Here is a 144179-nt window from a genome sequence, read left to right on the forward strand (position 1 = left end):
AACATTCTTATCATAAAAATCCCCGACCTCATTCATACCAATATTAGTCCCCGACTGAATATCAAACGTATTTCATGCACACGATTTGAGCCTCACAAATCTTCATTTACGCCAGTAAACTTCAATTTACACCAGACACACACAGATCTTCATTCTCCCCAGCAAGCAGACCAGTAGGAGATGCAATAGCCCCACCTTCTGTCCATTCTCTGTACAGCTTCTCACCCAGTCTCCTCCACTCTTTGCCCTCTCTGCCTTTATTTAAATCTAGAGTGGACTTCGGCGTTCTCTACACCTTTTCCATTTCCAACGATATTCCATGTACACTACAATACTGCCAACAACCAATGTCTTTACTGAAACCCAAGTGATACCCTTTCCCTACGGCTAAATCGATCTCAAGTCCGAGTAATCAATTTAAATATCCGTCATTCACACTTGGCCCTGCCTAATACATCACGTTCGCATCATATGACTTTCTATTCGCACTTTGGCGATCACTCGTTGCTCACCACTCATACATGTAGTCCCAGACTATCCATTCAAGCTTTGGTGGCCACCCGTTACCCATCATTCATACACGTGGTAAGTGATCTCTGTTACCACCTACCAACCAGGCATACTAGTACATCCCATACACAATGCACCATTAAGTATGGTTGATCAATAATAAAATTGCAGTTGCCAATGGAGATATTACTTTCTCAACTATTTTCCAATCTCACACATCATAATAGTTTAAATTTAGTAACTTACATCAAACAGGTGTCTCACAAAACTAAATTTGTATAACTCCAATGTGCAGAACTTTAGTTTTCCACAACAGGTGTCTGCTTACCCTTTTTTAGTTGACCGGTCAGGATTTGTGAGACACACCGTCCGACGACAGTACTGGCCAATCGGCTGGCACACCAATGTCCAGCGATATCTTTTTACCAGACCACGTCAGGGTCACCATTTGTCATGTATTGTATGTTTTAGTAATTATACATGTAGAGGGATTTGGCGCCATCTCCTGGTGGTAGCTCGTCTGTTCATCTGCCCCTCGTGGGGGAGTGGCAACCCCCATCATTTCAGGATATTTTTTTTTTTTTAGTTGTGCTTTCTGCGCTTCTTCTATGGCCCAAGTTCCTATCTTTAGTTCCTCTTCTGCTCTCTCTCTCTGTTTGGTCCCTTGGTTCCTCAATAAATGGGCCTTGTTTCTTCCTATTTCCTTGTCTCTAGCTTCCTGCAACGTCTCCCTTAACCCACATTCCATTGTTTTCAACTGGACCCCGGTTGGCAGTCCCCCTCCTAGGTAACCTGCTTGCGTCCATCTTAACTTTACTCCCTCCCAGACTTTCTTTATATCCTTCCACTGTCTCTTTCCCCCTGATCTATATTCTATTTTTTTATCTAGGAACTCATTAAACTTCAGCTTTGGAGTATTGGGGGTCGCCATTGTGAATTTTAAATCGTAATTCAATTTTAATTCAATCGGAAATTAATCGTAACTTAATCGGAATTTTACCAGACTACTTGAATATAATTAGAATATGCTTAGCCCGTCGTTAGTTAATAACAATGATGTATTCGAGGAGACACTATTGCTCACACTCTGCCTTATCTCAGAGCTTTACCTTGAATATTCAGTTCGAGAAAAACGATTGGGTTGGTATAGCTTTTGTGGAGCGCGCAACCAAGGGATCTATTCGACTATATAGTCACAATATTAAATATTATATTCAGATCTTATTTCAATTATACATCAGTCATTTTGTTCCTGATTATACATTTTACACAGAAGTTATAGATACATACAACATGGAAGTTTACATACAACATATAAGTTTCGGATTATCCAATAACCCTTCTTGAGTTCTCTCTCTCTCTCAAACCATCAACAATCTTGATGGAGACGATTACAACCACATTACATTTTATATGAACAGTTACAAATACACGTGTTCTCTCTAAACATTATCAGCCTATCTTTTGGACTACTTATCAGACTGGACTTCGACCGAGTCGCGGGACAAAGTTGCCAATCTTTTCCCCTCTCAGGTTTAATGAATAGTAATTAACTATCCCCTTACTGATTTTTATCCCTAATCTCTACCGTGCTGATCCTTATTATCCTTAATCCAAATTCATGTCCGACCCCTATCAATCAACACCATCAGACTGGACTTCGACCGAGTCTCGGAACAAAATTACAATTTGTCCCCTCGGCGCCAGGTTTAATGAATAGTAATTAACTATTCACTTACTGACCTGTTATTAACCCCTATCGGAACGTATCCAAATCCATGTCCATGTCCGACCCCTATCAATCAACACCATCAGACTGGACTTCGACCGAGTCTCGGAACAAAATTACAATTTGTCCCCTCGGCGCCAGGTTTAATGAATAGTAATTAACTATTCACTTACTGATCTGTTATTGACCCCTATCGGAACTAATCCAGGCCTCAAAAGTGATACCTCATCATTGAAAGCTATCAGACTGTGCTGACCGGGTCACGGGACAAAATTACAATTTATCCCCTCGGCGCCAGATTTAATGAATAGTAATTAACTACCCCCTTACTGATATCTCATCAATGATTTAATCACCCGGCCGTCGCCGGTTTGTACCACATATGTTCACTTCACTGTACTTTCAACTTGTCAGCAAATTATAAATTTACACAAGAATTCATACTTACTCGGAAATACTGATCAAAATTTAGACAGACTATACGACAATATGCAAAGTTTGATTTAACAGGTTTTGCTTACCTTGTTTATAGTGCACCTTTTAGATCAGTTTCCCGAGTTGAGCAGAATTATTGTCCTCCCCCGAATTCCTTCACCCGTCTTCCTACAACCGTCCTTCCGTCACTCTCCTTCTCACACCCAATCAACTCTCTTCGACCGGACCGTTATTAAACCATCCTCCCGCTACCAAATTCTGTTGATAAAAGGATATGTAGAAGGGTGAGCCGGTTAAGGATCGATTCAGACAAGGTGGTAGATTGTACGACAAGCGACAGATTTATTCAGAGTGAGAATATCTGGTACACGTATATACGGCCCTCCCATTCGCTCGCACAGAACAGCAGGAAAAAGAGAAAGAGTGAACCGTTACAATACAATTTATACAAAACAGAAAGTAGGTTGATCCTGGGAGATCGGATCTTTTGATTGGTTCAGCTGGGCCGTTCGTCTGTAGTCTTCCGCCATTGGCTCAGCTGGGCCGTCCGTCACTCTCGAATCCCGCCGTCACATCCGTTCAGCTAAAGGGGACTGTGTGTGTGCTGGATGGGGGTGTGTGTGCGTGAGTTATCCTGTAGGGGGCCCCACATCCTTTACTGTGAGTTGTAGCCATGCATTTAGCAGTAGGCTGATCACTTGCATAAGAGAATAGCAATTCTTTACAATAGCATTCTCACATAGGTGTTCCATTTGTCCAGATGTGAAAGGGCAGTGTGGAGTGCAGTTGAGATTGCATCATCTGTGGGGCTGTTGGGGCGGTATGCAAATTGGAGTGGGTCTAGAGTTTCTGGGATAATGGTGTTGATGTGAGCCATAATCAGCCTTTCAAAGCACTTCATGGCTACAGATGTGAGTGCTATGGGTCAGTAATCATTTAGGCAGGTTACCTTAGTATTCTTGGGCACAGGGACTATGGTGGTCTGCTTGAAACATGTTGGTATAACAGACAGACAGGGAGAGGTTGATAATGTCAGTGAAGACAAATGCCAGTTGGTCAGAGCATGCTTGCAGTACACGTCCTGGTAATCCTTCTGGCCCTGGGATGTTGACCGGTTTAAAGGGTTTACTTAGATTGGCTACGGAGAGCGTCCGGACGACTGTGATGAACAGTTAATGCTCTCATGCATGTTTCAGTGTTACTTGCCTTGACGCGAGCATAGAAGTAATTTAGCTTGTCTGGTAAGCTCGTGTCACTGGGCAGGTCTCAGCTGTATTTCCCTTTGTAGTCTAATAGTTTGCAAGCCCTGCCACATCCGATGAGCGTCGGAGCTGGTGTAGAACGATACGATCTTAGTCCTGTATTGACGCTTTGCTTGTTTGATGGTTGTTTGAGGGCATAGCAGGATTTCTTTTAAGCTTACGGGTTAGAGTCTCGCTCCTTGTAAGCTCAGTGAGGATGTTTCCTGTAATCCACGGCTTCTGGTTGAGGTATTACGTACGGTCACTCTGGGGACGATACCATCTATGCACTTATTGATGAAGCCAGTGACTAATGTGGTGTACTCCTCAATGCCATTGGAAGAATCCTGAAACATATTCCAGTCTGTGCTAGCAAAACAGTCCTGTAGTTTAGCATCGGCTTCATCTGACCACTTTTTTTATTTTTATTAACTGAGTCACTGGTGCTTCCTGCTTTAATTTTGTAAGCAGGAATCAGGAGGATGTAATTATGGTCTCTGTGTGGAATGGAGGTGGTCCAGAGTTTTTTTTCCCTCCGATTGCACATTTAACATGCTCGTAGAAATGAGGTAGGACTGATTTAAGTTTCCCTGCATTGAAGTCCCCGGCCACTAGGAGTGCCGCCTCTGAATGAGTGTTTTCCTGTTTGCTTATGGCCGTATACAGCTCATTGAGTTCCGTCTTAGTGCCAGCATCGGTTTGTGGTGGCAAATAGACTGCTACGAAGAATATAGATGGGTCCTCTCTTGGTAGAGTGTGGTAGCGTCAGTTTGTTTTGCTCCTGTATTGAACACAGATCATCCCGTCTTCAATTTGATCTAATATATACATTTAAAAATACCTAAAGTTGTATTACAAAAGCAGTTTGAAATGTTTTGGCAAAGTATACAGGTAACTTTTGAGATATTTTGTAGCGACGTTGCGTAAGTTGGAAGCAGTGTTTTTCTGGATGAAACGCGCTAATATAATTGGACATTTTGGATATATATTGACGGAATTAACCGAACAAAAGGACCATTTGTGATGTTTATGGGACATATAGGAGTGCCAACAAAAGAAGCTCGTCAAAGGTAAGGCATGATTTATATTTTATTTCCGCGTTTTGTGTCGCGCCTGCAGAGTTTAAATATGCTACTCTCATTGTTTACTGTTGTGCTTTCATCAGATAATAGTATCTTATGCTTTCTCGAAAAGCCTTTTTGAAATCTGACATGTTGGCTGGATTCACAACGAGTGTAGCTTTAATTTGCTATCTTGCATGTGTAATTTAATGAAAGTTAGATTTTTATAGAAATGTATTTGAATTTGGCGCTCCGCATTTCCCCTGGCCATTGGCCATGTGGGACTCAAGCGTCCCGCCTACCCCAGAGAGGTTAACTTGGGTGAAACGTTTCAGGTAGCCTTTCACAAGCTTCCCATATTAAGTTGGGTGAATTTTAGCCCATTCCTCCTGACAAAGCTGGTGTAACTGAGTCAGGTTTGTAGGCATCCTTGCTCGCACACACTTTTTCAGTTCTACCCACAAATGTTCTATAGGATTGAGGTCAGGGCTTTGTGATGGCCACTCCAATACCTTGACTTTGTTGTCCTTAAGCCATTATGCCACAACTTCGGAAGTATGCTTGGGGTCATTGTCCAGAAGACCCATTTGTGACCAAGCTTTAATTAACTTCCTGACTGATGTCTTGATGTTGCTTCAATATATCCACATAATTTTCCTACCTCATGAAGCCATTGATTTTGTGAAGAGCACCAGTCCTTCCTGCAGCAAAGCACCCCCACAACATGATGCTGCCACCCCCGTGCTTCACCGTTGGGATGGTGTTCTTCGACTTGCAAGCCTACCCCTTTTTTCTCCAAACATAATAATGGTCATTATGGCCAAACAGTTCTATATTTGTTTCATCAGACCAGAGGACATTTCGGCAAAAAGTATGATCTTTGTCCCCATGTGCAGTTGCAAACCGTAGTCTGGCTTTTTTCCAAATCAAATCCAATTTTATTTGTCACATACACATGGTTAGCAGATGTTAATGCGAGTGTAGCGAAATGCTTGTGCTTCTAGTTCCGACAATGCAGTAATATCCAACAAGTAATCGAACTAACAATTCCAAAACTACTGTCTTATACACACAAGTGTAAGGGGATAAAGAATATGTACATAAAGATATATGAATGAGTGATGGTAGAGAGCGGCATAAGCAAGATTCAGTAGATGGTATCGAGTACAGTATATACATATGAGATGAGTATGTAAACAAAGTGGCATAGTTAAAGTGGCTAATGATGCATGTATTACATAAAGATGCAGTAGATGATATAGAGTACAGAATATACGTATACATATGAGATGAATAATGTAGGGTATGTAAACATTATATTAGGTAGCATTGTTTAAAGTGGCTAGTGATATATTTTACATAATTTCCCATCAATTCCCAATATTAAAGTGGCTGGAGTTGAGTCAGTGTGTTGGCAGCAGCCACACAATGTTAGTGGTGGCTGTTTAACAGTCTGATGGCCTTGAGATAGAAGCTGTTTTTCAGTCTCTCGGTCCCAGCTTTGATGCACCTGTACTGACCTCGCCTTCTGGATGATAGCGGAGTGAACAGGCAGTGGTTCGGTTGGTTGTTGTCCTTGATGATCTTTATGGCCTTCCTGTGACATTGGGTGGTGTAGGTGTCCTGGAGGGCAGGTAGTTTGCTCCCGGTGATGCGTTGTGCAGACCTCACTACCCTCTGGAGAGCCTTACGGTTGTGGGTGGAGCAGTTGCCATACCAGGCGGTGATACAGCCCGACTGGATGCTCTCGATTGTGCATCTGTAGAAGTTTGTGAGTGCTTTTGGTGACAAGCCGAATTTCTTCAGCCTCCTGAGGTTGAAGAGGCGCTGCTGCTCCTTCTTCACGATGCTGGCTGTGTGTGTGTGGGTGGACCAATTCAGTTTGTCTGTGATGTGTATGCCGAGGAACTTAAAGCTTGCTACCCTCTCCACTACTGTTCCATCGATGTGGATAGGGGGGTGTTCCCTCTGCTGTTTCCTGAAGTCCACAATCTTCTCCTTAGTTTTGTTGACGTTGAGTGTGAGGTTATTTTCCTGACACCACACTCCGAGGGCCCTCACCTCCTCACTGTAGGCCGTCTCGACGTTGTTGGTAATCAAGCCTACCACTGTTGTGTCGTCCGCAAACTTGATGATTGAGTTGGGGGCGTGCGTGGCCACGCAGTCGTGGGTGAACAGGGAGTACAGGCAGTTTTCCCATGAGGTCAAGCAAAGAGGCACTGAGTTTGAAGGTAGGCCTTGAAATACATCCACAGGTACACCTCCAATTAACTCATTGTCAATTAGCCATCAGAAGCTTCTAAAGCCATGACATAATTTTCTCGAATTTTCCAAGCTGTTTAAAGGCACAGTCAATGTAGTGTATGTAAACTTCTGACCCACTGGAATTGTTAGGGGGATTTTCACATCTACAGTAGCTGGGCTATTAAACTACCATTTTGTAAATAAAATGATATATGGAGAGTCTATTGTCCTGAAACATTGTTTGCATGATGGGCTACACCTGCTACAGTCCACTTGTGAAAAAAAAAAATCTAAATGCCTACAGCTGTCTTTCACCACTGTAAATAAAAACACAGCATCTAAAGTGGTACAAATATATTATTGAATTCAATTTTTTTTAAAGAAGCTTGTTACATTCTTCATTGCAACCACAATGTCACAAATAATTGAACACACACACACACACACACAAGCATATTAACATGGTAAAAACATTCAAAGCATTTTTCGTTAGGGCAAATCTGATCTGTGAGAATCGAAGGGGCTTTAACATAATTAAATACAGGGTTAATAATAGTTGGATAACAGATCAGCTCTCGTGAACACATTAAGAGGCGGTTTCTATCTTCAATATAATCACTAATTCAGAAGGTTAAACCCATAGGTTTTAGGCCTGCAGCAGGTTATGGGAAAATGCGTTTCAATTCATAAACCATCGGTATACTGAAAATCTCTTATTCTGAGCAAGGAACTTAAACATTAAACATTAACTTTCTTACATGGCACATATTGCACTTTTACTTTCTTCTCCAACACTTTGTTTTTCCATTATTTAAACCAAATTGAACATGTTTCATTATTTATTTGAGGCTAAATTGATTTAATTGATTTCATCTATTATATTAAGTTAAAATAAGTGTTCATTCAGTATTGTTGTAATTGTCATTATTACAAATCCATTTTAAATATCGGAAGATTAATCAGCATCTGCTTTTTTTGTCTTCCAATAATCGGTATCGGTATTGAAAAACCATAATCGGTCGACCTCTGTTAACAACGTCATAGTTAAGAACAGAGCAGCGTAGCCTAGTGGTTGGAGTGTTGGACTAGTAACCGGAAGTTTGCGAGTTCAAACCCCCGAGCTGACAAGGTACAAATCTGTCGTTCTGCCCCTGAACAGGCAGTTAACCCACTATTCCCAGGCTGTCATTTAAAATAAGAATATGTTCTTAACTGACTTGCCTGGTAAAATAAAGGTAAAAAAAAAATATATAAAATATGGAAGAAAGTGAAACCTATTCTAACAAGAACCAATATCACTCACTAAAAACAAAATCCTTGGATAGCTTTTCAGAATTTTTCACAAATAAATTGGTCTAAATAGAAAACTAAAGGCATAGAAGCATTAGAAAAAAATATAAAAATGCTTTAATTATCTTAATGTTGAAAGTGCGTGGGTGACGTAGAGAAAAATGGTTTGAGGCCATGTCTTGGCTGATTATCCCATGATGTCAAGCAAAGAGACACTGAGTTTGAAGGTAGGCCTTGAAATACAACCACAGGTACCCCCCATTTGACTCAAATTATGTCAATTAGCCTATCAGAAGCCTCTAAAGCCATGACATTTTATGGAATTTTCCAAGCTGTTTAAAGGAAAAGTCAACTTTGTGTATGTAAACTTCTGACCCACTGGAATTGTGATACAGTGACGTATAAGTGAAATAATCTGTCTGTAAACAATTACTTCAGGTCAGATTCAGTTGATTTGATACAATGTTGCACTTCACTAGCATAGCTCAAGTCAAGACAGATAGAAAAGGGAGGATGACAGGCATAGATGTGATTGATAAAAACAGTATTTTGATTAGTATTATCTACCGTTTTTGTCAGCTTTATGTAAGGCTATTTTTACTTAGTTGACAATAGAGTTATAGACCAAGTGCTCATTTAGGCTATTTAGCCGCCAATGATCCCGGTGTATCAGCGTGTCTATACGGCAGAGGCTTAGTTGAATTAACTTTTATCATTATGATTAACCACATGACAATGATTGAGAAACTAAACTGCTATTATTTAAATCAAACTCTTCCACGAAAATGCACATATGAAAATCCTAACTGACATGCAGATCAGTAGAAATGGATCATAGAAGTAGATATTTTGTATGCTTACCCAAACCTGAAATTCAGGCACTGCCTATGAAGTCTATAAAATAATTGCCTCCACCTTTCTATGGTCATGTAAGGTCCTTGTAACGTAAGGCTCCTTTAGTCCATTATCTGTCGTTCTGCCCCTGAAGAAGGCAGTTAACCCACTCCACTGTTCGTAGGCCGTCATTGAAAATAAGAATTTGTTCATAATTGACTTGCCTAGTTAAATAAAGGTCAAATATATATTTTTGAAATTGCGGAGTGAACTTGAACTTGTGCTGAGGACAGACAGCCTCTCAGACTAATACATTATTTTCATCGGTGCTTCAAGGATTTTGAGTCAGACAGACCAAGGAGACTCGGGTGACAGTACAGAGTCTCTGACCCCTAACCTCTTACCCTAAACTACTGATTGCAGGGAACTTCAGAGCACGCATAGCTACATAAAGACATATGGGCTGCACTAGCTGGGTCATTCCTACTGAGTGGTGCCTTTTCTGTCCCCAGGTGTTAATCATAAACTTCCACAAGAAATAGAAGCCATAAAAGTAAAAAAATATTCAAAGCATTTTGTAGTCCTAGTAAAATTCCCTCTCATCGATAAAATGTTTTCACAATGTTTGTATTGAATATTCATTTAAGATTTTCTGTGTGTCCCTGAGATCACTTTCCATCTTGCTAGTTTGTTGTAATTCTCCATTTAAGAAAACAACCTACTTCCTACAATGACACCACACTCAGGAAGTGACAATTTCTTTGGTGGAAAAAACTATGGTGCAAAGCTAAATAAATTGAAACACTCAAACATTAAGTGTTTAATGTTATTAGTCTGTATGTCCCCCTCAAATGTCCACCCTATTGGCCTAAATTACAGAGAAAAAAAATCTAAATTCCATGCAAGAAATTGCCATGAAACTGAAGATCTCGTACAAAGCTGTGTACTACTCCATTCACAGAGCAACGCAAACTGGCCCTAACCAGAATATAAAGAGGAATGGGAGGCCCCAATGCACAACTAAGCAAGAGGACAAGTACATTGGAGTGTCTAGTTTGAGTGAGAAACAGATGCCTCACAAGTCCTCAACTGGCAGCTTCATTAAATAGTATCTGCAAAACACCAGTCTCAAAGTCAACAGTTGGGATGCTGGCCTTCTTGTGGTTCATTTAACAAAACCATGGGAAAATGTAGTTTTTTTGTAGGGTGTTTCGATAAATGCAGAAAATCAGGTCTGTGGTAAACACAGGCTTAAGAGATTTTAGCTACACGCTTTGTTCTAACATCACCTTTGTGAATTTTGAAGTATTTATGTAATTAAAAAACACAAAAGCTTAATAATTCATAATGATTTCCGTGTGTAGCAGTGTGCACACATTTCCGAACTGAATAAGTTAGATACATTCAGAGTTCAACGACTAGCCCCTCGCTTCGAGGTTTTGGCAGTAGCTGCATGCTAGCGAAAACTCTTGAAGCCAGACTAGTGTGTAGTCAGTAGCCATGCCCAGCAGAGCTGCATTCAACTAGCTACTATAGCTATTATCTACCTGGGTTTGGTCGAGGTTCTCTCTGGAGTTTTCCTCTTTGAAGCTTTCTCTGAAGTTTTTTTTTATTTTCTGATGCGTTATCCTTTTTCTCCTCGAATGGTCGGAGTTTCTTTTGCACTAGGTTCGCCTGACACCATGAATGATTACGCCGAGACCTCCTTGAGTAAAGATGAGAATATCAAAATTAATCTAGACAGGGGAAACGGCTTTAAAATAATCACTGACAATACAACGGCTACCACTTCCACAAAGTCAAACTTCATGACACGTGTTTTTATTTTTGGACTTAATTTAAAAAAGGTTAGGTTTACAATCACACTTTAAAAAGATACGTTTTAGAAATAGGCGGGGTTTCTGACTTTGTGGCTATGGTAACTAAGTGAGTCGCTAAAGCGTGATGAGCCAACCCGGATAACGCTGTGCCAATTATGGGACTTCCGATCACGGCCGGTTGTGACATTTACACAACCCTGGTCTGTTGTGACGCCTCTAGCGCTGCAGTGCCTTAGCTGCGGAGTCGGAGATTTCCGAGATTCCAGTTGTTTTGAACGCGATATTAGCTGCCTGCAGACGATTGTGCCTGACTAGAAATACAGGAACTTTGGTAAGAAGTTGATGTTGTGCTTTTCGGTCAGTGCATGTTTACACACAGATATTCACAAATGTCGAGGTTGAATGTTCAAAGGTTTTATGTAATGTTTAAAGGTTGTATATTGTGCTGATAAGAGTAGAAATGTGCATATTAAATCAGGCTTCAGTGTATAGTGGCGAGACTACTCTGACAGTGCAACACAGTTTTATTCCTGCCACTCTAGCACTGGAACAACGCAGGTAGCGATACTTTTTGATACACTAACTAATTTAACTGCTATATCAACGGATTTAACAAGACTCATCTTGCTGAATGTCACAAGCTAGAATAAGATTGCTGGCTACAATGTTGCAGACAGTTCGATCACTGTGCTCGAGGCTGCAAGGCTAGGCTAACTTCGTTGAGTCCATATCGGGGCAGACAGAGTTTATGAGCTAGTTAATAACCAGATTGAACTATTTAGCCAGTGGACTACTAGGCTTTGATTTTAACATCTGACAGTGGTTGATATTTATCATCATGGATCAACTTTAGGCTGTACAGCCCTTCTAGACATCTGGAGTTTGTCTCTGCATCTTGGATGCAACGTGGCACATACCAAACTAAAGTGAAAGACAGTGATTTCATTGTGCATTGTACACACACGTACTGTCGTACTGTTCTGGCCTATCTATTCCACTGATCTGATCCATGGGGTAGATAATATATCTCTAGCCATGTAATGTAGGACACATGTGTTACACCTTTGGCTTAGGGCTGTGGACCCGTGAGCACACAAACAAACCTTTATATTTATTTATTTTTAGCCCTTCCAATTGGTAGTTAGTATTGTCTCATTGCTGCAACTCCCGTATGGACTCGGGAGATGCGAAGGTCGGGAGCTGTGCGTACTCCAAAACACAATCAAACCAAGCCGCACTGCTTCTTGACACAATGCCCACTTTACCCTGAAGCCAGCCGCACCAATGTGTCGGTGGAAACAAGTACACTGCTCCAGTGTCAGCGTGCACTGCACCCGGCCCGCCACAGGAGTCGCTAGTGCGCAATGGGACAAGGACATCCCTGCCGGACAAACCCTTCCCTAACCCGGACAATGCTGTGCCAATTGCGCGCCACCCCATGGGTCTCCCGGTCACGACAGAGCCTGGACTCAAACCCAGAATCTCTTTAGACCACTGCGCCACTCGGTAGGCCACACACAAACAAACCTACCCGTGTAACACCTGTCCCTCTCTACCAGCAGAGATGATCAACAGCCTGTTCTTGATCAACCCTTCGGGGGAGATCTTCCTGGAGAAGCACTGGAAAAGTGTGGTCAGTCGGTCGGTGTGTGACTACTTCCTGGAAGCCAAAGAGAAGGCTCTGGAACCTGAGGACGTTCCACCTGTCATACACACCCCTCATCACTACCTCATCAGCATCTACAGGTCATGCATGCAGTGTATTAGGAATGTAATTCAGACCCCTTGATTTTTTCCCCACATTTTGTTACAGGCTTATAAAAAAAAATCTTCAATAGTTTTTTCCCCTTAATCAATCTACACACAATACCCCATAATGAACTAGTGATATGTTATAAAACAGAAATCGCATTTACGTAATTATTCAGACCCTTTACTCAGTACTTTGTTGATGCACCTTTGTCAGCAATTACAGCCTCAAGTCTTCTTGGGTAGGCTGCTAAAAGCTTGAAACACCTGTCTTTGGGGAGTTTCTCCCATTCTTCTCACAGATCTTCTCATGCTCAGATTGATGGGGAGCGTCGCTACACAGATATTTTCAGGTCTCTCCAGAAATGTTCAATCCAGTTCATGTCCAGGTTCTGGCAGTGCCACTCAAGGACATTCAGAGATGTGACCCAAAGCCACTCCTGCGTTGCCTTAGCTGTGTGCTTAGGGTCCTGTTGGAAGGTGAATCTTCTCCCCAGTCTGATATCCTGCTCCAGAGCGCTCAGGACTTCATCAAGGATCTTGCTGTACATCTTTCCCTCGATCCTGACTAGTTTCCCAGTCCTTGCCGCTGAAAAACATCCCCACGGTATGCTTCATCGTAGGGATGGTGCCAGGTTTCCTCCAGATGTGACGCTTGGCAATTCAGGCCAAAGAGTTATTGTTCCTCATGGTCTGAGAAGTCCTTTAGGTGCCTTTTGGCAAACTCCAAGCGGGCTGTTATGTGCCTTTTTCTGAGGAGTGGCTTCCATCTGGCCTGATTGGTGGAGTGCTGCAGAGATGGTTGTTCTTCTGTGGAGATGGGAGAACCTTCCAGAAGAACCCTGGAGTTCTGTCAGTGACAATCAGGTTCTTGGTCACCTCCCTGACCAAGGTCCTTCTCCCCCGAATGCTCAGTTTGTCCAGGCAACCAACTCTAGGAAGAGACTTGGTGGTTCCAAACGTCTTCCATTTAAGAATGACGAGGCCACTGTGTTCTTGGCAACCTTCAATGCTGCAGAAATGTTTTCTACCCTTCCCCAGATCTGTGCCTTGACACAATCCTGTCTTGGAGCTCTACGGACAATTCCTTCAACCTCATGGCTTGATTTTTGCTCTGACATGCATTGTCAATTGTGGGATCTTATATAGACGGGTGTGTGCCTTTCCAAATCATGTCCAATCAATTGAATTTACCACAGGTGGACTCCAAGCTGTAGACACATCTCAAGGATGATCAATGGAAACAGGATGCACCAGAGTTCAATTTTGAGTCTCATAGCTAAGAGTCTGAATACTTGCGTATATAAGGTAATTTCTAAAAACCTGTTTTCGCTTTGTCATTGTAGGGTATTGTGTGTAGATTTGAAGGGAAACAAATAATTTAATCAATTTTAGAAAAAGGCTAACAAAATGTGAGAAAATGTGGGATTCAGAATACATTCTGAATGCACTGTATGTATACATAGAAAGACACGCTCGAAACACACACACACACACACACACTTCAACAGCTACAGGACGCACACTCACACCTCTTCATCTGGAATTTATATCACTATTTAAGAAACCGTCATATATCCAAAGCCAATGTAAAAACCTGCTCACTCAAGACAGACCGTTTTAAGGTCTGTCTTTATTAGTGTGTTTTTTTTATAACATTTGTTTTGTATACAATGTATGAACGTTGCTTCACACATTTTATTATTACAGGGACAAGCTGTTCTTCCTCTCTGTCATCCAGACTGAGGTTCCTCCGCTGTTTGTCATTGAGTTCCTCCACCGCATCGCAGAGATGATCCAGGTCTGACACAACTCTAAACCTGACAGATTGCCAGCATTAGTTCAACCTGACTAGTTCAACCTGGATTATACCTGGATTACCTACACTATTTTACAACCAGTAATGTTTAAGTGTGTGTGCGGTTTTTTTCTGCAGGACTACTTTGGGGAGTGTTCGGAGACAGTAGTCAAGGACCACATGGTGATGGTGTATGAGCTGTTGGAAGAGATGCTTGACAACGGGTTTCCCCTGGCAACCGAATCTAACGTCCTCAAAGAGATGATCAGACCACCCACCATCCTCAGATCTGTTGTCAACACACTGACAGGTCGGAAGTTTACATACACTTAGGTTGGAGTCATTAAAACTCGTTTTTCAACAACTCCACAAATTTCTTGTTAACAAACGATAGTTTTGACAAGTCGGTTAGCAACTTTTTTCAGTGGGCATTGCGTATACTCACTACTTCATCCCTACTGATATCAAAGTAGTGTAGTGGAGGTATACGACTGATCAATTATGTAGTACAGTAGAGAAATAATGCACAAAATAGACTACACAATTTTTAAAGAAATGTACCTTTATTTAACTAGGCAAGTCAGTTAAGAACAAATTCTTATTTTCACTGAGGGCCTAGGAACAGTGGGTTAACTGCCTGTTCAGGAGCAGAACGACAGATTTGTACCTTGTCAGCTCAGGATTTGAACTTGGAACCTTTTGGTTACTAGTCCAACGCTCTAACCACTAGGCTACCCTACTGCCCCAATCACAAAGCATATTCACATGCACACAGCCTAGTTTCAGCAGAATATCATCTGCAGGCAGCAAGAGTGTGTAGCTCTTGCTGCCTGCAGGTTTTGGCATGGAACAGCTCACAGAAGAATGACATCGGTAGCAGGTAGGGTAGGAAAGATGTTTCAACTAATGATATCCGCCAGTAAATGCTAACTTAGGCAACAATGGTTATGCAAACCAGATATTGAAACAGTTTAGTCCAAAGTGTTATTTGTGTTGCTGCAATTGTCGTCATGCGCATTTGCATCAGGGCATAGACATGGATGCTCCTGGGTGGACAAAGACCCACCCACTGGGGAGCCAGGACCTGACAGGCCCACCCAATCAGATTGATGTGGTTTAAGCATTGTTGTGGACTTGGTTCAAACTTTAGTTATTTATATAAAAAAAATACGTAATTTTGAGAGTGAAAATCTGAAAAATATATAGGAAAACATTTTTTTTTAAATCGGATTTTTCAGACCGGTGCATTTCCGTCGCGGGGTGTGCCGTTTGGGAACCTTTTGGCAAAATTAGCTTATACCCACTTCTCCAGGCACCACTACACCACTGCATAGGGCTGAGGGAAAGACAGCAGTTACACACTGCATTATGTTAAAGGATAAGCAGTCCATAAACTGGGACATAAAAAGCCAGTAGGTTCCAATCATAACAATACAAAAACACAACCGTTAAGCATTTCCCAAGATAAATCTATTACTATTACTTCACATTGCAAAAAACATTTCACATTTAGCACACAAAGTAACGGGGACCTAAAGTTTAAAGTGGAACTGACAGTACTTTGTCTGTCAATGATCACAAGTCAGTCATAATGTGGCTAATAGGCGTATCGGTCTTAGGCACTGCATCTCAGTACTAGAGGCGTCACTACAGACCCTGGTTCGATCCCAGGCTGTATCACAAGTGGCCGTGATCAGGAGTCCCATAGGGTTGCGCACAATTGGTCCAGCGTCGTCCGGATTAGGGAAGGGTTTGGCCAGGGTAGGCCGTCAATTGTAAATAAGAATTTGTTCTTAACTGACTTGTCGAGTTAAAGGTTAAATCAAATAAAAAATACAATTATTTAGCAAGCTAAAAACCCCTGAGTCTATCGTTAGCTAGGTAGGATAATTTCATGTCATGCCATTGGAGGAGTGGGTGACTGACTGACTTTTCTCCTCATATTGTCTTTTGGTGGTTATACACAGCTACGGATGCAGGTTTCATTTCGTCAAGTTCTTGCAGGCTAACCAACTGTTATCCGGTTAGCGTATCTCTTGCATTTGCAAATTCACTCTGATTATCTACTACGATTTCAGAGCACTCCATCTGAATGTGGCAGAGCGCAGAACAACTGATACATTTACAAATGCTCAACAACCGCTGAATATGACTGGTGTCAGTAAACGTAGGCAAAAAAGTAATAGTTAGTCAATGCTTTAGATAACAACATGTAAACAGCCTAACCAGTTCTGCTTCTGCGAGTAAAATGGTCAGAGTGAGGTGTTTTCTCATTTCTGTTTGGAAGTAGCAATCTAGCCAACTTTTGTCAGTTAGCTTGGGTGCTTGGTAGTGACAAGCATGCATTGGCAGGCAAGTTGCAGAAGGACGAGGAGACTACAATTCCCCGTTGTTTATCAGTGCAATTTTTACGGCCAGCTAGCTGAAAAAGTTATTTGGCAGTAAAAATTGCACTGATAAACCTCAATCAATCTAATTTATTTATAAAGCCTTTCTTACATCAGCTGCTGTCACAAAGTGCTGTACAGAAGCCCAGCCTAAACCCCAAACAGCAAGCAATGCAGGTGTAGAAACATGGTGGCTAGGAAAATCTCCCTAGAAAGAAACCTAGAGAGGAACCAGGCTATGAGGAGTGGCCAGTCCTCTTCTGGCTGTGCCAGGTGGAGATTATAACAGAACATGGCCAATGGTTCACAAAGAAGGGCACCTACCTATTGGGTAAAAACAAAAAGCAGACATTGAGTTTCCCTTTGAGCATGGCTGTTATTAATTATACTTTGGGTGGTGTATCAATACACCCAGTCACTACAAAGATACAGGCGCCCTTCCTAACTCAGTTGCCGGAGGAGGAAGGAAATCGCTCTGGGATTTCACCATAAGGTCAATGGTGATTTTAAAAGAGTTTAATGGCTGGGATGGGAGATAACTGAGGATGGATTAAAAACATTGTAGTTACTCTACAATATTAACATAAATGACAGAGTGAAATGGATGAAGCCTGTACAGATTAGAAATATTCCAAAACATGCATCCTGTTTGCAACAGGGCACTTAAGTACATATTGCAAAAAAAGAGGCAAAGAAATGCACTTTTTCATCCTGAATACAAAGTGTGATGTTTGGGGCAAATCCAACACTTCACTGAGTACCACTCTTCATATTTTCAAGCATGGTGGTGGCTTGTCATCGGCAAGGACTAAGGAGTTTTTTTAGGATAAAAAAAAAACAGAAAAGAGCTTAGCACAGGCAAAATTATAGAGGAAACTTGGTTTAGTCTGCTTATCAAGGCAACATTGAATGTTCCTGAGTAACTTAGTTACAGTTTTGACTTAAATCGGCTTCTAAATTTATGGAAAGACTTGAAAATGACTGTTTTGCAATGATCAACATCCAACTTGACAGTGCTTGAATCATTTTTTAAATAATGGGCAAATATCATACAATCCAGCTGTGCAAAAGCTCTTACAGCTATAATCGCTGCTAAACATGACTCTAACATGTATTGACTCAGGGGGCTGAATACTTATCTAATGAAGAAATATTAGTGTTTTATTTTCCATTAAATTGTTTTAAATATTCTTCCACTTTGACATTAGAGTATTTTGTGTAGGTCGTTGACAAAAAATGACAAATCCATTTTAATCCCACTTTGTAACACAACAAAATGTGGAAAAAGTCAAGGGGTGTGAACTTTCTAAAAGCACTGTAGGTCGAGATAAAGTGACTAGGCAACAGGATAGATAATAAACTGTAGCAGCAGCGTATGTTATGAGTTAGTTTAAAAAGTGTGTTTGTGTGTGTGTTCCAGGGACCAGTAACGTTGGAGACACGTTGCCAACTGGTCAGCTGTCGACCATCCCGTGGAGGCGGGCCGGAGTGAGGTACACCAATAATGAAGCTTACTTTGACGTGGTGGAGGAGATTGACGCTATCCTGGACCAATCAGGTAGGAGAGGTACTGACTTGTCCACCGGCACCACGGTGCAGAGATCCCGGAAGTCAGATCCAGAGGTTAAGCTGTGTTATGATTGGTTAACAGGTACAACAGTGTTTGCAGAGATCCAGGGCGTGGTCGAGGCGTGTGTCAAGCTGTCTGGTATGCCCGACCTCACACTCTCCTTCATGGTGGGCCCCCACACACACACTATATCAGGGTTGGGGTCCATTTGAATTGAAGGTAGTCATTTCAGGAAGTGATTTAACTTTAATAAAATAATGGAAATAATAAATAACTTTTGAAAGTTACTTCTTGAATTGATTTCCTTCAATTCAAATTGACCACACACACACACATATACATGGGTGGCAGGTAGCCTAGCGGTTAAGAGCGCTGGGCCAGTAACCGAAAGGTTGCTGGTTCGAATCACTGAGCCAGGAAAGTGGAAAAATATTGCCGCTCTGCCCTTGAGCAAGGCAGTAAACCCCCAACAACAACTGCTCCCCGGGTGCTGTGGACATCGATTAAGGCAGCCTGAGACATTTCGGGCTGAATGCATTCGGTTGTGCAACTAACTAGGCATTTCCCTTCCCACACACAGAGAGAGAGCCCCAGTGTATTGGTCTATTCATACTGCATTTTGTCGTTGCAGAATCCTTGTCTCCTTGACGATGTGAGTTTCCACCCATGTGTTCGCTATAAACTCTGGGAATCTGAGCGCGTCCTCTCCTTCATTCCCCCTGATGGGAACTTCACCCTAATGACCTATCACGTCAATGCACAGAAGTAAGGCTTTAAACTCTGACCCCTAATCCTAACACTACCCTGTCTATTATTTTCAGTCTGGTAGCCGTCCCAGTTTAATAATAGTATTGGTAATATTCTATTTATTCTGTTATATTCTATGCAGTCTTGTAGCCATCCCAGTGTATGTGAAGCAGAGCATCAGTTTCTTTGAGTGTGGTTCTGATGGCCGTCTGGACGTGACCGTTGGACCGAAGCAGACCATGGGGAAGACGGTCGAAGGGGTGATGGTCACGGTCCACTTGCCCAAAACTATCCTCAGCATCAATCTGACTGCCACACAGGGCAGTTACACATATGACAATGGTACAAAGGTAACTACACACCTACTACCCTGTTACCTTGTAACCTCTAACCCCTGAGCCTAACCACTACACAGAGTAGCTATACCTACGACCCTATTTCCAAGTTAGACCAGGTAAACAGCAAATCAGCAGATATTACTATTAACAAACTTCTCCATCTCACAAGTACCCCTGAACCTAACCCCCCCCCCCTTCTCTCTCTCCCGCGCTCTCTTCTCTCTAGTTGTTGGTATGGGACATTGGAAAGTTGAACCCACAGAAGCTTCCTAACTTGCGAGGTAGTCTGAGTCTGCAGGCTGGAGCCCCCAAACCAGAGGAGAACCCCAGTCTGAACATCGACCTGAAGATACAGCAACTTGCAATATCAGGTACCCCTGACCTGTAACTTTTGTCCCTTTCAGCCTCTCCCCATTGTTGGGTTATTCCAAATCGGTTCCTACTACCTAGCCCCCTTGTAGATCTGGAGGAATTGGATAAGTAGAAGACTTATGGTAATAGTTTAGTCTTGCCTCCTTATTGACTGTTGAAATGGGACCATATTGCTTCCATTGATCCAATTTTCATAGATCTATGAGTGGCTCAGTAATAGGTGCTAGGGGTAAATTTGGAATTAAGCTAATCTTTCTCTGTGTCTTGGCAGTAAAGTTTATGGTTTTGGGGGTAGTAACATGCTCTGTAAAAGGTTGTATTGCCATAGTAATACTGCATGCTAAATATCAATGTATACTCAGTTTATTAGGTACACCACCCCGTTCACGAAAATGGTTCACTCCTACAGACAGTGAGCCGTGGCTGTGGCTTGCTATATAAATAAAGCAGTCAGACAAGCATCAAGGCATTCAGTTACTGTTCGATTGGACGTTTGGAATGGGCAAAACGAGTGACCTAAGCGACTTTGAGCGTGGTATGATCGTCGGTACCAGGCACGCCAGTTTTAGTGTCTCAGAAACGGCCGACCCCTTGGACTTTTCATGCATGACAGTGTCTAGGGTTTACCGAGAATGGTAAGACAAAATAAAAACATCCAGGCAGTGGCAGTCCTGTGGGCGAAAACAGCTCGTTGATGAGAGGTCAAAGGATAAATGCAAGCTAACATGCAAGTCACAAATAAGCTAATAACGGTGCAGTACAAATTCTGAGAACGGCATCTCAGAATGCACAACTCGTCAGTCCTTGTCACAGATGGGCTATTGAAGCAGACAACCACACCGGGTTCCACTCCTATCAGCTAAAAACAAGAAGAAGCAGCTGCAGTGGGCACGTGATCACCAACACTGGACAATTGAATAGTGGAAAAACATTGCCTCCTCTGACGAATCCCAGCTCCCGATGAGTCATGCTGATGGCAGTCCGGATTTGGTGTAAGTATCATGAGTCCATGGCCACATCCTGCCTTGTTACAGGCTGGTGGTGTAATGGTGTGGGGAATATTTTCCTGGCACATGTTAGGCCCTCTTGATACCAATTGCGCAGCACTTCCATTCCCCGAAAAATCCAGGTTGTTCTGGAGACATAGGGGCATCCTACACTGCACTACACTGAAAAATATATATAAATGCAACATGCAACAATTTCAAAGATGTTATTGTTACAATGGTTCATCTTTTAAAAAGTTGCAGTGCAGCTTGCATGGTGCCACAGAATTTTATGGCGCGTTTTTTGAGTGTGAACCACTGGTACCATTAATGCTCGTTAGTGATAGTTTTTCCCCGTTGGCGAATTGAACCCCTGTCTCCCGCGTGCCCGCAATCTCTAGTACAGACCTTATTGAAGGCTACCAAATGCTTCTCAAAGATGCCCTCTGGGGATCAAACTAGCACTAACTAGCATTGTAAATAAGAATTTGTACCTTAACTGATAACATATGTGTTATTTCATAGTTGTGATGTCTTCACTTCTACATTGTAGAATAATAGTAAAAATAATAAAAACCCTGGAATGAGTAGGTTTGTCCAAACTTTTGACTGGTATTTGCTTAATTAATTTGATTTAATATTATTTAATATTATGGTGGTTCTATTCTATTCCACTATTCCAAGGAAAACGAAAAACCCTCGGGGTTTCCGTTAGGATGGGGACGGGAAATATGACGCTGTACAACGTGATGGTCGGGAGTACAGTACTGGTCTATTTAGCTAAAGAATGTAGTGTCCTGCGGGTGCGCAGGATACCGGGGTTCAATTCCCCGACGAGGCGGAAGGAGTAGGCTGTTCTTGTAAATAACAATTTGTTCTTAACTGACTTGCCTAGTTAAATAAATCCTCTTTAAATAAGACCTACACCACTTTTAACAGCACATTACTCAATACTAGTGAGACTCTTGTCGCCTACGGTAAGCCTACAGTATATCTAAAAAATATGATGTGACTCTCCACCAATAATTGCATATAAAGAGGATTGGAGGATATTTCTGTAATTCAATGATATGTATTCCCGTAGTAATTCTTTATGGATCCATAACTAAATAAACATCAGCATTTTGAAAGAGTATTTTTATTATTTTATGAATGAAAGCATAAAAATGCCATTTATTAGTTACATTGTTTTAGTTTGAACCTGCAGACTGGCACTAAGAACAGAACAGCTGGAACGTTTCCCTAGTCAGTGCCATTATTAGTGCAATGCCCCTTAAAGTGTTGGCAGGGTGGGTGTCCACCCCCTTCCTCCTCCCTTCCCCATGGGCTAGGTCGGTCTTCTGTGCGCGGCTCTGTGGCCCATCCCGTGCCCCCTGCCCTTGTGCCTTGAATCTCGCGCGCTTTCAGTGGATACAGCTGGAAAACTGCAATGCAGTCCCATTGTGCGCCACTCAGGAGCTGTGACCAATATATATTGTCCTGCTAATAACGGGGTTAATAATATATATGTGAGAATATCCAACGGGCTTTTATATAATTCTAAATTAATAATAATAGTCACTTTGTTTAAAAATAACAATATTTTGGAGATTTCGTTTTCAAATAACATAAAATGAGCGAGGAAAAAGGACATTCTTGAACATGGAGTGAGACATTGTTACTAATTTGTAAATCAAGACAGTTTGTTATTTAGGAATATTTATTTCTGTTTTTAGAGGGAGAAAAACCAAAAACCTACAGTCATCTCATGGGTCTCTCAGTTGAGCCCACCACAGGTATTGAAGCAGCATCTGTAACACAGCTATGCAGTGTCTTAGACCATTGCGCCACTCAAGAACTGTACAATGTGACCGGTTGGGAGCAAAATAATCCTAAACACTAAAAGAATAAAAACCTTTGTGTAACTACAGTTTTAGGAAGTAATACTGAAGTTGTGCACAATTATCAGTTTCTATTTAGGTTTGTCGCCCATTCATTGTCAGTTAGAGACACAGTAGGGCCCAAAAGCATAATCAGTTCTCTAACTCCCCATTGCGCTGGTCTGGAGCAATAAAGTGGTGAAGCAGGGTACCGTACTAAACCACAAATTACCTCTAAGTCCCGTGGCGTAAGCTCACAACTTTTTAAAGGAGGAACCACTGTACAGTTCATATAAGTAAAGTAGGCCCCAATCTATGGATTTCACATGACTGGGACTACAGATATGCATCTGTTGGTCACAGATACCTTTTTAAAAAAGTGGTGTGCATCAGAAAACCAGTCAGTATCAAGTGTGACCACCATTTTCCTCATGCAGCGTGACACGTCTCATTTGCATAGAGTTGATCAGGCTGTTGATTGTTGCCTGTGGAATGTTCATTTCTCTTCAATGGCTGTGCGAAGTTTCTGGATATTGGCGGGAACTGGAACACGCTGTCGTACACGTCGATCCAGAACATCCCAAACATGCTCGATAGGTGACATACCTGGTGAGTATGCAGGGCATGGAAGAACTGGGACATTTTCAGCTTCCAGGAATTGTGTAAGATCCTTGCTACATGGGGATGTGCATTATCATGCTGAATCAAGGTAATGGCAGCGGATTTTTGGCACGACAATGAGCCTCAGGATCTCGCCATGGTATCTCTTTCATTTTATCGATGGCAATTGGAATGCACATTGTGTTTGTTTTCCGTAGCTTATGCCTGCCCATACCATAACACCACCACCATCATGGGGCACTCTGTTCACATCTTCACGGTACAGTTGAAAATGGGATTAATTTGTGAAGAGCACACTTTTGCTTCTTGATATGCCACACCTGTCAGGTGGATGGATATTCTTGGCAAAGGAGTAATGCTCACTAACAGGGATTTGAACAAATTTGTGCACAAAATTTGAGAGAAGCTTTTTGTGCATTTGAAAAATTTCTATGATCCATTATTTCAGCTCATGAAACATGGAACCAACACTTTACATAAATTTTTGTTCAGTATAAATGGGTGTACCTAATAAACCTCAGACTCAATGGATAATATGTGTGTCGATAAATGTTACAGTATAGGCGTTTTGATAAATGTGTAAATATATGGTAACTAAAGTTTATGGTAAATCCATGATATAGTTAATCCAAAAACAATCTTTTAGTATTTTGTTTATTTGTCCACTGTTAATACATTCCCCCAAAATAGTGCATGTTAGCGGTCAAAATGTCAAGATAAAGAAAATTCAGTACAGAGCAAAACAAATGGTGATGCGTTTATGTTAACTGTGTTTTAGGACTGAAGGTGAACAGGCTGGATATGTTTGGTGAGAAGTACAAGCCTTTTAAAGGTGTTAAATACATCACCAAGGCTGGGAAGTTCCAGGTGCGGACTTGAAGAGTGAAACCTAAAGGTCATAGGTCAACTAGCCAACGTGCCTAATGCTCTGGGTCAAAGGTCAACTCTTAGACATGCTGCCTGTCAACTATTATGCTCTCTATTTGTAGTTCAGAGCCATGATCGGTCCATTATGACAAATGTCTGAAACTTGTAAAAAGATTCACGTCACAGCAGACTGTTGTGGCTCTGCAACAGCAAACTGAATTGAGCTTTTTACATGCCCAGTGTCAACCCTCCTACCTTATGCCTTTTTATACCCCTATACTCCTTCTATATTAGGGACAGAGCCTGTATTAAATAACTTTGTTGTTTATTTAAATGTTTATTATTTGGATGGAATGGAGTTGTTGGTCTGCGAAGGGAATTGTTTTGGACAATCAACCTATTATTTCTCCTGTATCTGGAATTAAATAACCTCTACGGAATCTCACTGTGTTCCGGCAGAGCCCACCTCTCGCTCTGTTTCTCTTGCTCACTCATCTCCCCTCTTTCTATCTTCTATTTCTCTGCTTTAGCAGGTAAAGATTGAATATCTAGTTTTATATAAAGCATATTTTTTGACCATTTTATGACTAATAACCCTCTAATGCTGAGTAACTGCAACCATGAGTGGAATCTCATTTGGTCATACATGGTGTTAATGAATATACAGGCTAACAATTACTGCAAGTATTAATACATATACATAAAGTCACTACTGCATTTTATTTGCCGTTCTCACCAGGGCCTTTTGGTTGTCCTAATGTTATTTTGCCTACAACCTTCCCACAACATTTTGGGAATGGTGCAGGGTAGTTGCATGGCTTTGGAACATTGTCAGCACAGTTAAAGAACTTGACAAAAAAACATGATTTTCTTTGTATTTCATTACTTTAACACAACGTTTCCTAAAAGTTCAAACATGGTTACATTTAATTTCAATTTTGGTAATGTTCTAGGAACATTCTCCAACTTGTTTGACATTGGGAATGTTCTCAAAGATCAGAGAACATTAAGAATCAATGTTCTTCTGTGGAAATTTCAGTACTTCAGCATAATGTTTTCTGCAGGTTTCCTTATGGTTCTATTTAAAATCATGTTCTCAGAACATTAAGAAAACTTGCCAAAAAAACTCAAAGTAAATATTTTGTAATGTTCTAAGAATGTTATTTAAAAACATGAATTCTCATCGTCAACAAAACTCTCTATCCTCGATCTTGTTAAGTGTGTTGGCCTGAACTTGTTTTCTTTGAAATGGGTTCTGTTTTGAATAGACTAAAATGAACAGCTTTGTATGAGTTAAAAAACATTGCATGCCAGCTCCTTCCTGGTGGTGCAGTGGACGAAATGCACGGATGAAGTCAAGAAGATCATAGGTTAGAATGTCACTGACGGGACGGCATGCCACAATAAAACATTTATGTTTGCATGATTTAATGCTTAAATTAGTTTCCATGAGCCGGGTGCTTGGAGTTCAGAACAGTCAGAACAGTTATCCCAAATGTAAGCTAGCAGTGTAATTAAAAGTCTTAGTGAAAGTTTGGGGTCACAACATTTTAGAATGTTCTGAAACTTATTTTATTACCAAATTATTTTATTATTCAAATAATGTTTTTAAAACCTCCCTGCAAACTAAAATTCAAATGATTACGTTCCCAATAGACATTTTCCCATAGAGGGTTAGAGTAATGTGGTTAATGTGGATGCTACCATGATTATGCATAATAATGAATTAATCGTGAATACTGATGAGTGAGAAAGTTAGAGGCACAATAATCATCATGGCATTTTTCAGGATTATTTTAGAAGTGTTCAGAAACATCTTATCTACACTGAACAAAAAATGTGAAGATAAGCACAACATCTCCTTCGCATTGAGTTGATCAGGCTGTTGACCCACTCCTCTTCAATGGCTGTACGAAGTTGCTGGATAATTGGCGGGAACTGGAACACGCTGTTGTTCACATCGATCCACAGCATCCCAAACATCTCAATGGGTGATATGTCTGGTGAGGATGCAAGCCATGAAAGAACTGTGACATTTTCAGCTTCCAGGAATTGTGTACAGATCCTTGCTACATGGGGCCGTGCATTATCATGCTGAATCAAGGTGATGGCAGCGGATGTTTAGCACGACAATGAGCCTCAGGATTGCGTCTCGGTATTTGCATTTATTTATTATGGATTCCCATTAGCTGCTGCAAAGGAGCAGCTTCTCTTCCTGGGGTCCAGCAAAATTTAAGGCAGTTTATACCATTTTCTTTTAAATATAACAATACATTCACAGATTTCACAACACACTGTGTGCCCTCAGGCCCCTACTCCACCACTACCACATATCAACAATACTAAATCCATCTGAATGTATAGTATCGTGTGTCTGTGCCAATGTTTGTGATGGAATCTCTGTGCGTTCAAATTGCTATTGATAAAATGCAAGCTTACGCCTGCCCATACCATAACCTCACCGCCACCAAGGGACACTCTGTTCACAACTTCGACATCAGCAAACCGCTGACCCACATGAAGCTATCTGCCCGGTACATTTGAAACCGGGATTAATCAGTGAAGAGCACACTTTTCTAGCAATCAATCAGGTCAAGACCCTGGTGAGGACAACGAGCACACAGATTAGTTTACCTGAGACAGTTACTGACAGTTTGCAGACATTCTTCGATTGTGCAAACCAACAGTTTCATCAGCTGTCTGGCTTTCTGGTCTCAGACAATCCCGCAAGTGAAGAAGCTGGATGTGGATGTCGTGGACTGGCGTGGTAACACGTGGTCTGCAGCTGTGAGGCCGGTTGGACGTACTGCCAAATTCTCTAAAACAATGTTGGAGGTGGCTTATGGTAGAGAAATGTATATTAAATTATCTGGCAACAGCTCTGTTGGACATTCCTGCACTCAGAATGTATATTGCACTCTCCCTTTTTAACTTGAGACATCTTTGGCATTGCATTGTGACAAAATGCACATTTTAGAGTGGCATTTTATTGTCCCCAGCACGAGGTCCACCTGTGTAATGATCATGTTTAATCACGAACAGGGTTGTACACAAATTTGTGCACAACATTTGAGAGAAATATGCGCTTTATGCGTATGGAACATTTCTGGGATCTTTTGTTTCAGCTCATGAAATATGGGACCAACACATTTATATTTTTCTTCAGTGTATTCACTTAGAAAGAAAATTACTCCCATCAGTTCATATTGGGCAAAACACAACCTGAAGCAAATGCATCCAAATAAAATTGTATTGGTCACATACACGTGTTTAGCAGATGTTATTTTAGGTGTAGCGAAATGCTTGTTTCTAGCTCTGACAGTGCAGTAATAGCTAAAAATGTCACAACATATACCTAATACACACAAATCTAAGTAAAGGAATAGAATTAAGAATATATAAATATATGGACGAGCAATGTCAGAGTGGCATAGACTAAGATACAGTAGAATAGAATACAGTATATACATACGAGATGAGTAATGCAAAATATGTAAACATTATTGAAGTGACTAGTGTTCCATTTATTAAAGTGTCCAGAGATTTCAAGTCTATGTACACTACTGTTCAAAATCTTGGGATCACTTAGAAATGTCCTTGTTTTTGAAGAGCCACAGATGATGCACTCTCTATTGCACTCCACATTGTCCTTTCCCACCTGGACAAAATGAACACCTATGTGAGAATGCTATTCATTGACTACAGCTCAGTGTTCACCATAGTGCCCTCAAAGCTCATCACTAAGCTAAGGACCCTCAGACTAAACACCTCCCTCTGCAACTGGATCCTGGACTTCCTGACAGGCCGCCCCCAGGTGGTAAGGGTAACAACATACATGCCACACTGATCCTCAACACAGGGGCCCCTTAGGGGTGCGTGCTCAAGCCCCTCCTGTACTACCTGTTCACTCACGACTGCATAGCCAGGCACGACTCCAACAGCATCATTAAGTTTGCTGATGACACAACAGTAGGCCTGATCACCGACAAGACAGCCTTAAGGGAGGAGGTCAAAGACCTGGCCATGATCAAGACAAAGGAAATGATTGTGGACTACAGGAAAAGGAGGACCGAGCATGCCTCCATTCTCATTGACCGGGCTGTAGTGGAGCAGGTTGAGAGCTTCAATTGCTTGGCGTCCGACCTATAGAGGGTAGTTCGTACGGCCCAGTACATCACTGGGGCCAAGCAGGACCTCTATACCAGGCAGTGTCAGAGAAAGGCCATAAAAATTGTCAAAGACTTCAGCAACCTTAGTCATAGACTGTTCTCTCTGCTTCTGCACGGCAAGTGGTACCGGAGCTAGTCTAGGTCCAAAAAGCTTCTTAACAGCTTCTACCCCCAAACTATAAGACTCCTGAACAGCTAATCAAATGTCTACCCAGACTATTTGCATTGACCTCCCCCACCCCCGTACGTTGCTGCTACTCTGTTTATTATCTATGCATTGTCACTTTTTTTACCTACATGTACAAGAATTTCACTAAGGTGTTGTTGTATTCGGCGCATATTGCAAATAAAATGTGATTTGATTTATAAGGAAGTCAGTCAATTGAAATAAATTCATTAGGCCCTAATCTATGGATTTCACGACTGGGACTACAGATATGCATCTCTTGGTCACAGATACCTTTAAAAAATTGTTGGATCAGAAAACCAGTCAGTATCTGTTGTGATCCCCATTTGTCTCATGCAGCGTGACAAATCTCCTTCGCATAGAGTTGATCAGACTGTTAATTGTGGCCTGTGGAATGTTTTCCCACTATTCAATGGCTGTGCGAAGTTGCTGGATATTGGCTGGACTGGCACACACTGTCTTACACGTCAATCCAGAGCATCTCAAACATGCTCAATGGGTGACATGTCTAGTGAGTGTGCAGGCCATGGAAGAACTGGGACTGGGATTTTCAGATTCCAGGAATTGTGTACAGATCCTTGCTACATGGGGCATTGCATTATTATGCTGAAACGAGGTGATTGCAGTGGATGAATGGCACATTTTAGTGTCCTTTTATTGTCCCCCAGCACAAGGTGCACCTGTGTAATGATCATGCTGTTTAATCAGTTTCTTGATATGCCACACCTGTCAGGTGGATGGATTATCCTGGCTAAGGTGAAATGCTCACTAACAGGGAAATAAACGAATTTGCGCACACAGCTTTTTGTGTGTATGGAAAATTTCACTACATGTTGCATTTATATTTTTTTCAGTATACTTAACTTTTTACTACTGTAATACATAATTTAATTTGTTCCAATACTTTTGGTCCCCTAAAATTAGGGGACAATGTACAGAAGTGCTATATTTTGTAAGCGGTTTATCTGATATGGATGGAAATACCCTTAAATTAAAGGGTCTGCACCTTAACCTCCTTAGTCATTGTATAATTTCAAATCCAAAGTACTGGAGTACTTGATCTCACTCTAATTCCATTTTGACATTATGCAGTATTGTGTCTAGGCCAGTGACAAAATGTATTTTAGCCATTTTAAATTCAGGCTGTAACAACAATGAGGGAAAAGTCAAGGGATGTGAATACTTTCTGGAGGCACTGTAGATGTAATATATAAATGAAAGACAAAATATATTTGAATGTTGTTTTCTTTATTATTCCAAGGCACAATACAATGTATGTGTTGGCAGGCTGTCTGATAGTGTTTTATACATACATTCACAGAATACACACCCTAACCCTGTGCACACAACACACCTATACATGGACAGGGGGCTCAGTGACTACATGCTCAATATGTAACCATAATAACATAAATAAAGCTTGTTAACGTGGGGTATTCCAGATATCGGGACTATCAAGTTAGCCACCAAACTTTAATAAACTGTCGCATTTCTCAAAAACATTAAGTTATTTCAAGCAATTTTGGAAAGTTAGCTGGCTAAAAATAAAATTATACATTTTTAGAACTGCCACCTGTACTGTACCAGCATAAACCATAGTATTGACAGCCTTAAACCCAGCTTGTAGGCTGCTTTACCCTAAGCAGTACTGTGGTCCTTTACCGGCCTTAACCATTACAGCTTAATACCAATGCTTGCATGCGCACACACATAAACATATATCACAGACAAACACATTCACACTGATAGAGCAGGTGGACGGGCTGTGTAACTGTAAAGATTAGCTTTACTGTTCACTCATGAAAAAGTACCAAACTAACAGTTCAACTGTTACATGGAACATACAGAAAATAATAATCTAATCTGTCACAATCACACTGCAAAACAATCTTATTTAATTGTCTTTTTGAACTCCAGAAAACAAGGTTCTAATAAACTTGAGTACATTCAGTGTTTTCTAACTTGATCTTTACATCTGCATTAATTGTGCTTTTAAGGTTGTCAAAAGTCCTATCATACACTACATGACCAAAAGTATATGGACACCTGCTCATCAAAAATCTCATTCCAAAATCATGGGCATTAAAATGGAGTTGGTCCCTCCTTTGATGCTATAACAGCCACCACTCTTCTGGGAAGGATTTCCTCTAGATGTTGGAACATTGCTGCGGGGACTTGCTTCCATTCAGCCGCAAGAGCATGCATGATTGAGGTCGGGCACTGATGTTGGGTGATTAGGCCTGGCTCGCAGTTGGCGTTCCAATTCATGCCAAAGGTGTCCGATGGGGTCAAGTTCTTCCACACCGATCTCGACAAACCATTTCTGTATAGACCTTGCTTTGTGCATGGGAGCATTGTCATGCTGAAACAGGAAAGGGCCTTCTACAAACTGTTGCCACACAGTTGGAAGCACAGAATCGTCTAGAATGTCATTGAATACTGTAGCGTTAAGACTTCCCTTCACTGGAATTAAGGGGCCTAGCCCGAAACTTCCCCAGACCATTATTACTCCTCCACCAATATTTACAGTTGATACTATGCATTGGGGCATGTAGCTCTTTCTTGGGAAACAGCAAACCCAGATTCGGCCATCAAGACTGCCAGATGGTGAAGCGTGATTCATCACTCCAGAGAACGCGTTTCCACTGCTCCAGAGTCAAATGGCGGAAAGCTTTACACCACTCCAGCCGACACTTGGCATTGCACATGGTGATAATATTGTAATAATATTGTAATATATGCCATTTAGCAGACGCTTTTATCCAAAGCGACTTACAGTCATGTGTGCATACATTCTACGTATGGGTGGTCCCGGGGATCGAACCCACTACCCTGGCGTTACAAGCGCCATGCTCTACCAACTGAGCTACAGATCTTAGGCTTGTGCTGCTCGGCCATGGAAACCCATTTCATGAAGCTCCCGACGAACAGTTCTTGTGCTGACAATGCTTCCAGAGGAAGTTTAGAACTCGGTAGTGAGTGTTGCAACCAAGGACACACAATTTTTACGTGCCTCTGCACTCTGTGTTACCGTGCTGTGAGCTTGTGTGGCCTACCATTGAGCCTTTGTTGCTCCTATACGTTTCCACTTCACAATAGCAGCACTTACTGTTGACCGTGGCAGCTCTAGCAGGGCAAAAATTTGATGAACTGACTTGTTGGAAAGGTGGCATCCTATGACGGTGCCACGTTGAAAATCACTGATCTCTTCAGTAAGGCCATTCTACTGCCATTGTTTGTCTCTGGAGATTGCGTGATTGTGTGCTCGATTTTATACACCTGCCAGCAACGGGTGTGGCTGAAATAACCAAACCCACTAATTTGAAGGGGTGTCCACATACTTTTGTATAAACACTATTGTTCAAAAGTTTGGAGTCACTTAGAAATGTCCTCGTTTTTGAAAGAAAAGCACATTTTTTGTCCATTTAAAATAACATCAAATAGATCAGAAATACAGTTTAGACACGTTGTAAACGACTATTGTAGCGGCAGATTTTTTTGTGGAATATCTACAAAGGCGTTCAGAGGCCCATTATCAGCAACCATCACTCCGGTGTTCCAATGGCACGTTGTGTTAGCTAAAAGCCTAATTGATCATTAGAAAACCCTTTTGCAATTATGTTAGCACAGCTGAAAACTGTTGTCCTGATTAGGAAAGCAATAAAACTGGCCTTAAGTCTGGCCTTAAGGAATAAGACTGACGAGTTTCAGAAGAAAGTTTTGTTTCTAGCCATTTTGAGCCTGTAATCAAACTCACACATGCTGATGCTCCAGATACTCAATTAGTCTAATGAAGGCCAGTTTCATTGCTTCTTTAAATCAGCACAACCGTTTTCAGCTGTGCTTACATAATTGCAAAAGGGTTTTCTAATAATCAATTAGCATTTTTTTTAATATAAACGTGGATTAGCTAACAATGTGCCATTGGAACACAGGAGTGATGGTTTCTGATAATGGGCCTCTGTACGCCTATGTAGATATTCCATTAAAAACATCTGCCGTTTTTTAGCTACAATAGTCATTTAAAACATTAACAATGTCTACATTGTATCTCTGATCAATTTCGTGTTATTTTAATTGGCAAAATTTCTAAGTGACTCCAAACTTTCCAACGGTAGTGTATAGTGTATGTTCATATACAGTGGTGTAAAACAAAGTCTTTGGTGATGTTTGTGACATGTCAAATAAAATTCAGTAAAAACACAGGAAGCATCTCTTGAGCACCAACCAACACGCCAGCCTGACAGCTTCCAGAAGTCAATAAATAGCATATCACTCACTTCATATCATATTAACATCATACAAACAAAGCTGTCACTGTATGTCACATGCTATTCCCTATGTAGTGCTCTACTTTTGATTAGGACCCATAGGGCTGTAGTCAAAAGTAGTGCGACATATAGGGAATAGGGTGGCATTTAGAACCCATTCATTGTGTACCAGTGGTTGAAGTGGGCCGGTGACATTCATTTAGAATGGGACAGGTAAAAAAAGAAGTCACCATGTTTAGAAAATATAAAAACTCTTCATGCTAAAAAAACTCTTGAAACCCAACATACAAAAAATATATATTGAAGCTGTTGTCCTACATAATAACATGGTAACGGATAAATTGAACTTTGGAGCTAACAACTCAAACTTATTTCAACAGGGATGTCGTTAAGTGTACTCTACTAACTACACATACAGAGTATGCCGTAAAACTACACCTGTTTGTTTGTATGTGTGTGTTGGCACCAGTGTGTGTTACTGGTACCAGGGGGTCTTGCGGACCCAGCGCAGGGTGAAGCCTGCATCGGTGCGGATCTTGATTGAAGCAGCCTCGGCCTCTCTCACGGTCTCCTTGACTGACAGCATCAGGTTCTGGGCATTATGGACCAGCATCTCTGTAGCCTGGATGTTGGAGGGAGAGAGTGAGAGAGAGGTTAAACACTGTGGCCATTGGGGGAGCAAGGGAGTTGAAACAGGTTTGAAAATATATAGTGCCTTCAGAAAGTATTCAGACCCTTGACTTTTTCCACAATTTGTTAGGTTACAGCCTTATTCTAATATCAATTAAATTGTTTTTATCCTCTACACACAATACCCCATAATTACATAACAAAAATAGGTTTTTAGACATTTTTGCTCATTTTTATATATATATATATCACATTTATATAAGTATTCAGACCCTTTACTCAATACTTTGTTGAAGCAGCAAATACAGCCTCGAGTCTTGAGTATGTATTTGGGGAGATCTCTGCAGATGTTCAATCGGTGTTCAAGTCCGGGCTCTGGCTGGGCCACTCAAGGACATTCAGGGACTTGTCCCAAAGCCAGTCCTACATTGTCTCGTGTTCCTTTTGGAAGGTGAACTTTCCTCCCCAGTCTGACATCATGAACGCTCTGGAGCAGGTTTTCATCAAGGATCTCCCAGTCCCTGCTGCTGAAAAACATCCCCACAGCATGATGCTGCCACCACCATGCTTCACCGTAGGGATGGTGCCCGGTTTCCTCCAGACATAATGCTTGGCACTCAGGCCAAAGAGTTGAATCTTGGTTACATCAGACCAGATAATCTTGTTTCTCATGGTCTGAGAGTCTTTAGGTTCCATTTGGCAAACTCCAAGCGGGCTGTCATTTGCCTTTTACTGAGGCGTGGCTTCCGGCCTGATTGGTGGAGTGCTCCAGAGATAGTTGTCCTTCTGGAAGGTTCTCCCATCTCCACAGAGGAACTCTAGAGCTCTGTCAGAGTCGGGTTCTTGGTCACTTCCTTGACTAAGGTCCTTCTCCCCCGATTGCTCCCCCGATTGCTCAGTTTGGCGGGGTGGCCAGCTCAAGGAAGAGTCTTTGTGGTTCCAAACTTCTTCCATTTAAGAATGATGGAGGGCATTGTGTTTTTGGGGACCTTCGAGGCTGCATACATTTGTTGGTACTCTTCCCCAGATCTGTGCCTCGACACAATCCTGTCTTGCCTCTACGGACAATTCCTTCATGGCTTAGTTTTTGCTCTGACATGCACTGCCAACTGTGGAACCTTGTATAGACAGAGTGTGTGCCTTTCCAAATCATATCCAATCAATTGAATATTCCACAGGTGGACTTCAATTAAGTTGTAGAAACATCAAACGATGATCAATGGAAACAGGATGCACCTGGGCTCAATTTCAAGTTTCATAGCAAGCTGTCTGAATACTTATGTAAATAAGGTATTTCTGTTTTTTTACTTTTAATATATTTTCTTTTTAAATTGAAAAACCTGTTTTCGTTTTGTCGGTATGAGGTATTGTGTGTAGATTTGCTGAGGATTTTTTTTCTTAATTTTCTCTCTCACTTGTTCAGACTCCTCCTCGCTGATGTTGGTTCGTCCCAGCATGGTGGCTTTGACTGTTGACAGGATCTTCAGCTGAGTACTGATGGTGGGGATACGCTCACACACCTGGATACAAACAGCATGTTACAGTATACCCCCTGAGTGAGTGTGCGTGCAGGTGCGTGTTTGTATGTGCGTGCTTGAGTACCTGCAGCAGGTTGGTTCTGATGCGTCGGTCAGTACACTGCTTGGCCACCTCTTTGGCCAACCGGGTGACCTCATCCGAGGCTTTGGCAATGTCTTTAGCACACTGGATCATAGCCCGCTTATTACCGCTGCCGCCACGTACCAACCGAGACATCTCAGCCATCAGCAACGCCATCCTCTTGGCCGCCGCAATGATGTCATTTCCCTGTGGAGGAAGGGGGGGAAGGGAAAAAGGTGAAGGGTGTGATGGGGGAGATTGGGGGGAGGGACAATGGGAAAGAGGGAGTTAGTATTGTGGATGGGTGGGGTACTCCTGAACGCATCTGACGTGTTTCACGGTCCACATCTCCATGCCTCTGTGTTAGTCTTTCATACATGTATGTTCTCAGACATTGATCTTCAATGGTTGACGATCATGCGTAATGAAAATGTGTAGTCCAAAAGTTAGTTTTCTTGAGCTTGATTTAGAATGTTTTACAACACTCAGGCATGCACGTTCACACACACTCACATACATCGCTGATAGCTTATACCATGTGATGATGGTCAGGTGGAGGTTAATATTTATTATCAGGCAAAGCAGGAAGTGTCATCCTACCAACAGCAGGCAGCTAGGAACACTACGTCACCCAGAAAGTATTGAGAAACTGTCATCCTTGGCTTCACAGTTTGGACAAAGGCAGAGTCAGAGCGTCTGGCTCCTCCTCTAAACCACTTAGTTACCCAAGGGAGGGACTTGAGAAGCCAGTATCAGTTTATCCAGCAGGTGCAACAAAGGTGCCATTCCAACAACAATCCTCACGGGCAACCTTAACCCCAACAACGCAATGTAAACACAACTGTGTGTCAACTAAGTGTCCAGGAGTAATGCAGCAGCCATAGCTGATTGGATGTCCCCATGGTTACAGCAGGATGCAGAGCCGAGAGTTTCCATAGTAGCGGTGCAGATGGGATGCAGTCAGGACGTAGTCTACACCTTTCTGAAAACGCAATCCTAGTAAATTACAAGTTCCCATAGTAACAGTAAATTACTTGTTCCCATAGTAACAGTAAGTTACTTTTTCAACAGCAGGATGCAGAGGGAATGCAGTGGCCAGTACCTTGCTGGACCACTTGCGCGCCTCCTGATGAAGCGATTGTGCGGCGGCTAGGATGGGTTGATTTACTGCATTGCCATTAGACGGCATCATTAACAGCTCTGGCTCATAGTCATCCTCACCGTCAGTAAACTCGTCTTCATCATCTACCTCTACACCCTCCTCTTCCTCAGGCTGGGGGTGGGTGAGGAGAGGAGGGGAGTGGAGTAGGAGGGATAGGGGTGAGGAGAGAGGCGGAGGGACGAGGAGAGTGATAAGATGGGAGGCAGCATGTAGAAAGTAGAGCGTTAGTATGACAGGCACTGAATGGAGAGAAGGACAAGAGGAAGTCTACAGTCGGGAGGAAGAGGAATGAGAGAATGGAGGGGAAAAAGCGATACTACCACTGGGGGAGAACGGAAAGAAGAGAGGAGAAGAGGCAGACAGTTCTATCAGGGAGGAGAGAGGAGGGGAAGGAGGAGTTGGGCTAGGCAGGTAGCAATGAGGAGAGCTGTGGTAGGGGGAGAGGGAGTCAGCCTGGGCTACAGTGTTCATTTAGATACAGGTACAAAATTATTCTATAATTGTTTCAATGTTGTGTAGCAGACAGAAACCATACCCATACTGACTCTGACAGAGAGAGAATTGTGTTTTTGTCCATACAATGTAAGACTGTTCTGTTCTAGTCCTATGGTTTAGGGTTAAACCATTCCCGTAACTTTCCCAAAATTCCCAGGTTTTCCGGAAATCCTGGTTGGAAGATTCCCGGAATCAGAAAGGAATAAGCAAGAAATACGGAATCCTACAATTTCTGGAAAATCTGAGAATTTTTTTAATTTTTAGTAAAGTTAAGGGAATTTTGCAACAGACACCTTTCTCAGATGACAGTTTCCAGTTTTCGTCTGAAATTGGAATCAGCTTCCAGATCTTCATATTTCACCAACACAGTTGTGTTGGACAAATCCCTTTATTGCACAACTCAGAGTAGAGACACACAGGACATCAGAGAACCGCATCTGTCATACCCAACCACTCCACATGTCTCCTATATCATAACCATAACCCCTCCATAACTCTCCTATTTGTCATAACCAATCCTTCCTCTGTAGATATTAATACAGTAGCTGAAGTAAAACTCTGCACTACACCCAATAGATTACATTACCACTGGAACTAAGCCTGCATTACCACAGTAATACCACTGGTAGGGCTACTAGCACAGCTAAACCGTATACAGTAGGTCTACTCCTGTCTGAGAAATGCATGAACACCTGCTCTAACACACATACACACTAGCACATACTTACAGCTGCACTAAAGCTAATGGCTAGCACCCTAACACCAGAGCAGTGTATGTATAGTGTGTGTGTGTTTGTGCTGACCTTGCTGGACCACTTGCGTGCCTCATCGTGTAGTTGCCTAGCAGCCACCATCATGGGCTCACTGAGCAGCTCTCCTGCCTTCTGCTCTGGAAAGTCTTCATCTTTGTCTCTCTCTTTCTCCTCTGGAGGTGGGGGCGGGGTGGGGGCACCTCTCTCTCTGGTAGGGGGGCTTAGGCGGGGCCTGCTCCTGATCACTCACCTGGAGGGGACAGACAAACAGACGGACGGTCAGAAAGACGGTTGGACGGACGGAGAGATGTAGGCCCCCTCTAAGCCCCAGATAGCATTGTTTTTCTTGTTGTAATTAACAATGCCTGACGCTGAAACAGTTCAAGAGTTTGTGTAACACTGTGTGTGTGTGTGTGTGTGTGTGTGTGTGTGTGTGTGTGTGTGTGTGTGTGTGTGTGTGTGTGTGTGTGTGTGTGTGTGTGTGTGTGTGTGTGTGTGTGTGTGTGTGTGTGTGTGTGTGTGTGTGTGTGTGTGTGTGTGTGTGTGTGTGTGTACTCACGTGTAGCTTGTCTAGGTCTGGGGGTGGAGGGGGAAGTCTGGTTCCGGGAGGCTGAAGGCTTCTCTGACCTTCCCAACCGCAGCCAGAATTCTGAGGCAAGAATCTAAAAAGGCCTTCTGAAGGGCTGAGTGGGAGAGTATGGGCATGAAATACAGTCAAATTCTGTACATACAAGTGGCAGAAACAAGGCATATATGTGTGCGTACGTGTAAGTACCTGGGTACTGTATATTTCCGGCCACAGCCTTAGCGTCTATAACCATAGGTGATATAGTGTGGCTAAGTATATCTGATGCACGTTTCACTGCTTCTCTGAACCATGGGTCCTCTGAGTTCTCCACCTCTCTCTTCGCTACCAGAAGTACGCGATTGGCTCGCCGAGCTATGCTGGTCGCCCCGGCAACTAGCATCTGTGGCTGTACATTCGCTATGGCGACACGACACTTATCGATGTCCTTCTTTATCGCCTCCTCAGACGCATCCAGCAGAGACTTGGTGTCTATGGCTTCATCCACCAGACCTGCACACACACGCATGCAAGCACACAGACACACAAAGAGACATGAGGAAGAGTGAAACATACAGTATACAGCCTTCAGAAATCTTTGGGTGTGTGTGTGTGTGTGTGTGTGTGTGTGTGTGTGTGTGTGTGTGTGTGTGTGTGTGTGTGTGTGTGTGTGTGTGTGTGTGTGTGTGTGTGTGTGTGTGTGTGTGTGTGTGTGTGTGTGTGTGTGTGTGTGTGTGTGTGTGTTTGCATATGCATGCATGCGAGTGTGTGTGTGTGTTACCAGTGAGTTTCTCTACATTGTCGATCCACTGGTTCTTCATGGTGTCAAAGTGTTCGTAGGCCGCCTGGTTACCTGGATTCTTCAACAGGATACGAGCTGCGGAGGTCACCTGAACACACACTCATAATCAACATCATTGTTGTGTCTATCTAAAAACTAAGTCTGTGGACACACACACACGTACCTGTGGAGTGAGTTCTCTGGTGTGTTTAACGGTAGCCTGTATTCCCTCAACTGTGTTTTTATTAGCTGATCCCACGGCCGCTCCCTTCTCCGCTGTTGCGCCCAGGCGACCCGCATGGGCCTCAAAGTTACCAGCACGCTCATCAAACACCTGCAACACACACAAATTAGCCTCTACAAACACTGACCGTAACGCAACACAACGTTGCAGAAAGGAAATATACATATATAGACATACACACAGACAGTACCTCTTCTCTGTGTGGGGCCTCTGGGGGGGCAGTCGCAGACACAGCCAGTAGTTTAATGGGGGTGGTGGTGTCACTGAACACATCGGATACTTCCTGGGTCATGACTTCCTGCATACGACCCTTCAAGTCCTGACAGCATGGATATGTATATCAGTTTGTTTTTTTACATTATGTCTAATGTACAGTCGTGGCCAAAAGTTTTGAGAATGACACAAATATACATTTTCACAAAGATTGCTGCTTTAGTGTCTTTAGATATATTTTTGTACGATGTTACTACGGAATACTGAAGTATAATTACAAGCATTTCATAAGTGTCAAAGGCTTTAATAGAGTCAATATTTGCAGTGTTGACCCTTATTTTTTAAGACCTCTGCAATCTGCCCTGGCATGCTGTCAATTAACTTCTGGGCCACATCCTGACTGATGGCAGCCCATTCTTGCATAATCAATGCTTGGAGTTCGTCAGAATTTGTGGGTTTTAGTTTGTCCACCCGTCTCTTGAGGATTGACCACAAGTTCTCAATGGGATTAAGATCTGGGGAGTTTCCTGGCCATGGACCCAAAATATCAATGTTTTATTCCCCGAGCCACTTGGTTATCAATTTTGCCTTATGGCAAGGTGCTCCATCATGCTGGAATAGGCATTGTTTGTCACCAAACTGTTCCTGGATGGTTGGGAGAAGTTGCTCTCGGAGGATGTATTGGTACCATTCTTTATTCATGGCTGTGTTCTTATGCAAAATTGTGTGAGCCCTCTCCCTTGGCTGAGAAGCAACCCCACACATGAATGTCTCAGGATGCTTTAACGTTGGCATTAAGTGTCTTACGTGCCAACATTAAGTGTCTTACGTACTGACCACACCGCTCAAGCGCATGTTGATTTTGTCCACCCACACCAGACGCAATCAGTCCACGCAGGATGAAATATCAAAACAACTGGTCGAAAAGCATTAAACATTTATGGCAATTTAGCTAGCTAGCTTGCTGTTGTTCGCTATTTTGTCCATTTTGTTTTTTATTTTACCTGAAATGCACAAGGTCTTCTACTCCGACAATTAAGCCACAGATAAAAGTGTGAACCGAGTTCGTAATCTCTCCATCAGGCTTCTTCTTCTTTGGACTTTATATGGTGGTTGGCATGCAACTGTAAGGTGCATTACCACCAACAACTGGACTGGAGTGTGGACCTCAATTCATCACCCACGTGGGTATATGCTGGAGATTGGAGAGGCGGGACTGGCAGCGTGTCAATTGTCACAAATAGAATCAAGTTCTATTTTAGTTTACATTTACATTTAAGTCATTTAGCAGACGCTCTTATCCAGAGCGACTTACAAATTGGTGCATTCACCTTATGACATCCAGTGGAACAGCCACTTTACAATAGTGCATCTAAATATTTTAAGGGGGGGTGAGAAGGATTACTTTATCCTATCCTAAGTATTCCTTAAAGAGGTGGGGTTTCAGGTGTCTCCGGAAGGTGGTGATTGACTCCGCTGTCCTGGCGTCGTGAGGGAGTTTGTTCCACCATTGGGGAGCCAGAGCAGCGAACAGTTTTGACTGGGCTGAGCGGGAACTGTACTTCCTCAGTGGTAGGGAGGCGAGCAGGCCAGAGGTGGATGAACGCAGTGCCCTTATTTGGGTGTAGGGCCTGATCAGAGCCTGGAGGTACTGAGGTGCCGTTCCCCTCACAGCTCCGTAGGCAAGCACCATGGTCTTGTAGCGGATGCGAGCTTCAACTGGAAGCCAGTGGAGAGAGCGGAGGAGTGGGGTGACGTGAGAGAACTTGGGAAGGTTGAACACTAGACGGGCTGCGGCATTCTGGATGAGTTGTAGGGGTTTAATGGCACAGGCAGGGAGCCCAGCAAACAGCGAGTTGCAGTAATCCAGACGGGAGATGACAAGTGCCTGGATTAGGACCTGCGCCGCTTCCTGTGTGAGGCAGGGTCGTACTCTGCGGATGTTGTAGAGCATGAACCTACAGGAACGGGCCACCGCCTTGATGTTAGTTGAGAACGACAGGGTGTTGTCTAGGATCACGCCAAGGTTCTTAGCGCTCTGGGAGGAGGACACAATGGAGTTGTCAACCGTGATGGCGAGATCATGGAACGGGCAGTCCTTCCCGGGAGGAAGAGCAGCTCCGTCTTGCCGAAGTTCAGCTTGAGGTGGTGATCCGTCATCCACACTGATATGTCTGCCAGACATGCAGAGATGCGATTCGCCACCTGGTCATCAGAAGGGGGAAAGGAGAAGATTAATTGTGTGTCGTCAGCATAGCAATGATAGGAGAGACCATGTGAGGTTATGACAGAGCCAAGTGACTTGGTGTATAGCGAGAATAGGAGAGGGCCTAGAACAGAGCCCTGGGGGACACCAGTGGTGAGAGCGCGTGGTGAGGAGACAGATTCTCGCCACGCCACCTGGTAGGAGCGACCTGTCAGGTAGGACGCAATCCAAGCGTGGGCCGCGCCGGAGATGCCCAACTCGGAGAGAGTGGAGAGGAGGATCTGATGGTTCACAGTATCGAAGGCAGCCGATAGGTCTAGAAGGATGAGAGCAGAGGAGAGAGAGTTATCTTTAGCGGTGCGGAGCGCCTCCGTGATACAGAGAAGAGCAGTCTCAGTTGAATGACTAGTCTTGAAACCTGACTGATTTGGATCAAGAAGGTCATTCTGAGAGAGATAGCGGGAGAGCTGACCAAGGACGGCACGTTCAAGAGTTTTGGAGAGAAAAGAAAGAAGGGATACTGGTCTGTAGTTGTTAACATCGGAGGGATCGAGTGTAGGTTTTTTCAGAAGGGGTGCAACTCTCGCTCTCTTGAAGACGGAAGGGACGTAGCCAGCGGTCAGGGATAAGTTGATGAGCGAGGTGAGGTAAGGGAGAAGGTCTCCGGAAATGGTCTGGAGAAGAGAGGAGGGGATAGGGTCGAGCGGGCAGGTTGTTGGGCGGCCGGCCGTCACAAGACGCGAGATTTCATCTGGAGAGAGAGGGGAGAAAGAGGTCAGAGCACAGGGTAGGGCAGTGTGAGCAGAACCAGCGGTGTCGTTTGACTTAGCAAACGAGGATCGGATGTCGTCGACCTTCTTTTCAAAATGGTTGACGAAGTCATCTGCAGAGAGGGAGGAGGGGGGGAGGATTCAGGAGGGAGGAGAAGGTGGCAAAGAGCTTCCTAGGGATAGAGGCAGATGCTTGAAATTTAGAGTGGTAGAAAGTGGCTTTAGCAGCAGAGACACAGGAGGAAAATGTAGAGAGGAGGGAGTGAAAGGATGCCAGGTCCGCAGGGAGGCGAGTTTTCCTCCATTTCCGCTCGGCTGCCCGTAGCCCTGTTCTGTGAGCTCGCAATGAGTCGTCAAGCCACGGAGCGGGAGGGGAGGACCGAGCCGGCCTGGAAGATAGGGGACATAGAGAGTCAAAGGATGCAGAAAGGGAGGAGAGGAGGGTTGAGGAGGCAGAATCAGGAGATAGGTTGGAGAAGGTTTGAGCAGAGGGAAGAGATGATAGGATGGAAGAGGAGAGAGTAGCGGGGGAGAGAGAGCGAAGGTTGGGACGGCGCGATACCATCCGAGTAGGGGCAGTGTGGGAAGTGTTGGATGAGAGCGAGAGGGAAAAGGATACAAGGTAGTGGTCGGAGACTTGGAGGGGAGTTGCAATGAGGTTAGTGGAAGAACAGCATCTAGTAAAGATGAGGTCGAGCGTATTGCCTGCCTTGTGAGTAGGGGGGGAAGGTGAGAGGGTGAGGTCAAAAGAGGAGAGGAGTGGAAAGAAGGAGGCAGAGAGGAATGAGTCAAAGGTAGACGTGGGGAGGTTAAAGTGGCCCAGAACTGTGAGAGGTGAGCCGTCCTCAGGAAAGGAGCTTATCAAGGCATCAAGCTCATTGATGAACTCTCCAAGGGAACCTGGAGGGCGATAAATGATAAGGATGTTAAGCTTGAAAGGGCTGGTAACTGTGACAGCATGAAATTCAAAGGAGGCGATAGACAGATGGGTAAGGGGAGAAAGAGAGAATGACCACTTGGGAGAGATAAGGATCCCGATGCCACCACCCCGCTGACCAGAAGCTCTCGGGGTGTGCGAGAACACGTGGGCGGACGAAGAGAGAGCAGTAGGAGTAGCAGTGTTATCTGTGGTGATCCATGTTTCTGTCAGTGCCAAGAAGTCGAGGGACTGGAGGGAGGCATAGGCTGAGATGAACTCTGCCTTGTTGGCCGCAGATCGGCAGTTCCAGAGGCTACCGGAGACCTGGAACTCCACATGGGTCGTGCGCGCTGGGACCACCAGATTAGGGTGGCAGCGGCCACGCGGTGTGGAGCGTTTGTATGGTCTGTGCAGAGAGGAGAGAACAGGGATAGACAGACACATAGTTGACAGGCTACAGAAGAGGCTACGCTAATGCAAGGAGATTGGAATGACAAGTGGACTACACGTCTCGAATGTTCAGAAAGTTAAGCTTACGTAGCAAGAATCTTATTGACTAAAATGATTAAAATGATACAGTACTGCTGAAGTAGGCTAGCTGGCAGTGGCTGCGTTGTTGACTTTGTAGGCTAGCTGGCAGTGGCTGCGTTGTTGACACTACACTAATCAAGTCGTTCCGTTGAGTGTAATAGTTTCTACAGTGCTGCTATTCGGGGCTAGCTGGCTAGCTAGCAGTGTTGATTACGTTACGTTGCGTTAAAAGAACGACAATAGCTGGCTAGCTAACCTAGAAAATCGCTCTAGACTACACAATTATCTTTGATACACAGACGGCTATGTAGCTAGCTATGTAGCTAGCTACGATCAAACAAATCAAACCGTTGTGCTGTAAAGAAATGAAATGAAAAATGTGATACTACCTGTGGAGCAAAGCGGAATGCGACCGGGTTGTTGAGTGCGGAAGTTCTATTCAGTAGACGTTGGCTAGCTGTTGGCTAGCTAGCAGTGTCTCCTACGTTAAGGACGACAAATAGCTGGCTAGCTAACCTCTGTAAATTAAGATAATCACTCTAAGACTACACGCTCTAAACTACACAATTATCTTGGATACGAAGACAGCAAAGACAACTATGTAGCTAGCTAACACTACACTAATCAAGTCGTTCAGTTGAGTGTAATAGTTTCTACAGTGCTGCTATTCGGTAGACGGTGGACGTTTGCTAGCTGGCTAGCTGCTGGGCAGATAGCAGTGTAGACTACGTTAGGACGACGAAATACGAAGTTGCAATAGAAGTGCTGACTGTTTCACTTTGTTGTCCTCTTTTCCTTTTTCTTCTGTCCTTCTTTTGTCCTTATTTTGTCTTCCTTTCTTCTGTTAACTAGATATTTTTTGTTGTTATTCTTTGTAAGCTAGCTAGCTTCTTCCAGGAGAGTCCCTAGCAACTGCTTAGCAACAAGTAAACAATTCTGCTAGCAATTCAGCTAGCTAAGATAACTGTACAATTTTATGAAAAATAGTAAATTTTTCAAAAGCCTGTCTTTTTTGGTTTGTTCCTTGTTTTGTCTTCTATTGAGTCTTGCAGTTTTCTCTTGATTTTTTCGATGTACTTCTTTAGTTGATGCGCAATGATTGAATAACATGTATGTGTACATTTATGCACATGATGCGGGTATCCTGTGGTTAGCACATAGGGCATGGACTGCAACAGCTTCAATGTGCCTTGGAATAGATTCTGCATGGACCTCTACTGGAGGAATGCAACACCATTCTTTCACAAGAAATTACATAATTTGGTGTTTTATTGATTGTGGTGGGAAAAGCTGTCTCAAGTGTCGCTCCAGAATCTCCCTGAAGTGTTCAATTGGGTTGGGATCTGTTGACTGAGACACACACCAACACTTTAAACAACCTTATGCTCCTTTGAGACTCCTCTTTCAAAGTCACTGAAATATCTTATTCTAGCCATGGTAGCCAAAATAATGGGCAACTGAGCATTTTTATACATGACCCTAAGCATGATGGGATGTTAATTGCTTAATTAACTCAGGAACCACACCTGTGTGAAAGCACCTGCTTTCAATATACTTTGTATCCCTCATTTACTCAAGTGTTTCCTTTATTTTGGAAGTTACCTGTATCTTGGCCCATCACTGCGTTGTGTGTTACCTTCAGACTTTCCTGTAGTTGTGAAGCAGTAGCTTTAGCCTGCGGGACTTCGGCCTCTCCCCTCCCCACTATGTCTGCCAGTGATGTCATCAGCGCCTCATTGCGATCGCAGAAAACAATCATGTCCTGCCGGTACGGCCCCCCCAGCCCTCCAGCCAACCGGCGGCCCTCCGATAACAAGCCCCGGATTGCTGCCTGACCTTGAGGGTAGAGTAATGCATGTGTAACACACTGGATTTGATATACTTTGTTGCAAAACATTTCCCATTTCAAAACGTTTTGCGACGGTGTGCACTAATGCGACTCAGAGTTCATGGCCATGTCTCTAATGACATGATAGTACAACTTTAGTATAGTAAAACGATATACAGTGAGCTCCATAAGTATTGGGACAGTGACAAATATTTAGTTGTTTTGGCTCTGTACTCCAGCACTTTGAATTTTAAATGATGCAGTGACTTTGAGGTTAAAATACAGACTGCCAGCTTTCATTTTGGGGTTTCATCCATATCGGCTGAACCGTTTATAGTCCCCCCTAAAATTGGGGCCTATGTGCAAAAAGTGCAGTAGTTTCTAAACAGTTCACTCAATATGTTAGTTCAGTTCACTCAATAAAGTTGACAGTCTGCACGTTAACCTCAGTCATTGTATAATTTCAAATCCAAAGTGCTGGAATACAGAGCCAAAACAACAACAAATGTGCCACTGTCCCAATACTTTTATGAGTTCACTGTACATACAGCACAACAGCTTTATGGTTCAGTTCTCTGTAAAAGTAGTTACCTACGTTGTGCTGTGGCCGCTCACACACTGCACTCAGACGGCAGCATGGCAGAAACAGAGTCCAACATAAACACACATGCACAAAGAGGTGTGCAAAATAAATATGGACACTATACTGTATTATCCTCTCCCCTGCCTTCTCCACTCTCCTCTCCCCACATCCCCTTCTCCCTCCCTCACTCACCCACACCCCTGTCATCCTGTCCAGGGTTGTTGACCCAGCGTAGGGCCTGCTCCATCTTGCCTTGCAGAGTGATGGCTGGTTTGGCAGGCCTCATGTTTGCCACCGCTCTGTTGGTCTTAGCCTGCAGGGTCAGGAGAGCTGCTCCAATGAGTTTACATAGAGCACGCACCTCTGGACTGTCCCCTTTACCCCTGAGATACAGGGAGAGATAGAAGAGAAGGAGAGAAACCGAGACAAAGTGAAAGAGTGAGGGCGAGAAGAGAGAGGATGAGGGCAAGAAAGAGATAAGCCTTTGTCACAAAGTGCTTTACAGTAGTCTGTCCAAGACAACAAAGAGCTAGCAGAAGCACAGTGGCAAGGAAAAACTACATAGAAGGAAAAAAACTAAAGCGGTACCAGGCTCATTGGCCCCCTGGGAAGAATTTTGTCAGGACTTCAAGTGGAGGGATGACGATGACGCCGACGGAGATGGGAGCATCGCGACTAGTTCTTAGGAAACGCTGCAGTATTTTGTTTGTTTATCTGCTCTTTTTTACGTTATTAGCTCAGGAATTGTTTTGTGTCGTTACATACAGCCGTGAAGAACTATTGGATATTAGAGAGGAGGTAACTCACTAGAACTTCCAGCATTACGACTTCGCTGGAACAGATCGTTTTTTTACTCTCCCCAGAGCAATTGAACTTATTCCAGAGGCTGACCCAAAACAACGCTGGTGGAGGAGAGATACTCAGGGACGTATTCTGGTCCGACTTAGGAAGTGTGCACACCACCTACCGCTCCCGAGTATTTTACTTGCTAATGTCCAATCTCTGGATAATAAAGTTGATGAGCTCAAGGTGAGAGTTGCTTTTCAGAGAGACACCAGGGATTGTAATATACTCTGCTTCACGGAAACATGACTCTCTCAAGATATACTGTCTGACTCTGTAAAGCCAGTTGGGTTCTCAGTATGTCGCGCAGACAAGAACAAACATCTCTCCGGGAAGCAGAAGGGTGGAGGTATATGTTTTATGATTAACAACTTATGGTGTAACTGTGAGAACATACAGGAACTCAAGTCCTTCTGTTCACCCAATCTAGAATATCTCACAATCAATTGCCGACCGCACTATCTCCCGAGATAATTTTCGTAAATAATAGCCACAGCGGTCTATATCCCCCCCAAAAACCTATACCACGACGGCCCTCAAAGAACTTCACTGGACTTTATGCAAACTGGAAACCACATATATTGAGGCTGCATTTATGATAGCTGGGGATTTTAATGAAGCAAATTTGAGGAAAAGGCTCCTGAAATTCTATCAACATATTGATTGTTGTAGTGGTGCTGCTAAAACTCTCGAGCATTGTTATACTACCTTCCAGAATGCATATAAGGCCCTCCTACGTCCTCCATTCGGCAAATCGGCCCACGATTCTTGCTGCTCCCCTCCTATAGGCAGAAGATCAACCAGGAAGCACCCGTGGTAAGGACTATTCAATGCTGGTCTGACCAATTGGAATCCACGCTTCAAGATTGTTTTGATCATGCGGACTGCCGCATTCCCAGAAGACTAGGAATATGAAAGAATACAAACAGCATAGTTATTCCCCCCGCAAAGCAATCAAGTAGGCTAAATGTCGGTATTGGGACAAAGTTGAGTCCCAGTTCAACGGCTCAGACACGAGACGCATGTGGCTGGTTCTACAGACAATCACGGATTATAAAAGGAAAACCAGCCACGACGCAGACACCGACGTCTTGCTTCCGGACAGGCTGAACACCTTTGCTCGCTTTGAGGATAATACACTGCCACCGACACTGCCCACTATCAAGGACTGTGGGCTCTCCTTCTCTGTGGCCAACGTGAGTAAGACATTTAAGCGCGTCAACCCTCGCAAGGCTGCCAGCCCAGCCCTAGTTGTGTCCTCAGAGCATACGCAGACCAGCTGGCTGGTGTGCTTACAGATATATTAAATCTCTCCCTATCCCAGTCTGTTGTCCCCACATGCTTCAAGAAGGCCACCATTGTCCCTGTACCTAAGAAAGCAAAGGTAATTGAACTAAATGACTCACCTCTGTCATCATGAAGTGCTTTGAGAGACTAGTCAAGGATCATATAACATCTACCTTACCTGTCACCCTAAACCCACTTTAAATTCCTTAACTCCCCTGTGCTGCCATCCTGTTAGAAGGTAACAGATTATTTTATTACAATGGTAAATTGGATTTTCATTGTGTTCAATTGTGTTATTTGCCCCCTAGTGGCGCTTTCTGGTACTTAGAGAGACGACGCAAACAGGAAGTTCAGAATTTGTTTTGCACGCATAGAGCAGCTACAAACAACGCTACATTGCAGGTCTTTCAATGTAGTTATTTCTTGTCACGCTTCAGCCTTGGAAAAATATTTGTTTGTAAGTTCGATTCAAGCATTTAGCTAATGATGATAATCTTGTTATTGATAGAGTTGCTTACATATTAATGTTGGTTGCATTTACTCACAAATTGCAATGCCTTTAATGTATGTCGTTAGCTGTATTACTTTGCTCATGCGTCATGCAAACGAATTGTAAAATATACAATACTGTAGTTTTGTTACTGTTTCTAGTGTAATATGCTTTGTTATTCTACATAGATGGTTATACATTATTAGAGTAATGAAAGGAGCCAATTACCATATGGTTAACAATTAGCAATATGGTTTGGCATCATGCCAGATGCATGGTACCTTAGCGCGTGCTTTGTATTTATGCAACTTCAAATGTTTAATGTACAGCTACAGTATGTCGGTGTGAATTGAACACTAAAGTATATTCTTTTCTGTATTTTGCAGTTTCACAACATAAACGTTTTCAATATAGTCATTCAAGAAAAGTCACGCCTTGGGAGTTTTATTGAAGACTTAGTTGTTAGCTATTTGTCTAGTTTTGCATGGGAACGCAACTCAAGGGCAGAATAGCCCCAATAGATCCACAGACGATTCAATCGCCTGCACACTGCACTGACCCATCTGGACAAGAGGCATACATACGTATGTAAGAATGCTGTTCAATGACTATAGCTCAGTATTCAACACCATAGTACCCTCCAAGCTCATCATCAAGCTCGAGGCCCTGGGTTTGAACCCCGCCCTGTGCAACTGGGTCCTCGACTTCGTGATGTGTCACCCCCAGGTGGTGAAGGTAGGAAACAACACCTCCTCTTCACTGATCCTCAACACTGGGGCCCCGCAAGGGTGCATGCTCAACCCCCTCCTGTACTCCCTGTTCCCCCATGACTGCATGGCAAGCACGCCTCCAACTCAATCATCAAGTTTGCTGATGACACAACAGTAGTAGGCTTGATTATCAACAACGATAAGACCGTCTACAGGGTGAGGTGAGGGCTCTGGGAGTGTGGTGCCAGGAAAATAACCTCTCACTCAACATTAACAAAACTCTGGAGATGATCGTGGACCTCAGGACACAGCAGAGGGAGCACCCCCCTATCCACATCGATGGGACCACAGTGGAGAAGGTGGAAAGTTTCAAGTTCCTCGGCGTACACATCACTGACAAACTGAAATTGTCCACCCACACAGACAGTGTGGTGAAGAACGTGCAACAGTGCCTCTTCAACCTCAGGAGGCTAAATAAATTTGGCTTAACACCTAAAACCCTCACAAATGTTTACAGTTGCACAATTGGGAGCATCCTGTTGGGCTGTATCAACGCCTGATATGGCAACTGCACCGCCTACAACCGCGGAGGAGTACTTGAGCTCGCCCGAGATGGCATAGCAGTTCAGACGTCTTTTGTCCTCGTCTTGTCGTGTCCTGTATATATATATATTTACAACTTTTTTTGACATACATTTTTTTAATTTTCCATCAACTCATCTTCAAAACACTCTCCTGCAACCCGCCTCACCAATTTATATTTATAAATAAGTATTATTTACCTCAAATCTGCAATCCTCCAAGAAGCTAGCCAGAAGCTAGCCAGAAACTCCAAGAAGCTAGCCAGGAGCTAGCTAGAAGCTAATCAGAAGCTAGCCAGAAGCTAGCCAGAAACTCCAAGAAGCTAGCCAGGAGCTAGCTAGAAGCTAATCAGAAGCTAGTTCAGAAGCTAGTTAGCTTCTTTACTGGCAAATCGTTAGTATTCAGCTAACCACGGTTTGTGGTCATCAGCTATCCTTTAGCTCGAAAATCTATCGCCAGTTTTGTACGGCGCAGCGCGGCTCGGAACGGAACATACCGGACCAATTTTTCTCTCCATGTCCTTGGATTTCAACTGCTCTCTGGACACTCATTCCCGGATCTCACAGCTAGCTAGCTGCTATCCGTGTGACTATCTGCTTTCGTCGATCTCCGGAGCAAACATCAATTACTCCGGAGCTAGCCAGCTCCGTCAATCACTCCTGAGCTCCGTCAATCACTCCTGGGCTGCAGTCACCTATCCGGACCCGTTTTACTGCCTACGCGGAGCCCCACCGGGCCTTCACAACTGGACTGCCGACGTTGTCTACCCGAAGGAGATCCGGCTGGCTCCTCTGTCTCGACGTTACCTGAACGCCCATCTGCGGCCTGCTAACCGTTAGCTGTCTTACCGGCTGCTCTCAGAATAGACAATCGGACAATTTATTTATTTTTATTATTATTATTATTATGTTTATTCTTGGGCCTATATAACTATATCTATTGTTTTTATTTTATTTTTGTTGTTGTGTGATTTGGATTAATCCCCTCTACCACACGGAACCCCACTAATCTACTGACGGAACGCAAGAGGTGGCTAACAACAGACCCCCTTCCTATGCTAGCTTGCTACCGATGTCCTGGCTAGCTGTCTAAATCGCCTTGACCCCGAAACCAACCACTCCACTCTCTGGACTCTTTTGATCACTCGACTAAGGATGCCTCTCCTTAATGTCAATATGTCTTGTCCATTGCTGTTCTGGTTAGTGTTTATTGGCTTATTTCACTGTAGAGCCTCTAGTCCTGATCATTATACATTATCCAACTTATTAGTTCCACCACCCACACATGCAATGACATCTCCTGGTTTCAACGATGTTTCTAGAGACAATATCTCTTTCTTCATCACTCAATACCTAGGTTTACCTCCACTGTATTCACATCCTACCATACCTTTGTCTGTACATTATACCTTGATGCTATTTTATCGCCCCCAGAAACCTCCTTTTACTCTCTGTTCCAGACGTTATAGACGACCAATTCTTATTGCTTTTAGCAGTACCCTTATTCTTCTCCTCCTATGTTCCTCTGGCGATGTAGAGGTGAATCCAGGCCCTGCAATGCCTAGCTCCACTCCTATTCCCCAGGCGTTCTCTTTTGATGACTTCTGTAACCGTAATAGCCTTGGTTTCATGCATGTTAACATTAGAAGCCTCCTCCCTAAGTTTGTTCTATTCACTGCTTTAGCACACTCTGCCAACCCGGATGTTCTAGCTGTGTCTGAATCCTGGCTTAGGAAGACCACCAAAAATTCTGAAATTTTAATTCCAAATTACAACAAGATAGAACTGCCAAAGGGGGCGGTGTTGCAATCTACTGCAAAGATAGCCTGCAGAGTTCTGTCCTACTATCCAGGTCTGTACCCAAACAATTTGAACTTCTACTTCTAAAAATCCACCTCTCTAAAAACAAGTCTAGAACTGCCAAAGGGGGCGGTGTTGCAATCTACTGCAAAGATAGCCTGCAGAGTTCTGTCCTACTATCCAGGTCTGTACCCAAACAATTTGAACTTCTACTTCTAAAAATACACCTCTCTAAAAACAAGTCTCTCACCGTTGCCGCCTGCTATAGACCACCCTCTGCCCCCAGCTGTGCTCTGGACACCATATGTGAACTGATTGCCCCCCATCTATCTTCAGAGCTCGTGCTGCTAGGCGACCTAAACTGGAACATGCTTAACACCCCAGCCATCCTACAATCTAAACTTGATGCCCTCAATCTCACTCAAATTATCAATGAACCTACCAGGTACCCCCCAAAGCCTTAAACACGGGCACCCTCATAGATATCATCCTAACCAACTTCCCCTCTAAATACACCTCTGCTGTCTTCAACCAAGATCTCAGCGATCACTGCCTCATTGCCTGCATCCGTAATGGGTCAGCGGTCAAACGACCTCCACTCATCACTGTAAAACGCTCCCTGAAACACTTCAGTGAGCAGGCCTTTCTAATCGACCTGGCCGGGGTATCCTGGAAGGATATTGATCTCATCCCGTCAGTAGAAGATGCCTGGATATTTTTTTTAAATGCCTTCCTAACCATCTTAAATAAACATGCCCCATTCAAGAAATTTAGAACCAGGAACAGATATAGCCCTTGGTTCTCCCCAGAACTGACTGCCCTTAACCAACACAAAAACATCCTATGGCGTTCTGCATTAGCATCGAACAGCCCCCGTGATATGCAGCTATTCAGGGAAGCTAGAAACCGTTATACACAGGCAGTTAGAAAAGCCAAGGCTAGCTTTTTCAAGCAGAAATTTGCTTCCTGCAACACTAACTCAAAAAAGTTCTGGGACACTGTAAAGTCCATGGAGAATAAGAACACCTCCTCCCAGCTGCCCACAAGATAGGAAACACTGTCACCACTGATAAATCCACTATAATTGAGAATTTCAATAAGCATTTTTCTACGGCTGGCCATGCTTTCCACCTGGCTACTCCTACCCCGGTCAACAGCACTGCACCCCCAACAGCAGCTCGCCCAAGCCTTCCCCATTTCTCCTTCTCCCAAATCCATTCAGCTGATGTTCTGAAAGAGCTGAAAAATCTGGACCCCTACAAATCAGCCGGGCTAGACAATCTGGACCCTTTCTTTCTAAAATTATCTGCCGAAATTGTTGCCACCCCTATTACTAGCCTGTTCAACCTCTCTTTCGTGTCGTCTGAGATTCCCGAAGATTGGAAAGCAGCTGCGGTCATCCCCCTCTTCAAAGGGGGGGACACGCTTGACCCAAACTGCTACAGACCTATATCTATCCTACCATGCCTTTCTAAGGTCTTCGAAAGCCAAGTCAACAAACAGATTACCGACCATTTCGAATCTCACCATACCTTCTCTGCTATGCAATCTGGTTTCAGAGCTGGTCATGGGTGCACCTCAGCCACGCTCAAGGTCCTAAACGATATCTTAACCGCCATCGATAAGAAACATTACTGTGCAGCCGTATTCATTGATCTGGCCAAGGCTTTCGATTCTGTCAACCACCACATCCTCATCGGCAGACTCGACAGCCTTGGTTTCTCAAATGATTGCCTCGCCTGGTTCACCAACTACTTCTCTGATAGAGTTCAGTGTGTCAAATCGGAGGGTCTGCTGTCCGGACCTCTGGCAGTCTCTATGGGGGTGCCACAGGGTTCAATTCTTGGACCGACTCTCTTCTCTGTATACATCAATGAGGTCGCTCTTGCTGCTGGTGAGTCCCTGATCCACCTCTACGCAGACGACACCATTCTGTATACTTCCGGCCCTTCTTTGGACACTGTGTTAACAACCCTCCAGGCAAGCTTCAATGCCATACAACTCTCCTTCCGTGGCATCCAATTGCTCTTAAATACAAGTAAAACTAAATCCATGCTCTTCAACCGATCGCTACCTGCACCTACCCGCCTGTCCAACATCACTACTCCGGACGGCTCTGACTTAGAATACGTGGACAACTACAAATACTTAGGTGTCTGGTTAGACTGTAAACTCTCCTTCCAGACCCATATCAAACATCTCCAATCCAAAGTTAAATCTAGAATTGGCTTCCTATTTCGCAACAAAGCATCCTTCACTCATGCTGCCAAACATACCCTTGTAAAACTGACCATCCTACCAATCCTCGACTTTGGCGATGTCATTTACAAAATAGCCTCCAATACCCTACTCAACAAATTGGATGCAGTCTATCACAGTGCAATCCGTTTTGTCACCAAAGCCCCATATACTACCCACCATTGCGACCTGTACGCTCTCGTTGGCTGGCCCTCGCTTCATACTCGTCGCCAAACCCACTGGCTCCATGTCATCTACAAGACCCTGCTAGGTAAAGTCCCCCCTTATCTCAGCTCGCTGGTCACCATAGCATCTCCCACCTGTAGCACACGCTCCAGCAGGTATATCTCTCTGGTCACCCCCAAAACCAATTCTTTCTTTGGCCGCCTCTCCTTCCAGTTCTCTGCTGCCAGTGACTGGAACGAACTGCAAAAATCTCTGAAACTGGAAACACTTATCTCCCTCACTAGCTTTAAGCACCAACTGTCAGAGCATCTTACAGATTACTGCACCTGTACATAGCCCACCTATAATTTAGCCCAAACAACTACCTCTTTCCCAACTGTATTTAATTTATTTATTTATTTTGCTCCTTTGCACCCCATTATTTTTATTTCTACTTTGCACATTCTTCTATTGCAAAACTACCATTCCAGTGTTTTACTTGCTATATTGTATTTACTTTGCCACCATGGCCTTTTTTGCCTTTACCTCCCGTCTCACCTCATTTGCTCACATTGTATATAGACTTGTTTATACTGTATTATTGACTGTATGTTTGTTTTACTCCATCTGTAACTCTGTGTCGTTGTATCTGTCGAACTGCTTTGCTTTATCTTGGCCAGGTCACAATTGTAAATGAGAACTTGTTCTCAACTTGCCTACCTGGTTAAATAAAGGTGAAATAAATAAAAAATATAAAAAAAGCTCTCCAGAGGGTGGTGCGGTCTGCCCAACGCAAACATCCCGCCCTCCAGGACACCAACAGCCCCCGATGCCATAGGAAGGCCAAAAAGATAATCAAGGATATCAACCACACGAGCCACTGTCTGCTTACCCCGCTATCATCCAGAAGGTAAATTATTGTACGTTATTTTAGTCACTTTAATTATGTGCAAATATTGCATCACCCATATCATATGTATATAATGTATTCTATTCTGTGCCATTGTATCTTAGTCCAATGCCACTCTGACATATGTATATATTCTTAATACATTCCTTACTTAGATGTACGTGTATTTTGGGTATATGTTGTGAAACTGTTATGAGCACTGTCGGAGCTAGAAACACAAGCATTTAGCTACACCCGCAATAACATATGCTAAACATGTGTACAGTGCCTTACGAAAGTATTCGGGCCCCTTGAACTTTGCGACCTTTTGCCACATTTCAGGCTTTAAACATAAAGATATAAAACTGTATTTGTTTGTGAAGAATCAACAACAAGTGGGACACAATCTTGAAGTGGAACGACATTTATTGGATATTTCAAACTTTTTTAACAAATGAAAAACGGAAAAATTGGGCGTGCAAAATTATTCAGCCCCCTTAAGTTAATACTTTGTAGCGCCACCTTTTGCTGCGATTACAGCTGTAAGTCGCTTGGGGTATGTCTCTATCAGTTTTGCACATCGAGAGACTGACATTTTTCCCATTCCTCCTTGCAAAATAGCTCGAGCTCAGTGAGGTTGGATGGAGAGCATTTGTGAACAGCAGTTTTCAGTTCTTTCCACATATTCTCGATTGGATTCAGGTCTGAACTTTGACTTGGCCATTTTAACACCTGGATATGTTTATTTTTGAACCATTCCATTGTAGATTTTGCTTTATGTTTTGGATCATTGTCTTGTTGGAAGACAAATCTCCGTCCCAGTCTCAGGTCTTTTGCAGACTCCATCAGGTTTTCTTCCAGAATGGTCCTGTATTTGGCTCCATCCATCTTCCCATCAATTTGAACCATCTTCCCTGTCCCTGCTGAAGAAAAGCAGGCCCAAACCATGATGCTGCTACCACCATGTTTGACAGTGGGGATGGTGTGTTCAGGGTGATGAGCTGTGTTGCTTTTACGCCAAACATAACGTTTTGCATTGTTGCCAAAAAGTTCAATTTTGGTTTCATCTGACCAGAGCACCTTCTTCCACATGTTTGGTGTGTCTCCCAGGTGGCTTGTGGCAAACGTTAAACTACACTTTTTATGGATATCTTTAAGAAATGGCTTTCTTCTTGCCACTCTTCCATAAAGGCCAAATTTGTGCAATATACGACTGATTGTTGTCCTATGGACAGAGTCTTCCACCTCAGCTGTAGATCTCTGCAGTTCATCCAGAGTGATCATGGGCCTCTTGGCTGCATCTCTGATCAGTCTTCTCCTTGTATGAGCTGAAAGTTTAGAAGGACGGCCAGGTCTTGGTAGATTTGCAGTGGTCTGATACTCGTTCCATTTCAATATTATCGCTTGCACAGTGCTCCTTGGGATGTTTAAAGCTTGGGAAATCTTTTTGTATCCAAATCCGGCTTTAAACTTCTTCACAACAGTATCTCGGACCTGCCTGGTGTGTTCCTTGTTCTTCATGATGCTCTCTGCGCTTTTAACGGACCTCTGAGACTATTACAGTGCAGGTGCATTTATACGGAGACTTGATTACACACAGGTGGATTGTATTTATCATCATTAGTCATTTAGGTCAACATTGGATCATTCAGAGATCCTCACTGAACTTCTGGAGAGAGTTTGCTGCACTGAAAGTAAAGGGGCTGAATAATTTTGCACGCCCAATTTTTCAGTTTTTGATTTGTTAAAAAAGTTTGAAATATCCAATAAACGTCGTTCCACTTCATGATTGTGTCCCACTTGTTGTTGATTCTTCACAAAAAATACAGTTTTATATCTTTATGTTTGAAGCCTGAAATGTGGCAAAAGGTCGCAAAGTTCAAGGGGGCCGAATACTTTAGCAAGGCACTGTATGTGACCAATACATTTGATTTGGTTTTAATTTGAGTGTCCAGGCTTTCCCTCCGCTTCAACTCCTTAAACTAAGTCTACCTTGAGCAGGACCGAGGCCTGGGCAATACTTCCCATGTACCATGTTCTACATTTGATGACACCTGTGCCCAGCTTAGCGCAGTGCGCACAGCTAGCAGCATCAACGAGAGCTGCCAAAGTGTGGTCTTTTTTATTTTATTTACTTTTTTTAACTAGGCAAGTCAGTTAAGAACAAATTCTTATTTTCAATGATGGCCTAGGAACAGTGGGTTAACTGCCTGTTCAGGGGCAGAACGACAGATCTGTACCTTGTCAGCTCAGTGGTTTGAACTTGCAACTTCACAGGATACTAGTCCAATGCTCTAACCACTAGGCTACCCTGCTGCCCCGTCTACACCAAGGCAAGTAGTACAGAGCTGATGGGAGTCAGACTGGGACACGTAGTGGCCGCAATTGCCGGGGCGAGCCTTGTTAAGCTTGCGTCACTTCGTCTCCCTGTTGATCGGTACGCTGGAGGATATAATTTTGACCGGACAGACGAAACCAATGGAATTACCGGGGAGGAGGCTAGTTAGCAACACCACATGCTGCTGCTTTTCGTCATGGAAGTCGGACAAGACAAAGGGGGGGATGTTCACAGCTGTGACTATTACTGACGAGAATTCTCTTGGTAGGTAGAATGGCCGACATTTGATCGTAAGGAATTCTAGGTCAGGTGAACACCATGAGTTGTTCATCATAAAACAGAGAGGTGTTTATCTCTGCCGGCGCGATGCATGGAGAAGCCCGGTGACTGGACCAATTCCGACAACATATCCTGAGAGAGCCATGTTTCTGTGAAACAGAGAATGTTGGAATCTCTGATGTCTCTCTGGAAGGCAACCCTTGCTCGAATTTTGTCTACCTGTTGTCAAGAGACTGGACATTGGTGAGTAGTATGCTCGGGAGCAGTGAGCGATGTGTTCGTTTACGAAGCCTGACCAGAAGACCGCTTCATCTGCCCTTTCTGCGTCGCTGTTGTTTTCGGTCAGCTGCTGGGATTAGATCCACTGTCCTGGGTGGTGGTCCGAAGAGATTATCTGCTTCGGGAAAGTCGTATTCCTGGTCGTAATGTTAGTAAGTTGACGTTGCTCTTATATCCAATAGTTATTCCCGGCTGTATGTAATAAGACTTAAGATTTCCTGGGGTAACAAATTAAGTAAAAAAATAAAATACTGCATAGTTAACTAAGAACTCAAAGCTAAGCGACCATCATTGTTGGCACCATTCTATATCAACTTGTTGGGAAATGTTATATTACTTGTTAGATATTACTACACTGTTAGAACTAGAAGCACAAGCATTTTGGTACACTTGCATTAACATCTGCTAACCATGTGTATGTGACCAACAAAATTAGATTTGATTTGGGAGTAACGGGAGACTGTGTTTTTTAAATGGTACGGTATCATAGTATGACTTTTTTCTATTTCATTTTTTTGCTTTATGAGTAGTGTGAGTGAGTAGAGTAGAGTAAGGTGGCAACGCATACATTTTAAGTGATTTCCATGGATTCTTTCAACTTCAACCCCAAAAATGTTTCTGCATTTTCATACATTTCTGCATTTCCTGCTGTAATTTGAGATAATTTCCACGCTGCCACTTAGGGTTGCACGATATGGGCAAACAACCTAAACTAAATGTTGCAATGGCAATTTGACTTAAGGTTTAGAGCAAAACACTTGCATGAACTGTTGGAATCATGGACATAGAATTATTATTCTAATCCTATAGTTAGAATTTAATAGTGGGCACTTAATATAATAGTGTTGTTTGACATGACAACGAATTGAAATGTCAGGGAGGAGATATTGTGACAGGGTAGGAACCAAAGTGTGGACAAGCTGGCTAAAAGACTACTGTAGCTCTGCTGGAGTCACATTTATTGATAACTTTGACACCTTCTGGAAACAGAAGGTACTCAATAGGAATGATGAAGTCCATCTAGACAATCTGGACCCTCTCTTTCTAAAATGATCCACCGCAATTGTTGCAACCCCTATTACTAACCTGTTCAAACTCTCTTTCGTATCATCTGAGATCCCTAAAGATTGGAAAGCTGCCGCAGTCATCCCCCTTACAGACCTATAACTATCCTAGCCTGCTCTTCTAAATTCTTCGAAAGCCAAGTTAACAAACAGATCATCGACCATTTCGAATCGACCATTTCGAATCCCACTGTACCTTCTCCGCTACGCTATTCTCCTGTCCTATCCGGTGTCCTGTGTGAATTTAAGTATGCTCTCTCTAATTCTCTCTTTCTTTCTCTCTCTCGGAGGACCTGAGCCCTAGGACCATGCCTCAGGACTACCTGACATGATGACTCCTTGCTGTCCCCAGTCCACCTGGCTGTGCTGCTGCTCCAGTTTCAACTGTTCTGCCTGTGATTATTATTATTTGACCATGCTGGTAATTTATGAACATTTGAGCATCTTGGCCATGCCATGTTATAATCTCCACCCAGCACAGCCAGAAGAGTACTGGCCACCCCACATAGCCTGGTTCCTCTCTAGGTTTCTTCCTAGGTTTTGGTCTTTCTAGGGAGTTCTTCCTAGCCACCGTGTTTCTACACCTGCATTGCTTGCTGTTTTGGGGTTTTAGGCTGGGTTTCTGTACAGCACTTTGAGATATCAGCTGATGTACGAAGGGCTATATAAATACATTTGATTTGATTTGGAGTGCGTGCTACGGGTGGGTGCTGCTATGGTGACCAGTGAGCTGAGATAAGGCAGGGCTTTACCTAGCAAAGATGTATAGATGACATGGAGCCAGTGGGTTTGGCAACAAATATGCTCCAGCAGGTATATTTCACTGGTCACCCCCAAAGCCAACTCCTCTTTGGCTGCCTTTCCATCCAGTTCTCTGCTGCCAATGACTGGAACGAATTGTAAAAATCACTGAAGCTGGAGAATTATATCTCCCTCACTAACTTTAAGCATCAGCTGTCAGAACAGCTTACCGATCATTGCATCTGTACATAGCCCATATGTAAATAGCCCACCCAACTACCACATCTCCTTATTGTTATTTATTTTTTGCTTCTTTGCACCCCAGTATCTCTACTTGCACAACCATCTTCTGCACGTCTATCACTCCAGTGTTTAATTGCTCAAATGTAATTATTTCGCCACTATGGCCTATTTATTGCCTTACCTGTCACGTTCTGACCTTTATTTCCTTTGTTTTGTCATTATTTAGTATGGTCAGGGCGTGAGTTGGGGTGGGCAGTCTGTTTGTTTTTCTATGATTTGGGGATTTCGATGTTTCGGCCGAGTATGGTTCTCAATCAGAGGCAGGTGTCATTAGTTGTCTCTGATTGAGAATCATACTTAGGTAGCCTGGGTTTCACTGTGTGTTTGTGGGTGTTTGTTTCAGTGTCTGTGTTTTTCACCACACGGTACTGTTTTGGGTTTCGTTCATTCCACGTTTATTGTTTTTGTATTCAGTTGTTCATGTGTACTATTTCTTATTAAAAGAACCATGGACACTTACCACGCCGCATATTGGTCTTCTGATCCTTTTCACCTCTCCTGAAGAAGAGGAAATCCCTTACATTACCTCCCTAATCTTATTACATTTGCACACACTGTATATAGACTTTTCTATTGTGTTATTGAATGTACGTTTGTTTATCGCATGTGTAACTCTGTTGTTGTTTTTGTCGCACTGCTTTGCTTTATCTTGGCCAGATCACAGTTGTAAATGAGAACTTGTTCTCAACTGGCCTAGCTGGTTAAAAAAAAGGTGAAATAAAAAAAATACAAATCATCTTGGCTCCTGGACTCTGTCCACGCATTTCAAGGCTGCGTTGAAACAATGACTGGTAAATGATCCAAGACCATCTCAGTTAACCCCTACCATTGTGACAATGAGTCGTCATAATGCTGCATCAAATGTACATGATCTTAGGGGCATTGGCAAACACAATGTAAGTAATTTAATTTATGTACCCCTAATTGCACCGAATACATCTGTTTATCCTACAGCTATCATAAGCCGTAATCATGAGGCTATAAACCAGAGTTACACTGTTAGCACTGAGGCGGTGTGCAATAGTAGGAAGACCACTTTATGCAGCTCACCCTGCACTATCAGCTTCAATGTAAATAACATGAGTAAGTCTACCTCTGATAAGCTTCCCAGTAAAAGCATTAAAAATAATCAGGCAACCCAGAAAAGTGCAAAAAATAGCCCATATTAGCATATGTAGCCTAATTAAACAAGATCCATGAAGTCAATAACTTGTAACAGAAGATATTCATATTCTGACTATCTCTGAAACTCACTTAGATAATACCTTTGATGATACAGTGGTAGCAATACATGGTTATAACATCTACCAAAAAGACAGAGATGTCAACAGAGGTGGTGTTGCGGTCGAGAACCGCATTCCTGTAAAACTTAGAGACAATCTAATGTTAAATACTGTTTAAGTAATATGGCTACATGTTCATCTGCCTCACCCAAAGCCCATTATTGTAGTAAGCTTCTATAGACCACCAAGTGCTAACAGTCAGTATCTGGATAATATGTGTGAAATGCTTGATAATGTATGTGATATCAACAGAAAAGTATATTTTCTAGGTGATTTTACATATTGACTAACTATCATCAATCTGCCCACTTGGAAAAAATGTCAAACTGTAACAAGTGTCTGCAACCTGGATCAGGTTGTCAGTTAAGCTAACAGTAGTTACAAACAGCACATGAATTAAATCATCAACATGTATAGATCACATCTTTACTAACGCTGCAGATATTTGCTTTAAAGCAGTATCCAAATCCATAGGATGTAGTGAGCATTTCACTGTAAGGTCTGCTATACCTGTTGTATTCGGCGCACATGACAAATAAACTTGTATTTGATCACAATATAATAGCCATATGTAGAAGAAACCAAGCTTCCAAAGGCTGGGCCTAATATAGTGTATAAGAGGTCATACAATACATTTTGTTGTGATTCACATGTTGATGGTGTAAATAATATTTGCTGGTCTGTGGTGTGTAATGAGGAGCAACCAGATGCTGCACTTGATGCATTTATGAAACTACTTATTCCAGTTACTAATAAGCATGCACCCATTAAGAAAATGACTGTAAAAACTGTTAAATCCCCTTGGATTGATGAAGAATTGAAAAATTGTATGGTTGTGAGGGATGAGGCAAAAGGTATGGCAATTAAGTCTGGCAGCCCAACTGATTGGCAAATTAAGAAATCATGTGACTAAACTAAATAAAAATAAACTACACTATGAAACAAAGATAAATTATATTAAGAATGATAGAAAGATATGGGGCACCTTAAATGACATTTTGGGGGGAAAAAGCCAACTCGGCTCCTTCCTTCATTGAATCAGATGGCTCATTCATCACAAAGCCCACTGATATTGCAAACTACTTTAATTACTTTTTCATTGACAAGATAAGCAGACTTAGGGATGACATGCCAGCAACAAATGCTGACACTACACATCCAAGTATATCGGACCAAATTATGAAAGACAAGAATTGTACTTTTGAATTCCGTAAAGTCCGTGTGGAAGAGGTGAAAACATTATTGCTGTCTATCAACAACAACAAGCTACCGGGGTCTGTCAATCTGGATGGAAAATTACTGATGATAATAGCAGACAATATTGCCAATCCTATTTGCCACATATTAAATTTAAGCCTACTAGAGAGTGTGTGCCCTCAGGCCTGGAGGGAAGCTAAAGTCATTCCGCTACCCAAGAATAGTAAAAGCCCCCTTTACTGGCTCAAATAGCCGATCAGCCTGTTACCAACCCTTAGTAAACTTCTGGGAAAAAAATAGTGTTTGACCAGATACAATGCTATTTCACAGTAAACAAACTTATAACAGAAATTCAGCATGCTTATACACCTTGACTACTGTTCAGATGTTGATGTGCCACAAAATAGGACTTTGCAATTGACTCAGCACGGCTGGCTAATATGCATGTCAATCTTTCCTGGCTGAAAGTGGAGGAGAGATTGACTTCATCACTACTTTTATTTATGAGCGGTATTGACATGTTGAATGCACCGAGTTGTCTGTCTAAACTACTGGCACCCTGCTCGGATACCCATGCATACCCCACAAGACATGCCACAAGAGAACTCTTCACAGTCCCCAAGTCCAAAACAGACTATGAGGCACACAGTACTATATAGAACTCTATTCCACATCGAGTAACTGACGCAAGCAGTAAAATTAGATTTTTTAAAACACCTTATGGAACAGCAGGGACTGTGAAGCAACACAAACATTGGCACAGACACATGCATACACACACACACACACACACACACACACACACACACACACACACACACACACACACACACACACACACACACACACACACACACACACACACACACACACACACACACACACACACACGATAACATACGCACTATACATACACATGGATTTAGTACTGTAGATACAGTGGGGAGAACAAGTATTTGATAACATGCAAAATCGGCAGTGTTTCCTACATACAAAGCATGTAGAGGTCTGTCATTTTTATCATACACTTCAACTGTAAGAGACAGAATCTAAAACAAAATCCAGAAAATCACATTGTATGATTTTTAAGTAATTAATTTGCATTTTATTGCATGACATAAGTATTTGATACATCAGAACTTAATATTTGGTACAGAAACCTTAGCAATTACAGAGATCATACGTTTCTGGTAGTTCTTGACCAGGTTTGCACACACTGCAGCAGGGATTTTGGCCCACTCCTCCATACAGACCTTCTCCAGATCCTTCAGGTTTCGGGGCTGTCGCTGAGCAATACGGACTTTCAGCTCCCTCCAAAGATTTCCTATTGGGTTCAGGTCTGGAGACTGGCGAGGCCACTCCAAGACCTTGAGATGCTTCTTACGGAGCCACTCCTTAGTTGCCCTGGCTGTGTGTTTCGGGTCGTTGTCATGCTGGAAGACCCAGCCACGACCAATCTTCAATGCTCTTACTGAAGGAAGGAGGTTGTTGGCCAAGATCTCACGATACATGGCCCTATCCATCCTCCCCTCAATACGGTGCAGTCGTCCTGTCCCCTTTGCAGAAAAGCATCCCCAAAGAATGATGTTTCCACCTACATGCTTCATGATTGGGATGGTGTTCTTGGGGTTGAACTCATCGATCTTCTTCCTCCAAACACGATGAGTGGAGTTTAGACAAAAAGCTCTATTTTTGTCTCATCAGACCACACGACCTTCTCCCATTCCTCCTCTGGATCATCCAGATGGTCATTGACAAACTTCAGAAGGGCCTGGACATGCGCTGACTTGAGCAGGGGGACCTTGCGTGCGCTGCAGGATTTTAATCCATGACGGCGTAGTGTGTTACTAATGGTTTTCTTTGAGACTGTGGTCCCAGCTCTCTTCAGGTCATTGACCAGGTCCTGCCGTGTAGTTCTGGGCTGATCCCTCACCTTCCTCATGATCATTGATGCCCCACGAGGTGAGATCTTGCATGGAGCCAGCATGGAGCTCTTCCATTTTCTAATAATTGCGCCAACAGTTGTTGCCTTCTCACCAAGCTACTTGCCTATTGTCCTGTAGCCCATCCCAGTCTTGTGCAGGTCTACAAATTTATACCTGATGTCCTTACACAGCTCTCTGGTCTTGGCCATTGTGGAGAGGCTGGAGTTTGTTTGAGTGTGTGGACAGGTGTCTTTTATACAGGTAACGAGTTCAAACAGGTGCAGTTAATACAGGTAATGAGTGGAGACAGGAGGGCTTCTTAAAGAAAAACTAACAGGTCTATGAGAGCCGGAATTCTTACTGGTTGGTAGGTGATCAAATACTTATGTTATTCAATAAAATGCAAATTAATTACTTAAAAATCATAAACTGTGATTTTCTGGATTTTTGTTTTAGATTCCGTCTCTCACGGTTGAAGTGTACCTATGATAAAAAGTACAGACCTCTACATGCTTTGTAAGTAGGAAAACCTGTAAAAATCAGTTTGTTCCAAGATGGCGTAGCAGTTGAACGTCTTGTCGTGTCGTGTCCCTTGTATATATCGTTTTTTAATTTTTTTTAAAACATATTTTTCTTCGCATATCTTTTAAAACATTTTGTTAAACCTCAACTTCTAAATACTCTCCTGCAACCCGCCTCATCCAATGTAGCTATTTTCTTCTAAAGTACTTATATCTACTTTGGATCCGGAACCCCTCAACTGAAGCTAGCCAGCTAACTACCAGCTAGCTACCAGCTATCAGTCAGCAAACCATTGCTAGTGGTCTTCAGCTAACCGGTCATCAGCTAACCTTTAGCTCGGAAAGCTCTCGCCAGTTCGAACAACGCGACTCTAACCAGAGCATAACGGACCTATTATTTTTTATCCCCGGATTCCCACCGGATTCCCACCGCAAAAGGAACATTTTCAGCTGGATTCTTCACAACTAGCTATCTAGCTAACCGCAACCCCGGATGATTACTCCTGGCTAGTGTTTCCACCCACTTAGCTTGAAGCTAGCCCGGCCAGAGCTCCTGTGCTACCACCGAAGCATACTCCTGGGCTACAATATCCGGACCCTCGACCGGTCTATCGATGTCACCGCATGAAGAGGAATAAACAGACTCACCCCATCGCGACGTCCTTGCTTGCTAATTCGGCCTGCTAACTGCTAGCTTGTTTAGCCCCGGTCCGCTAACTGCTACCTTGTTTAGCCCTGGCCTACTAACTGTTAGCTTGTTAGCACAGGCCTGCTAACCGTCTGAATCGCCGCGTCCCAAACACTCACTGGACCCATATTTACTTTCTCTTTTCGATTTTTAATTTGTTTATTCCTTCCGGTAACCTGCCTCACCCAATGTGATACGGAATCGCCATTATTTTTAATTTTTAGAACACACTCAAGAACCTCCAGAAGCTAACCAGCTAACAAGCTATTTAGTCATTGTTAGCCACTGCTAACTGTTTTTTAACCTGGATAACACTCGCCAGTCCAGCTTCCCTGCCCCATCCACCGCTGCCCCCCTGGACACTGATCACTTGGCTACATAGCTGATGCATGCTAGACTGTCCATTAATCACGGTACTCCATTCTGCTTGTTTATGTTTTATCTGTCAGCCCCAGCCTCACTCAGGCTCTGTGTGTAGTTAATCCGACCCTCCCTGCCTAACCTACGCCATTTTACCTGCTGTTGTTGTGCTAGCTGATTAGCTGTTGTCTCACCTACTGTTTTAGCTACTGTTTTAGCTAGCTCTCCCAATTCAACACCTGTGATTACTGTATGTCTCTCTCCATTGTCAATATGCCTTGTATACTGTTGTTCAGGTTAGTTATCATTGTTTTAGTTTACAATGGAGCCCCTAGTTCCACTCTTCATACCCCTGATACCTCCTTTGTCCCACCTCCCACACATGCAGTGACCTCACCCATTACAACCAGCATGTCCAGAGATACAACCTCTCTCTCATCATCACCCAGTGCCTGGGCTTACCTCCGCTGTACCCGCACCCCACCATACCCCTGTCTGCGCATTATGCCCTGAATATATTCTACCATGCCCAGAAATCTGCTCCTTTCATTCTCTGTCCCCAACGCTCTAGGCGACCAGTTTTGATAGCGTTTAGCCGCACCCTCATACTACTCCCCCTCTGTTCCACGGGTGATGTGGAGGTAAACCCAGGCCCTCATTTGTTGACTTCTGTGATCGAAAAAGCCTTGGTTTCATGCATGTCAACATCAGAAGCCTCCTCCCTAAGTTTGTTTTACTCACTGCTTTAGCACACTCTGTTAACCCTGATGTCCGTGTCTGAATCCTGGCTCAGGAAGGCCACCAAAAATTCTGAGATTTCCATACCCAACTATAACATCTTCTGCCAAAGCGGGAGGAGTTGCAGTCTACTTCAGAGATAGCCTGCAAAGTAATGTCATACTTTCCAGGTCCATACCCAAACAGTTCGAACTACTAATCTTGAAAATTACTCTCTTCAGAAATAAGACTCTCACTGTTGCCGCCTGCTACGGACCCCCCTCAGCACCCAGTTGTGCCCTGGACACCATTTGTGAATTGATTGCCCCCCATCTAGCTTCAGAGTTTGTTCTGTTACGTGACCTAAACTGGGATATGTTTAACACCCCGGCAGTCCTACAATCTAAGCTAGATGCCCTCAATCTCACACAAATCATCAAGGAACCCACCAGGTACAACCCTAAATCTGTAAACAAGGGTACCCTCATAGACGTCATCCTGACCAACTGGCCCTCCAAATACACCTCCGCTGTCTTCAACCAGGATCTCAGCGATCACTGCCTCATTGCCTGTACCCGCTACGGAGCCGCAGTCAAATGACCACCCCTCATCACTGTCAAACGCTCCCTAAAACACTTCTGTGAGCAGGCCTTTCTAATCGACCTGGCCCGGGTATCCTGGAAGGACATTGACCTCATCCCGTCAGTTGAGGATGCCTGGTCATTCTTTAAAAGTAACTTCCTCACCATTTTAGATAAGCATGCTCCGTTCAAAAAATGCAGAACTAAGAACAGATATAGCCTTTGGTTCACTCCAGACCTGACTGCCCTCGACCAGCACAAAAACATCCTGTGGCGGACTGCAATAGCATCGAACTGTCCCCGCGATATGCAACTGTTCAGGGAAGTCAGAAACCAATACACGCAGTCAGTCAGGAAAGTCAAGGCCAGCTTCTGGTGGTGACAGTTGGAGCGAGCGGTCGCATCCGCATTTCGCTCCGCAGGTAGTATAATTTTTTCATTACATTTCATTATAGTACAACGGTTTGATTTGTCTAATCTTAGCAATTTCTTCTTAGCTAGCTACATAGCCGTCTTTGTATCAAAGATAATTGCGTAATTATCGTATTTCGTCGTCCTAACGTAGTCTTCACTGCTATTTGCCCAGCAGCTACCCAGCTAGCAAACGTCCACCGATTAGCAGCACTGTAGAAACTATTACACTCAACTGAACGACTTGATTCGTGTAGTGTTAGCTAGCTACATAGCTGTCTTAGCTGTCTTCGTATCCAAGATAATTGTGTAGTTTAGAGTGTATAGTCTTAGAGTGATTATCTTAATTTACCGAGGTTAGCTAGCCAGCTATTTGTCGTCCTTAACGTAGGAGACACTGCTAGCTAGCCAACAGCTAGCCAACGTCTTCCGAATAGAACTCAACAACCCAGTCGCATTCACAGGTAGTATCACATTTTCATTTCATTTCATTACAGTACAACGGTTTGATTTGTTTGATCGTAGCTAGCTACATAGCTAGCTACATAGCCGTCTTTGTATCAAAGATAATTGTGTAGTCTAGAGCAATTTTCTAGGTTAGCTAGCCAGCTATTGTCGTTCTTTTAATGCAACGTAACGTAATCAACACTGCTAGCTAGCCAGCTAGCCCCCGAATAGCAGCACTGTAGAAACTATTACACTCAACGGAACGACTTGATTAGTGTAGTGTCAACAACGCAGCCACTGCCAGCTAGAGCTTCTGGTCAGCGGGGTGGTGGCACCGGGATCCTCATCTCTCCCAAGTGGTCATTCTCTCTTTCTCCCCTTACCCATCTGTCTATCGCCTCCTTTGAATTCCAGCCCTTTCAAGCTTAACATCCTTATCATTTATCGCCCTCCAGGTTCCCTCGGAGAGTTCATCAATGAGCTTGATGCCTTGATAAGCTCCTTTCCTGAGGACGGCTCACCTCTCACAGTTCTGGGCGACTTTAACCTCCCCACGTCTACCTTTGACTCATTCCTCTCTGCCTCCTTCTTTCCACTCCTCTCCTCTTTTGACCTCACCCTCTCACCTTCCCCCTACTCACAAGGCAGGCAATACGCTCGACCTCATCTTTACTAGATGCTGTTCTTCCACTAACCTCATTGCAACTCCCCTCCAAGTCTCCGACCACTACCTTGTATCCTTTTCCCTCTCGCTCTCATCCAACACTTCCCACACTGCCCCTACTCGGATGGTATCGCGCCGTCCCAACCTTCGCTCTCTCTCCCCCGCTACTCTCTCCTCTTCCATCCTATCATCTCTTCCCTCTGCTCAAACCTTCTCCAACCTATCTCCTGATTCTGTCTCCTCAACCCTCCTCTCCTCCCTTTCTGCATCCTTTGACTCTCTATGGCCCCTATCCTCCAGGCCGGCTCGGTCCTCCCCTCCCGCTCCGTGGCTCGACGACTCATTGCGAGCTCACAGAACAGGGCTGCGGGCAGCCGAGCGGAAATGGAGGAAAACTCACCTCCCTGCGGACCTGGCATCCTTTCGCTCCCTCCTCTCTACATTTTCCTCTTCTGTCTCTGCTGCTAAAGCCACTTTCTACCACTCTAAATTCCAAGCTTCTGCCTCTAACCCTAGGAAGCTCTTTGCCACCTTCTCCTCCCTCCTGAATCCTCCTCCCCCCCTCCACCCTCTCTGCAGATGACTTCGTCAACCATTTTGAAAAGAAGGTCGACGACATCCGATCCTCGTTTGCTAAGTCAAACGACACCGCTGGTTCTGCTCACACTGCCCTACCCTGTGCTCTGACCTCTTTCTCCCCTCTCTCTCCAGATGAAATCTCGCGTCTTGTGACGGCCGGCCGCCCAACAACCTGCCTGCTTGAACCTATCCCCTCCTCTCTTCTCCAGACCATTTCCGGAGACCTTCTCCCTTACCTCACCTCGCTCATCAACTCATCCCTGACCGCTGGCTACGTCCCTTCCGTCTTCAAGAGAGCGAGAGTTGCACCCCTTCTGAAAAAACCTACACTCGATCCCTCCGATGTCAACAACTACAGACCAGTATCCCTTCTTTCTTTTCTCTCCAAAACTCTTGAACGTGCCGTCCTTGGCCAGCTCTCCCGCTATCTCTCTCAGAATGACCTTCTTGATCCAAATCAGTCAGGTTTCAAGACTAGTCATTCAACTGAGACTGCTCTTCTCTGTATCACGGAGGCGCTCCGCACCGCTAAAGCTAACTCTCTCTCCTCTGCTCTCATCCTTCTAGACCTATCGGCTGCCTTCGATACTGTGAACCATCAGATTCTCCTCCCCACCCTCTCCGAGTTGGGCATCTCCGGCGCGGCCCACGCTTGGATTGCGTCCTACCTGACAGGTCGCTCCTACCAGGTGGCGTGGCGAGAATCTGTCTCCTCACCACGCGCTCTCACCACTGGTGTCCCCCAGGGCTCTGTTCTAGGCCCTCTCCTATTCTCGCTATACACCAAGTCACTTGGCTCTGTCATAACCTCACATGGTCTCTCCTATCATTGCTATGCAGACGACACACAATGAATCTTCTCCTTTCCCCCTTCTGATGACCAGGTGGCGAATCGCATCTCTGCATGTCTGGCAGACATATCAGTGTGGATGACGGATCACCACCTCAAGCTGAACCTCGGCAAGACGGAGCTGCTCTTCCTCCCGGGGAAGGACTGCCCGTTCCATGATCTCGCCATCACGGTTGACAACTCCATTGTGTCCTCCTCCCAGAGCGCTAAGAACCTTGGCGTGATCCTGGACAACACCCTGTCATTCTCAACTAACATCAAGGCGGTGGCCCGTTCCTGTAGGTTCATGCTCTGCAACATCCGCAGAGTACGACCCTGCCTCACACAGGAAGCGGCGCAGGTCCTAATCCAGGCACTTGTCATCTCCCGTCTGGATTACTGCAACTCGCTGTTGGCTGGGCTCCCTGCCTGTGCCATTAAACCCCTACAACTCATCCAGAACGCCGCAGCCCGTCTGGTGTTCAACCTTCCCAAGTTCTCTCACGTCACCCCGCTCCTCCGCTCTCTCCACTGGCTTCCAGTTGAAGCTCGCATCCGCTACAAGACCATGGTGCTTGCCTACGGAGCTGTGAGGGGAACGGCACCTCAGTACCTCCAGGCTCTGATCAGGCCCTACACCCAAACAAGGGCACTGCGTTCATCCACCTCTGGCCTGCTTGCCTCCCTACCACTGAGGAAGTACAGTTCCCGCTCAGCCCAGTCAAAACTGTTCGCTGCTCTGGCCCCCCAATGGTGGAACAAACTCCCTCACGACGCCAGGACAGCGGAGTCTATCACCACCTTCCGGAGACACCTGAAACCCCACCTCTTTAAGGAATACCTAGGATAGGATAAGTAATCCTTCTCACCCCCCCCTTAAAATATTTAGATGCACTATTGTAAAGTGACTGTTCCACTGGATGTCATAAGGTGAATGCACCAATTTGTAAGTCGCTCTGGATAAGAGTGTCTGCTAAATGACTTAAATGTAAATGTATGTAAATGTAGAAGTTTGCATCCTGTAGCTCCAAATCCAAACAGTTCTGGGACACTGTGAAGTCCATGGAGAACAAGAGCACCTCCTCCCAGCTGCCCACTGCACTGAGGCTAGGTAACACGGTCACCACCGATAAATCCATGATTATCGAAAACTTCAACAAGCATTTCTCAACGGCTGGCCATGCCTTCCGCCTGCCTACAACCTCGGTCAACAGCTCCGCCCCCCCCCCCACCTACTCGCCCAAGCCTCTCCAGGTTCTCCTTTACCCAAATCCAGATAGCAGATGTTTTGAAAGAGCTGCAAAACCTGGACCAGTAAAAATCAGCTGGGCTCGACAATCTGGACCCTCTATTTCTGAAACTATCCGCCGCCATTATCGCAACCCCTATTACCAGCCTGTTCAACCTCTCTTTCATATCGGCTGAGATCCCCAAGGACTGGAAAGCTGCCGCAGTCATCCCCCTCTTCAAAGGGGGAGACACCCTGGACCCAAACTGTTACAGACCTATATCCATCCTGCCCTGCCTATCTAAGGTCTTCGAAAGCCAAGTCAACAAACAGGTCACTGACCATCTCGAATCCCACCGTACCTTCTCTGCTGTGCAATCTGGTTTCCGAGCCGGTCATGGGTGCACCTCAGCCACGCTCAAGGTACTAAACGATATCATAACCGCCATCGATAAAAGACAGTACTGTGCAGCCGTCTTCATCGACCTTGCCAAGGCTTTCGACTCTGTCAATCACCATATTCTTATCGGCAGACTCAGTAGCCTCGGTTTTTCGGATGACTGCCTCGCCTGGTTCACCAATTACTTTGCAGACAGAGTTCAATGTGTCAAATCGGAGGGCATGCTGTCCGGTCCTCTGGAAGTCTCTATGGCGGTGCCACAGGGTTCAATCCTCGGGCCGACTCTTTTTTCAGTATATATCAATGATGTTGCTCTTGCTGCGGGCGATTCCCTGATCCACCTGTACGCAGACGACACCATTCTATATACTTCCGGCCCGTCCTTGGACACTGTGCTATCTAACCGCCAAACGAGCTTCAATGCCATACAACACTCCTTCCGTGGCCTCCAACTGCTCTTAAACGCTAGTAAAACCAAATGCATGCTTTTCAACCGTTCGCTACCTGCACCCGCACGCCTGACCAGCATCACCACCCTGGATGGTTCCAACCTTGAATATGTGGACATCTATAAGTACCAAGGTGTCTGGCTAGACTGTAAACTCTCCTTCCAGACTCATATCAAACATCTCCAATCGAAAATCAAATCAAGAGTCGGCTTTCTATTCCGCAACAAAGCCTCCTTCACTCACGCCGCCAAACTTACTCTAGTAAAACTGACTATCCTACCGATCCTCGACTTCGGCGATGTCATCTACAAAATTGCTTCCAACACTCTACTCAGCAAAGCTGATGCAGTTTATCACAGTGCCATCCGTTTTGTCACTAAAGCACCTTATACCACCCACCACTGCGACTTGTACGCTCTAGTCGGCTGGCCCTCGCTACATATTCGTCGCCAGACCCACTGGCTCCAGGTCATCTACAAGTCCATGCTAGGTAAAGCTCCGCTTTATCTCAGTTCACTGGTCACGATGGCAACACCCATCCGTAGCACGCGCTCCAGCAGGTGTATCTCACTGATCATCCCTAAAGCCAACAGCTCATTTGGCCGCCTTTCGTTCCAGTTCTCTGCTGCCTGTGACTGGAACAAATTGCAAAAATCGCTGAAGTTGGAGACTTTTATCTCCCTCACCAACTTCAAACATCTGCTATCTGAGCAGCTAACCGATCGCTGCAGCTGTACATAGTCTATCGGTAAATAGCCCACCCATTTTTACCTACCTCATCCCCATACTGTTTTTATTGATTTACTTTTCTGCTCTTTTGCACACCAATATCTCTACCTGTACATGACCATCTGATCATTTATCACTCCAGTGTTAATCTGCAAAATTGTAATTATTCGCCAACCTCATGCCTTTTGCACACAATGTATATAGACTCCCCTCTTTTGTCTTCCTATTTTGTTATTGACTTGTTAATTGTTTACTCCATGTGTAACTCTGTGTTGTCTGCTCACACTGCTATGCTTTATCTTGGCCAGGTCGCAGTTGCAAATGTGAACTTGTTCTCAACTAGCCTACCTGGTTAAATAAAGGTGAAATAAATAAAAAATTAAGTATTAAATACTTGTTCTCCCCACTGTATGTGGTAGTGGTGGAGTAGGAGCCTGAGGGCACACAGTGTGTTGTGAATCTATCAAAATCTTTTAAAAATTGTTTAAACTGCCTTCATTTTGCTGGACCCCAGGAAGAGTAGCAGCTAATGGATATCCATAATAAACACACAAAATACAAATACAAAGAGTTTTCTTAGGGGACCCTATAATCTTTGGCTACATTGTTTTCTTTTAGCTACTTCTAATTCACACCAATTCACTTTGATACTTAAGTATATATAAAACCAAATACTTTTAGACTTTTACTCAATTACGATTTTACTGGTTGACTTTCACTTTTACTTGAGTCCTTTTCTTTTAAGATATCTTTACTTTTACTCAAGTATGACAATTGGGTGCTTTTTCTACCACTGACATTTATTAGGTAGCTAGCCAGTTAACTTGCGATTAGCATTAGTGGCCAATAAAGTTTCGTCCCAACTTGCTAAGAAGAGACAAACTAGCTGTTTACAGATGTAAGAAACACAAATGTATAGCGTAATTATAGAATGCTAGTGGATTTATATGAAGAAGCAAAGTGAAAATAGCATCATTGTCGTCAACATTGTCACATGCAGACTGAACGCAACTGTTTCGTGGTCGAAGAACAACAAATGCACTCCTTGTGTGACATAGGGCAGGGCTAGGTCTGTGTGGAAAGCAGCATGGAGAAAGAGAGAGCGGAGAGAGAGAGGACTCAAGTAGAGAAGTAAACTATAAAAATAGACGTTACACACAGCGTATACCATTTAACAAATCAAACATTCACATAGGGTTATAGAAGTAAAAACCCAAACTAGTCAGTGCATCAATACCAGTATATCGTAAAATATGGTATACCGACCAGCCCTATTAAAATGTACATATTATTGGTAACAGAAAACATAGCTGAAGAATAACTGTAGATTAAATGATGTTGTAATTGGAAATTGCACACCCCATGTAGGCTACTGCCCCTTTAAGAGCTAGAATAGATTTTTCTACGTTGTGATTCTCACCAAATATGTTGGTGTCTTCTCACACTATTCAAACCCCACAAATAAACAGCTTAGCCTAAAGATCACATATTGAAAACAAATCAATTGAACTAAAAACTCCACACATATTTGGGAATTTCTGTGCCTCGCTAATCAATAGGCTGTTTTTTCAGTGAATGTTCAATGTTTTTTCAGTGAACCTGCATATCATCATCTTCACTCTTATGTGGCACCCCATCTTCATTCTTATGTGGCACATGTGAAAGGGTTTATTGCAGGGGAAATGGTTTTGCAGTAGACTAGTGTGTGGTGTGGGAATAATTACAAAATAATTACAAGCGAACCTGGGGAGCTTTGTGTTCACATTGCCCTAAAAAAATGGAACCGGACTACGGAATTCAAGTGAACCGAACTCAGACCACCTCAGACCTCTGAGAGTCTCAGCTTGATTCCTTTCGGGGGCTCTTTTGAGGGGTCTCAGTTCCTTTGGAGTGTTCGCACTGCACAAAAAAAGTGAACTGCCACTGAGTTCACAAAAATGTATGTGAAAACACCCCGAGATGTCAATAGCCGTCAGCAGGCGCTTTAAAACTAGGCAATTCAGATCAATCAAATTGTTCTTAAACTTTGTTGTCTTGTCTACTGTTGACTTTTTAATCTGGGCTGTCTCCAAACCATCCCAAATAAAATATGATTTGTGTGTGCACGTGTCCACTCCACATGTGTTGAACCTACTAGTGGGCAGACACTCAGCCAGACATGGCTCCCTGGGAAGGAAGAACATGCTGGTGGCATGAGGTTGCAGCATGTGCCTAAAACTGACAAACTGACAATCACACAGATGACAACATTTATACACAGTGTGGCCTGCAAACAGACAACAGTAGTTACCCATAGTATGGCCTGCAAACAGACAAAATATACACACAATACAAAATAGACAACAGTTACACACTTGAAAAAACAGGCAACAAAGAAACAAAAAAATCTACCGCTTGTGTAGCTCCACTAGTCGTGCGGTGAGCCCCGCAATCTCATTGATGGATCTCTGGATGTCGTCTCTCTCGAGGAGGTCTTCGCATAGGTCAGCGATTTTTTGGGCATTGGCCAGCAAGGCTCTGATGTTTTCTGCACCCTCTGTACCCCCATTAGGATCTGCCAGCCATGCCTATGAGGCACACATACATACTTTACATTTTAGGTTTTGTCCTTTTAATATTTAATCTGATATTTCGACCAACCCAGAAACAAAACGTCAAATATTGGTATGTGTGTGCTGACCTGGGCAGCATCCAGTCTCCTAGCGAATGCCAGTTTAGCTTTAGTTAAAGCCTCGAGCCTGTGGGTGGCACCGTCCACTTTCCCAAGCAGCAGGTCCAGACCCTGAGAACACTGACTGGCCCGCTGAACACATGGTGGGGACAGACCATGTCCTCTACAGGAAGAGATAATACACACACACACTTTAACACTTAGCAGGTTTAATGTATTGTAAGATTGTCATGACCATGTACGACATCCTTATAATACCAGCCATTAGAAAGTTGAAATGCTGATACATATAGACATAACATTAGGGAAGCACAGTATATCGGTAAGTATATCAGAATCTGACGATATTAGCTAAAAATGGCAACATCGGCCTCGGCCCAATGTCTAGTTTAACACCGATGTGCAAAACCGATGTCAAAGCTGATGTGCATACCTATATAACGTAGGTAGATGACGTAATGACGCCACAAAAAAATACAGCATTCCTAACCTAGCCCACAATGTCTGCTATGTGGATCTATTTTGAAGTTTCAAAGGAAGATAACAAAAAGGCCAAGGCCATATGCAACAACAACGGTTGACAACTCCATTGTGTCCTCCTCCCAGAGCGCTAAGAACCTTGGCGTGATCCTGGACAACACCCTGTCGTTCTCAACCAACATCAAGGCGGTGGCCCGTTCCTGTAGGTTCATGCTCTACAACATCCGCAGAGTACGACCCTGCCTCACACAGGAAGCGGCGCAGGTCCTAATCCAGGCACTTGTCATCTCCCGTCTGGATTACTGCAACTCGCTGTTGGCTGGGCTCCCTGCCTGTGCCATTAAACCCCTTCAACTCATCCAGAACGCCGCAGCCCGTCTGGTGTTCAACCTTCCCAAGTTCTCTCACGTCACCCCGCTCCTCCGTTCTCTCCACTGGCTTCCAGTTGAAGCTCGCATCCGCTACAAGACCATGGTGCTTGCCTACGGAGCTGTGAGGGGAACGGCACCTCAGTACCTCCAGGCTCTGATCAGGCCCTACACCCAAACAAGGGCACTGCGTTCATCCATCTCTGGCCTGCTCGCCTCCCTACCACTGAGGAAGTACAGCTCCCGCTCAGCCCAGTCAAAACTGTTCGCTGCTCTGGCCCCCCAATGGTGGAACAAACTCACTCACGACGCCAGGACAGCGGAGTCAATCACCACCTTCCGGAGACACCTGAAACCCCACCTCTTTAAGGAATACCTAGGATAGGATAAGTAATCCTTCTCACCCCCCCCTTAAAATATTTAGATGCACTATTGTAAAGTGGTTGTTCCACTGGATGTCATAAGGTGAATGCACCAATTTGTAAGTCGCTCTGGATAAGAGCGTCTGCTAAATGACTTAAATGTAAATGTAATTTCAATGGCATTTGAGAACATGTTTGAAACATGAACACACTTAGCTCCATTCGAACAACTGACTTGAGAAATAAGATCATCAACTGTGTCTGCATCAGACGTGATACTCTGTCATGGCATTGAAACGCCTGCTCAACAAAACTGCCGAGGCTGCCTAGAGGCTGTGAAAAAGCAATTCAGTGGCATTCTCTCTGAACCTGTTTACTGTGTCGCCACCATGCTTGATGCTAGGTACAAGGACCGCTACTTCGATGCAGACAAGAAACAGGGTTTATGTGAAATGTTACAGACACAGCTGGACAAGATGGAAACAGATACCGTGACAGTGCGCACCGAAGAAGAGAACAAATGACAGAAGAGGCCATGGACAGAGACCTGAGACTTCACTTCTTGACCTGTATGATGTAATCCTGGTTGAGAATGAAACGACTGAACAAATGAACAACGAAACAGCACAGCAAGTACGTGAAAGAAATAGGTTTTTTAATTAATTTTAATTTTACTAGGCAAGTCAGTTAAGAACAAATTCTTATTTTCAATGACAGCCTAGGAACAGTGGGTTAACTGCCTGTTCAAGGGCAGAACGACAGATTTTGTACCTTGTCAGCTCGGGGATTTTGAACTTGCAACCTTTCGGTTACTAGTCCAATGCTCTAACCACTAGGCTACCCTGCCGCCCCATTTGATTATGGTTTACTGGTAATGGGGACATATGTAAATGCCAACCAAATAACTTTTTAGCCAGTGTGTGTGTGTTTCAACTATTTAACTACTAGAATGCTTAAAGGGCCGCACATTTTCTTTATATCGGTATCGAGTTTTTTGGCAAGGAAAATATCGGATATCAGTATTGGCCAAAAATGTCATATCAGTGCATCCCTACATAACATAATGTAAGCCTTATCATGTGAGATTGGAAAGGCTTATACATGGTTATTATAACAACGAGCACGCACACACACACACAGTACCTGACACGTAGCTCTGTGACCTGGTCAGTCATCTGTCCCAGAGTCTTTGCTGTTCCAAGTGTGTCTCTGCGTTCCCTTCCAGCACACAGTTCTCCTACCTTCCCTGCCTCATCCAATATCACACGCACCGCTACATCCCCAGGCTCGCCTACACACACACACAATGAATTAACCATAAGGAGTGCAGTGCTAGTATTGTGAGGATGTCACTATAAGGATGATGGGGCAGGCAGGTATTTGGGTAGACTGTATCACTGGACCATGGCGGATAGGATTATGGATAGGATATGTGTGTGTGTACCTGGTTGTCCATGGGAGTATTTGAGCCAGCCTTTCGCCATGGTCATCTTAGCCTCTATCACCGCCAGAGAACGTTTCATACACTCCATGTCCTAGAGAGACACAAAGAGCGCAGTTATACATTCGCACACACACATACACTCGCACACACACACATGCACTCACGCACCCACTCTCATCACACAGCATTTACAGACATACACACACTCACGCTCTCTCTCTCTCACACACACTGCAGCATGGCAAAGGGGAAAGAGACAGGCTTACCTTCTACAGGGAGGAAAAGAATGAAGGGAGAAAAAAGAAAATAGTTATAACAGAAGCCCAACAGAAGAAAAGAGTGGAAACTAAAGAGAGAAAGTGAAGTATGCATTATGACAGGGTTTTTCCAATCCAGTTCCGGAGGTCAATAGTACTGCTGATGTTCACCCTACCCTCTATTCAGGGACTAATTCAGATTTGGAAAACAAGGCGAGTGGACTCTGGTCAATCAATTAATTACCGGGGAGAAAAAAAAACAGCAGACCACCAGACCTGGATAGGAACACCCCTGGTTTAGGAATGCTGCGTCTAGTGTAGAGGAACATGGGAAGGGAGGGACTACCAGAGACTGGTGTGTGTCTGGGAGGGGAGTCAGGGGGTGAAGTGTGTGTGTATGTGTGTGTGTACCTTGTTGGCCCATGTGTCTTCATCCCAGGTGGTAAGCTGTAGGACTCTGATGATCTCACTAATCTCAGCACTCATCTTCTCAAACGTAAAGCATCTGTTTCTCTCTGCCTCATCCACCCCAGCACTATGCATGCTCTTAGTCGCTACAAATATCTTTATGGCTGGTGAGAGAGAGATGGGGATTACTGCAGAGTACATGGACTAGTGTGTGTGTGTGTGTGTGTGAATCTTTGAGAGAATGAGAGCCTGAGTGAGTGTGTATAGAAAAATGGTGGGGTGGGAGTCATTCTGCCAGAGCCAAGTTCTAATTACCACTGCAATTATCACTATGACAACTCTGGTATCTGCTGGGCGGCTGTGTGTGTGGAGTGTGCAGAGAAGACAGGCAGACACACACAAATAAACACAGAGAGACAAAGCTCATATGAGAAGAGGCAATAGTTGTTTGACAGTGTTCAAGGAGGTGAGCAAATTCACACACACAAACACCAACAGAGAGAGGGAGAGAGAAAGAGAGAGACAGACAGTCCGACAGACCTGATATGAGTACAGGCAGTAGTTGTTTGACAGTGTTCAGGGAGTTGAATAGCATCTGTCTGTGTTCCTGATGGGTCAACTCCTGCTGTCGCTCCTCAATCATCTTAGACATCTTAGTCATACCTGTAGCCAATCACAGTGAAAAATATCCTGAACCAATTATCTTCATGGTCAGAGGTTACCTGGTGTTCTTAGTGTAGGTTATCAGGGTTAGAGGTCAGGTTAGAGTTGCAAACTGTGGTCTGGTGGTCCGCATTTTTTATGAGATTTTATTTTATTTTGTCAATATTTTTCTTCTTCCAAAATTAATAACAGTATTAATGGTATTCTAAGCAATTTAACATTACTTTTACATTACTTTTCACAACTCAAATTGTTAATAATAATAGGGCTCTAATCTATTACCTTCACTGAGAAAAAAATAATTGACCTACCCCGGATTTGTTCTTAACTGACTTGTCTAGTTAAATAAAGGCTAAATAAAATAAATGAAAAGACTCCACGAATGGTGGTCCTCATGAACTTTTGATGTTGATTTGGTGGTTCCCAGAAGGGAAAAGGTTGGAAACCGCTGGGTTAGAGGTCAGAGGTTATGGGACAGAGGCTTAAGGTGAGGTCACGTGGTCCCAGTTTCTTTGTATAGGTGATCAGGGTTAGAGGTTAGTTCAGAGGTTAAGGGTCAGAGCCTACAGGTGAGGTTACCTGGTCCTAGGTTCTTTGTGTAGGTGATCAGGTCCTCCATGGTCTCCACAATCTCAGCTACAGTCAAATACTCCAGGATCCCCTTACACACACGAATGATCTTACGAACCTAAAAAAAACCCACACATAAATACACACACTTGGATGAGCTTTCATTTACACATCAGATAGTTAAGCTATAGCAACAACCTCTTAGAGCTCCCCCTCTATATTGCCCCCATTGGAGAAAGTGCGTACCCATTGTAAACTGAAAATATTTTTTCCCAAAATTGCTAATATATGCATATAAAAATTATTATTGAATAGAAAACACTCTAAAGTTTCTAAAACCGTTTAAATTATGTCTGTATGTAAAGCAGAACTCTCAGGGCAGCCTTTCTCCCAAACTCTCTCTTGTGAAGAGAAAAGTTGGATCAACTTTGACGTCATGGCCCCCCCCCTTCCCAGGCAGCTACTGATCCAGGAACAGTCTCTATCTGTTCAGCGCAATGTCTGCTTTCAAATGGCACGTTCATTGTGAGAATCCCACGAGCCCTGCACGTTTGGCGGGCGAAATTGCTCGTGTCCCTCTGAAAATCATGCACTCTATTACGTGCGGCCGATTTGGAGTACGTCTTTTTCCATGATGCAGCATTTGAAGACGGTTTGTCTGTTAGCGTTGCTCTTTGTTCTACATGCTAAAAACATCATAAAGCTCGATTTTGCACATCGTTTGACCAGTTTAATCGACATATAATATGTCAATTGGAAGTTTTGATGCGCAAGAGTGCTGGACCAGAAGTCATTTTTGACGCATTTCAACTGAAGCTGTTAGCATATGCTAATACAGGGACACACAACGTGAAACCAAACGATGTATTGGGTAAGTATGACTCCTTCTACGTCTTCTGATGGAAGAACATCAAAGGTAAGGGAATATTTATGTGGTTATTTGGGGTTTCTGTGGACTCCAAACGTAGAGGAGACATACTGCTAATATCTGAGCGCCGACTCATATTATAGCCCAGTGAACGATGTCTGTAACGTTAAAAATAAATGTAATACAGCGGTTGCATTAAGAAAAAGTGTATCTTTGTAAATATATGTAGAACATGTATATTTAGTCATGTTTATTGCTTGTTATCTGACGTTATCTGTCGGAGCTATCATCATTTCTCCGGACATTTGAGTAGCATTTTTTGAAATGTTGTCATTGTAAACCGAGATTTATGGATATAAATGGCATATTATTGAGAAAAAAAAATGTACTGTGTAACATGTAATATTACTGTCATCTGATGAAGATTTTCAAAAGGTTAGTGAATTATTTATTTTTTAATCCTACTTTTAAATTAGATTTTTTCTGGGACAAAACGCTTGCCTTTTGTTTCGGTGGTGATCTAATATAAATATGTGCTATGTTTTCGCCGTAAAACATTTTAGAATTCTGACTTGCTGGGTAGATTAACAAGATGTTTATCTTTCATTTGAGCTATTGGACTTGTTAATGTGTGGAGGTTAAATATTTTTAGGAATATTTTTTCGCATTGTGCGTTATGGTAATGAGCTTGAGCAGTAGTCACGATCCCGGATCCGGGATGGGGAGTCATTAACCATAACCTTAACATAACATAGCAGGTGTAACATAAACGCCTGAAACTAGATCCCCTATATACTGGTCTTGACGCGATGAAAAAAAAACTGTTGGGGGAGGTTCTCTTCTGCATTGGAGTTAAGATGGAGTGCCACCCTGTTAACGTCCAAAAGCGTCCGGTTGTTGGGGTATCGGCAGAGGCTACCATAACCCTGACCTTATCTCTAACCCCCTGGCTCTAACCCTTAACCCATCTAACTGTGTGACACCACAGCACACCCAACAGGACTGACCAACAAAAATGTAAACGCAACTTTTACTGAGTTACAGTTCACATAAGGAAATCAGTCAATTTAAATCAATTCATTAGGCCCTCATCTATGGATTTCACATGACTGGGTATATAGATATGCATTTCTTGGTCACAGATACCTCTTAACAAAGATAGGGCCGTGGAACAGAAAACCAGTCAGTATCTGGTGTGATCACCATTTGTCTCATGCAGCGCGACAAATCTCCTTTGCAAAGAGTTAATCAGGCTGCTCATTGTGGCCTGTGGAATGTTGTCCAATTCCTCTTCAATGGCTGTGTAAAGTTGCTGTATATTGGCGTAAACTGGAACACGCTGTCGAACTCGTCGCTCCAGAGCATCCCAAACCTGCTCAATGGATGGTGACATGGATGGTGAGTATGCAGACCATGGAAGACCTAGGACATTTTTCGCTTCCAGGACCCTTGCGACATGGGGACGTTCATTATCATGCACGCAACATGCATGCATCACATTATCATGTGATGGCTGCGGATTAATGGCACGACAATGGGCTTCGGGATTGCTTCACGGTATCTCTGTGCATTCATATGGCCATCGATAAAATGCAATTATGTTTATTGTTGACATCAGAAAAAGCATTCCCCGTACAGTTGAAACCAAGATTCATCTGTGAAGAGCCCACTTCTCCAGCATGTCAGTGGCCATCAAAGGTGAGCATTTGCCTACCGAAGTCAGTTATGATGCCGAACTGCAGTCAGGTCAGGACCCTGGTGAGGACAATAAAGTACATAGATGAGCTTGCCTGAGACAATCTCTGACAGTTTGTGCAGAAATTCGTCGGTTGTGCTAACACAGTTTCATCAACTGACCGGGCGGCTTGTCTCAGACAATCCCACACGTGAATAAGCTGGATGTGGAGGTCCTGGGCTGATGTGGTTACACGTGGCCTGCGGTTGAGGCCAGTTGGACGTACTTCGATAGCAAATTTGAATTTACAAAAAAAAAAAAAGTCGTTTTCGTCTTTTGAGCTTCTAGTCATGAAATCTATACAGCCTACTCAATCACTTTTTATAGCTACTGTTTACAGGCCTCCTGGGCCATATACAGCGTTCCTCATTGAGTTCCCTGAATTCCTATCGGACCTTGTAGCCATAGCAGATAATATTCTAATCTTTGGTGACTTTAATATTCACTTGGAAAAGTCCACAGACCTACTCCAAAAGGCTTTCGGAGCCATCATTGACTCAGTGATTTGATTTTGATTTGAGTGGGTTTTGTCCAACATGTCTCTGGACCTACTCACTGTCACAGTCATACTCTGGACCTAGTTTTGTCCCATGGAATAAATGTTGTGGATCTTAATGTTTTTCCTCATAATCCTGGACTATCGGACCACCATTTTATTATGTTTGCAATTGCAACAAATAATCTGCTCAGACCCCAACCAAGGAACCTCAAAAGTCGTACTATAAATTCAGACAACAAAGATTCCTTGATGTCCGTCCAGACTCCTTCTGTCTACCCAAGGAGGACAAAAATCAGTTAAACACCTAACTGAGGAACTCAATTTAACCTTGCGCAATACCCTAGATGCAGTTGCACCCCTAAAAATGAAAAACATTTCTCATAAGAAACTAGCTCCCTGGTATACAGAAAATACCCAAGCTCTGAAGCAAGCTTCCAGAAAATTGGAACTGGAATGGCGCCACACCAAACTGGAAGCCTTCCGACTAGCTTGGAAAGACAGTACCGTGCAGTATCGAAGAGCCCTTACTGCTGCTCGATCATCCTATTTTTACAACTTAATTGAGGAAAATAAGAACAATCCGAAATTCCTTTTTGATACTGTCGCAAAGCTAACTAAATAGCAGCATTCCCCAAGAGAGGATAGCTTTCACTTCAGCAGTAATAAATTCATGAACTTCGAGGAAACGATCATGATTATTAGAAAGCAAATTACAGACACCTCTTTAAATCTTTGTATTCCTTCAAAACTCAGTTGTACTGAGTCTGCACAACTCTGCCAGCACCTAGGATCAAGAGAGACACTCAAGTGTTTTAGTACTATATCTCGACACAATGATGAAAATAATCATGGCCTCTAAACCTTCAAGCTGCATACTTGACCCTATTTCAACTAAACTACTGAAAAAGCTGCTTCCTGTGCTTGGCCCTCCTATGTTGAACATAATAAACGTCTCTCTATCCACCGGATGTGTACCAAACTCACTAAAAGTGGCAGTAATAAAAGCCGCTCTTGAAAAAGCCAAACCTTGACCCAGAAAATCGGCCTATATCGAATCTTCCATTCCTCTCAACATTTTTAGAAAAGGCTGTTGCGCAGCAACTCACTGCCTTCCTAAAGAACAACAATGTATACGAAATGCTTCAGTCTGGTTTTAGACCCCATCATAGCACTGAGACTGCACTTGTGAAGGTGGTAAATGACCTTTTAATGGCATCAGACCAAGGCTCTGCATCAGTCCTCGTGCTCCTAGACGTTAATGCTGCTTTTGATACCATCGATCACCACATTTTTTTGGAGAGAATGGAAACCCAGATTGGTCTACACTGTCACGATCGTCGTAAGAAGCGGACCAAAGCGCAGCGTGGTGTGAATCCATTCTTTTATTGAATGACGAAAAACACAAAGAACACTTAAACAAAAACAACAAAACAAACTTGATGCTATGAAAACGAGTGATGACACAGGCAACAACACAGACAATAACCCACGAAATACCCAAAGAAGATGGCTGCCTAAATATGGTTCCCAATCAGAGACAACGATAAACACCTGCCTCTAATTGAGAACCAACATAACCACCTAGATGAATCCAACCCCATAAATCTACAAAAAACCCTAGACAGTCCAAACACCCTAGAATGAGACAAAACACACATATCACCCATGTCACACCCTGACCTAACCAAAATAATAAAGAAAACAAAGGATACTAAGGGCAGGGCATGACAGTCCCCCCCCCCCCCCCCCCCCACACACACACAAAGGTGCGGAGTCTGGCCGCAAAAACCTAATCTAAAGGGGAGGGTCCGGGTGGGCCTCTTTCACGGCGGCGGCTCGAGTGCTGGACGTGGACCCCACTCCACCGTAGTCTTAGTCCGCTTTTGTGGCCTCCTAGGAAAGACGACCCTCGCCGCCAACCTAGGACTGACAACCCTACCTAAAGGGCCCCACTGGACTGAGGGGCAGCTCTGGACTGAGGGGCAGCTCCAGACTGAGGGGCAGCTCAGGACTGAAAGGTAGCTCAGCACTGAGGGTTAGCTTAGGACTGAGGGGTAGTTCAAGACTGAGGGGTAGCTCAGTGCTAGCCTCGCTACACTGGCTTCCTGTCAAGGCAAGGGCTGATTTCAAGGTTTTACTGCTAACCTACAAAGCATTACATGGGCTTGCTCCTACCTATCTCTCTGATTTGGTCCTGCCGAACATACCTACACGTACGCTACGGTCACAAGACGCAGGCCTCCTAATTGTCCCTAGAATTTCTAAGCAAACAGCTGGAGGCAGGGCTTTCTCCTATAGAGCTCCATTTTTATGGAATGGTCTGCCTACCCATGTGAGAGACGCAAACTCGGTCTCAAACTTTAAGTCTTTACTGAAGACTCATCTCTTCAGTGGGTCATATGATTGAGTGTAGTCTGGCCCAGGAATGTGAAGGTGAATGGAAAGGCTCTGGAGCAAAGAACCGCCCTTGCTGTCTCTGCCTGGCCGGTTCCCCTCTTTCCACTGTGATTTTCTGCCTCTAACCCTATTACAGGGTCTGAGTCACTGGCTTCCTGGTGCCCTTTCATGCTGTCCCTAGGAGGGGTGCGTCACTTCAGTGGGTTGAGTCACTGATGTGATCTTGCTGTCTGGGTTGGCGCCCCCCCAACCCCCTTGGGTTGTGCCGTGGCGGAGATATTTGTGGGCTATACTCGGCCTTGTCTCTGGATGGTACGTTGGTGGATGAAGATATCCCTCTAGCGGTGTGGGGGCTGTGCTTTGGCAAAGTGGGTGGGGTTATATCCTTCCGGTTTGGCCCTGTCCGGGGGTATCATCGGATGGGGCCACAGTGTCTCCTGACCCCTCCTGACTCAGCCTCCAGTATTTATGCTGCAGTAGTTTGTTATATCTGGAGTACTTCTCCTGTCCTAGCCGGTGTCCTGTGTGAATTTAAGTATGCTCTCTCTAATTCTCTCTTTCTCTCTTTCTTTCTCTCTCTCGGAGGACCTGAGCCCTAGGACCATGCCTCAGGACTACCTGGCATGATGACTCCTTGCTGTCCCCAGTCCACCTGGCACTGCTGCTGCTCAAGTTTAAACTGTTCTGCCTGTGATTATTATTATTTGACCATACTGGTCATTTATGAACATTTGAACATCTTAACCATGTTCTGTTATAATCTCCACCCGGCACAGCCAGAAGAGGACTGGTCACCCCACTTAGCCTGGTTCCTCTAGGTTTCTTCCTAGGTTTTGACCTTTCTTGGGAGTTTTTCCTAGCCACTGTGCTTCTACACCTACATTGCTTGCTGGGGTTTTAGGCTGGGTTTCTGTACAGCACTTTGAGATATCAGCTGATGTACGAAGGGCTATATAAATACATTTTATTTCATTTGATTTGACTTCCAAATTCCCTAAAACAATGTTGGAGGGATCTGTTTCACCTGTCTTCGTGATTGTCTCTACCGCCCTCCAGGTGTCACCCATCTTCCCCATTATTCTCTATGTATTTCTACCTGTGTTCTCTGTTTGTCTGTTGCCAGTTCATCTTGTTTGTCAAGTAAACCAGTGCTTTGGTGTCTCAGCTACTGCTTTTTCCTGTCTCTCTTTTTCTCACCCTCCTGGTTTTGACCCATTCCAGTCCTGAGTCTGACCCCGCCTGCCTGACCACTCTGCCTACCCCTGGTCCTGCCTGCCGATCTGTAACTTTGCCCCACCTCTGGACTATTGACCTCTGCCTACCCTGACCCTGCCTGTCGTCCGGTACCATTGCCCCACCTCTGGTTTTCTGACCCCTGCCTGCCTTGACCTGTCTATTGCCTGCCCCTGTTGGATTATGAAATCATTATTAATTTGACGTTGTCTGTATCTGTGTTTTACCTTCATACCTGATATATGGTAGTGAAATTAACATTAAATTCCCTGGCAATAGCTCTGGTGGACATTTCTGCAGTCAGCATGCTAATTGCACACTCCATCAAAACTTGAGACATATGTACTGTGTGACAAAACTGCACATTTTAGGGTGGTCTTTTATTGTCCCCAGCACAAGGTGCATCTGTGTAATTATCATGCTGTTTAGTCAGCTTCTTGATATGCCACACCTGTCAAGTGGATGGATTATCTTGGCAAAGGAGAAGTGCTCACTAACAGGGATGTAATCAAATGTGTGCACAGAATTTGAGAGAAATAAGCTTTTTGTGTGTATGGAGCTTTTCGGGGATCTTTTACTTCAGCTCATGAAACATGGGACCAACACTTTACATGTTGCGTTTATATTTTTGTTCATTATAATAGGACCTCTTCACTTTGACCGATTCTCCATGGATTTCTTCATGGACATGAATTTAACAGTGGTGAAAACTCCCTCCAGCCAATGCTTGCAAGTGCACACTTAAAGGATGTTGTAGCTTGTGATTGTAAATACAGTTTCACAACTACCTACATCTTTCCTTTTGAACCCTGCGTGTGTGTGTGTGTGCGTCTTGTGATGTAAGTCTTGTGATCGAGGGGAGTTGTGGTCGTTCAGTACCAGGGCAGCTGGTGATGAAACAGTGTGATGCCTATTACACTGCTGCAGACAGACAGACAGACAGACAGACAGACAGACAGACAGACAGACAGACAGACAGACAGACAGACAGACAGACAGACAGACAGACAGACAGACAGACCCCCCCCCCCCACCTCAGCTTCATCGAAAGTGAGCAGCAGGTCTGAGGTTCCAGACAGGATTCCTCTGGAACCGTCAATGAGGTAGTCTCTGGCAGGGACAGAGTAGGGATCCGCCTTCAACATCTGAGCTGCCTGCACGAGCTTAGAACACGCATTCTCCACCCTGTTAGAACACAGACCATAGAACCAGCTTAGAACACATGCATTCTCCATCCTGTTAGAACATAGACCATAGAACCAGCTGACAATATGTGTTCTCTACCCTTTTAGAACATAGATCAAGTTTAGAAAAGGTGTTCTCCACCCTGTTAGGACACAGACCATAGAACCCTCCTAAAACAGACATTTTCCACTGTTAGAACATAGATACAACTTAGAACAATTTACCTACAGTACTGGATATATAACATTAATTATTATTGACAGCCCAGAGAAGGAAGGAAGGAAGGAAGCAATGAACGACGGAAATATGGAATAAAGTATGGGTAGAAGAAAGGTAAGGAGGGAGGATTTTAAGACTATTGGAAGACGGCCTTCCTGTGACCTCATTTGGTTAGAGTATCAATGGGTTGAGCCCTCATTGGCCAGAGTATCAATTTTCTGCAAAGAGAACTAAATATAGCAGGGTTCACATTCCCTCATAACCCCTGCTGAGAACCGAGTATGATATTTATGATGCAGTGCCAGTTTGTGTGTGTGTGTGTGCGTGGGACTGCGCTGTGGACTTCTCATGTGAAGAGATCTAAAAACTTTACTCCTACAGCAGTTACCAGGAGCGAGAAGAGACAGAGAGTGAAAAAGAGAGAGGTAGCAGCAGGACTGCTGAGTAACGGAGTCTAATCTACGCTCACTCTCCTCTGGACACTGAGTATAGCAGATCAGATCAGACAGTCAGTAGAACCTCACAGCAGAGTTCTGGACAGACAGACAGAACCACACAGCAGAACTAACATACTGATAGACAGACTCACAGCAGAAGACAGAGCACAGCTACAGTATACACCTCTGGGCAGAGCATTCTCAGGCAAAACAGACAGTCCAGTCAGGCCTGTTATTAAATTACATCACCACCATACAGACAGAGTTCACATCCTGCTAAGCAAACCTAAAACGAATTATAATTATTATTTCCTCCACCGATGAGAGAGAGAGAAACAGACGCAGAGACAAAAAGACCAGATGGGCGGAGAAGAGAGCAACGTCACTCACTGACACAAGAGAAGGGCATCATTACTAAACCATTTATAAACTAAAGGCCTCTGAAACTGAAGGCTACCAAGGCTAAAAGAGATGGGATAAAAGATGTATAATTAGGCTTTGTTAGAATGAATCAAGTTTGATTTGACATGGGGTGTAAAACCTCAGCCCTCCAATCCTCCTTTCCTGTTGGTTTTTGTGTTTCTCTCTGGTACTTTACTGATCAATGAATGCTGCTGTTTGGCTGAACAGTACACACTGCAAACCCCTAGAAATCAGTCCCAATCGTTAGTGTTAGAGGTTAGGGGTTCAGGAGTAGATCAGAGGTCAATGTAAGAGGCGTGACTCACTTTATGAAGGCGGGAGGCATGTCTCTCTTCATCACCTGGTCCTCTGTTGTCTGAACAGTCTCCTTTCCCACCTACACACACACCACACACACACACATGCATGCACCACACACACGCATGCACGCACACATGCAAGAATGCACGCACACACCCAAGAATGCACGCACACACACACACACGCATACACATATAAGAACAGGAAGAGGGGTTGCCAGTGTACAGTAGATTGGTGTGTCAGTATCAAAAGCATCAATAGCAGGGATACATGAGTAATGTAGTGTAGCATATACAGCACTAGAACTACACTGAGTATACAGTGCAACTCATTACTAGGAAGGTGTTCCTAATGTTTGGTATACTCAGTGTACAGAAATAAAGACAGGTTGGAAATCGATGTTTCAACCACTAAACATCATGAATCCTTGAGAATTACATCACATAGCTTGATGGCTGCCATGTAAGCACCTCCTGGGCTATACTTAAGCAATAAGGCATGAGGGTGTGTGGTATATGGCCAAGGCCTGTTCTTAGGCACAACGTGAATGCGCCTTTGTAGGGGAGAGAGAATGGCCCTCCTGGAATGTGATGAAGACTACGTTGGCGACATGCTGCCGTGGGAGACCAGCATGTGGTCAATCACAATTTATGGAATTATGTAGATTATTGATCGTGTTTTACCACTTAAAAGAGCAAGGCACAGCTGTGTTTGCACCTTCTCCACATGGCGGGACCTTCCCGCGAAGTACAGCAGAATCCATGTGCCTCCTTGTGCCCTCAAGTCTGAAATGTATTAAAACTGGACCTGAGTTCCGTTTTTCATAGTTAAAAGGACTGTTTCTCCTTTAGTTAATTGAGACCTTATTTGCAAGCCCCTCGTGTGTACAGACACATAGATCTTCTCTCTTAGAGGTTAATATTTGAAGTCTTATTATTTGATAGTAATTTACGCTGTTTTATGCTGTGTAATGTCTTCCATGTACACTGTTATTGTTTGGGAGTTAGTTTATTTTTGACTAATACATCTATTAGTTGATTTGAGTGAATGCATTCCTCGTTCATAGAGTACCTCTTTGATTGACTACTTTCATAAATTAGAATTGGCAAATTCTTATTCATTAAGTTAATTACACACACATTGTATTCTTGAGGTACCAACTTGACACCTCTGCTTAAAACTGACTCAATTAATTAATTGATTAATGCTCTTTGTGTCTAGCCTCTTGTTAATTGCATAAAGGTTCATTTTAAACACAAAAAAAAGTCTGGTGATGCCCAAGCTTGCTGCATGGCTAGGCCCGTTAGTCACGAAAAGGGTCTCTTGCTAAAATAGTATGTCTATAAACCTTTATATTAAATTGGAGTCAGATTGATGAATGTAGATTATTAAACATATTTTAACCAACTACGTCTTATAGCTTTTATAAACCGGCTACCAACATTAAAACAATGACTGACATATTTGAATTAAAAACGTTATTTCGATAAGTACATTTCAAAAGTACCCTTTTTGAGTTAGCTTATTCTTAGACAATGTTTGAAGCAATATACTCTACAAGTACAGCAATTTTTCAGAGTGGGCTTTCTACTAAAGAGCACCACAAAAAAAGTTAATGGGAAAATGGATTCAAACTCCCTCTGTTGGTGATTTGTTGAATGGTTAATGACCCTATAAAATGGGTTATATCTTCAAAAGTACCAGAGAGCACATTTTTGAAATTTGACGTGTTTGAAGAATATATTGTTCCGAACAATATGTAAAAAAAACTAAATCAAAATCAAAAATCAACATCAAAAAGGCTGCCTTTGGGATATTAATATTATTATTTTTATTGTTGTATCGAGAAATACTCAATATTTGAGAGCACACTGTAAGGAGTATAATAACAACAAGATGATTTATGTATCATGTACGGTTTACAGGGTCTTACAGCTTCTATCTCAAGGCCATCAGACTGTTAAACAGCCACCACTAACATTGAGTGGCTGCTGCCAACACACTGACTCAACTCCAGCCACTTTAATAATGGGAATTGATGGGAATTGATGTAAAATATATCACTAGCCACTTTAAACAATGCTAATTAATATAATGGTTACATACCCTGTGGTCATCAGGCAGGCCTGAAGACCACAGCTAAGATTTATCTTTTTCTCTTCCCTCTCGTTCCAGTGCTTTACCCTGCAACAGACTCTCTATTTTTTAAATGCACTTCCCATTAAAGTTCATTAGAGCTGGACTATTATTTCCCTGCCAGAAGTATTTGGATGGAAATTTTAGTAGGTTGCTTGCAAGTTGTATATTATGTGAACTGTATTGAGGTGGGAGGTACTAATGACATGTGGCCGAGAAGACTGTGGACATTTTTAAGGCCTTTGTTGTGTCGGTGAACACCCCCCACATTCATACCCTCTGCACTCACCCACTAGAAAATAATACAGATTATTGCAAATCCTATGTTGATGACTGGGTTCGTTCTTGTATGAAGTTGCTGTTGAATTGCTCTGCCATTATTAGTATTAGTATTATTGTATGAGGTATTCTTGTTTGGGTTACCCCTGTGCTGTGATGTGGGTTTTATATGGTGTGTATTCTCTTTTCTCTCTACTGGCTATCTGGTAAACAGGCTACACTCTAGGCAGTCTCTTCTGCTGATGTGTGTGGGTCTGGTAGTGGTACTCTCTCTATTCTACTCTTTTCCTTTCGGCATGGTTAATACCTGCCTGGCACCCGAACAAAATCTTTCTTTACCCCTCTCTAATAAATACCGCTACAATGTGGTCAGGTGCAACAAAACTTGCAAATTGCAATTGGCTCAGAACAGGGCAGCACAGATGGCCCTTGGATGTACACGGAGCTAATATTAATAATATGTATGTCAATCTCTTCTGGCTGAAAGTGGAGGAGAGATTGACTTCATCACTGCTTTTACATGTTGAATGCACCGAGCTGTCTGTCTAAAATACTGGCACACAGCTCGGACACCAATGCATACCCCACAAGACATGCCACAAGAGGTCTCTACACAGTCCCAAAGTCCAGAACAAACTATGGGAGGCACACATTACTACATAGAGCCATGACTACATGGAACTCTATTCCACATCAATAAACTGAAATTTGATTTTAAAAACACCTTATGGAACAGCGGGGACTGTGAAGCAACACAAACATTGGCACAGACACATACACACGATAACATACATACACATGGATTTAGTAATGTAGATATGTGGTAGTGGTGGAGTGTGGAAATCTATGAATATAATGTTTTAAAATTGTATAAATTGTCTTAATTTTGCTTGACCACAGGAACGGCATGGACACAAACACACCGAGTGCCTTTAGCGTCGATTAGCCATTTTCATATATAATTCATGTTGAGTGGTTTTTGGATTTAGCATTAGCCTGCTCCGTACTGCGGGAGGAGGCGTGTACCACAGGGTCAATAAACACTGAGAAACCCTCAGATCGGAAAGGAAACTCAATATAATTTAACTTAGTCAGTGGTGTATATGTGTGTCCCTCCAAAAAAAATCTAAACCCATCAAACCCCTTCCAAACGTCGCAAAATACACGTTTCCCGTAAGTGTAATGAACCATCTGTTGTCAAGGAGTTGCCAAGATCATGTAAACCAGGGATGGACAACTGCAGGTCAACTCCCCCCCCCAACCCCCAAATCAGTCCGGGTCTAAACTTATCGTTGAGAGTTAGAATAGTTGAACACAACGTGCAATTTCGTTGTGCATCAGCAGTTTCTTTCTTATGTCAGTCTCTGACAAGTCACTCAATTATCTCATGTCAGCTAAACATTTTTAGATTGTTAAATTAGTCTAATCCAGCTATCCAAACTTGTTGTATTCATGGTCAAATTACCGACCGGGAAGCCCTCATTGATTTTGTTAGTCACTCTCACTCAGATATCATTAAAATCTGCAAACATTTCTCTCCACCCTATGGCAGAATGTGTAGAATTGCAGGAAATTATCTGCAAAACCGCTAATTTCTCTCTCCACCCCATAGCAAAATGAGTATAATTGCATGAAATTTGTTCTAAAATTGCTAAATCTTCTTTCTACCACATGGCAAAATGTGTAGAATTGCTGCAGACTTGCTTTAAAACTGCAACACTTTCTCTACGCCCCATGGCAAAATGTGTAGAATTGCAGGAAATTAACTAAAACATAGATGATTTATTTCTGCTGTCAAAAGGGAGGCAACTCAATTGTTAGGGCACCCAAAAGGCTAGGGCTGGCTCAGACTGCATGTGTGGGTATGGATGTGGGTACACTGCGGCCCCTTATGATGAGTGCCTCCACCCCCATCGAAGTTACCCATCCTTGAGGTAAACAATATATGTATGTAAATAAAATATTACTGTTTAGTCAATTGTTGGTCAACTTTGGTTCTGTAGTTGCTGACAGAAATCCCTGCTTTCCACAGTAGTAACAGTCCAGTTAGGACTGAACACTCTCTAGCTAACCTAGAATCAGTGTAATCAATGTATTGATCATTCCACAGTAACATGCCATAATGCACATGTTTACATGCAGAAGGACACTCCAGCAAGTGAACTGATACTCTAGAAACCACTGCATGGTTCCAACTCGCAGAGACAGGCCAGAGATTGCATATTTGGACCAGCACAAATGTGACACGGGACTGGAGGAGGAGGGGATTGTATCTGCAATGGAGTTGTGGAAGTCCCACTCTTCATTCTTCCAAGATGTTGTAGCAGTGCAGATGTGTTTTCTTTGTCCTCTTGTGTACTTTTGTATTTTTTCATATTTTTTTGTATATATTTCAATTTTATTTTCAATCTCTTCTCCATTTTAGTTCAATTATACCTTCCGGTAACATGCCTCACCCAATGTGATACGGAACGAACCACCTAGCCATCAGAAGCTAACCAGCTAATCATCGACCTTTGAAAAGAAGGTCGACGACATCCGATCCTCGTTTGCTAAGTCAAACGACACCGCTGGTTCTGCTCACACTGCCCTACCCTGTGCTCTGACCTCTTTCTCCCCTCTCTCTCCAGATGAAATCTCGCGTCTTGTGACGGCCGGCCGCCCAACAACCTGCCCGCTTGACCCTATCCCCTCCCCTCTTCTCCAGACCATTTCCGGAGACCTTCTCCCTTACCTCACCTCGCTCATCAACTCATCACTGACCGCTGGCTACGTCCCTTCCGTCTTCAAGAGAGCGAGAGTTGCACCCCTTCTGAAAAAACCTACACTCGATCCCTCCGATGTCAACAATTACAGACCAGTATCCCTTCTTTCTTTTCTCTCCAAAACTCTTGAACGTGCCGTCCTTGGCCAGCTCTCCCGCTATCTCTCTCTGAATGACCTTCTTGATCCAAATCAGTCAGGTTTCAAGACTAGTCATTCAACTGAGACTGCTCTCCTCTGTATCACGGAGGCGCTCCACACAGCTAAAGCTAACTCTCTCTCCTCTGCTCTCATCCTTCTAGATCTATCGGCTGCCTTCGATACTGTGAACCATCAGATCCTCCTCTCCACCCTCTCAGAGTTGGGCATCTCCGGCGCGGCCCACGCTTGGATTGCGTCCTACCTGACAGGTCGCTCCTACCAGGTGGCGTGGCGAGAATCTGTCTCCTCACCACGCGCTCTCACCACTGGTGTCCCCCAGGGCTCTGTTCTAGGCCCTCTCCTATTCTCGCTATACACCAAGTCACTTGGCTCTGTCATAACCTCACATGGTCTCTCCTATCATTGCTATGCAGACGACACACAACTAATCTTCTCCTTTCCCCCTTCTGATGACCAGGTGGCGAATCGCATCTCTGCATGTCTGGTAGACATATCAGTGTGGATGACGGATCACCACCTCAAGCTGAACCTCGGCAAGACGGAGCTGCTCTTCCTCCCGGGGAAGGACTGCCCGTTCCATGATCTCGCCATCACGGTTGACAACTCCATTGTGTCCTCCTCCCAGAGCGCTAAGAACCTTGGTGTGATCCTGGACAACACCCTGTCGTTCTCAACCAACATCAAGGCGGTGGCCCATTCCTGTAGGTTCATGCTCTACAACATCCGCAGAGTACGACCCTGCCTCACACAGGAAGCGGTATCTCCCGTCTGGATTACTGCAACTCGCTGTTGGCTGGGCTCCCTGCCTGTGCCATTAAACCCCTTCAACTCATCCAGAACGCCGCAGCCCGTCTGGTGTTCAACCTTCCCAAGTTTTCTCACGTCACCCCGCTCCTCCGTTCTCTCCACTGGCTTCCAGTTGAAGCTCGCCTCCGCTACAAGACCATGGTGCTTGCCTACGGAGCTGTGAGGGGAACGGCACCTCAGTACCTCCAGGCTCTGATCAGGCCCTACACCCAAACAAGGGCACTGCGTTCATCCACCTCTGGCCTGCTCGCCTCCCTACCACTGAGGAAGTACAGCTCCCGCTCAGCCCAGTCAAAACTGTTCGCTGCTCTGGCCCCCCAATGGTGGAACAAACTCCCTCACGACGCCAGGACAGCGGAGTCAATCACCACCTTCCGGAGACACCTGAAACCCCACCTCTTTAAGGAATACCTAGGATAGGATAAGTATCCCCCCCCCCTTTAAGATTTAGATGCACTATTGTAAAGTGACTGTTCCACTGGATGTCATAAGGTGAGTGCACCAATTTGTAAGTCGCTCTGGATAAGAGCGTCTGCTAAATGACTTAAATGTAATGTAAATGTAGCTACAAGATATTTAGTCATTGTTAGCCACTGCTAGCGGCCTTTACCTTCTGCACAGGTACCAGCCCTTTTTTTAGCTTGGATAATACTCGCCAGCCTACCAGTAACGGACTGTCTCTCCTCTACAACGCCGTATTCCTGCCGTAATCCCTGGACCATTCTCCTGATCTTCACAGCTAGCTAGCACTGACTAAATTACCCAGTACCGAAGTACCCTGAGGCCCACCTCCCGGCCTACTCAGTTGTTCACCAGGACTCCACCCAGGCACGATTATAACACACTACTCCACCGGATCCTTGCCGCAAGCTTCAGACCTTGGCACTGGATCACCGCTGCTACCGAGTGGCTAACGCCCCTGCCCCGGTTAGCCGTGAATCAGGCACATCTCCCGGATAGAAAAGTAAATTACAACAACTATAATATATCTTTTGCCATCTGGCTTGGATCCTTAGTCGACACGGCGCCCCTCCACACCACCAAGACAGGTCTGCAACCGGCCTCCATCGGACGTAGGAGCAGACGCGTCTACAAGCCCCGGGCTACTAACTTTAAACGCCGTGTCGCCCACATGCTAGCATAGTAGTGACTCCTCCGCAGCTTCCCTGTTCCATCTATTGCTGCCCCCTGGACCCTATGATCACTTGACTACATAGCTGATGCCCGCTGGACTGTTCATTAATCACGGTACTCTATTCTGTTTATTTTATTTTGTTCATCTATCGGCCCCAGCCGCGAACTCAGGCTCTGTGTGTAGTTAACCGACCCTCTCTGCCCACTCATCGCCATTTTACCTGTTGTTGTTTTAGCTGATTAGCTGTTGTTGTCTCACTCGTAGTTGTCTTAGCCAGCTCTCCAAATCAACACCTGTGATTACTTTATGCCTTGCTGTATGTCTCTCTCATATGTCAATATGCCTTATATACTGTTGTTTAGGTTAGTTATCATTGTTTTAGTTTACAATGGAGCCCCTAGTTCCACTCATTATACCTCTGATACCTCCATTGTCCCACCTCCCACACATGCGGTGACCTCACCCATTTTAACCAGCTTATCCAGAGATACAACCTCTCTTATCATCACTCAGTGCATGGGCTTACCTCCGCTGTACCTGCACCCAACCATACCCCTGTCTACACATTATGCCCTGAATCTATTCTACCACGCCCAGAAATCTGCTCCTTTCATTCTCAGTCCCCAACGCTCTAGGCGACCAGTTTTGATAGCGTTTAGCCGCACCCTCATCCTACTCCCTCTCTGTTCCTCGGGTGATGTGGAGGTAAACCCAGGCCCCGCGTGTCCCCAGGCACACTCATTTTTCATCTTCTGTGATCGAAAAAACCTTAGTTTCATACATGTCAGCATCAGAAGCCTCCTCCCTATGTTTTTTTTACCCACTGCTTTAGCACACTCTGCCAATCCTGATGTCCTTGCCGTGTCTGAATCCTGGCTTAGGAAGGCCACCAACAATTCGGAGATTTCCATACCCAGCTACAACATTTTCTGCCAAGATAGAACTGCTAAAGGAGGAGGAGTTGTAATCTACTGCAGAGATAGCCTGCAAGGTTCTGTCAAACTTTCCAGGTCTATACTGTGGAAGGACCACCAGAGGGCAGGCTGGGCTCATGGATAGTAGCCCAACAAGGCATGGGAGACAAGGTAACCAGAGGCAATTAAGCACAGCTGACGGTACTAATGACATACTCTCCTTCCCCTATAAGAGAGAGAATGGAATCAGCAGAGAGGAGGGGGGAAAACTATCTCTGTAAATTGGCCACCGAGAGAGAGGAGCTATCCAGGAAGAACCACTAAGATGGTGACAATCCCGTGACTTTTTGTTGTAGTTTAAAGATAAGCCTATTGTGTTCCTGTTTCATCTGGAGAAGAAAATGTATGTTTTTCCTTGGAAGATTTTCATTGATTATGTTGTAGTGTTTGTGTTGACCAAATGCCCTCAATAGAGAACTGTGTTCAATCAAGAAAACCTACTCCTGACTCGTTTATTCCATCTTCCCGCTTTAGAGTGACGCCCAATTACTTGGTCCTCTCACAATACCCAACAGTTTGAACTTCTAATTTTAAAAATTAACCTCTCCAGAAATAACTCTCTCACTGTTACCGCCTGCTATCGACCGCCCTCCGCTCCCAGCTGTGCCCTGGACACCATTTGTGAATTGATCGCCCTCCATCTAGCTTCAGAATTGTTCTGTTAGGTGACCTAAACTGGGATATGCTTTTAACACCCCGGCAGTCCTACAATCTAAGCTAGATGCCCTCAATCTCACACAAATCATCAAGGAACCCACCAGGTACAAAACTAACTCCGTAAACATGGACACCCTCATAGACATTATCCTGACCAACTGGCCCTCCAAATACACCTCTGCTGTTTTCAATCAGGATCTCAGCGATCACTGCCTCATTGCCTGTGTCCGCTATGGGCCCGCGGTCAAACGACCACTCCTCATCACTGTCAAACGCTCCCTAAAACACTTCTGCGAGCAGGCCTTTCTAATCGACTTGGCCCGGGTATCCTGGAAGGATATTGACCTCATCCCGTCAGTCGAGGATGCCTGGTCATTCTTTAAAAGTAATTTCCCCACCATCTTAGATAAGCATACCAAGAACAGATATAGCCCTTGGTTCACTCCAGGCCTGACTCCTTTGACCAGCACAAAAACATCCTGTGGCGGACTGCAATAGCATTGAATAGTCCCCAAGATATGCAACTGTTCAGGGAAGTCAGGGACCAATACACACAGTCAGTCAGGAAAGCAAAGGCTAGCTTTTTCAAACAGAAATTCGCATCCAAACTCAAATGTTTTGGGACACTGTAAAGTCCATGGAGAACAAGAGCACCTTCTCCCAGCTGCCCACTGCACTGAGGCTAGATAACACGGTCACCACTGATAAATCCATGATAATCAAAAATTTCAATAAGCATTTCTCAACGGCTGGCCATGCCTTCCTCCTGGCTACTCCAACCCCAGCCAACAGCTCCGCCTCCCACAGCTACTCGCCCAAGCCTCCCCAGCTTCTCCTTCACCCAAATCCAGACAGCAGATGTTATGAAAGAGCTGGAAAACATGGACCCGTACAAATCAGCTGGGCTAGACCATCTGGACCCCCTCTTTCTAAAACTATCCGCCGCCATTGTTGCAACCCCTATTACCAGCCTGTTCAACCTCTCTTTCTCTCTTTCGTATCGTCTGAGATCCCTAAAGATTGGAAAGCTGCCGCAGTCATCCCCCTCTTCAAAGGGGGTGACACCCTAGACCCAAACTGTTACAGACCTATATCCATCCTGTCCTGCCTATCTAAAGTCTTTGAAAGCCAAGTTAATAAACAGATCACTGACCATTTCGAATCCCACCGTACTTCTCCGCTGTGCAATCCGGCTTCCGAGCCGGTCACGGGTGCACCTCAGCCACGCTCAAGGTCCCAAGAAATATAACCGCCATCGATAAAAGACAGTACTGTACAGCCGTCTTCATCGACCTGGCCAAGGCTTTCGACTCTGTCAATCACCGTATTCTTATCGGCAGACTCAATAGCCTTGGATTTTCGAATGACTGCCTCGCCTGGTTCACCAACTACTTTGCAGACAGAGTTCAGTCTGTCAAATCGGAGGGCATGTTGGCTGGACCTCTGGCAGTCTCTATGGGGGTACAACATGGTTCAATTCTCGGGCCGAATCTTTTCTCTGTATATATCAATGATGTCGCTCTTGCTGCGGGCAATTCCCTGATCCACCTCTACGCAGACAACACCATCCTGTATACTTCTGGCCCTTCCTTGGACACTGTGCTAACTAACCTCCAAATGAGCTTCAATGCCATACAACACTCCTTCCGTGGCCTCCAACTGCTCTTAATTAAACGCTAGTAAAACCAATAGCATGCTTTTCAACCGTTCGCTGCCCGCACCGGCCCGCCCGACTAGCATCACCACCCTGGAGGGTTCTGACCTAGAATATGTGGACAACTATAAATACTTAGGTGTCTGGCTGGACTGTAAACTCTCCTTCCAGACTAATTAAATCTAGAATCAACTTTCTATTTCGCAACAAAGCATCCTTCACTCACACCGCCAAATTTACTCAAGTAAAACTGACTATCCAACCGAACCTCGACTTTGGCGATGTCATCTACAAAATAGCTGCCAACACTCTACTCATCAAACTGGATGCAGTCTATCACAGTGCCATGCATTTTGTTACCAAATCACCTTATACCACCCACCACTGCGACCTGTATGCTCTAGTCGGCTGGCACTCGCTACATATTCATCGCCAGACCCACTGGCTCCAGGTACTCTATAAGTCTATGCTAAGTAAAGCTCCGCCTTATCTCAGTTCACTGGTCACGATAACAACACCCACCCGTAGCACATGTTCCAGCAGGTATATCTCACTGATCATCCCCAAAGCCAACACCCCATTTGGCTGCCTTTCCTTCCAGTTTTCAGTTACTAGAACGAATTGCAAAAATTGCTGAAGTTGGAGACTCTTATTTCCCTCACCAAATTTAAACATCAACTATCTGAGCAGCTAACTGATTGCTGCAGCTGTACATAGTCCATCTGTAAATAGCCCACCCAATCTACCTACCTCATCCCCATACTGTCTTATTTACTTTTCTGCTCTTTTGCACACCAGTATCTCTACTTGCACATCATCATCTGCTCATTTATCACTCCAGCGTTAATCTGCTAAATTGTAAATATTCGCTCCTATGGCCTATTTATTGCCTACCTCCTCATGCCTTTTGCACACACTGTATATAGACTTTCTTTTTTCTTCTGTGTCATTCACTTGTTTATTGTGTTATTGGCTTGTTTATTGATTACTCCATGTGTAACTCTGTGTTGTTGTCTGTGTCACACTGCTTTGCTTTATCTTGGCCAGGTCGCAGTTACAAATGAGAACTTGTTCTCAACTAGCTTACCTGGTTAAATAAAGGTGAATTAAAAAAAATAAAACAATTGTCGACTCCAGACAGGTAGATTATGACGAGTGTCAGTGTAATGTAGGGATGTGACAAATGTAAAAGAAAATGTAAATATATAAACTACCATTTTTGTTTCAATGTTTAAAAAAAATTATGTGTCTGTCACATCTACAGCTCCTCCCCTCCGGTGTTCGACGTTGCCAGTGTCCAGCGGTCCTGACATCCATCATTACACACACCTGGCACCAATCAGTACGCGCACCTGCACTTCATCATGAGGAACACCTGGACTCTATTACCTCATTTATTACCTCCCCTATATCTGGAATTCCCTTAGCTTCTTTCCCCAGTCAGTATTGTTTGTGTAGACGCCACTGCTATGTTGTTTTGTTCCATGTTTGTTGCTTTGTTAAACGTACCACCTGCACCTGCTTCTCAACCCTCAGCGTCTTCGTTACACTATCCCAGCCTGCTCTCTGCCAGTCTCTGTGTTTGCTGTCCAGTGGTGTAGTGGAGGGTACACTTATATGACGTAAGCCCATTTATTTTTCAGTGGGTATTGCATATATTCACTACTTAATCCCCATGGTGTGTGTCAAAGTAGGGTAGTGGAGGTAAAAGCCATACCAATTAATAAGGATGATGGAACAGATCAGAATGTTTAGCTTAAAATGTTGTAAACTATTACTTCTTAAAAAAACATGAGCTGGCGCAAACACAGAGAAAATTATTTTGTGTAGAGGTGCTGACAAATGGCGAATAAACTGTAAGCTATACATTAATTAATTTGAGAGAGCGTGCGACTCGCTTTATTTATTTTTATAAACTATTATTTCTTCACATTTTAGGTGCAGAAATGTGCACATAGCAGTAGGTGTATGCACGAATGTTTCCAAATGCAATTTGAGGGAAAACACTGTTCTAAAATGCACACTGCACATGCAAGCGGATTCATGGACAGGGATGGAAATATCTGTTTGAAATTTAGAAAGAGGGAAGATCTAAATATCAAATAACTATCATGGGTTGCTAATATGACTAGGATAATGCTTTTGGGTGCTACACAATGAACCAAAGTTGTAAGAAAACCAATAGAGCAGGAGAATGCATCTGAGGAAGTGCTTATAAAATAATTGCCTTTACATTTCCATGGTGGGATTTTGGCTATAGGCTACATTGAAGCAAGGTAAGACATGCCTCATAATATGTAGAAAAAGTTCAGATTTCAAACAATTAAGGAACAGGTAAAGTATAGTGATGCTAATGATAGGCCTAACCATATCTGGTAGATGGAGAGGCTTTCCCAAAGCCTTCTAAATAAATTACATGTAAACTCGACACAGAGTAGCCTATGCCTACCAGGCAGAATGATATGATTATTTGCATCAATCCAGTGGCTATTTGTTTTGCAAACTCCCTCTCATGTGCTACAGAAACACCACCATACAAACAGAGCTAGGTGCCTGCACACTTGAATTAAAGGGTAACTACACGGTTGACAACTCCATTGTGTCCTCCTCCCAGAGCGCTAAGAACCTTGGCGTGATCCTGGACAACAAACTGTCGTTCTCAACTAACATCAAGGCGGTGGCCCGTTCCTGTAGGTTCATGCTCTACAACATCCGCAGAGTACGACCCTGCCTCACACAGGAAGCGGCGCAGGTCCTAATCCAGGCACTTGTCATCTCCCGTCTGGATTACTGCAACTCGCTGTTGGCTGGGCTCCCTGCCTGTGCCATTAAACCCCTACAACTCATCCAGAACGCCGCAGCCCGTCTAGTGTTCAACCTTCCCAAGTTCTCTCACGTCACCCCGCTCCTCCGCTCTCTCCACTGGCTTCCAGTTGAAGCTCGCATCCGCTACAAGACCATGGTGCTTGCCTACGGAGCTGTGAGGGGAACGGCACCTCAGTACCTCCAGGCTCTGATCAGGCCCTACACCCAAATAAGGGCACTGCGTTCATCCACCTCTGGCCTGCTCGCCTCCCTACCACTGAGGAAGTACAGTTCCCGCTCAGCTCAGTCAAAACTGTTCGCTGCTCTGGCTCCCCAATGGTGGAACAAACTCCCTCACGACGCCAGGACAGCGGAGTCAATCACCACCTTCCGGAGACACTTGAAACCCCACCTCTTTAAGGAATACCTAGGATAGGATAAAGTAATCCTTCTCACCCCCCCCACCCCTTAAAATATTTAGATGCACTATTGTAAAGTGGTTGTTCCACTGGATGTCATAAGGTGAAAGCACCAATTTGTAAGTCGCTCTGGATAAGAGCGTCTGCTAAATGACTTAAATGTAAATGTAAATGTACACAAGACCTCAAAATTGATCTCCTGATGTGGTTTAGGCAAGTTATGACTTACAACATCCAATTTGTTTTGTTGTTTTCTAATCAATAAATAAATAAAATAAAAAGTCTGACTTTGAGAGCAAAAAAATGTGAAAAAATGAACAAATCTGAAACACAAATTATTTCCGACTCAGTTCACAGCCTCATTTATCTGTTTCAATAATATACCTTCAATTAGCCTACTTGCACAGTACAACATGGGTTGACGTGACTGTGAATTACCAATGTGGAATTTTTTATTTTTGGTAATTCAGAGTGTATGACACGATTTCTCATAACTTTTTTCACAGAGCATTTTTCCTTTGGAGGGCCGTTTGGGGAATCATTTAGCAAAATTCGAATATATGCACTTCTCCAGGCAACACTACACCACTGTTGCTGTCTCTTTGAAAACAACGAGACTTGACTCTGTTTATTACAGAGGAGCGAGAGTGAAGCGGAAGGAAATAGTGAGAGAGAGAGAGCGAATGAGTGACAGAGAGAGAGAAAGAAAGAGGGAGCATTCTTAATGCTGTTTCCTGTGAAAGAAACCAGCAGAATCCTCAAGTCTAATAGACTCACTCCAAGAGGGGAGACACACACGTGCACATGCACATTCCCGCACACACACCACACCAGAGTGTACATTCACATGTACTGAAAGGTTAGGCTATTCTGTTGCTCGCTCAGTTTTCCAGAGATAAGATTCTTCCAATGTACACTACTGTATGACATGGCATTTATGACAATACTATTACACTGTTTTACACTGCCTTCCTTCTGCTACAAATTAAGGTTTATTCAAACATGAATGGATACTGCCCTAACCCCATTTGACCAGTCCACAGTGACAGCAGTGCCTGTCGAGATTGTCCCTGTAACAAAGTGTTTACCACTACAACAAACAATAACAACACTCCCGTTTCATTCTGCCGCACAAACTCCTCTCGGTTCATTTACCATCCAGTACATTACAAAATCACTACACCAAACTGAGTTGTGAGGGGAGAGAGAGGGAGACGCACTTACCCTGACAAGGTTACTGACCGCTGCTTGTACCGCGGCCACCGGGCCGGTCAGATCCGGGATGGCCTTCCCGTCCACCTCCCCGTCCTCGTGCATGATGACCAGGTGGGAGATCTGCTGGGCCACCGGCTCAAGGATGCCCTCGATGATCTTCGTGTGGAACACTGGCATGGTTACAGCTGTTAGCCCGCTCAAAGAGACCTGAAACACGGCTGCTGCAGCTCCAACACCCCGCTGTTAAAATCCTGCTCTATTCCTCCGCCGTCTTTACCCAACAATAAAAATTGACAAACAAAATTCCTTTTTCTTCTTTAGTTCCACTCCTGGAGTGCGTATTCCAGCGTGGACGGTCTGCAATGCGCGGTGTCAGCACCTTGTCTGCGATTGTGAGACGAACACCGAAAATCGTGACAGGAGAAATCACAGTTCGAGATCTCAGCCAATGACTGACTGCACGAGATACATCTGTTAATAGGATTGGCGGGCACAGACGGCTTCTCATCACACTCACACACACACACGCACACACACCGTTATACCACTGCATGTGAAAGCTGTTCCCAAATGACGTCATGCATTCTGGTTGCCGAAAAAGGGAGTGCTAGAGTGAGATGGTGGGGGGTCGGGGAACGGGGGTGGAAGGAGAGTGAGAGAGACCTGGTATTAATATGGAGTTATTGCAACATTTCACACCAGAGCTGGATGGTAACAAAGTAACTTTCGGACATGCCATCATATACCTTCAACCAGACCATAGGTAAACCACAAGTAGACCTCAACTTAAACCGTACCCACTCCAAGCCACTGGGGGAAAAAACACTCTCTCTGGTCTATGAGTCTGAGTGAGGCTGCTTTAGAGCTGGTGTCAATCCCAAATGGCACTCTATACTCTAGTGCACCAATTTTGACCAGAGCCGTATGGGCCCTGGTTAAAAATAGTGCACTATGTACGAATAGGGTGCCAATTGGGACTTCTCCTGGTCTGTCACCTGATCTGGGTTAGCTAAAAGGAGGGTCAGGAGTTACCGTTAACGTGTCTCCAGCCTGTCGTTTTTGGCCACCAGCTCTATAATAAGAACAAGGGCTCCTTCTGAAGCTCCTAGCTGCCCCAGATCAAGCAGCTCAGCTATCTTATGCAGCCCACAGGAGCTGGGAGGGGGAATGGAAATGTAACACTGCGCTACTACCCCACCCAGTTACCCCAGCCCAACTTTCCTTACTGCTTGCTGTGTTAATAAGGACATTGGAGGCTTGTTCTCGCAATGGCAAATGGACTGCCTGGGTTTAGACTTGGCCAGAATTGGTTGTCTGTTTGGTTAAACCCTTGTTCCTCTGTAGAGCCTGCCTGACTGTCTAGTACGCTGAAAATGAAGGAGATGGAGTAGGTGGATGAACTACCAGGAGGATATTGACATTGGTATAACTCCAGGTCTCCCCCTCTCCAGGAGGTCTGTAGTGTCTGGTCAGTGCATTTGTTTTCTGGGCAGGCTTATACGTTTGTTGAGTGTTTGGGGAATGGGTTGTGGTTAGATGTATGGTGTGTACACTGTACATGTTTAAGTTTGGGTGGTCTGTGTGTATAAGCAGTGGCCCATAGAGGTTCATCTGAATCTAGGGTTGGAAACCAGAAACTGTAGCAGGAGCTGAAGGACTTGACTCTCTAGTGTGACCAGCTGCGCAAAGAGATGGGCTCCTCCTGATTTGAAAACGAACCAGTAGTACTTGGTAACTTAGTAGCCTTGTGGTTAAGAGTGTCTGCCCTAAGATTGGAAGGTTAGGGGTTAGAATTATCCCAGTTGAATCAACCTCGGCCTAGTCTTATTAAATACTTAAAAAAAATTGGACCCCAATGCCTCTCTGCTTGGCACTCAGCATTAAGGAGATGGATTGAGGGTAAGGCCCTGTGATAGACTAGCGTCCTATCCAGGGGGTGTACTTGTACATCAAGCTGCCTCACACTACAGAAACAGGAGATAGACTCCTGCCCTATGGGCCATTCAGGTTACTTACCTACAGTAGTATTTTGGTATTAAGGCAGTACGGGTTTTATAGCAAGGCCTGCTAAGCGATCTTGATGTTCTGTCTCCCTGTTATGTTCCTGTCCTTACAGAGCTCAGAGAAAGAGTTCTATACCTCAATGCTCTCAGAGCCGTATAAGGGTAGTTTGTGTGTGTGCATGCATATGTGTGTGTGAGTGTTGTGTGTGTGACACAAACAGCACAAACAGCACTTGTTAAAAAAAATGTATGTGGGGGGGGGGTGATAGGTGAGAATTGTCTGTTAATTTAATGATTAGAATATTCTGCCCTGAAACATATAATTGTATGGAATTGATTAGAATGTATCAAATCATAATCAACAAATGTGTAGTCCTAGTCAGAATTAGGGTAAAACAATATGTCTTTATGGTATTTTAAACACAGACTGTCTGAGCTTGGTGCCGACCTGACTAGAGATTTGGGTGAGAACGGGTGTAAGGATTTTTGTTGGTGGAAGAAGGAGTGGACCAAAGCGTGTTCATGATGCCTTTAATAAACTGAACACTGAATACAAACAAACAAATAATAAAGGAAACCCGAAACAGTCCAGTATGGTGAAAACACTGAAACGGAAAATAATCACCCACAACTCAAAATGGGAAAACAGGCTACCTACTAAGTATGGCTCTCAATCAGAGACAACGATAGACAGCTGCCTCTGATTGAGAGCCATACCAGGCCAAGCACATAGAAAAATAAAATCTAGACCTACAACATAGAATACCCACCCACATCACATCCTGACCAAACTAAAAATAGAAACCTACAAAGCAATCTACGATCAGGGCGTGACAACGGGGAGTACGTCTCAAGGACAAGGACAAGGTCACTATCTATGTCAGGGTAGGGTGGGTAGTGAGACAGGGTAGTGAGACAGACAGTGTGTGCGTAGCAGGACATGTGTGTGCGTCTGTTTGTGTGAATGTGTGTGTGGGTATGTGTGTATGTGCATCTGTTTGTGTGTGTGTGTGTGTGTGTGTGTGTGTGTGTGTGTGTGTGTGTGTGTGTGTGTGTGTGTGTGTGTGTGTGTGTGTGTGTGTGTGTGTGTGTGTGTGTGTGTGTGTGTGTGTGTGTGTGTGTGTGTGTGTGTGTGTGTGTGTGTGTGTGTGTGTGTGTGTGTGGCTGTGTGAATGTGTGGGCGTGAGAAGTGTGTATAAAATCAATTATTTTGTATTCTTGACCTTAGAACGTTCCGCGAATAAACATTTAACTGTGGTAGACTGGGCCTCTGTCTGTTTTCATTTGATATGAACCTGGAGAACAAAATTCTCTTATCAGGGGGTTGTTCGACGTATGGGGCATTAGACATGGAATTGTGAGGGGGTTGCTATAACTGAAAGAGGGACACACACACCAAGGATGAAACATTGCACCATGCACAGCTGTGTAACAAACAAAAAAAATCCTTCTTTTGTAAATTACATGTAGTTTTTTGTAGCAAAAGAGACACACTTGGATTTAACAGACCTGTTATCAAATAGTATTTGTTTTCTTCGCACATTTGTTTGAGCTTGTCAGGTGGACAGGGTTTGTACAGTACTTTTGGGACTATCCCACTGCCAGACGAGCTCAATCAAGCTAAGATTTAGTATTTGAAAGAGGATAAATTCTAACACAGATGTGTCTCATAGAGTAGGACCACAGGCCTCTGTGCACTGACAGGAACAACAGCAGTTTACTGAAAGGTGTGGAAAAGCGAAAGAGAGAAGATTTGATTGGGTGGTGGTTCAAAAAGAAAAAAATAGGTTGGAGAGGGGGGAAAAAGTGAGGGAGAGAAAGAGAGAGAAAGAGAGAATGTGTGTGTACATGTGTGCGAGTGAGGGAGGGAGTGAGTGAGTGAATGAATAATTGAGTGATTGCTTTTATATTACATGTCTGGTCTGGTGTTCCCAGAGGTCTAGAGTTGGGTCTATATCTGTAACTGTCCTTGGTATGAACGGGCTGTTAGAACTTATCTCTCAGTCATCCTTACCAACCTGACCACTGCTTAACACTTATTCTGGATTTACCGTGTGTGTGTGTGTGTGTGTGTGTGTGTGTGTGTGTGTGTGTGTGTGTGTGTGTGTGTGTGTGTGTGTGTGTGTGTGTGTGTGTGTGTGTGTGTGTGTGTGTGTGTGTGTGTGTGTAGGCATTGTCTGTGTCAGCCCGTCCTTAAACCACTGGTAACAGGAAAGTCGTGCCCTCTCGACCCCTGAATTCAGTTCTCCCTCATATGCCCTATAAATATGTCATAATCATGAAATAACCTGAAATACCCCTGACATATAGAGAACTCAAACTTGACTCTGCTGTTTGACTATGTGTCACACCCTGACCATAGAGAGCCCTCTGGGTTCTCTATGGTGTTTTACGTCCTTGTTGAAGGAATTTTATTCCTCTGTTTTAATACCCAATTAAATTAAACACTCTGTCAGTTCATAAGAATTTGTAAGACCCTTATTTTATTGGAATGGACAGAGTCCGGTCTTAAAAGTCAAGTAATAGCCTTTATTCAAGAGAGTACTGAGTTCATACACATTTTACCACGGGTTATAAACTGAAAATGACGTCAGCGTTTTCTAAATGTTCCGTCTCTTCTTGACACTGGTAGAAAGGCTTTATAGCTCTCAAGCCTTCCCTCCTCGCCTAGAGCCAAGGTCGGTCAGTGTAGTTAACCTGTTAAGACTCTAGGGGCAGTATTTCATTTTTGGATAAAAAGACGTGCCCGTTTTTAGCGCAATATTTTGTCACGAAAAGATGCTCGACTATGCTTGGAATTGATAGTTTTGGAAAGAAGACACTCTGACGTTTCCAGAACTGCAAAAATTTTCACTGTGAGTGCCTTAGAACAAAACCTACAGGCAAAACCAAGATGTTTGAGCGACCAGGAAATCAACAGGATTTCTGATGGCACGTTTTCCATGATCGCCTTATATGGCTGTGAATGCGACAGGAATGAACGGACACTTCCTATCGTTTCCCCAAGGTGTCTGCAGCATTGTGACGTATTTGTAGGCATATCATTGGAAGATTGACCATAAGAGACTACATTTACCAGGGGTCCCGCACGGTGTCTGTGTGGAAATTGGTGCGCAAAAGTCGCCTACCAGTATTTTTCCATCCGAATCTGAGAACAATGCAGGCTTCCAGGAATGGCATTTCAATGAAGAGATATATGACAAAACACCTTGAGGATGGATTCAAACAACGTTTTCCATGTTTCAGTCGATATTATGGAGTTAATTCGGAAAAAAGTTTGACGTGTAGGTGACTGAATTTTCGGTTAGTTTCGGTAGCCAAATGCATAGTAACAAAACGGAACGTTGTGTCCTACACAAGCATCTTTCAGGAAAAACTGGACATCTGCTATGTAACTGAGAGTCTCCTCATTGAAACATCTGAAGTTCTTCAAAGGTAAATTATTTTATTTGATCCCTTTGCTGGTTTTTGTGAATATGTTGCGTGCTAAATGCTAACACTAAATGCTAAGCTAGCTATCACCACTCTTACACAAATTATTGATTTTCTCTGGTTCTAAAGCATATTTTGAAAATCTGAGACGACAGGATTGTTAAGAAAATGATAAGCTTGAGGATAGGCATATTTATTTCATTTCATTTGCGATTTTTAGAAATCGCTAACGTTGCGTTATGGTAATGAGCTTGAGGCTATGATTACGCTACCGAATACGGTGTGGGTAGGACTAAGAGGTTAAGCATTCTAGACAGTATGGATTTATAGTTTATTCATTTGTACCAAGGACCAGACCGTCATTGTTCTAAACTCGTGACTACATTCACTACATTATATTCAATACTGGGAGCAAGAGAGAAAATTCATACATGTACAGTAGCATAATAGTATTCGGATTAGTCAGTCCTGATTGAAATGTATACATAATTAGTCATCATTGATAAAAATTGCCTTAACAGTCCTCTGGGTTCTCTATGGTGTTTTAGGTCAGGGCGTGACTAGGGGGGTTCTAGGTATTGTGTTTATATGTTGGTGTACGTGTATGGTTCCCAATTGGAGACAGCCGATTATCATTGCCTCTAATTGGATATCATACTTATTGTGTTCCTTTTCCCACCTGCGATGTGGGATATTGTTTTTGTATGTGCGCTACGTATTTTCACGTTCGTTATTTCTTTGTTGTTTTTTTGAAGTTTCACAATCAATAAAATGTGGAACTGAGTATAGTCTGATTATTTATATAGCGATTGTGACACTATGTTGACATACACTGTCACACTGACCATTATTTGCATTGTTTGTTCCTATGTTTTGTTTGGTCAGGGTGTGATATGAGTGGGCATTCTATGTTGTAAGTCTAGTTTGTCTATTTCTATGTGTTTTGGCCTAATATGGTTCTCAATCAGTGGCAGGTGTTTGTTGTTGTCTCTGAGTGGGAACCATATTTAGGTAGCCTGTTTTGTATTGTGGTTCGTGGGTTATTGTCTATGTGATGTTGCATGTTTGCACTCAGTATTTATAGCGGGCATGTTCGTTTTGACGTTTTGTTTTCATCTATCATTAAAAGGATGTATTCACATCACACTTCGCTTTGGTCTCCTCACTACGACGATTACACCTTGTAACATTCTATTCTATTAAAGAGTTTTTACTCAGCAAAGTAACAGCACAGTGTGGTCAAAGACTACGTTTTTACAATTTTTATTTAACCTTTATTTAACTAGGCAACTGAGTTAAGAACAAATTCTTATTTTAAAATGACGGCCTACCCCAGCCTAACCCGGACTACGCTAGGCCAATTGTGCACCACCCTATTGGACTCCTGATCACGGCCGGTTGGGATACAGCCTGGGATCGAACCAGGGTCCATAGTGATGCTTCTAGCACTGAGATGCATTACCTGACAGGTCGCTCCTACCAGGTGGCGTGGCGAGAATCTGTCTCCTCACAACGCGCTCTCACCACTGGTGTCCCCCAGGGCTCTGTTCTAGGCCCTCTCCTATTCTCGCTATACACCAAGTCACTTGGCTCTGTCATAACCTCACATGGTCTCTCCTATCATTGCTATGCAGACGACACACAATTAATCTTCTCCTTTCCCCCTTCTGATGACCAGGTGGCGAATCGCATCTCTGCATGTCTGGCAGACATATCAGTGTGGATGACGGATCACCACCTCAAGCTGAACCTCGGCAAGACGGAGCTGCTCTTCCTCACGGGGAAGGACTGCCCGTTCCATGATCTCGCCATCACGGTTGACAACTCCATTGTATCCTCCTCCCAGAGCGCTAAGAACCTTGGCGTGATCCTGGACAACACCCTGTCGTTCTCAACCAACATCAAGGCGGTGGCCCGTTCCTGTAGGTTCATGCTCTACAACATCCGCAGAGTACGACCCTGCCTCACACAGGAAGCGGCGCAGGTCCTAATCCAGGCACTTGTCATCTCCCGTCTGGATTACTGCAACTCGCTGTTGGCTGGGCTCCCTGCCTGTGCCATTAAACCCCTACAACTCATCCAGAACGCCGCAGCCCGTCTGGTGTTCAACCTTCCCAAGTTCTCTCACGTCACCCCGCTCCTCCGCTCTCTCCACTGGCTTCCAGTTGAAGCTCGCATCCGCTACAAGACCATGGTGCTTGCCTACGGAGCTGTGAGGGGAACGGCACCTCAGTACCTCCAGGCTCTGATCAGGCCCTACACCCAAACAAGGGCACTGCGTTCATCCACCTCTGGCCTGCTCGCCTCCCTACCACTGAGGAAGTACAGTTCCCGCTCAGCCTAGTCAAAACTGTTCGCTGCTCTGGCCCCCCAATGGTGGAACAAACTCCCTCACGACGCCAGGACAGCGGAGTCAATCACCACCTTCCGGAGACACCTGAAACCCCACCTCTTTAAGGAATACCTAGGATAGGATAAAGTAATCCTTCTCACCCCCCCCAAAAAAAAGATTTAGATGCACTATTGTAAAAGTGGCTGTTCCACTGGATGTCATAAGGTGAATGCACCAATTTGTAAGTCGCTCTGGATAAGAGCGTCTGCTAAATGACTTAAATGTAAATGTAAATATTTATTAACTTCTCTTAAAAACTACCCACAATACACTCTTTCTCAATGTCATATGGAGAATCTATTCTGAGTTAGATGCTGGCTAACATTAACCACTAGCCATGCAGACCAAGTTTTGGCCGTGGTGAGCTACAACCCACCAATCACAAGGAGGTGTGTAGTAAACAACCAATCAAATTCCCCACACGTGGGGGCCACTTAATCTCTGTGAACATGGCCGGTCTGCCCATTGGTCAGGATTAGTCGGCTGCCTATGGCGGCAGATTGACAACCTAAACTGACTAAGACGCACCTCCAACAACACATAAAACCTCACATAATTCTGCCCAAAAACAACAATTTATCTCAAAAATTGGCATTTGGGCTTTTAAGGTGAGCGCTGAATTTGCCCTGTGATAAGCAGTGACGACGGGCACAAGATGTTTTGCTTGTCCATTCCCAGTGCGCCTCTCCAAGGTGCTGTTGGAGAGATTCATCGCTGGTGCGCTAAACCAACGTTCCGTAAAAAAATTATCTTACATAAATCATGTAGCAGATATAGCCTATTATATTTCCTTTTCTGTAGCCTACAGGCCGGAGATGACATGTACAATGTAACGAGATGGACACTTTTTTACATCATGCACGTTTCTCAAATCAAATAGCCTAACCTAAATGGTTCCCAATGAAATAAAAAATGCATTGACATGTTAACAAACACTATATCCTAAAAACAGGACAGGTCAAGGTAAAATAGACAAAATGGAATGGACAATCAGGTGTCATGACTCACCTGTGAGGATCCAAAAGTTCTGGCTTCAGTGGATAAACTCCACAGAGCTCTATCTCACTCTCTACCGTAGAGGGGGAGAAGGATGGATGTGGGGGTTTTATGACACCTCATGTCGATCATAAACCATAGGCAGCAGACGATTTCTTTTGGGGCCTATTTTGGGTGATGTCTTTGTGTCTTATGAAGAGTTTGCCGACCAAAACTACAACATCAAACCATGGACACTGGGACAATATATTTCAACATCCGAATATTGGGAATGATGAGAGATGGAAAATGGAAAATGAATGTCTATTTTGTGATGCCATTAAAAGTTTCATGAAGACGTTATAACGAAAACACTGTAACTTGAAGAGTTTTCATACTGTGTATGTCATGTTACATGCTTTACGTTGTGTGGAAAATATCCAGAATAAAGATAATGTTATTGTGACAATAAGATTGTGATTTTAGTTCTCTAAGAAGATCATAGTAATGTGACGACCCTCCCACTCTGTCTGCCGTATTCTGTCTTTGTTCTTGTTTCCTTATTAGGATGCCGGTGGGCGGAGTTGAGAGGGTCGTCAGCTACATGGGAAACACCTGGGCCAGGTGTCTCCCAGGATAAATAGACCTCTTCCACATTCATGGAGGAGACTCTCTCCATGCAGACACCTGTTGTAGATTCTGTTGTGGTTCTTGGTGGCCTTTTGTTTGTTTGCTTTGGCACCTTTCATCACCCTGCATTATCACATTCATGCATGCAAAACACTCACTTACACTACTGATTACTGATTACACACACCATTGTATATTATACTTAGTTACTTATTTAATAAATATAGATTTTGCTACTCCTTATCTCCACGTTGTCTCCCTTTGTTACGGGCTTTGAGCCGGTTCGTGACAGTAAGTTGTGATACCTTGCCTCGTACATAGCCACGCCCCAGGGAACCCAGAGAGCGTGTCAGCCTGATGTAAAGGCCCCCTTTTAATCTGAGGGCATAAAGTATTTGAGTTAAGAAATAACATATCAGACTAAAACGGACCACAGATAGTCGCGACCCCGAAAATGCAACACGAAGTTGAAAAATACTAAATAACCTCTTAACAATTAATGCTATGGTTGAGTAGTACTGTACTGTATCTAAGAAAGTGAATTTAAGTAGGACAATCCAGTTAATTTCTTCAAATCATTGTGTCCTACACTGCTTTCATCACCACTCTGTGATCATTGACACGGCTGATTAGCCGTCCTCAGTAGGCCTCTTGTCCAGAACGAGTGCAAGTAAACAGACAACTAAGGACATTGTGACCTCTTGTGGACAATCAGAGACTTTACACCTGAGAATAAAAGACAAGGCCATCCGAAGAGGGCCCAACAGAGATACACGACAAAGACCTTCAACACGTAAATACATCCTTACATTACTTCTTACCCAAAGGAACGGCTGTTCAGGGCAAGGTATTAGGGCTAAACTAAGCGTTGTTTACAAATGTATCCAAGTGTTGTTTCTCTTTCTCTCGCTCACTCTTTAAATCTCCATCGTGTGTTAATACAACAACAAATCCCTAGAGGACTAAGTTTCCAATCAATAACCTATATTGTGTGTATGTGTTGTGTGTATGTGTGTGTGTGTTATCTTATGTTATCATTTAGCTTGTTAATAAATAAATAATACAAATCAATTTGTGTAGTACAGAAAGATTAGTATGATTGTGCAGCTTTACGAAGTCAACGACGTTCAGAATGAAACTGATATGAGTAAATGATTATTTAGTGACTGGTATGACTTTTCATGTGGTGCCCCAAATTCCTAATGAGTTCATTCTTACATGATTAATTGAATCGAGTAATAATTAAATGTAGTAGGTAATTATTTGATAAGTAGCATCACATTAATTATAGTCATGTCACAACACAGGCTACTCAAAACTACTGTCCAGGAGTTTCACCCCGTGAGCTAAATTGTCATGATGACTGGTTTCAAGTTTGTATCCGTAAATGTTTTAATACGAGCAGATCATGGCGAAAAATAAAATAAACTATTGATTCTCGTTGCAAATAGGCTCATTCGGGATAACTCCTGATAAAGTTGGGTAGCTGATATTAAATAGCCAAATTGATTCGTCACAGGAATCAGGACTAATAATGCCTGGGAGGGTCTGAGGTACCTGGAATGGAGGAATATCACACACAGAGCATTAGAGTAGAGGCACTTACAGAAGTTATATACACACAGTGGCGTGTATTCATGGATGCCAAGGGGAAGCCAAGCTTCCCCCCCAAAATTGACCAAGATTTGTTTTTTAAATTAAATAACTAATTTTTCGTCTCTGTGTTTTCGTAATTTCCCTTCAATTCGCAAGAGGTTGAATGTATCTCACAGGAGAAAGCATCCGAGCGAGTGAAACAGTGCCTCGCTGTCTCTGTAAGCCATCCATCTATCATCTGTCTGGTCATAAAGAGTATGACTGTAGCATTGAATACAAGGGAAGTCAGTGAGCATTGACTTGATAAAATAATAGCCAATCAGCTTTGAGGTAAACTGAGAATGGTCCTGGCTTACCAAAGAAAAGTGTTAAAGGAATCAAATCAAATCAAATCAAATTTATTTATATAGCCCTTCGTACATCAGCTGATATCTCAAAGTGCTGTACAGAAACCCAGCCTAAAACCCCAAACAGCAAACAATGCAGGTGTAAAAGCACGGTGGCTAGGAAAAACTCCCTAGAAAGGCCAAAACCTAGGAAGAAACCTAGAGAGGAACCGGGCTATGTGGGGTGGCCAGTCCTCTTCTGGCTGTGCCGGGTAGAGATTATAACAGAACATGACCAAGATGTTCAAATGTTCATAAATGACCAGCATGGTCAAATAATAATAAGGCAGAACAGTTGAAACTGGAGCAGCAGCACAGTCAGGTGGACTGGGGACAGCAAGGAGCCATCATGTCAGGTAGTCCTGGGGCACGGTCCTAGGGCTCAGGTCCTCCGAGAGAGAGAAAGAAAGAGAGAATTAGAGAGAGCATATGTGGGGTGGCCAGTCCTCTTCTGGCTGTGCCGGGTGGAGATTATAACAGAACGTGGCCAAGATGTTCAAATGTTCATAAATGACCAGCATGGTTGAATAATAGTAAGGCAGAACAGTTGAAACTGGAGCAGGAGCATGGCCAGGTGGACTGGGGACAGCAAGGAGTCCTCATGTCAGGTAGTCCTGGGACATGGTCCTAGGGCCCAGGCCAGTTGAAACTGGAGCAGCAGCATGGCCAGGTGGACTGGGGACAGCAAGGAGTCATCATGTCAGGCAGTCCTGGGGCATGGTCCTAGGGCTCAGTTCCTCCGAGAGAGAGAAAGAAAGAGAGAAGGAGAGAATTAGAGAACGCACACTTAGATTTACACAGGACACCGAATAGGACAGGAGAAGTACTCCAGATAAACAAACTGACCCTAGCCCCCGACACATAAACTACTGCAGCATAAATACTGGAGGCTGAGACAGGAGGGGTCAGGAGACACTGTGGCCCCATCCGAGGACACCCCGGACAGGGCCAAACAGGAAGGATATAACCCCACCCACTTTGCCAAAGCACAGCCCCCACACCACTAGAGGGAAATCTTCAACCACCAACTTACCATCCTGAGACAAGGCCGAGTATAGCCCACAAAGATCTCCGACACGGTACAACCCAAGGGGGGAAACCCAGACAGGCCGACCAAAACAGTGAATCAACCCACCCAGGTGACGCACCCCCAGGGACGGCACGAGAGAGCCCCAGCAAGCCAGTGACTCAGCCCCGTAACAGGGTTAGAGGCAGAGAATCCCAGTGGAAAAAGGGGAACCGGCCAGGCAGAGACAGCAAGGGTGGTTCGTTGCTCCAGAGCCTTTCCGTTCACCTTCCCACTCCTGGGCCAGACTACACTCAATCATATGACCCACTGAAGAGATAAGTCTTCAGTAAAGACTTAAAGGTTGAGACCGAGTTTGCGTCTCTGACATGGGTAGGCAGACCGTTCCATAAAAATGGAGCTCTATAGGAGAAAGCCCTGCCTCCAGCTGTTTGCTTAGAAATTCTAGGGACAATTAGGAGGCCTGCGTCTTGTGACCGTAGCGTACGTGTAGGTATGTACGGCAGGACCAAATCAGAGAGGTAGGTAGGAGCAAGCCCATGTAATGCTTTGTAGGTTAGCAGTAAAACCTTGAAATCAGCCCTTGCTTTGACAGGAAGCCAGTGTAGAGAGGCTAGCACTGGAGTAATATGATCAAATTTTTTGGTTCTAGTCAGGATTCTAGCAGCCGTATTTAGCACTAACTGAAGTTTATTTAGTGCTTTATCCGGGTAGCCGGAAAATAGAGCATTGCAGTAGTCTAACCTAGAAGTGACAAAAGCATGGATTAATTTTTCTGCATCATTTTTGGACAGAAAGTTTCTGATTTTTGCAATGTTACGTAGATGGAAAAAAGCTGTCCTCGAAATGGTCTTGATATGTTCTTCAAAAGAGAGATCAGGGTCCAGAGTAACGCCGAGGTCCTTCACAGTTTTATTTGAGACGACTGTACAACCATTAAGATTAATTGTCAGATTCAACAGAAGATCTCTTTGTTTCTTGGGACCTAGAACAAGCATCTCTGTTTTGTCCGAGTTTAATAGTAGAAAGTTTGCAGCCATCCACTTCCTTATGTCTGAAACACATGCTTCTAGCGAGGGCAATTTTGGGGCTTCACCATGTTTCATTGAAATGTACAGCTGTGTGTCATCCGCATAGCAGTGAAAGTTTACATTGTGTTTTCGAATAACATCCCCAAGAGGTAAAATATATAGTGAAAACAATAGTGGTCCTAAAACAGAACCTTGAGGAACACCGAAATGTACAGTTGATTTGTCAGAGGACAAACCATTCACAGAGACAAACTGATATCTTTCCGACAGATAAGACCTAAACCAGGCCAGAACATGTCCGTGTAGACCAATTTGGGTTTCCAATCTCTCCAAAAGAATGTGGTGATCGATGGTATCAAAAGCAGCACTAAGGTCTAGGAGCACGAGGACAGATGCAGAGCCTCGGTCCGATGCCATCAAAATGTCATTTACCACCTTCACAAGTGCCGTCTCAGTGCTATGATGGGGTCTAAAACCAGACTGAAGCATTTCGTATGCTTTCGTGAAGCCGGTTTGGATTTGACTTCACCCCTATCACGTAAAATAACTGAAACAACTTGAATTGTTGCACCTCGTTGTGTTGTTGTCCTCCAATGGCTAGCAAGTTAAAATTGACCCTTTCCTAAATTAGCCATGGATAGAGATAGGGATTTGGACTTGTGGTTTTACTCAATCCTCCGTAATGGCCATTTTAACTGAGTAGGTCATCGTTGTAAATAAGAATTTGTTCTTAACTGACTTACCTAGTTAAATAAAGGTTAAATAAAAAAAAACTGATCAAACCATAAAAGTACACATTGTGCCCCTGGACTGAGAGGATGGAAGTAGCTAGATGTAGAAGGCTAATGTTACCTAGCTAACATTGCCATGAAAGGAAGTTAGGATAGCGAGCAAGCATTTTCGCTAGGTAGCTTGGGACAACAAAAAATAAACAGTATGACAGTCATTGACCGTTTCATCAACATGAAAGAGAGGAGGATGGCAGGGTGAGTCAACATGTTTTTTCTACACGAACGCACTCAAATCAGAACCATGGACTGCCACATCATATTTAGCTTTGATTGATTGAATAACTTGTTTTTGGTATATTAAAAACTGTGTGCATGCAATATGAGGAGGACATTATAGTCCTAGAAAAGCTTTTCACTTTCACTGACTCACCCAATGACGCGCAGCTCAATTGCCCGCAATGGCGATAGGCTTTTGGCACGAGACTCTATCAATCGGCCTATTTGGAAGTTGGAACTATTTTAGCATCCAACAGTCAGACTAGAGTGTTCTCTTTTAAGCAGAGGCCATTTGTTTTCCAACCCATGTTTTCTCGCGATTGTATCTGAAATATTGCGAAAGGCTTGTTCTGGCTGCATGCTGTTCACTGACAGATTTTCCGTGCGTTCCTGGGCCATGCCTTGTGATTGTGCTGCATAAACACAATCCACAGATAGACAATAAAAAAATAAGCTATTGGTCCTGTGTGGCAAAATTATAGGCCTACTCCAATGTAGTAATCTGCATTATTTCAATTATTTCTGAACAGACAGGAGCAATTCTATAATTTTGGCAAGGTGTTTCAATTAGCCTAATTGGGGGTGCTGCAGCTCCTCCAGCACTCTTCCCGCTGCTATGATTGCAAATAAATGATGAAGTGCAACACTGGAGAGTTGAGAACTGCAGGCTCATGTCTTGCAGAGAGAGTGAGAGAAATCATAGAAAGTATCGCATGGGGAGTCTTGTTCTGCACACAGATTGCGGCGACAAACGCGGTGATGCCAGGAACCATGGTAGTCCACCAAAAGCGCTGTTGCACAAAGGCCAGGGTCCGACGAGAGCCTGGGTGGCAGGCAAGCTTAGAGGAGTGGGCACACTCTAGGACCGAGGAGAGGACAGCATCAGGAACAAACATCTGGTTATCTTGACCCCTGTCCGGGGTTTCGGCTGGGAATGCTGCGCCCTATTCCCCAGCTGAGTGCCGTCACCAGGCACGAGGTGGGAATGTTGGTTTTGGGTTCCGATAGCCACAGGGCTATAGCGGCATGACAGCGCATCCGGCTTGGCATTCTTGGATCCCGGTCAGTATGAGATGGAGAAGTTAAACCGAGTGAAAAGCAGGGCCTACCTAGCTGCCTGGAATTGAGACATTTGGCAATGGGGAGATATTCCAGGTTCTTGTGGTCTGTCCACACAATGAACGGATTTTCCGCCCCTCCAGACAGTGCCTCCATTCCTTCAATGCCAGCTTCACCGCAAGAGAACATAATTCACCAGAGTCTAGAACACAGCAGGGGCGTTGGTAAGGCCAACTGACATGACCAGATACTCGTAGTGACCGTGTTGAAGGGAGTCTTCCACTCTTCTCCTTCCCTATCCGCACCATGTGGTAGACGTTTCGTCCAGCTTGGAGAACACACTGGCCCCCTGGAGCAGCTCGAAGGCGAAGGAGATGATCGGTAGCGGATAGTACTTCTTCACCGTGATGTCGTTGAGGTGCCGATAGTCGATGCATGGGTTCAGGGTTTTGTCCTTCTTCTCCACAAAGAGGTACCCTGCACAGGTGGGGGAGGAAGAAGGACGGATGAATCCTGCAGCTAGGGAGTCCTCAAAGTACTTCTCCATAGCCTTGGTCTCCGAACCCAACAGGGAGTACAGTCGTACCCAGGGACAGAGAGGTGCTTGGGAGAAGGTTGATCCCGCAGTCATAGGGTTGGTGCGGCAGAAGCGAAGTGGTCCGGGCCTCACTGAACACCTCCCGGAGGTCCTGGTACTCCGCGGAAATGGTGGAGACATCCGGAGACACTTCTGAGCCCCCAGGAAGACATCCCGGGGCAGGCTGAGTAGAATTGGCTCCAGCCCAGCAGGCCAGTCAATAAAGGAACTGTGTCACTGGAGCCAAGAGAATCCACAATACCACAGGAACCTGAGGAGACTTAAACAGCAGGAATTGGATCGTCTCGCTGTGGTTCGCTGACACACGTCGGTTGATGGGGTGGAATTGTGGGTGACCCAACCCACGGGCGCTCTAACGTCCATGGGAATGGAGAGGGACTGTGTGGGGATGCCCAGCTCAGGCAAAAGGGTAGCGTCCATAAAGCTCTCATTGGCCCCAGAGTTGATGAATACCTGGAGAGATTTCAACTGGTTCCCCCACAGATGGCATGAAAGGGGGTGCGAGTAAGGGGAGAGGAAAAGTTTTCCGTCTGGCCCACCAGAGTAGTCGTTCCTACCGGTGAGCCTGTTCTTTTAGTGGACACGTGGCCACAAAATGACCAGTAGTCCTGCAATACAGGCAACTCTTTGTGTGAAGCCTGTATTGCCATTCTACTGGGGACAGCCTAGCTCTGCCTAGTTGCATCACCACTGGAAGAGGGGAATTGGCAGACTTCGGCGACTCTCGGGGTAACTCGGGCAGCCTCAGGTTCTCTCAGCAACGGGGCCGTTGAGGACTTCTGGGATATCTCGGAGGCGAGGTGAAAGCCTTGGGCGGGCGAGTGAAATCTCCTCTCCTTCCTTTGCTCCCGTAGCCGCCCATCAATCTGAATGGACAAAGCGATTGAGCGAGTCGAGATCCGTCGGTAGATCCCGGGCTGTAAGCTCATCCTTTACTTTCTCCGATACTCTGTGCAGGAAGCATACTGCCAACTGTTGTTCCTCACACTTACCGTAGCCCAGGTGAGAGCCCTCCCGGCCATCACTGTGATGAGGTACGCTATATTAGAGAGGTCTGAGGGGAAGGAGAAGGGCTGCAGCTCGATGATGAGGGAACACTGAGCGAGAAATGCCCGACAGTTGCCTGACTCTCCATCGTAGCGTTCCGTGGGAGGTAAGCAGGTTTCCCCAGGAAATCGGGTGGCTGGGGAGATGGTGCTGTTAATAGCCGGGTTACTGAGTGGCTGGGAATTTAAGCCGCCATGATAGGCTGCCATCATCATGATAGGCTACTAATCGTGGTAGGCTGCCTAACAGACATCCTGTGGAATTGCTCCAGCAATGTGTTCAACGCTCGGCCAAGGTCTGGAACCCTTCCATAAGAACACAAAGCAACTCCTCGTGGCTCCTTGGGAGGTGATGGTGTTGCGGAGCTGGTCAGAGTCTGCTGGGTCAGTCATGGCCAGTTCGTACTATCACGTTTCAGGAGTAGACCCCGAAAAAATAATTTTAAACCATTTTCACGAAAAAGTGCATTTTTTAAATGAATTTTTTCGTGACTTAAAAACGGTGACCCCGGACATGCCGAATTGGCGACATTCTGGAAAGGACCCCGAAAATAATTTAAAACCATTTTCACGAAAAAGTGCATTTTTTATTTATTTTTTCGTGACTTAAATACGGTGACCCCGGACATGCCGAATTGGCGACATTCTGGAAAGGACCCCGAAAATAATTTTAAACCATTTTCACGAAAAAGTGCATTTTTTTATTTTATTTTATCGTGACTTAAAAACGGTGACCCCGAACATGCCAAATTGGCGACATTATGGAAAGGACCCCAAAATAATTTTAAACCATTTTCACGAAAAAGTGCATTTTTTTTATTTTTGTTTTTCGTGACTTAAAAATGGTGACCCCGGACATGCCGAATTGGCGACATTCTGGAAAGGACCCGAAATTAATTTTAAACCATTTTCACGAAAAAGTGAAAAAAAATTACAAAAAAAATTGTGACTTAAAAACGGTGACCCCGGACATGCCGAATTGGCGACATTCTGGAAAGGACCCCGAAAATCATTTTAAACCATTTACACAAAAAAGTGCATTTTATTTATTTATTTTTCATGACTTAAAACGGTGACACCGGACATGCCGAATTGGCGACATTCTGGAAAGGACCCAAAAATAATTTTAAACCATTTTCACGAAAAAGTGCATTGTTTTTATTATTTTTTTTCGTGACTTAAAAATGGTGACCCCGGAAATGCCGAATTGGCGACATGCTGGAAAGGACCCAAAAATCATTTTAAACCATTTTCATGAAAAAGTGCATTTTCTTTATTATTTTTTCGTGACTTAAAAACGGTGACCCCGGACATGCCGAATTGGCGACATTCTGGAAAGGACCCCGAAAATAATTTTAAACCATTCTCACGAAAAAGTGCATTTTTTAAATTATTTTTTTTTCGTTACTTAAAAATGGTGACCCCGGACATGCCGAATTGGCGACATTCTGGACAGCACCCCGAAATTAATTTTAAACCATTTTCACGAAAAAGTGCATTTTTTTTATTTATTTTTTCGTGACTTAAAAACGGTGACCCCGGACATGCCGAATTGGCGACATTCTGGAAAGGACCCCAAAAATCATTTTAAACCATTTACACAAAAAAGTGCATTTTATTTATTTATTTTTCATGACTTAAAACGGTGACACCGGACATGCAGAATTGGCGACATTCTGGAAAGGACCCAAAAATAATTTTAAACCATTTTCACGAAAAAGTGCATTGTTTTTATTATTTTTTTTCGTGACTTAAAAATGGTGACCCCGGAAATGCCGAATTGGCGACATTCTGGAAAGGACCCCGAAAATAATTTGAAACCATTTTCACGAAACAGTGCATTTTTTTCTTCTTTTTTTCGTGACTTAAAAACGGTGACCCCGGACATGCCGAATTGGCGACATGCTGGAAAGGACCCAAAAATCATTTTAAACCATTTTCATGAAAAAGTGCATTTTCTTTATTATTTTTTCGTGACTTAAAAACGGTGACCCCGGACATGCCGAATTGGCGACATGCTGGAAAGGACCCAAAAATCATTTTAAACCATTTTCATGAAAAAGTGCATTTTCTTTATTATTTTTTCGTGACTTAAAAACGGTGACCCCGGACATGCCGAATTGGCGACATTCTGGAAAGGACCCCGAAAATAATTTTAAACCATTCTCACGAAAAAGTGCATTTTTTAAATTATTTTTTTTCGTTACTTAAAAATGGTGACCCCGGACATGCCGAATTGGCGACATTCTGGACAGGACCCCGAAATTAATTTTAAACCATTTTCACGAAAAAGTGAAATTTTTTTATTTATTTTTTCGTGACTTAAAAACGGTGACCCCGGACATGCCGAATTGGCGACATTCTGGAAAGGACCCCGAAAATCATTTTAAACCATTTACACAAAAAAGTGCATTTTATTTATTTATTTTTCATGACTTAAAACGGTGACACCGGACATGCCGAATTGGCGACATGCTGGAAAGGACCCAAAAATCATTTTAAACCATTTTCATGAAAAAGTGCATTTTCTTTATTATTTTTTCGTGACTTAAAAACGGTGACCCCGGACATGCCGAATTGGCGACATTCTGGAAAGGACCCCGAAAATAATTTTAAACCATTCTCACGAAAAAGTGCATTTTTTTAATTATTTTTTTTCGTGACTTAAAAATGGTGACCCCGGACATGCCGAATTGGCGACATTCTGGACAGGACCCCGAAATTAATTTTAAACCATTTTCACGAAAAAGTGAATTTTTTTTATTTATTTTTTCGTGACTTAAAAACGGTGACCCCGGACATGCCGAATTGGCGACATTCTGGAAAGGACCCCGAAAATCATTTTAAACCATTTACACAAAAAAGTGCATTTTATTTATTTATTTTTCATGACTTAAAACGGTGACACCGGACATGCCGAATTGGCGACATTCTGGAAAGGACCCAAAAATAATTTTAAACCATTTTCATGAAAAAGTGCATTTTCTTTATTATTTTTCGTGACTTAAAAACGGTGACCCCGGACATGCCGAATTGGCGACATTCTGGAAAGGACCCCGAAAATAATTTTAAACCATTCTCACGAAAAAGTGCATTTTTAAATTATTTTTTTTCGTTACTTAAAAATGGTGACCCCGGACATGCCGAATTGGCGACATTCTGGACAGGACCCCGAAATTAATTTTAAACCATTTTCACGAAAAAGTGCATTTTTTTATTTATTTTTTCGTGACTTAAAAACGGTGACCCCGGACATGCCGAATTGGCGACATTCTGGAAAGGACCCCGAAAATCATTTTAAACCATTTAGACAAAAAAGTGCATTTTATTTATTTATTTTTCATGACTTAAAACGGTGACACCGGACATGCAGAATTGGCGACATTCTGGAAAGGACCCAAAAATAATTTTAAACCATTTTCACGAAAAAGTGCATTGTTTTTATTATTTTTTTCGTGACTTAAAAATGGTGACCCCGGAAATGCCGAATTGGCGACATTCTGGAAAGGACCCCGAAAATAATTTGAAACCATTTTCACGAAACAGTGCATTTTTTCTTCTTTTTTTTCGTGACTTAAAAACGGTGACCCCGGACATGCCGAATTGGTGACATGCTGGAAAGGACCCAAAAATCATTTTAAACCATTTTCATGAAAAAGTGCATTTTCTTTATTATTTTTTCGTGACTTAAAAACGGTGACCCCGGACATGCCGAATTGGCGACATTCTGGAAAGGACCCCGAAAATAATTTTAAACCATTCTCACGAATAAGTGCATTTTTTAAATTATTTTTTTTTCCTTACTTAAAAATGGTGACCCCGGACATGCCGAATTGGCGACATTCTGGACAGGACCCCGAAATTAATTTTAAACCATTTTCACGAAAAAGTGCATTTTTTTTTAATTTTTTTTCGTGACTTAAAAACGGTGACCCCGGACATGCCGAATTGGCGACATTCTGGAAAGGACCCCGAAAATCATTTTAAACCATTTAGACAAAAAAGTGCATTTTATTTATTTATTTTTCATGACTTAAAACGGTGACACCGGACATGCAGAATTGGCGACATTCTGGAAAGGACCCGAAAATAATTTGAAACCATTTTCACGAAACAGTGCATTTTTTCTTCTTTTTTCGTGACTTAAAAACGGTGACCCCGGACATGCCGAATTGGCGACATGCTGGAAAGGACCCAAAAATCATTTTAAACCATTTTCATGAAAAAGTGCATTTTCTTTATTATTTTTTCGTGACTTAAAAACGGTGACCCCGGACATGCCGAATTGGCGACATTCTGGAAAGGACCCCGAAAATAATTTTAAACCATTCTCACGAAAAAGTGCATTTTTTAAATTATTTTTTTTCGTGACTTAAAAATGGTGACCCCGGACATGCCGAATTGGCGACATTCTGGACAGGACCCCGAAATTAATTTTAAACCATTTTCACGAAAAAGTGAATTTTTTTTATTTATTTTTTCGTGACTTAAAAACGGTGACCCCGGACATGCCGAATTGGCGACATTCTGGAAAGGACCCCGAAAATCATTTTAAACCATTTAGACAAAAAAGTGCATTTTATTTATTTATTTTTCATGACTTAAAACGGTGACACCGGACATGCAGAATTGGCGACATTCTGGAAAGGACCCAAAAATAATTTTAAACCATTTTCACGAAAAAGTGCATTGTTTTTATTATTTTTTTTCGTGACTTAAAAATGGTGACCCCGGAAATGCCGAATTGGCGACATTCTGGAAAGGACCCCGAAAATAATTTGAAACCATTTTCACGAAACAGTGCATTTTTTTCTTCTTTTTTTCGTGACTTAAAAACGGTGACCCCGGACATGCCGAATTGGTGACATGCTGGAAAGGACCCAAAAATCATTTTAAACCATTTTCATGAAAAAGTGCATTTTCTTTATTATTTTTTCGTGACTTAAAAACGGTGACCCCGGACATGCCGAATTGGCGACATTCTGGAAAGGACCCCGAAAATAATTTTAAACCATTCTCACGAATAAGTGCATTTTTTAAATTATTTTTTTTCCTTACTTAAAAATGGTGACCCCGGACATGCCGAATTGGCGACATTCTGGACAGGACCCCGAAATTAATTTTAAACCATTTTCACGAAAAAGTGCATTTTTTTTTTATTTTTTTTCGTGACTTAAAAACGGTGACCCCGGACATGCCGAATTGGCGACATTCTGGAAAGGACCCCGAAAATCATTTTAAACCATTTAGACAAAAAGTGCATTTTATTTATTTATTTTTCATGACTTAAAACGGTGACACCGGACATGCAGAATTGGCGACATTCTGGAAAGGACCCCGAAAATAATTTGAAACCATTTTCACGAAACAGTGCATTTTTTTAATTATTTTTTTTCGTGACTTAAAAACGGTGACCCCGGACATGCCGAATTGGCGACATGCTGGAAAGGACCCAAAAATCATTTTAAACCATTTTCATGAAAAAGTGCATTTTCTTTATTATTTTTTCGTGACTTAAAACGGTGACCCCGGACATGCCGAATTGGCGACATTCTGGAAAGGACCCCGAAAATAATTTTAAACCATTCTCACGAAAAAGTGCATTTTTTAAATTATTTTTTTTCGTGACTTAAAAATGGTGACCCCGGACATGCCGAATTGGCGACATTCTGGACAGGACCCGAAATTAATTTTAAACCATTTTCACGAAAAAGTGAATTTTTTTATTTATTTTTTCGTGACTTAAAACGGTGACCCCGGACATGCCGAATTGGCGACATTCTGGAAAGGACCCCGAAAATCATTTTAAACCATTTACACAAAAAAGTGCATTTTATTTATTTATTTTTCATGACTTAAAACGGTGACACCGGACATGCCGAATTGGCGACATGCTGGAAAGGACCCAAAAATCATTTTAAACCATTTTCATGAAAAAGTGCATTTTCTTTATTATTTTTTCGTGACTTAAAAACGGTGACCCCGGACATGCCGAATTGGCGACATTCTGGAAAGGACCCCGAAAATAATTTTAAACCATTCTCACGAAAAAGTGCATTTTTTTAATTATTTTTTTTCGTGACTTAAAAATGGTGACCCCGGACATGCCGAATTGGCGACATTCTGGACAGGACCCCGAAATTAATTTTAAACCATTTTCACGAAAAAGTGAATTTTTTTTATTTATTTTTTCGTGACTTAAAAACGGTGACCCCGGACATGCCGAATTGGCGACATTCTGGAAAGGACCCCGAAAATCATTTTAAACCATTTACACAAAAAAGTGCATTTTATTTATTTATTTTTCATGACTTAAAATGGTGACACCGGACATGCCGAATTGGCGACATTCTGGAAAGGACCCAAAAATAATTTTAAACCATTTTCATGAAAAAGTGCATTTTCTTTATTATTTTTTCGTGACTTAAAAACGGTGACCCCGGACATGCCGAATTGGCGACATGCTGGAAAGGACCCCGAAAATAATTTGAAACCATTTTCACGAAACAGTGCATTTTTTTCTTCTTTTTTTCGTGACTTAAAAACGGTGACCCCGGACATGCCGAATTGGCGACATGCTGGAAAGGACCCAAAAATCATTTTAAACCATTTTCATGAAAAAGTGCATTTTCTTTATTATTTTTTCGTGACTTAAAAACGGTGACCCCGGACATGCCGAATTGGCGACATTCTGGAAAGGACCCCGAAAATAATTTTAAACCATTCTCACGAATAAGTGCATTTTTTAAATTATTTTTTTTCCTTACTTAAAAATGGTGACCCCGGACATGCCGAATTGGCGACATTCTGGACAGGACCCCGAAATTAATTTTAAACCATTTTCACGAAAAAGTGCATTTTTTTTTTTTTTTTTTTCGTGACTTAAAAACGGTGACCCCGGACATGCCGAATTGGCGACATTCTGGAAAGGACCCCGAAAATCATTTTAAACCATTTAGACAAAAAAGTGCATTTTATTTATTTATTTTTCATGACTTAAAACGGTGACACCGGACATGCAGAATTGGCGACATTCTGGAAAGGACCCCGAAAATAATTTGAAACCATTTTCACGAAACAGTGCATTTTTTTCTTCTTTTTTTCGTGACTTAAAAACGGTGACCCCGGACATGCCGAATTGGCGACATGCTGGAAAGGACCCAAAAATCATTTTAAACCATTTTCATGAAAAAGTGCATTTTCTTTATTATTTTTTCGTGACTTAAAAACGGTGACCCCGGACATGCCGAATTGGCGACATTCTGGAAAGGACCCCGAAAATAATTTTAAACCATTCTCACGAATAAGTGCATTTTTAAATTATTTTTTTTCCTTACTTAAAAATGGTGACCCCGGACATGCCGAATTGGCGACATTCTGGACAGGACCCCGAAATTAATTTTAAACCATTTTCACGAAAAAGTGCATTTTTTTTTTTTTTTTTTTTTCGTGACTTAAAAACGGTGACCCCGGACATGCCGAATTGGCGACATTCTGGAAAGGACCCGAAAATCATTTTAAACCATTTACACAAAAAAGTGCATTTTATTTATTTATTTTTCATGACTTAAAACGGTGACACCGGACATGCCGAATTGGCGACATTCTGGAAAGGACCCAAAAATAATTTTAAACCATTTTCATGAAAAAGTGCATTTTTTTATTATTTTTTTCGTGACTTAAAAACGGTGACCCCGGACATGCCGAATTGGCGACATTCTGGAAAGGACCCGAAAATAATTTTAAACCATTCTCACGAAAAAGTGCATTTTTAAATTATTTTTTTTCGTTACTTAAAAATGGTGACCCCGGACATGCCGAATTGGCGACATTCTGGACAGGACCCCGAAATTAATTTTAAACCATTTTCACGAAAAAGTGCATTTTTTTTATTTATTTTTTCGTGACTTAAAAACGGTGACCCCGGACATGCCGAATTGGCGACATTCTGGAAAGGACCCCGAAAATCATTTTAAACCATTTAGACAAAAAAGTGCATTTTATTTATTTATTTTTCATGACTTAAAACGGTGACACCGGACATGCAGAATTGGCGACATTCTGGAAAGGACCCAAAAATAATTTTAAACCATTTTCACGAAAAAGTGCATTGTTTTTATTATTTTTTTCGTGACTTAAAAATGGTGACCCCGGAAATGCCGAATTGGCGACATTCTGGAAAGGACCCCGAAAATAATTTGAAACCATTTTCACGAAACAGTGCATTTTTTTCTTCTTTTTTTCGTGACTTAAAACGGTGACCCCGGACATGCCGAATTGGTGACATGCTGGAAAGGACCCAAAAATCATTTTAAACCATTTTCATGAAAAAGTGCATTTTCTTTATTATTTTTTCGTGACTTAAAAACGGTGACCCCGGACATGCCGAATTGGCGACATTCTGGAAAGGACCCCGAAAATAATTTTAAACCATTCTCACGAATAAGTGCATTTTTTAAATTATTTTTTTCCTTACTTAAAAATGGTGACCCCGGACATGCCGAATTGGCGACATTCTGGACAGGACCCCGAAATTAATTTTAAACCATTTTCACGAAAAGTGCATTTTTTTTTAATTTTTTTCGTGACTTAAAAACGGTGACCCCGGACATGCCGAATTGGCGACATTCTGGAAAGGACCCCGAAAATCATTTTAAACCATTTAGACAAAAAAGTGCATTTTATTTATTTATTTTTCATGACTTAAAACGGTGACACCGGACATGCAGAATTGGCGACATTCTGGAAAGGACCCCGAAAATAATTTGAAACCATTTTCACGAAACAGTGCATTTTTTTCTTCTTTTTTTCGTGACTTAAAAACGGTGACCCCGGACATGCCGAATTGGCGACATGCTGGAAAGGACCCAAAAATCATTTTAAACCATTTTCATGAAAAAGTGCATTTTCTTTATTATTTTTTCGTGACTTAAAAACGGTGACCCCGGACATGCCGAATTGGCGACATTCTGGAAAGGACCCCGAAAATAATTTTAAACCATTCTCACGAAAAAGTGCATTTTTTAAATTATTTTTTTCGTGACTTAAAAATGGTGACCCCGGACATGCCGAATTGGCGACATTCTGGACAGGACCCCGAAATTAATTTTAAACCATTTTCACGAAAAAGTGAATTTTTTTATTTTTTTTTCGTGACTTAAAAACGGTGACCCGGACATGCCGAATTGGCGACATTCTGGAAAGGACCCCGAAAATCATTTTAAACCATTTAGACAAAAAAGTGCATTTTATTTATTTATTTTTCATGACTTAAAACGGTGACACCGGACATGCAGAATTGGCGACATTCTGGAAAGGACCCAAAAATAATTTTAAACCATTTTCACGAAAAAGTGCATTTTTTTATTATTTTTTTTTCGTGACTTAAAAATGGTGACCCCGGAAATGCCGAATTGGCGACATTCTGGAAAGGACCCGAAAATAATTTGAAACCATTTTCACGAAACAGTGCATTTTTTCTTCCGTGACTTTTGACCCCGGACATGCCGAATTGGTGACATGCTGGAAAGGACCCAAAAATCATTTTAAACCATTTTCATGAAAAAGTGCATTTATTTTTCGTGACTTAAAACGGTGACCCGGACAAATTGGCGACATTCTGGAAAGGACCCCGAAAATAATTTTAAACCATTCTCACGAATAAGTGCATTTTTTTAAATTATTTTTTTTCCTTACTTAAAAATGGTGACCCCGGACATGCCGAATTGGCGACATTCTGGACAGGACCCCGAAATTAATTTTAAACCATTTTCACGAAAAAGTGCATTTTTTTTTTTTTATTTTTTTTCGTGACTTAAAAACGGTGACCGGACATGCCGAATTGGCGACATTCTGGAAAGGACCCCGAAAATCATTTTAAACCATTTAGACAAAAAAGTGCATTTTATTTATTTATTTTTCATGACTTAAAACGGTGACCCGGACATGCAGAATTGGCGACATTCTGGAAAGGACCCAAAAATAATTTGAAACCATTTTCATGAAAAAGTGCATTTTTTTATTATTTTTTCGTGACTTAAAAACGGTGACCCCGGACATGCCGAATTGGCGACATGCTGGAAAGGACCCAAAAATCATTTTAAACCATTTTCATGAAAAAGTGCATTTTCTTTATTATTTTTCGTGACTTAAAAACGGTGACCCCGGACAGGACATTCTGGAAAGGACCCCGAAAATAATTTTAAACCATTCTCACGAAAAAGTGCATTTTTTAAATTATTTTTTTTCGTGACTTAAAAATGGTGACCCCGGACATGCCGAATTGGCGACATTCTGGACAGGACCCCGAAATTAATTTTAAACCATTTTCACGAAAAAGTGAATTTTTTTTTATTTATTTTTTCGTGACTTAAAAACGGTGACCCCGGACATGCCGAATTGGCGACATTCTGGAAAGGACCCCGAAAATCATTTTAAACCATTTACACAAAAAAGTGCATTTTATTTATTTATTTTTCATGACTTAAAACGGTGACACCGGACATGCCGAATTGGCGACATGCTGGAAAGGACCCAAAAATCATTTTAAACCATTTTCATGAAAAAGTGCATTTTCTTTATTATTTTTCGTGACTTAAAAACGGTGACCCCGGACATGCCGAATTGGCGACATTCTGGAAAGGACCCCGAAAATAATTTTAAACCATTCTCACGAAAAAGTGCATTTTTTTATTATTTTTTTCGTGACTTAAAAATGGTGACCCCGGACATGCCGAATTGGCGACATTCTGGAAAGGACCCCGAAAATAATTTTAAACCATTTTCACGAAAAAGTGAATTTTTTTATTTATTTTTTCGTGACTTAAAAACGGTGACCCCGGACATGCCGAATTGGCGACATTCTGGAAAGGACCCGAAAATCATTTTAAACCATTTACACAAAAAAGTGCATTTTATTTATTTATTTTTCATGACTTAAAATGGTGACACCGGACATGCCGAATTGGCGACATTCTGGAAAGGACCCAAAAATAATTTTAAACCATTTTCATGAAAAAGTGCATTTTCTTTATTATTTTTTCGTGACTTAAAAACGGTGACCCCGGACATGCCGAATTGGCGACATGCTGGAAAGGACCCGAAAATAATTTGAAACCATTTTCATGAAACAGTGCATTTTTTCTTTTTTTTCGTGACTTAAAAACGGTGACCCCGGACATGCCGAATTGGCGACATGCTGGAAAGGACCCAAAAATCATTTTAAACCATTTTCATGAAAAAGTGCATTTTCTTTATTATTTTTTCGTGACTTAAAAACGGTGACCCCGGACATGCCGAATTGGCGACATTCTGGAAAGGACCCGAAAATAATTTTAAACCATTCTCACGAATAAGTGCATTTTTAAATTATTTTTTTTCCTTACTTAAAAATGGTGACCCCGGACATGCCGAATTGGCGACATTCTGGACAGGACCCCGAAATTAATTTTAAACCATTTTCACAAAAAAGTGCATTTTTTTTTTTTTTTTTCGTGACTTAAAAACGGTGACCCCGGACATGCCGAATTGGCGACATTCTGGAAAGGACCCGAAAATCATTTTAAACCATTTAGACAAAAAAGTGCATTTTATTTATTTATTTTTCATGACTTAAAACGGTGACACCGGACATGCAGAATTGGCGACATTCTGGAAAGGACCCCGAAAATAATTTGAAACCATTTTCACGAAACAGTGCATTTTTTTCTTCTTTTTTTCGTGACTTAAAAACGGTGACCCGGACATGCCGAATTGGCGACATGCTGGAAAGGACCCAAAAATCATTTTAAACCATTTTCATGAAAAAGTGCATTTTCTTTATTATTTTTTCGTGACTTAAAAACGGTGACCCCGGACATGCCGAATTGGCGACATTCTGGAAAGGACCCCGAAAATAATTTTAAACCATTCTCACGAATAAGTGCATTTTTTTAAATTATTTTTTTTCCTTACTTAAAAATGGTGACCCCGGACATGCCGAATTGGCGACATTCTGGACAGGACCCCGAAATTAATTTTAAACCATTTTCACGAAAAAGTGCATTTTTTTTTTTTTTTTTCGTGACTTAAAAACGGTGACCCCGGACATGCCGAATTGGCGACATTCTGGAAAGGACCCCGAAAATCATTTTAAACCATTTAGACAAAAAAGTGCATTTTATTTATTTATTTTCATGACTTAAAACGGTGACACCGGACATGCAGAATTGGCGACATTCTGGAAAGGACCCGAAAATAATTTGAAACCATTTTCACGAAACAGTGCATTTTTTTCTTTTTTTTCGTGACTTAAAAACGGTGACCCCGGACATGCCGAATTGGCGACATGCTGGAAAGGACCCAAAAATCATTTTAAACCATTTTCATGAAAAAGTGCATTTTCTTTATTATTTTTCGTGACTTAAAAACGGTGACCCCGGACATGCCGAATTGGCGACATGCTGGAAAGGACCCAAAAATCATTTTAAACCATTTTCATGAAAAAGTGCATTTTCTTTATTATTTTTCGTGACTTAAAAACGGTGACCCCGGACATGCCGAATTGGCGACATTCTGGAAAGGACCCCGAAAATAATTTTAAACCATTCTCACGAAAAAGTGCATTTTTTAAATTATTTTTTTTCGTGACTTAAAAATGGTGACCCGGACATGCCGAATTGGCGACATTCTGGACAGGACCCCGAAATTAATTTTAAACCATTTTCACGAAAAAGTGAATTTTTTTTATTTATTTTTTCGTGACTTAAAAACGGTGACCCCGGACATGCCGAATTGGCGACATTCTGGAAAGGACCCCGAAAATCATTTTAAACCATTTACACAAAAAAGTGCATTTTATTTATTTATTTTTCATGACTTAAAACGGTGACACCGGACATGCCGAATTGGCGACATGCTGGAAAGGACCCAAAAATCATTTTAAACCATTTTCATGAAAAAGTGCATTTTCTTTATTATTTTTCGTGACTTAAAAACGGTGACCCCGGACATGCCGAATTGGCGACATTCTGGAAAGGACCCGAAAATAATTTTAAACCATTCTCACGAAAAAGTGCATTTTTTTAATTATTTTTTTTCGTGACTTAAAAATGGTGACCCCGGACATGCCGAATTGGCGACATTCTGGACAGGACCCCGAAATTAATTTTAAACCATTTTCACGAAAAAGTGAATTTTTTTATTTATTTTTCGTGACTTAAAAACGGTGACCCCGGACATGCCGAATTGGCGACATTCTGGAAAGGACCCCGAAAATAATTTTAAACCATTTACACAAAAAGTGCATTTTATTTATTTATTTTTCATGACTTAAAATGGTGACACCGGACATGCCGAATTGGCGACATTCTGGAAAGGACCCAAAAATAATTTTAAACCATTTTCATGAAAAAGTGCATTTTCTTTATTATTTTTTCGTGACTTAAAAACGGTGACCCCGGACATGCCGAATTGGAGACATTCTGGAAAGGACCCCGAAAATAATTTTAAACCATTTTCACGAAAAAGTGCATTGTTTTTATTATTTTTTTTCGTGACTTAAAAATGGTGACCCCGGAAATGCCGAATTGGCGACATTCTGGAAAGGACCCCGAAAATAATTTGAAACCATTTTCACGAAACAGTGCATTTTTTTCTTTTTTTTCGTGACTTAAAACGGTGACCCGGACATGCCGAATTGGCGACATGCTGGAAAGGACCCAAAAATCATTTTAAACCATTTTCATGAAAAAGTGCATTTTCTTTATTATTTTTTCGTGACTTAAAAACGGTGACCCCGGACATGCCGAATTGGCGACATTCTGGAAAGGACCCCGAAAATAATTTGAAACCATTTTCACGAAACAGTGCATTTTTTTCTTCTTTTTTTCGTGACTTAAAAACGGTGACCCCGGACATGCCGAATTGGCGACATGCTGGAAAGGACCCAAAAATCATTTTAAACCATTTTCATGAAAAAGTGCATTTTCTTTATTATTTTTTCGTGACTTAAAAACGGTGACCCCGGACATGCCGAATTGGCGACATTCTGGAAAGGACCCCGAAAATAATTTGAAACCATTATCACGAAAAAGTGCATTTTTTAAATGTATTTTTTCGTGACTTAAAAATGGTGTCCCCGGACATGCCGAATTGGCGACATTCTGGAAAGGACCCCGAAAATAATTTTAAACTATTCTCACAAAAAAGTGCATTTTTTTTTTTTTTTTTTTGTGACTTAAAAATGGTGACCCCGGAAATGCCGAATTGGCGACATTCTGGAAAGGACCCCGAAAATAATTTGAAACCATTTTCACGAAAAAGTGAAAAAAAATAAAAATAAAATTTGTGACGTAAAAACGGTGACCCCGGACATGCCGAATTGGCGACATTCTGGAAAAGACCCCGAAAATAATTTTAAACCATTCTCACGAAAAAGTGCATTTTTTAAATTATTTTTTTTCGTGACTTAAAAATGGTGACCCCGGACATGCCGAATTGGCGACATTCTGGACAGGACCCCGAAATTAATTTTAAACCATTTTCACGAAAAAGTGCATTTTTTTATTTATTTTTCGTGACTTAAAAACGGTGACCCCGGACATGCCGAATTGGCGACATTCTGGAAAGGACCCGAAAATAATTTGAAACCATTTTCACGAAACAGTGCATTTTTTTCTTCTTTTTTTCGTGACTTAAAAACGGTGACCCCGGACATGCCGAATTGGCGACATGCTGGAAAGGACCCAAAAATCATTTTAAACCATTTTCATGAAAAAGTGCATTTTCTTTATTATTTTTTCGTGACTTAAAAACGGTGACCCCGGACATGCCGAATTGGCGACATGCTGGAAAGGACCCAAAAATCATTTTAAACCATTTTCATGAAAAAGTGCATTTTCTTTATTATTTTTTCGTGACTTAAAAACGGTGACCCCGGACATGCCGAATTGGCGACATTCTGGAAAGGACCCCGAAAATAATTTTAAACCATTCTCACGAAAAAGTGCATTTTTTAAATTATTTTTTTTCGTGACTTAAAAATGGTGACCCCGGACATGCCGAATTGGCGACATTCTGGACAGGACCCCGAAATTAATTTTAAACCATTTTCACGAAAAAGTGAAAAAAATTTATTTATTTTTTCGTGACTTAAAAACGGTGACCCCGGACATGCCGAATTGGCGACATTCTGGAAAGGACCCCGAAAATCATTTTAAACCATTTACACAAAAAAGTGCATTTTATTTATTTATTTTTCATGACTTAAAACGGTGACACCGGACATGCCGAATTGGCGACATGCTGGAAAGGACCCAAAAATCATTTTAAACCATTTTCATGAAAAAGTGCATTTTCTTTATTATTTTTTCGTGACTTAAAAACGGTGACCCCGGACATGCCGAATTGGCGACATTCTGGAAAGGACCCCGAAAATCATTTTAAACCATTTACACAAAAAAGTGCATTTTATTTATTTATTTTTCATGACTTAAAATGGTGACACCGGACATGCCGAATTGGCGACATTCTGGAAAGGACCCAAAAATAATTTTAAACCATTTTCATGAAAAAGTGCATTTTCTTTATTATTTTTTCGTGACTTAAAAACGGTGACCCCGGACATGCCGAATTGGAGACATTCTGGAAAGGACCCCGAAAATAATTTTAAACCATTTTCACGAAAAAGTGCATTGTTTTTATTATTTTTTTTCGTGACTTAAAAATGGTGACCCCGGAAATGCCGAATTGGCGACATTCTGGAAAGGACCCCGAAAATAATTTGAAACCATTTTCACGAAACAGTGCATTTTTTCTTCTTTTTTCGTGACTTAAAAACGGTGACCCCGGACATGCCGAATTGGCGACATGCTGGAAAGGACCCAAAAATCATTTTAAACCATTTTCATGAAAAAGTGCATTTTCTTTATTATTTTTTCGTGACTTAAAACGGTGACCCCGGACATGCCGAATTGGCGACATGCTGGAAAGGACCCAAAAATCATTTTAAACCATTTTCATGAAAAAGTGCATTTTCTTTATTATTTTTCGTGACTTAAAAACGGTGACCCCGGACATGCCGAATTGGCGACATTCTGGAAAGGACCCCGAAAATAATTTTAAACCATTCTCACGAATAAGTGCATTTTTTAAATTATTTTTTTTCCTTACTTAAAAATGGTGACCCCGGACATGCCGAATTGGCGACATTCTGGAAAGGACCCCGAAAATCATTTTAAACCATTTACACAAAAAAGTGCATTTTATTTATTTATTTTTCATGACTTAAAACGGTGACACCGGACATGCCGAATTGGCGACATGCTGGAAAGGACCCAAAAATCATTTTAAACCATTTTCATGAAAAAGTGCATTTTCTTTATTATTTTTTCGTGACTTAAAAACGGTGACCCCGGACATGCCGAATTGGCGACATTCTGGAAAGGACCCCGAAAATCATTTTAAACCATTTACACAAAAAAGTGCATTTTATTTATTTATTTTTCATGACTTAAAATGGTGACACCGGACATGCCGAATTGGCGACATTCTGGAAAGGACCCAAAAATAATTTTAAACCATTTTCATGAAAAAGTGCATTTTCTTTATTATTTTTTCGTGACTTAAAAACGGTGACCCCGGACATGCCGAATTGGAGACATTCTGGAAAGGACCCCGAAAATAATTTTAAACCATTTTCACGAAAAAGTGCATTGTTTTTATTATTTTTTTTCGTGACTTAAAAATGGTGTCCCCGGAAATGCCGAATTGGCGACATTCTGGAAAGGACCCCGAAAATAATTTGAAACCATTTTCACGAAACAGTGCATTTTTTTTCTTTTTTTTCGTGACTTAAAAACGGTGACCCCGGACATGCCGAATTGGCGACATGCTGGAAAGGACCCAAAATCATTTTAAACCATTTTCATGAAAAAGTGCATTTTCTTTATTATTTTTTCGTGACTTAAAAACGGTGACCCCGGACATGCCGAATTGGCGACATGCTGGAAAGGACCCAAAAATCATTTTAAACCATTTTCATGAAAAAGTGCATTTTCTTTATTATTTTTTCGTGACTTAAAAACGGTGACCCCGGACATGCCGAATTGGCGACATTCTGGAAAGGACCCCGAAAATAATTTTAAACCATTCTCACGAATAAGTGCATTTTTTAAATTATTTTTTTTCCTTACTTAAAAATGGTGACCCCGGACATGCCGAATTGGCGACATTCTGGACAGGACCCCGAAAATCATTTTAAACCATTTAGACAAAAAAGTGCATTTTATTTATTTATTTTTCATGACTTAAAACGGTGACACCGGACATGCAGAATTGGCGACATTCTGGAAAGGACCCAAAAATAATTTTAAACCATTTTCACGAAAAAGTGCATTGTTTTTATTATTTTTTTTCGTGACTTAAAAATGGTGTCCCCGGAAATGCCGAATTGGCGACATTCTGGAAAGGACCCCGAAAATAATTTGAAACCATTTTCACGAAACAGTGCATTTTTTTCTTCTTTTTTTCGTGACTTAAAAACGGTGACCCCGGACATGCCGAATTGGCGACATGCTGGAAAGGACCCAAAAATCATTTTAAACCATTTTCATGAAAAAGTGCATTTTCTTTATTATTTTTTCGTGACTTAAAAACGGTGACCCCGGACATGCCGAATTGGCGACATTCTGGAAAGGACCCCGAAAATAATTTGAAACCATTATCACGAAAAAGTGCATTTTTTAAATGTATTTTTTCGTGACTTAAAAATGGTGTCCCCGGACATGCCGAATTGGCGACATTCTGGAAAGGACCCCGAAAATAATTTTAAACCATTCTCACAAAAAAGTGCATTTTTTTTTTTTTTTTTTTGTGACTTAAAAATGGTGACCCCGGAAATGCCGAATTGGCGACATTCTGGAAAGGACCCCGAAAATAATTTGAAACCATTTTCACGAAAAAGTGAAAAAAAATTTAAAAAAAAAATTTGTGACGTAAAAACGGTGACCCCGGACATGCCGAATTGGCGACATTCTGGAAAAGACCCCGAAAATAATTTTAAACCATTCTCACGAAAAAGTGCATTTTTTAAATTATTTTTTTTCGTGACTTAAAAATGGTGACCCCGGACATGCCGAATTGGCGACATTCTGGAAAGGACCCGAAATTAATTTTAAACCATTTTCACGAAAAAGTGCATTTTTTTATTTATTTTTTCGTGACTTAAAAATGGTGACCCCGGACATGCCGAATTGGCGACATTCTGGAAAGGACCCCGAAAATAATTTTAAACCATTCTCACGAAAAAGTGCATTTTTTAAATTATTTTTTTCGTTACTTAAAAATGGTGACCCGGACATGCCGAATTGGCGACATGCTGGAAAGGACCCAAAAATCATTTTAAACCATTTTCATGAAAAAGTGCATTTTTTTATTTATTTTTTCGTGACTTAAAAACGGTGACCCCGGACATGCCGAATTGGCGACATTCTGGAAAGGACCCCGAAAATCATTTTAAACCATTTACACAAAAAAGTGCATTTTATTTATTTATTTTTCATGACTTAAAACGGTGACACCGGACATGCCGAATTGGCGACATTCTGGAAAGGACCCAAAAATAATTTTAAACCATTTTCATGAAAAAGTGCATTTTCTTTATTATTTTTCGTGACTAAAAACGGTGACCCCGGACATGCCGAATTGGCGACATTCTGGAAAGGACCCCGAAAATAATTTTAAACCATTCTCACGAAAAAGTGCATTTTTTAAATTATTTTTTTCGTGACTTAAAAATGGTGACCCCGGACATGCCGAATTGGCGACATTCTGGACAGGACCCCGAAATTAATTTTAAACCATTTTCACGAAAAAGTGCATTTTTTTAATTTATTTTTTCGTGACTTAAAAACGGTGACCCCGGACATGCCGAATTGGCGACATTCTGGAAAGGACCCCGAAAATCATTTTAAACCATTTACACAAAAAAGTGCATTTTATTTATTTATTTTTCATGACTTAAAACGGTGACACCGGACATGCAGAATTGGCGACATTCTGGAAAGGACCCAAAAATAATTTTAAACCATTTTGAAAAAGTGCATTTTTTTTTTTTTTTTCGTGACTTAAAAATGGTGACCCCGGAAATGCCGAATTGGCGACATTCTGGAAAGGACCCCGAAAATAATTTGAAACCATTTCACGAAAAATTGCATTTTTTAAATGTATTTTTTCGTGACTTAAAAACGGTGACCCCGGACATGCCGAATTGGCGACATTCTGGAAAGGACCCCGAAAATAATTTTAAACCATTCTCACGAAAAAGTGCATTTTTTAAATTATTTTTTTCGTTACTTAAAAATGGTGACCCGGACATGCCGAATTGGCGACATGCTGGAAAGGACCCAAAAATCATTTTAAACCATTTTCATGAAAAAGTGCATTTTTTTTATTTATTTTTTCGTGACTTAAAAACGGTGACCCCGGACATGCCGAATTGGCGACATTCTGGAAAGGACCCCGAAAATCATTTTAAACCATTTACACAAAAAAGTGCATTTTATTTATTTATTTTTCATGACTTAAAACGGTGACACCGGACATGCCGAATTGGCGACATTCTGGAAAGGACCCAAAAATAATTTAAAACCATTTTCATGAAAAAGTGCATTTTCTTTATTATTTTTTCGTGACTTAAAAACGGTGACCCCGGACATGCCGAATTGGCGACATTCTGGAAAGGACCCCGAAAATAATTTTAAACCATTCTCACGAAAAAGTGCATTTAAAAAAAAAAAAAATTTCGTTACTTAAAAATGGTGACCCCGGACATGCCGAATTGGCGACATTCTGGACAGGACCCCGAAATTAATTTTAAACCATTTTCACGAAAAAGTGCATTTTTTTAATTTATTTTTTCGTGACTTAAAAACGGTGACCCCGGACATGCCGAATTGGCGACATTCTGGAAAGGACCCCGAAAATCATTTTAAACCATTTACACAAAAAAGTGCATTTTATTTATTTATTTTTCGTTACTTAAAAATGGTGACCCCGGACATGCCGAATTGGCGACATTCTGGACAGGACCCAAAAATAATTTTAAACCATTTTCACGAAAAAGTGAAAAAAAATAAAAATAAAATTTGTGACGTAAAAACGGTGACCCCGGACATGCCGAATTGGCGACATTCTGGAAAAGACCCCGAAAATAATTTTAAACCATTCTCACGAAAAAGTGCATTTTTTAAATTATTTTTTTTCGTGACTTAAAAATGGTGACCCCGGACATGCCGAATTGGCGACATTCTGGACAGGACCCCGAAATTAATTTTAAACCATTTTCACGAAAAAGTGCATTTTTTTTATTTATTTTTTCGTGACTTAAAAACGGTGACCCCGGACATGCCGAATTGGCGACATTCTGGAAAGGACCCCGAAAATAATTTGAAACCATTTTCACGAAACAGTGCATTTTTTTCTTTTTTTTCGTGACTTAAAAACGGTGACCCCGGACATGCCGAAACATGCTGGAAAGGACCCAAAAATCATTTTAAACCATTTTCATGAAAAAGTGCATTTTCTTTATTATTTTTTCGTGACTTAAAAACGGTGACCCCGGACATGCCGAATTGGCGACATTCTGGAAAGGACCCGAAAATAATTTGAAACCATTATCACGAAAAAGTGCATTTTTTAAATGTATTTTTTCGTGACTTAAAAATGGTGTCCCCGGACATTCGAATTGGCGACATTCTGGAAAGGTGAAAATAATTTTAAACCATTCTCACAAAAAAGTGCATTTTTTTTTTTTTTTTTTTTTTTGTGACTTAAAAATGGTGACCCCGGAAATGCCGAATTGGCGACATTCTGGAAAGGACCCCGAAAATAATTTGAAACCATTTACACAAAAAAGTGCATTTTATTTATTTATTTTTCATGACTTAAAACGGTGACACCGGACATGCCGAATTGGCGACATTCTGGAAAGGACCCAAAAATAATTTTAAACCATTTTCATGAAAAAGTGCATTTTCTTTATTATTTTTTCGTGACTTAAAAACGGTGACCCCGGACATGCCGAATTGGCGACATTCTGGAAAGGACCCCGAAAATAATTTTAAACCATTCTCACGAAAAAGTGCATTTTTTAAATTATTTTTTTTCGTTACTTAAAAATGGTGACCCCGGACATGCCGAATTGGCGACATGCTGGAAAGGACCCAAAAATCATTTTAAACCATTTTCATGAAAAAGTGCATTTTTTTTATTTATTTTTTCGTGACTTAAAAACGGTGACCCCGGACATGCCGAATTGGCGACATTCTGGAAAGGACCCCGAAAATCATTTGAAACCATTATCACGAAAAAGTGCATTTTTTAAATGTATTTTTTCGTGACTTAAAAATGGTGTCCCCGGACATGCCGAATTGGCGACATTCTGGAAAGGACCCCGAAAATAATTTTAAACCATTCTCACAAAAAAGTGAAAAAAAATAAAAATAAAATTTGTGACGTAAAAACGGTGACCCCGGACATGCCGAATTGGCGACATTCTGGAAAAGACCCCGAAAATAATTTTAAACCATTCTCACGAAAAAGTGCATTTTTTAAATTATTTTTTTTCGTGACTTAAAAATGGTGACCCCGGACATGCCGAATTGGCGACATTCTGGACAGGACCCCGAAATTAATTTTAAACCATTTTCACGAAAAAGTGCATTTTTTTTATTTATTTTTTCGTGACTTAAAAACGGTGACCCCGGACATGCCGAATTGGCGACATTCTGGAAAGGACCCCGAAAATCATTTTAAACCATTTACACAAAAAAGTGCATTTTATTTATTTATTTTTCATGACTTAAAACGGTGACACCGGACATGCCGAATTGGCGACATTCTGGAAAGGACCCAAAAATAATTTTAAACCATTTTCATGAAAAAGTGCATTTTCTTTATTATTTTTTCGTGACTTAAAAACGGTGACCCCGGACATGCCGAATTGGCGACATTCTGGAAAGGACCCCGAAAATAATTTTAAACCATTCTCACGAAAAAGTGCATTTTTTAAATTATTTTTTTCGTGACTTAAAAATGGTGACCCCGGACATGCCGAA

At 42.9% G+C, this 144179-nt stretch overlaps 1 protein-coding gene and 1 pseudogene across 6 annotated transcripts; one reads left to right on the plus strand and one right to left on the minus strand.

Moving 5' to 3' along the window:
* The first annotated feature begins 11134 nt into the window (after positions 1-11134).
* Positions 11135-27719, plus strand: LOC124020492 (AP-3 complex subunit mu-1-like). Of its 6 annotated transcripts, none has more exons than XM_046335742.1 (10): positions 11135-11495; positions 12724-12910; positions 14624-14714; positions 14850-15021; positions 18519-18656; positions 18750-18835; positions 19300-19433; positions 19558-19765; positions 19980-20124; positions 24370-27719. In XM_046335742.1, exons 2-10 carry the CDS (start codon positions 12729-12731, stop codon positions 24468-24470), a joined length of 1257 nt encoding a protein of 418 aa, XP_046191698.1. In that variant the 5' UTR covers positions 11135-11495; positions 12724-12728; the 3' UTR covers positions 24471-27719. The 6 variants fall into 6 exon arrangements, with proteins under 6 accessions (XP_046191698.1, XP_046191697.1, XP_046191702.1 ...); XM_046335741.1 differs by having other exon boundaries at positions 11136-11495; positions 12727-12910; XM_046335744.1 differs by lacking the exon at positions 11135-11495 and adding an exon at positions 11644-11722.
* A 5066-nt stretch (positions 27720-32785) lies between these two features.
* LOC124020494 lies at positions 32786-105428 on the minus strand (annotated as a pseudogene).
* Between the last annotated feature and the right edge of the window lie 38751 nt (positions 105429-144179).

The sequence above is a fragment of the Oncorhynchus gorbuscha genome, unplaced genomic scaffold (assembly GCF_021184085.1).
Source record: "Oncorhynchus gorbuscha isolate QuinsamMale2020 ecotype Even-year unplaced genomic scaffold, OgorEven_v1.0 Un_scaffold_838, whole genome shotgun sequence".
NCBI classification, from domain to species: domain Eukaryota; kingdom Metazoa; phylum Chordata; class Actinopteri; order Salmoniformes; family Salmonidae; genus Oncorhynchus; species Oncorhynchus gorbuscha.

What these genes read in the sequence shown, in the direction of transcription:
- LOC124020492 (XM_046335742.1), top strand. Translation starts at nt 12,729, where the DNA reads ATGATCAACAGCCTGTTCTTGATCAACCCTTCGGGGGAGATCTTCCTG. An exon ending in GCATCGCAGAGATGATCCAG is followed by an intron (nt 14,715 to 14,849) that starts GTCTGACACAAC and finishes TTTTTTCTGCAG; the next exon opens with GACTACTTTGGGGAGTGTTC. An exon ending in CGCTATCCTGGACCAATCAG is followed by an intron (nt 18,657 to 18,749) that starts GTAGGAGAGGTA and finishes ATTGGTTAACAG; the next exon opens with GTACAACAGTGTTTGCAGAG.